Here is a 144,179-nt window from a genome sequence, read left to right as displayed (position 1 = left end):
TGTTTTTGTTTGTTTTGGTTTTGTTTTTGTTTTGTCTGTGAAACAAAGCTGAAGTCTTACCCTTGAATAATATTCTAATAAATAGTAGTTGGCCCAAGTCCCTTTGCCTCAATACTTTTATAGCAGTTGAACTATGCCATTTGAACTATGGGCCTCCCTATCGCTATTCTGGATCAAATGCTAAGGCCATGACCCACCCATTGGGAGTAAGGCACTGCTAACTCAAACTTGTTCTATGCCAGGAATAAATCTGTGACCTATTTTGGGAAGCATAAAACCTGTTTGTTTTGAGCTGGGGAGCAAATCCACAGTCTGCTCTATGTGATTCTATGATCAAGATTGTTATCTTTTCCTTCTGGGACACCACATGCTGCTGGTCTATGATAGGAACTAAATCCAATATCAGCTTTGCATGTCCCATAACTGCTAGTCTAGGCCCAGCACTGAGTCTGAGACCATATCTGCCATCTGTATGCTGCTGGCAGAGATCAGTGTTCTGTGTACTTAGTCTGTGATACTAGTACATGCCTGTCCCACTGTTCCTGCCCTAATTTATGATGTTGAATTGTGAGATGATCAACTCTCATAGACTTAGCTCTTCTCAACAATATAATGATACAAGACAACTCCAAAGGACTCATGATGGAAAATGCTCTCTACATTCAGAAAAAAAGAACTGTGGAATCTGAATGTAGATAGAACCACACTGTTTCTACTTTTTTGTTTTGTTTTTGAGGTTTTTCCCTTTTGTTCTGATTCTTCTTTTACAACATGAATAATTCAGAAATATATTTAATGTAGTTGTACATATATAGCCTATATCAGAGATTGCTTTCTCTCTTGGGTAGGGAAGGAGGAAGAAAAATTTGGAACTCAATATCGTATAAAAACAAATGCTGTAAACTCTCTTTACATGTAACTGGAAAATAATAAAATGGTTTTTTCATAAAAAATTATGATGTTGAGCTGGAAAGATGACCCACTGCCAATTCTTGATAAATTTATTGATAATAATTTGGGCTGACTTTCTTAGATTTTCCCAAACAGCTACTCTTTCTTAAAGTAATTCTGGGGGAGTTGGGCTGTACTACTTCCTTTCACTCTACCATCAGAATGACTGGTCCTCCACTCCTGTCCATATGACTAGCCCATTTGATCATATCATGTTTCATCTGATCAGCATTTCCTCTCTTTTCTGGTACTGCTTTTATTATTCCATGTTTTTATCAGTGGGAATACCAGCATGCCTATCATAAACTTTCTCCTAGGATTAGCAGGAGAAACATGAACACGATTAGAGTCTCTGTCTCTGTCTCTGTCTGTCTCTGTCTCTCTGTCTATGTCTCTGTCTCTGTCTCTGTCTCTCTCTCTCTCTCCACACAAATACATACACACACACACACATACACACAGAAGGAGTCTGAATATAAGGAAAATATTTCTAAGATCCAAAGCCACAGGTACTTAGAGAACTCTGCAAATGGCTGTGCACAGACTACAGAGTCTCCACAGTAGCATTGATAGAAAAACAAAAAGTTTACATCTTTCCTCCCTCCCTCTCTTCTTTTCTTCCTTCCTTCCTTTCTTCCTTCCTCCCCTACTTCCTTCTTTCCTTTTATTCCCATTGCTTTTTGTTTTTTATATGTCCATGTATAAGGTCTATTCAATATTGATTATTTTGGGAATCTTTCCTGTAAAGATCTGGCAAAACGGTTGGAAAAAAAAGTGATAATGCCTCCCTGGATCTTGGGGAACTGCTCTTCACTGAGGATATAGAAAATGTTTTCAAACAGCATCCTGACCAACTTTCCATAAATGCCATATATTTCGAATTGAACATGCTGGGTCCAATATATCATAGTCACTTTTTATTTTGGTGAGGCAATTGGGGTCAAGTGACTTGTCTAGGGTCACACTGCTAGTAAGTGTAAAGTGTCTGAGGCCAGATTTGAACTCATGTCCTCCTGAATCTAGGGCCAGTGTTCTATCTACTGCACCACCTAGCTGCCCACATAGTCACTTTCTAAAACTTGAACATATCCTTCCTTGGACTAAGGTGTTGGAGAAAATATGCAGCCATTTGTCATGGAGAGGAAGAGATGGGGGAAGGAGAGGAGAAATGCCTTTGTACTTTTGTACTTGCTACATGTTCTTGATAAGTATCCTTTTGCGTAATACATGCATAAACACACATGTATGCACACACATAACATATATGTATCTGTTTACATCATGTTAAATTATATATGTATGTGTGGATACACACACACACACATATATATATGTATATATATATATATATATATATATATATACATGCATATGATTGTTCTTCATGCTCAAAGAGGACCAAAATTATATCACTATATCAAGTTCAAGGTACATGTTTTCTGACCCTGGCTGATCAGACTAATAAAACAAGATCAGAATGTTCTATCACAGGTTGGGCACAAATAGTCTATATGAACATTGAGAATGTAGATGTATCTACATTTGCACATCTTCCATTTCTTTTAAGCTACTATAATTCTACTTTGTGCATAGAGAACAGCACCTTCTTTGACATTTGCATACCATGCTAGGTGATCCTATGTCAGTGAATTTCTTGTCCCACAATCAGTTCCTGAAGTTTGTCAATGAGACATTGAGCATGTCCTTTTATTGCTTTTTCTGACCTCTGTGTGAGGACTTGTCTTGTATGAGTTCATTGTAAAATAGACTTTCAGGCAAATGTACCGTCTAACAGTGTTTAAGTCCATCAGAATTGTACTATCTTCAGGAGAGTTTGAATGCTTGGCAGTTCGGCTTGAGAAAAGACCTGTGTCCAGTATTTTATCTAACCAAGTAATCTTCAAAATCTTTCTAAGACACTTAAAATGGAAGAAATTCAGTTTTCTGCCATGGGGCTGGTAGACTGTAAAGGTTTTACAAGAATTCAGCAATTAGATCAGAACAATGGCCCTTTACACCTTCAGTTTGGTAGGTCACCCAATACTTCTTCTCTTCCACACTTTCCTTCAAATCCTCCTAAACACTGAGATAGCTCTGGAAATTTGTGCATCCACCATATCATCTATGTGTACATCCCTGGAAAGCATGCTGTTAAGATAATTAAATATAGCATTAAAATTTGTATACATACATACATACATACATACATACATATATATTATATATATATATATATATAAGCAAACATATATGTCCATATTCATCTCTGTATGTATATTCTCATTTAGTCAATAAACATTTTACTGATTACCTAGAGTCACTGTACTAAGCACTGGAGATACAAAGAAGGTCAAAAGATAGTCTTTCCCTAGAAGTTGTGATCCAATAGAAGATCTCACAATCTAATTTATACAAACTATTTTTAATAGTTTTGATAGAAAGTGGAAAAAGACAAGTAAATTCTGATGAGGGAAGATGTTGTAAAAGTTAAGAACATGTTAGAGAAGCTATCCCAAAATTTCAGAATTAAGAAGCTAAACTTGGCAGGAAAAGAGTATATGAAGTACAAAGGACATTATTTTAAGAAAGAGGAAGATCATGCTTAATGGACATGATTATGAAAAGGGAAAATGGATATATGAAAGGGTAATTGCCTATTTAACACTTCTGATTAGGATTGACCCAGACCAATTTGTCCCTACATAGATCCACAGATCTATTTTTATAGACTTCTTAAATTAGGGATGATTGGAGATTATCATCCTGAGCACATGAGTGAAGGGATGCCTGAGTCAAACATCAAAGTTAAATTGTGAAATTTGCAACTATCTATTTGTGGTTTCAAACATGTGCAGATTTTGCTACTTTTATTAATGTCACTTTGATGTTAAATGTACTGATATGCCAAGAAAATAGAAGAGACAATACCATTATATTCTTGGCTTTGGTTATTTTAGAATAGTTTGCTTAATTATCCAAGTGGACTGCTTTTTATAGATACTTCAAACATATCACATTGCTCTGAGCCTAGTCCAGTCTTATCTTAAAGAAGTTCCCATTAAAATGTGAATCATGTCAGAGGATAATTTAATTAACTCATGGAAATATGGACTCTTTGACTTTGATTTTTAGCATCATTTTTGTGGATCTCATAATATGAGTTCAGGGTTTTGCAGGAAGATCTCAAAGGGAACCCTCCATAAGTGTTGTGAGAGAACAGAACATGATCATTATTATCTTTCTTTATTAAACGATATTAAGCAGTCTATTCTATTGTAGAAAAACAAGCTAGTAAACTGACTTGCATCACTGGAACTGTCATCCATTATGATATATCATAGCTCTTATGGCTTGAAGATATTAAGATCCCATATTGTTTCTCTATTTAAATTAGTTAGTGAGTCCTAGGGAAATTCTAACTTCTGACCCTCTGGCATCTTGTAGGCAAGAAAAAAAAGACTAACTTACTGAATCATCACCAAAGAGACCATGCTTAAGTAAGAGGTGGAATTCTTTTAAAAAATTACCTGTATTGATTTTTATTTTCAAAATAGAATTGGGCATGCTATTTTAAGGTATAAAGCTAACTTTCACTTACTTACACAACGCTAGTCAAGCTTAGATCAGTTGTTTAAAATATGAATTATCCTATAAGAATGACTGTGATAGCTTTAAATAAGGGTAGGGAGGGTGATTTTGAAGTTTGCTTTCTTGACTACCATAGTGTGAAATTATGTTGGGGAGGCAAGCCACTTTAATATTCACTTATTTTAATATGGTAAAAAATCATAAAAGTTGAAAATACCTTAGAAGCCATTTAATCTAGGCCAAAACCATAATATATTTGAAATCAAGATATTTGGTTCAAATTCCAGCTCTGGCTCACCTCCCTGACCTTTATTTTGCTACTGTGGGGTTTGGGGCAAGTCTTTTAACTTCTCTGGGTCTCACTTTCCTTTTATGTAAAATTAGAGGGTTTAACTAGATGGCCTCTGATGAATTTTTAAAATCTAAATTTATGATTATATGACCCTATTATAATGCTATGATCCTGCATCATGAATTGCTGCATCTTCATCCAAGTAAATACATTAAACATAGGTGTCCTACCGGACTCTGTCCTAGGTCCTTTTATCTTCTGCCTCTATACTATTTCACTTAAGTAGTCTTACTAGTTCCCTTGTATTAAATTTTCATCTCTATGCTGAAGATTCTCAAATTTATTTACCTAGTCCTAACCTCTTTGCTGTCCTCCAGTCTTGCTTCTGCAACAGCCTATTGGACTTGCAAATTTGGAAGCTTCATAGAAGTCCTATAGATGTCAATTTGTCCAAAGCTGAACACATTATTCCTCCCCCCCCAACCAAAGCTCTCTCATCTTTCTATCTCCCTTATTAGTGTTAAGGGTATCATCATATTAGTAGTCATCCAGGCTCAAAACATAGTTGTCTTGAGTGCCTTGCTCTTTCTCATCCCCCTAGCAAATCTTCTGCCAAGGCCCTCCAATTTTGCCTTGATTATATCTATTATATGGTCCCCCTTTTCCTCTTACAGTGTCACCATTCAGGTGCAGGGCCTCATCACCTTGTTCCTGGTAGATTAATATAATCTCAATTGACACTGCTCTGTTCTAATGATCTTCTTCCTTATATTCAGCATTAACCTGATGGTTGGTCTATATGTCACAAAATTTTCTCTGACTCTACCCTGCCAATGAAATTCCTTAAATGCATGTCTGACAAAATCATCTCCTATTCCACTCAAGTGACTTCCTATAACCTTCAAAATCTAATAGAAAATCCTATTTTTAGCATTCAAAGCACTTTTTAACTGTATTCCCACTATCTCACACTTATATTCTTATATCCTATCCCTCACCCCCTGTACCAACATGTATTCTTCAATATAATGACACTAACCTACTTGCTGTTCCTAAAAGATCTTTATATCCAGCATCCTGTCAATTTCAGTGACTAACCCTCCTGCATGAAATTCTCTCAGTTTCTGTCTGTCTCTCTCTGTATCTCTCTCTGTATTTCTCTCTGTCTCTCTTTCTCTGTCTGTGTGTTTCTCTCTGCCTCTGTTTCTTCTTGTCTCTCTCCTCTGTCTCTCTGTGTCTCTGTCTTTCTGTCTATATCTCTGTCTGCCTTTCTGTCTGTCTGTGTATGTGTGTTTCTTTCTCTCAACATCTCCTCTTCTTGTGTTCCCTATCTTCAATCAAGTCCCAGCTAAAAACTCATCTTCTATGGGAAATCTTTCCAAATCCCTCCTAATTCTAATGTTTTCTCACTGTTGATTGTTTCCTATTAATCAATTACATAGATTATTTGTATTTTTTTGCATGTTGTAACTTTGAATTAGTTCTTTGATATGGGGACTATCTTTTGGCTTTCTTTGCCTCCTCATATCTTAGAAGAAGCCTGGCCCATATTGTGGACTTAATAAATGTTAATTGACTGTCACATATGCATATCCTTAACAAATGGTCATATGAAAAATTTCCAAGGATGGGGAAGACATTAATTCCCAAGCTAGCTCATTATAATGTAAATTGGCATAACGCTAATGACTAGATAATTGTTATTTATATTTAGATGAACCAACAATGATACTACCTAGCATTTATACAATGCTTTAAAGTTTATAGAACAGCTTACATGCATTTATGGTTCAGTGGTTGAATTCTCATCTGTCATGCAAGAGGCCCAGGTTTGGTTCCTCACGCAGCCAGGTGCCTAGAGAAAGGCAGTATTTCATAGTGCAGTATTTCTCCAAATCTAGTCTGCAGATTCTTGGGTATTCCCAAAACCTTGTAAGGTTTCTACAAGATCAAAAGTATTTTGAAAATAATTCTAAAATTAAATTTGCCTATTGAAATATGTCCCATTCTTCCAACAATATATCTATATGGGGGTAGATTTTCTTCATATGTACCAACCAAAACCTCAAATGCAGAAGCAGATATAATAAACTTGCTTCCATCTATTAATCCAGACAATAAAAAGATTTTCAAAACATTGTAAAATAATGTCACTGTTCTCACTAAATTTTTGTTTTGGATAATAGTTGTTTTTTATTTAGTTATGCATATTAAAATAATATTGATATATTATTGTTATTTTAAATGAATTCTTATATTTTCAGTTTTAACTTTAATGTGCTAAATATTGATAGATATAATCTACATAAACAAAAGTTCTTCAAGGTCCTCAATAATTTATCATGGAACCATTTATACAACAATAGCAATTTAAAAAAGATAATCAACTTTGAAACACTTAGTAACTGCTCAACATAAGGACCAACCATGATTCCAAAGACTCCTAGACTAATAATGATAGATTATTTAACTCCAAATAGAAAGACAGTGAACAGAGTGAATGATGAAAATGATTTTCTTCCCTTCTTTTTCTCTTTACTTCTTTTCTTTTTCTTTCTTTCTTTCTTTCTTTTCTTTCTTTCTTTCTTTCTTTCTTTCTTTCTTTCTTTCTTTCTTTTATTTTGGACAGGACTAATATAGGAATGCATTTTTCATGACTACACTTACTAGTAATAGGCTTTGTTTTTCTTGCCTTATCAATGTTTGGGGGAATGAAGGGAAGAGGGAAAGAATTAAAAACTGTAAACAAAATATTATTGAATTAAAAAATAAAGGGATACTAAAATCTAAAATCCAAGAACTGCAAACATATTATGTAGGCTGCTACGTTTTGAATCAGCTAAATCCCAGTTCAAAGCCAACCTCAGATTTTTGCTGGCTGTGTTACACTAAGCAAGTCACTTAACCCTACGCGTCTCAATTTCCTTATCTGTGAAAAGAAAGGCTTTGGCTTGATATATCTCAAAAGTTACTTTCAGCTCTAAATCTATTATCCTATGATGGTATAATTTGAGGTACACCAGGGGTTAACTGACAGTGTTGCACAGCCAACAAGTGTCTGAGGTTGGATTTGAAACTAGTTCTTATTCTAAATAAATGTTATTCTTACTGTAGCCCTTTAAGGTAGGTTTTACAGGTATTGTTATCACCATTTTAAAATCAGGGAACCAACTATCTACTAAGTGCCTTATACTTGCTAGGTGTTGAAGCTACAGATTGAAAAAGGAAACAGTTCCCATAATCAAGGCGATTAGATATGGGGAAACAGGAGGTCATAGAGGACAAAGTTGCTTGCTTAGGTTCAAATAGCTTGCAAATATCTGAGGTCATATTTTAATTCTGGTCTTCATAACTTCAATTCCAGTATTATATAAACAAAATCATCTAGTTGGTTCCTTGTAACTCATCTGCTAGCCCTAGTTCTGCTGTCTTAAGTAATAATTCAATACCTTATTCAACATAAAATGTAATTTGACTTGTTTTCCTTTATAAGAGATTATGCTGCAAGAATCTAATTTTATTAATTTTGTTCTGTTTCATACCCACAGAATAGACCTCTGAATTTATGTCTAAAATTTTAGATTAATATATTATTAGTCATAAGCAGAATTTGGAGTGGCTTGTAACTTACTATCAACACTAGAATAACAACTCAAATGTATTACTAAGCAGATCTAAAGCTTTCTATTTGTACATGAAACTTAGGATATCAGGAAAGCACAGCAAATTTAAGGTTAATTCATGGATTCTGAATTAGAACAAAATTCTGCTACATCCTTCATGTTTAAAATATTTTGTGAAAATAGATAAACCTAAAAGTGATTTCTCAGTGATTTGAAAACCATTCATAAAGCAATTGCAAACAATTAACAACCAGATGGTTCTAAAACACTAATAATATGAGAAATGCAAATTAAAGCAAGCTGATATTTATTTTCACATCCAGCAAATTCACAAGATTGACAAAAGATGGTAAAAGCCAGTGTTGGGAAGAACGTGGAACAATAGACATACTGAAACATTATTGGTGGCACTGTGAATTGGTCTTATTATTCTGGAAAGCAATTTGTAATCATACTAAGAAAGTGACTAAGATTCCCTTTGCAAAGATCCCATAGCAAAGCATGAACAGCATGGGAATTAAAAGTAGAAAGAAAAGTCCAATATAAGCCAAAATATTTGGAGGAGTACATTTTGTGGAAGCAAAGAAGTAAGGAAAAATAGATAATCATTGATTGGAGAATTGGTTAATAAATTTTACCATATTCATTCATTGTTATCCTTCATCATTGAATAGGACCAAAATGACATCATGAAGTTGGGGCCAATGTACAGTATATCTTATGGAGGCTGATCAATCCTATATGAATTCTGAAGGCAAGTTCCACAAATAATGTGCTGTCTGTGTGAACACATAGGAGGTATATGTCCCTAAATTAGTGCATTAGCACAAGAGGCAGGTAAATTATCCATACTTTGCTGCATCTTGGCCTCTGAGGCTACACTGAACTTACAACCATCTGAAAACAAAAAATCTTTCACAAAATCTTCTACTTTTGTTTTTGATTTTAGCCTTTTCAAGTTAAATAATTTACTCAACATGATAGCTGAAACCTTGTTACTATTCTCATGATCATCGAAAACATCTTACATCATTTCTGAAAAAAAAATGCTAAAAGGCATGGGAGTAAGCATTCATCCTTATTTTGCTCCATTAGTGACTTGGAAAGTACAAGAGCCTCATCCATAATACAGGACCTGGGCAAGTATGTCATCATGAAACTGATTTACAATATTGGTGAAATTCTCTGAGAAACCAAATTTGTCATTATCTTCCCCTCACAAATCCTCATAACTTACAATATCAAAAGTCTTGGTCAAATCAATGAACACTTTATACATGCCTCTCTTATATCCTGGGCATTTCTCCTGAAGTTGGCAAGTAGCTAACACCATATCAATGACTTCTCAAATTTTCCTGAAGCCACACTGGCTCTCAGGTAGATGACCATCTTCCAGGTGAAGGATTAGTGCAGTAAGGAGGACTATGTCAAAGATCTTGCCAGCAATGACCAAAAGAGTGACAGTTCTGTGAATATCACAAGGCAGACTATGTCCTTTACTTTTGTAGAAATGGATAATAGAGGTATACTTCAACTCCTGGGGGCTAACCTCCTCTTTCCATACAAATGGAAAATTTTAGTCAGCTTTTCTATGAGCAATGGACCCCCTGCATTTTAAATCTCAGATGGAATAGAATTGGCATCAAGTAGTTTGACACATGAGAGAAATATAATGGCATTCAACAACTTTTTGTTCAGTTGAAAGTTCAGCTAGAGAGGAATTAACTACAACCTGAGGTAAATGGTCAATGTCTTGAGCACCGATTGATGACAGTCTCTTAAGAACATTGTGGAAGTGTTCAGCCCATCTCTCCAGAATCATGTCCTTATCATTAATGAATGTAACTCCTTCTGCACTGAGTAGTTGAGATGTACTAAAGTTCTTTGGCCCATAAATAGCCTTCTGGGCATCATAGAAGCACTTTGGGTTCTTACTATCAGTGTAAAATCATATTTCACCTTCTTTCTTACAGAGCCAAGAATCCTGTATCTCTCCAAGTTTGCTTGTACTTTATTTTTGATGAAGTAAAAGCTGCCTTCCTGGACAAAGTATCCTGCTGGTAGACCCTGTACAATTCTCATTTTTCATTAAGTAGTTTCTTAATTTACCCTCATTTTCATCAAACCAATTCTGATGTTTGAGAGTGTTCTGGCCCAGATGAGTAAATGCAAACACAAAAGCTGCCTACTCATTTTCTCCTCCATGACTATTAATGAAGTGTTGTCTCAGCTTTCCCTTCAAGTTAGCAACAAACTGTTGATGCATGGAAAAATGCTATACTATTTTCAGTTCGAGTCTTCTAATAGTCATATTGCCTTGGTACTGCCACTTTTTTAGATATGGGTGTTTAATCTGAAAAAGATGTCTATGATTGATTCAGTACTCTGCAACACACATCACTGTCTTCACTCTCATATTCTGTCTGCCTTTGGTCCTTACAATGACAAGGTCTATTAAATGTCCACATTTGCTGCAAGGGTACTTCCAAGAATTTTTATTGCATTTAGGTAAACAGAAGTCAGTGTTTATAATGAGAGGTCATGTGGCACATGAAAATAATATAATAAATATGAAGAATACAAGGAGACCTAGGAAGACTTTGAACTGATGTAAAGTGAGGGAAGCAGACCCAAGGAGAAAATATACATCTGCATGAAAATAATTGGATACAGGGGGCAGATAGGTGGCACTGCCCCTGGATTCGGGAGGAGCTGAGTTCAAATCCAGCCTCAGACATTTGACATTTACTAGCTGTGTGACCCTGGGCAAGTCACTTAACTCTCATTGCCCTGCAAAAAACACAAAAACATCCCCAAAACAAAAACAACCGAAAAAAACCAAACTAAAGCAAATCAAAACAAACAAAGAAATCCGAGATCATGAATGTATGTGACTGGGGCTACGATAAAAAAAAAAGAAAGAAAAAGAAAGAAATAAAGAAAATAATTGGAAAGAAACTGGACTTGTAGTATTACTGGTTTCCTCCCAGGCAAGGAAAATCCTTCTTCAAAATAAGATGAACACTTTTTCTGCAACTTATAGCCTAAAAGTCCTAGAACACTGAAATGTTAAGTAATTTGCTTAGGGTTACACAGCTAGCATATGCCAGGGGCATGACTTGATCCAATGTCTTCCTGGCTTTGAAACTAGTTCTCTCTTCATTATGGCATGCTGCCTGTTATAAATAAGCCAAAAAGAGAGAGAGAGAAATTAACAATGTAATTTTAATGAGAAGTTCATACCAAAAGAAGAAAATGTATGTACACTTCTATCCTTTCTTTACAGAGGTGTGGGATTATGGATTATGAAAACTAAATGTACTGTCAGATTTGATTGATTTATCAATTTATTTTTGTTGAATTGCTTCTTCTCTTTCTTTTTTATTCTCGGTTATAAGAGTTGGCTCTATGAGTGAGAAAGGGAAATGTTTTGCGGAAAAAAAGTTATATCAAAAACCAAAATATATCAATAAAAATCAAAGCAAAATAAAATTGAATTAGACTGTAGCATACATTCCTTGAAAAGGAGTATTCTCCCTTTCCATACTCTCCCATTCTATTAATAGCTGACATAAATGCAACATTAATGGTTTTCTGTATGATAGAGTTTACAAAAATACTAGCAAGCACCATCATGTTATAGCTGTCAGTTTTCTTATATTATTCTCCTCTTCAACTATAAAATCCATGATGGTAAGTTTATGAAAGTACTTTATTTCTTATTTATGATTTAATTTTTCTCCTACTCTTCACATAAAAGACATCTAATAAATATTCCTTGAATATTGATTATGAATAAATGAATTAACAACAATTTTTACTTGAATTCATAAAGATAGTCAATATATTCCCACAATACTAGATATCACATAAAGCTCCCAAATATAGGAATGCCTATGTATGTGTGAATTTTTGTATACACACACACATACAGAGTGTATATATATACACATATATACACATATATATACATATATATACACATATATATACATATATATATATACATATATGTATGTATATATATATACTATAAACACACACAAACACACACTCTGACTCCTCCTCTCACTGTCACCTACAAAAAGTGATAGAAAATTGTAGATTTAACTCAAATCAATTTCTAATCCTGTGTCGAGCAATTAAATTTCTCAAATTAAATTCTGTATCTTTCTGTACAGTTAAATAGTGGCAGATAGAAGTGGTCAGATTTACAGAATTTGGAATATTTGGTATATTCAGACTAGGTTTGAAAACTCCATAGCAAATTAGATTCAGAGTATTCATGCTCACATGAAGGAAAACACAACAAGACAACAGAAATCCCAAGTGAATTAAACTCCTCATTTTGCACAGTTGTAATCATCAGCATACCTGAGCTATATCAATCTTTGCTAAGACAATAAACAGAGCAACAGTACAGCAGTAATAGAAAAATACAGTTAGATAATGGAAAATTCTGTACAAGTGCTCACAAAGTTTAGCAGATATATTTGATGGAGTTTTTCAAGTTTAAAGTTTAAAACATAATTTTCTGTGATATAAAACTTAAAAGAATAAAAAGTTGTGAAAATGAAAATGGCTTTAAAAGAATAGACTGTGAAAACAAAGGAGTACCCACTTTAAGATGTAATTAAAAAACAACTATTTAATGGAACAATGTGAACTTGTGATGGTTCCTAAGTAAATTGGATATTTAGATATTTTCTTTCCCCAAATCATATTTGTCATGAAGAATACCCTTTAGAATAGAATACTATATTTTGCCATTAATTTTTCTTCTCATAAGGAACAACTATCTAAACAATACATTTCTATTACTAATAAAAAGGCAAAATCTGCATTGGAATATCACATTGCTTAGTCAAAATAAAACAAAATATTTTGTTGGTATTATGATATCCTTAATATAGGTACTAAAAATAATGATATAGAATACAACCAACATAAGTATTCTCAACCATTTCCTCATAAATCTCTAATGGTCCATCAAACATGCCCAATGCTTTGCTCTACTTGGTGACCCAACTATTATCATCAATTTTCTTTTAATAATGTCATGTGGATATAAGATAAGAAATATCAGAGTCACAAAACAATTAAAATTATCAGTAACCAAATAAGTAAGAGGTACACAAACGGTATGTTAACATGATAATATTACTTATGAAGAACTACTCACGCAAAGTATCATAGAGATTATCATGTTAGAGATGTTTTACTGGAAATAGAAGTTAGTCATGTATCAAGAGTGAAATATAAATATTGGAAACAACATGAGCTCATCCATATAATTATGCATATTATAATTATTATATTATAAACATAATATAAAGAGATATAGTAAAAAAAATAAGAAAAATAATTGTTTCAGAATTCCACAATGGGGTGAGATCTCAGGTTGGAATGGAATAAGGACAATGAGAGATGGAATTGTTATAGATGGATTTGAGTGATTGGGAAATTGTGGTCACAGAAAGGATATGCTACAGTAGCCTTTAGCTCAAAATCCATTCTGAGTGGAAGCATTGAACAGAGTTGTCATGTTTTTTTCTAGGAACAGTAATGTTGATTTCATTATTTATCCCTGAGCAAGAAGTAAAATATGATTAGAAAGGGGAATTTCTTGTTTCTCAGAAGGTAAATCTCTGATAAGATCCAAGGTCAGTGGAGTCCTGGGGTATAGATGGTAATAGTGGGTTTAGATATGTTTGAAATACTCACTCTGCAATCTTTATGCAGAACAGTTCTACCCCAGGATTCAGGCAATTGTTAAATTTTAGGTCATCTCTACTCTCATTTCTGACCTATGTCACTGTTACCTTTGCCCCAGTATTGAAATGTAGGCATGAGGGCTCCAAATGTGGGCCTAACATTGAGGAAAAAGAAAGAAGCTATCACTACTAATGTGAAAAACAAAAACAAAAAACTAAGTTCTCTATGCTCAATCCAGTGTGTGGAAGACATAAGGAAATGAATTCTAAATACAGCCTTTTGTTGCTTTTTAAGAATTTTTTTAAATGAATGGAAGTGTTACCAGCTTTACCTCTTGCTGTTATTTTAATTATTACATATTTGATTAATTACTTGTTGATCCAAGTAGCGGGAATGTGGGAGTTATACTCATGAGTGGTTTATTCCCCCTTCTTACTGGTTTTGGAAACTAGCCTAAAACTCTTATTAATAAACTATAGTATTGCTATTCATCAACATTATAATATGACTTGGAATGGAAATAGAATTTATAAATATAAAAAACCCTGCTAGAATAATTTTCCTTTTAAGTTTCTACTCAGCAAATCAGTATCAAAAAAAAAAACAAAACCTTTGTATATTTCCCTCTTTACATAGGAGGCTTCTTGAGAAAATGAGTTACACCACTGATGGGCATGCTTTCATGACAGTCCTATAGATGGAAACAAGGTTTGGTTATCAGGATGAATATTAAATTAGCATGACCCTGCCAAAGTACTGTCAGGTATGCTAAAGGGAAGAATGAGTTAATGAGTTGCAGTAAGCCAGGAAAGCTAAGAATATGAAAAAGAAAGCCAAAAAGCAAAACCCCACACATTTTTGGAAAAAGAGGAAGTTTAAAGAATGAATAAAATCAATGCTTGAAGAAGAAAATCTAAAGTAGGTAGTACAGAAAGACTACTTGCTCTGACATCAAAGGACTTGACTATACATCCTATCATTTCTCACTGAATATTTTTGTGGCATTAGGGAGCACTTTTTATCCTCCTGGACTTCATTTTTCTCATATGTAAAATGGGGCTGGATGAGATTGATCTTAAGGTCCCTTCCAGCTCTCAGTGATTCATTTTTTCTGTCTAAGAGAATGATCTTTGGACAACAAAGGACAGAAAAATGACTACTTACTTTGATACACAATATAAAAAAGGAGATAACAAGAAGGCAATGCATTGCTCTTGAACCAGTTGGAACTGCATTGTCCAGAAAGAACTAAATATTTCAAATTCAATATTATCTATAAGAGGTTTGAATTGGAGGTTGCACTCCCAGGAATATGTATGGGGATGGACATATATAGGCAGGGGTGTTCTTGTAAAGTCTTAATCAACTCTCCAAAAATGTATTTATGATACATTTTTATTTTAATCTGTGTTGTAGGGGTTGTTAAGGAAGGACTAACATGACCAGCATGAGACCTTACTCAACCTTTGTCAGAGTTGTTTATTGACCTTTGGTGTACAACTGGCACTGAACTCTCACCTGTGTCTTCAAGAAACATCACAGTGGCCATATCCTAGTAAAAGTTTCTCAGCAGATGGGCTAAACCAGATTTATGGTAACCAACAGGCCTTAAATCATCATTGAACTAGGGGGATGTCTACTCCAAGCATGTGAAGATTTCCTCCAGTGTAGGGCACATGTGAACAATTTGTACCAAGGGCCATGAAGGCCACTGAAGCAGGCATTGTGAAGTTCTTAGAGCTTAATCAGACATCAAAGACCGGTCATCCATTGCATCCCAGAACAATGTCAGTCATGTTGACTTTTGCCTTTCTATTGGACTTTGATGACTCTGCAAGATAGAATGAGGCTGATGACTTTGTGCAGCTCTGTGCCAGTCAACACATCACCTCATGATTTCATTAGTGCTCTTCAAAAGCAAAGGACAACATTGACAACAAGTTTAATTTGCATTATTAAAATTTTTCCCATCACTTTCTTAAGTCTAGACAATCAACTAAACAATAAGTTAAGCCCTTATTTTTATCCTTTGTTTAACTTATGATGTGTAAATACTCTCAGTGGAACATTAACAGTTGGCTTTCACTATAAGATCTGTCTCCATTACAAATCATCTAAGGGACCATTCATCAAAGCTCCCTAGGAAAGACTTAGAGACTTCAGGAACATGAGTCGAACAGTGCTAAAATATTTGTGCTTTGAGATAATGAAGTACTGTCCTTATTAACCACTGAGTAGGAAGAACCACTTATTCTGTGGACATTTAAAAAGGAGTTTGCCCATCCTTGGTCTTCCCATCATAGCTGTAGAGTAACTCAAGTCTCTTTAATCCTTTCCCTAGAAGTATAGCAAATCTTATATGATGGCTATTATTTTTAGCAATAAAATATAAATTATGGATATTCTGTTAATGATAATTTTTCCTGATATAGTTCTATTGATACTGCCAACCATAAAAGGGCATCAAGATCTTTAAACTGTCAGGAAAATTTTTAAGTCCGACAGAAGAACAAAAACAACAAAGTTTCCAGGCTGAAGCAAATAGGTTTATTGAGAGAGGGTTAGTACCCCAACAAAGCCAATAGGTTTATTGAGAGGGTTTTTAGCCTCCCAATAAATCAGGTCATCCAGGCATTGCACCTGAAAGACACAGAGTTACAAAATTCATGGGTTTATATACCCTTCCAAAGTTGCACTTGTACAGTATTATATCATTAGTTACACTTCTAAAATTAAAACATATTCTTAGGAAATATAAGGAAGTACCTAAATGACTATAAATGACAGCATTATGATAACAATAGGGTGGATCGTTGTTAGGCCACTGGTCAACAGCGTGAACTCTTATAGGCACTCATGATTATTAAAATATAGTATTGCTGACTACTAGATCTTGTGATATTACCTAATGCTTGTCATTGGAAAATTAGAAAATATGGGAAAAGACTTAACCTTTTAACCTTATGCAATCTATATTAAATAGAATTAATCACAATTTTTAGTTAGTATATTGATTATTATCTTAATCAAATCACTTATAACTATAGTAAATCTCTTATAACTAAGGGATGGTGAAAATCTCACTCACAAAACAATTTGCAGAGAATAACAAGGTTGCATTGAGTTTAGAGTCAGAAAACTAGGGTTCAAAATCACACTCTAGTATTATCTTCAGCAGCATATATACTAAAATTAGAACAATAAAGATTATTATAATCCCCATGTAAAGATTAAATGCCAATTCATGAAGAGATATATGTGTGCATATGTATATACATGCATATATATGTGTTACGCACATACACACAGAAATATCAATATCAATATCTATTTACCCATACTAAAAAGGAGAATGGTAAATGCTGCACATGCCACAGGAAAACAAGTTCATTAATGCACTATTGTTTGAGTGAAGAATTAGTCCAGTTATACTTGAAAGTATTTTGTAAATATGGTCCCAAAGTTTCTTTAAATTGTGAAAAGTCTTTGATCTAGCCGTACCACTATAAACCCTATACTCAGAAACAATCAAATAAAGTGGAAAATACCAATATTTACAGAAATATTTATAGCAACTCTATTTTCTTCTTTTGACAAAGAACTAAAAACTAGGGATAATCAATTACAAAGTGGCTGAAAATTATGGTATATGATTGAAATGGATTAAAATTTCACTTCTAGAAATTGTGAAGATGGTTTCAGATGCTCTTTATGAACTGATGAAGAATGAGTTAAGCAGTATAAGGAAAACAATTAATAACTCTAATCAATGTAATGACCAACAATGATTTCTGAGGAATCATGCTGAAGCATAAAGCCTGATACTGCCCTCCTGAAAATGGGATAATGAATTCCATGTTCAGTTTACATGTCTGTAGATATAACTTAAGAATCTTTTTGAATGACTATTTGTTATAAGTGTTTGGTTTTTCTTTCTTTTCCAGTGGAGAGCAGAAATGGGAAGGAGAGAAATTAGATTTTTATTAAATAATAAAAGAAATTCAATCCCCCCAACACAGTACTACTTATTACCTGTGTGATTTTTGACAAGTTATTAAAACTTTCTTGGTTTGAGTTTCCTCACCTTTAAAATGAGACTTTGGATAATATGGCTTCTAAGGTCCCTTTAAACTCTGGATTCATGATTTTTAATCAGTTGGACCCTAGATACTGATTAAGGTAACTCACAGAGAAGTGTCGATATTGATTCTACCTATATATAATTTTATTCAGCAGCTAATTACAAGAGTAAAAATAGTCTTCAGAGAGAGTGAATTGGCTTCAACTCTAGCTGATTACCTATAAGTAAATATCTCTATCAAGTGGATCTGGGAATTTAACAGTTTTGCTGTAGTGTGCTGCTTTTCACACATCCAAGTAGGGTATATGCTCTTTGTTGATGCCATGTGAAGCCACATGGTGTTGAGAAGTACTGGCAGTGTTTACTAACTGTGAGGTCTTAGAAGATGATGGAGCTAAATGACCCCCCCACACACACTATTCATTAGGAAGAGGATAATTCCTCCATACTGAGTTCTTAAGACCTTAAGTTTCTTGCCCCAAAGTTCTTAGAGACACTTGAATAGAAACAGTGGCCTAACCTCTTAGCCCAAAAAGATTGAAATTGAGGAAGGTGCAACCCAATGGTGAGAATTCTTGAATTCCAGACTTCTGGCAAATTGTCATATCTGAAATGAGGATTTAATGTATCGACTAGTGCTGGATCAACAGTAAGAAACTTTATCAGAGTATAAAAAATAAAGGACCTGGAGGTGGAGCCAAGATGGCAGAGGAAAGACATTAAGCTGACAGGGCTCCTGATACCATAACACCCAAAATAGCAATAAAAGAACCCTTGGGTCAGAAAAACACACAAAAATACGGGCTGAGAGTTTTCTCCAGCTATAGATAGATTTCAGGGGGCCGTGCTGGGCCATGAATAAAGCCTAACCCCACAATTGGGCCCACACACCGGACATCTGCCAGAGGAATTTGCCCCAGTGCCTCTGAATCAGCTGCAGCACCTGCGTCTTCTGGAACCCAGCCCTTGGTCGGACTGAATGTCTGGCCTGGGCGGGGTAAGTGCAGGGGTACCAGTGGATTGGGGGGAAGGATTCAACTGTTCCACCCTAGGGGGCAACCAGGAAGAAATCCTGAGCGGCAGGAGACCCAGGTGGGGGAGGGGAGCAGGGGAGCAGTCTCATTGGAAGCTGAGAACCACACCACAAAAAGCTTTGCTGGTTGGTTTCTTAGTAAATATGCCTGAGGTTATCTCCAGACCTGAGAATAGGCCAGGTGAGATTAAAGCCTGCCCCCCCAACCCAAAACACCTGAGACCCTCTGAAGCTGAGAACAGGAGTAGAGCCGAGAAGCAGCCCCCCCCCCCAGTTTAAAATCAAATGAAAGCGAAGTCAGGCAGACTGAGAAGAAGCCCAATCATCCCCCAGGCTGTGCTGTAGCTTGAACAGTGTGTCCTGGAAGCAGCACCACACTTAAAGAAGGAGTTAAAAGCCAAGAAATAGTAAGCCAGGATGAGCAGGCAGAGAAAGAAGAAGACCATAGAAAACTTCTTTGGGGGTAAGGTAGACAACAATACAAATTCAGAAGAAGAAGATAAGAACAGAGTCAAAGCTCCAACATCCAAAGCTTCCAAGAAAAAATATGAACTGGTCTCAGGCCATGGAAGCTCTCAAAAGGGACTTTGAAGAGAAAGTAGGAGAAATAGAAAGAAGATGTAGAGAAAAGGAGGAAAGAATGGAAAGGGAAATGAGAGCGATGCAGGAGAGTGATGAGAAAAAAGTCAACAGTTTGAAAAGCCAAATGGAAAAGGAGATTAAAAAACTGTCTGATGAAAATAACTGCCTAAGAATTAGGATTGAACAAATGGAAGCTAGAGACTTTATGAGAAACCAAGACACAGTAAAGCAAATCCAATTGAATGAAAAAATAGAGGGCAATATGAAATATCTCCTTGGAAAATACATCCAGGAGAGATAATTTGAAAATCATTGGACTACCTGAAAACCATGACCAACACAAGGGCTTAGACATCATCCTCCAAGAGATTGTCAGGGAAAATTGCCCTGACATTCTAGAAGTAGAAGCTAAAATGGAAATTGAAAGAATCTATCGACCACATCCTGAAAGAGATCCCAAAAGGAAAACCTCCAGGAATATTATAGCCAAATTCCAGAACTCCCAGGTCAAGGAGAAAATACTGCAAGCAGTTAGAAAAAAGGAATTCAAATACTGTGGAGCTCCAATAAGGATAAAGCAAGATCTAGCAGCTTCTACATTAAAGGACTGAAGGGCATGGAATATGATATTCCAGAGGGCAAAGGAACTGGGACTTCAGTCAAAAATCATGTTTCCAGCAAAACTGAGTATTATTTTTCAGAGGCAAAAATGGGATTTCAATGAGAAAGAGGTCTTTCAAGCATTTGTGATGAAAAGACCTGAACTGAATAGAAAATTTGACTTTCAAATACAAGATCCTGGAGAAGCATAAAAAAGGTAAACAGGAAAAAGACTTCATGAGGGATATTAAAAGATCAAACTGTTTACATTCCTACATGGGAAGATAATACTTTGAAATCATAAGAACTATCTCAATAAGAAATTTAGGGGCAGCTGGGTGGTGCAGTGGATGGAGTGCCGGCCCTGGACTCAGGAGAACCTGAGTTCAAGTGTGACCTCAGACACTTGACAATTAATAAGCTGTGTGACCCTGGGCAAGTCGCTTGGCCCTGGTTGCCTCACCAAAAATCAAAACAAAACAAAACTTCTTCACAAGAAATTCACAGAAGACAGGGCTGAACTGAATATGAAGGGATGATATCTGTAAAGCATTTATGTTTTGTTCTTCATAGGGCAGACGGGGAGGAGTGTCTTATGTCTGGGGCTAGATTTGAGCTTGGGGTGCCTCCTGGGTCCAGGGCTGGTGCTTTGTCCACTGTACCACCTAGCTAATCCATGATGATATCATTAAAATAGGGTTGAGGTGTAGGAGGAATAAACTGGGGGAGGGAGAAGGGGAGAGATGGTCTGGGGAGAGGTATTCCACATGAAGGAAACAAGAAGAAAGCTTATGGAGGAGAATAGAAGAGGGGGAAGGAGTTGGGGAGTGAGTGAACCTTAATATCATCAGAATTGGCTCAAAGAAGGACTAACATACATACTCAAGTAGGTATAGTAATATACTTTTTTTTTTTTTTTTAGTGAGGCAATTGGGGTTAAGTTGTTTGCCCAGGGTCACACAGCTAGTAAGTGTTAAGTGTCTGAGGCCGGATTTGAACTCAGGTACTCCTGACTCCAGGGTCGATGCTCTATCCACTGTGCCACCTAGCTGCCCCCTTAGTAATATACTTTTGCCCTGGGAGGGGGGAGGGAGAAAAAGGGGGGGAGAAGGGAAGGAGGAAAGGGCATATTGGGGAAGAGAGCAATAAAAAGCAAAATACTTTCAAGGAAGATGAAGATGGTCTGCATTACTGCACCAGTATGACATATTGAATTGCTTGATCTCATAGGGAGGGTGGAGGAGGGAGGGAGGAAAAAAAATTTAGAACACAGAATTAGCTCAGGGACCCTGATCTCATTGGAGTGGGCTCATGGAGGGAATAGCTTTCATACCCAATTGTGAGGAGCAATCTATTTAACCCTGCAGGAAAATAGGAGGGGAAGAGGACAAGGAAGGAAGGGTGAAAAAAGGGAGTGCAGACCGAGGGAGAGGATAGTCAGAAGTAAGGCACCTCTGAGGAGGAAGAGGTAAAAAGAAGATAGAGTAAATGTCATGGAAAGGGAGTGGGATGGAGGGAAATAGTTATGACTGATTATAATGACTAAATGTATGGTACCTACTTTGCTGGTCTTTTGTGAAGAAGATTTTCTGTCAAGCTTAAAGTACTATATAGAGGTTGTGATGAATAGGATGCTATCGGGAAAACCTGGAGAGACCGACATGAGCTGAAGCAGAGTGAAATGTACTGTATACAAAATAACAGCAATAGTGAGGGATGATCTGCTGGGAAGCATGTGGTTGTTTTCAGCAAGGCAATGATCCAATGTAACCCTGAGGGACCTATGAAGATTGCAGCCTATCTGCAGAGAAAGAACTGATAGTATCTGAAAACAGATGGAAACACATTTAAAATTTTTTTTTCATTTCCTCTTTGACAATTCCTTAATCTGAAGTTTTGGTTTTTTGACTGTTTTCTCTCACAACTAGCTAATATGGGAATTTTTCCATGACTACTCATGTATAACTTATTTTTAATTGATTGAGTTCTTGTGGGTGGGAATGGAGGGGGGAGAAGAAGTTGGAACACAAAGTTTTTTTTTTTAATTGATGTTAAAATTTTGTTTTTACATATATTTTGGAAAATAAAATTCTATTCAGAATTTTTAACAAAGCAAAAAAAAAAATAAAGGACTTGTACTTTGCCTTTTGCTACTACTTAGCAATATTTTAAAATTCTAAGTATAAAAGAAAGAAAGTAACCTCTCTATTAACCAAGAGTTTGTTTCTTTCCTTTGAGGTATAAGTCCTTATGGTAGTAAGATAAGTTTGAAAGACTGGCTGTGGATTTGAGTTGGAAAAGACAGAGTAACCAAAATGTTGGAGGAATGTATCATAGCAACCCTGTTTATTTTCCAAACCCCAAAATCACTCTAGGAGTATGTAGGGGTTTCAATGTATAAAAATGGTTTATGAGAACCTAGGCTTTGAAGACATGTCTACCACAGTATTCTCAGTAAGCTATAAAGTACCCCAAAAGATCAAGTAAACTTTTTAAGTTCAAAAAGTTTCCCTTATCAATTATCTATAGAACCTTAGATATATTGTTTTAATACAAGGGAAGTGGGATTCACAATTTGCTTTTCTATGCTCTTGACCAGATTATCAAAATTTGGTATCTCACAATAAATAAACCAAAATGATACATGTAAAAAGTATATCATTCAGGAAAGTTGGTCAGGATTTGCTTCCTTTGATTTCCTTTCCCAACTTTATAAGATTAATTCAATAAATTATTTCTCTCATGTTTATGAATAAAAGTGATATTGAACCTGCTTATTAAAAGATATCATTTGTTTGATATTTGGATTGCCCTCAGCTTTGAATGAAATCTAGCACATACATTTGTGTTTTATTCAGTAGGCCAGGGATACTCACCAATGAATTATAAGGTTCCAGCTATACAACACCACTCTTTAAATACTATACATAGATTCCTCATTCTTAATTTGGGGAGAGGGCAGAGGAGAACAGGAATTTGATTGTGTCTGACAACTTAGAATAAAATTTTGTTTCAGAAGAATGTTGAAAAAGGAAATCTACAATAAGGTAACTGCATCTCTGTTCAAATAATGCTGCAGATAATCATTTGGTTTTCAACAAAAAGGCCCTACTGAACTCCTCCAGACACACTCATAAACTCAGTAGCAAGATTGTCATTCCATCCCCAGGGTATTTATTATGAGTGTCAGGCTGTTTCCAGCCAACATCTGCAGACTGGTCAAGAGTTCTTTACCAAGATATGTTGAAAGCTAATGTCTCTTTGGAACCTTTCTGAAGCAAATGGAAGCTATCCTGGGAGAACGGGTTGCCTGTAAACAATAAAGAATTGGCAGGGGGAACAGATGGAGTTAGAAAGTGGATAATTTAAATAGCTGTCATGGGAAAGGAGACAGGGACTTTATAGAACATAACACACAGTCAATGCTCAATAAATATTTAATAGACAAAATAATCAATGAATCTTCATAAAAATCAACAAGAAGCAAGGATGATGAATTAAAAAATGTTTTCATAGCAAGGATAAATGTTTGAAAGGCAAAGAAACAATGAGAATACAGTAGTGAGGGAAAAAAAAGAGCAAAACAAATAGAATGCCAAGAAAGGTAAAAATCAAACAATAAACATTTATTAAACTTCTACCATTTTAGAAAGCATTATCCTAAACACTAGTGATGTATAAGGAGACAAAAGACTATCCTTGATGTCAAAGAGCTTGCAATCTAATGAGGGAAACAACATGCAAAAATATATATCTATCTAGCGAGCTAACCAGCTATCTCTCTCATCTATCTCACTATCCATATGGATGTATAAAGCAAACTAAGTACAGGACAAATAAGAAATAATTAACAGAAGGACAGCACTAGAGTTAAGCATATTTGGGAAGGGCTTCTTATAAAAGATGGAATTTTTGTTCTTGTTTATTCATTTCAGTTTTGTCTGACTCTTCATTACCACATTTGGGTTTTTCTTGGAAAAGATACTGGAGTGGTTTGCCCAGCTCATTTTACAGATGAAGAACTGAGGCAAATAGGATTAAATGACTTGCCTGGGGTCCCATAGCTAGTAAGTGTCTGAAGCCAGATTTGAAATCAGGAAGATGAGGCATCCTGACTCTCTGCCCTGAACTCATGTTGTGTCACTTATCTCCCACAATCAAATTTTAGTTGGGACTTAAAGAAAACCAGTGAAATCAGTATATAGATTTGAGGTAGGCGAGAATTTAAGGCATAGTAGACAGCCAGAGAAAATGTCAAGCAGAGCATTTTGTATTTGGTACAGGAGCTGATAGGAAGCCTCTGGAGTTTAGTGAGTAAGGTATTGACATGGTCAGACCTTCAATTTAGGAAACTCACTTTGGTGGCTGAATGGAGGATGGATTAAAGTAGAATGAAACTTGGAGGTAAATCTGCCTCCAAGCAGAATTTTGGAATAGTCCACATGTGAGATGATGAGGACTTAGATATACTTTTGTACAAAAACAAGAAAAATAAGAATTGTTAAATTTACTGTATAATATATAAAATCATAACTCACTTTGTGAATACAAAGATCAATCAATACACTTTTATTATATATGTATATGTTCAAAGAATCCCACATTTTGATGGTTGGAAGGTACCTGAGTGACCATCTGGTAAAACTAGTCAACACTCCAGTGTCTATGACAAGAGGTCATTCAGACTCTCTTTGAAGACCTTCCATTAACTCCTGACACAGCCCAATTCACTATTTTTTTTTTGGTGAGGCAATTGGGGTTAAGTGACTTGCCCAGGGTCACACAGCTAGTAAGTGTCAAATGTCTGAGGCCGGATTTGAACTCAGGTACTCCTGACTCCAGGGCTGGTGCTCTATTCACTATGCCATGTAGTGGCACTCCCAATTTACTTTTAGACAATTGTTAGAAAGATTTTACTGATATTAATCCTAAATGTAGGTCTTTGAAACTTCAATTCATTTCTCTGTGGACAGATTGAATTATACAAACCCTCTCCTTCAGCATGACCTTAAAATACCTGAGAACGGCTACAATGACTTCTATGAATTTTCTCCAGACTACATACATTTAATTATTTTGGCCTCATATGTCTTTCAATCAAGGCTGTTCATTATCTGTTGCTTTCTTTATATAAGAGTAATTGATGCTTTTGTTAAACTGAGTTTTCTAGAACCCAATAAATTATTTCATATAAAGTTTGACCAAGACCAATACCAACATTGAACTCAAAGGAACAAGATGATATACCTGTTGTATGATTCAAAGGAAATGAATATATTGAATGAACCAGTTAGTTTGACTATGAAGGCTTTAAATAGGGATTTTTAGTCTTTTCTCAATGTTTGTCTCTAAACATCATTTTTGGCTTATGTTTCAAAGCTTTAATAGATCTATAATAGTCTTTGTTTGGTGTTTTGTTTTGTTTTGTTTTGTCTTGTTTTGATATGGGCAATGAGGGTTAAGTGACTTGCCCAGGGTCACACAGCTGGTTAAGTGTCAAGTGTCTGAGTCCAAATTTGAACACAGGTCCTCCTGAATCTAGGGCTGGTGCTTTATTCACTGCACCACCTAGCTGCCCTCTATGATATTCTTAATAAGGGTGATACCTCCATCAATTCAGATCAATATCAATTCACACCCTTGCACATTTAAGATCTTATTCATGTTCTCATATAAATTCCCAATAGATTATTCACTTGACTCTTTGGGAGCATTTCAATATACATTGTGAGAAAATATGCAATTTAGAGTTGGGAAGCATGGATTCTAATCCTGGCTCTACTACTTATTGCCTCTATGACCATTGTTAAGGTTTTTAACTGCTCAGAACTTCAGTTTTCTCATTAGTAAAATCTGTAATATGTTCTGGAACATGGTGTGGTATCATCTCTGATGTGATTGTCATGAACAGAGAAGGAAAGAGTTAACATATTTAGAGGAAAGCTATATTATTAGCACCAACCTTGACAATGATGGGTTTAATTGGCTGTTGTATGATGCTGATTGTCATGATTCTTATTGACAGCTTAGTTAAGTATTAGGGCCGAAGAATAGATGAAGAATCTTGATTCATCTTTTTCAAAATTGCAACCTAAAAATCAGAGCTGTTGGCAAAAGTCTGAAGATTTATAATGCATGTTGTGAGTGCTAAAATTCCCTAACTACAATGTATGTGATTATATTCCCAGACAATTAATTGTGACTCCTTACCTCCTGCTAAATGATCTTGGAAAGGAGTAGTCCATTTTTAACTTGGAGCTGGGCATCTCCAACTGAAACAATACTTTCACATACTGACCTCTCCTGTCATAATCGACACCAACACTGAGGACATTATTAGGATTACTTTTGAAAATCTGGCATTAAAGTCATCTTTTTAATGCTTAGGAATTATGTAAATCTTAAAGTAACATTGATATACAGATGTTCAGTAGAGAATCTGATGAATGAATGAATGAATGAATGAAAATTTTTTATTTTATTAAGCCCTATGCTCAAAGCAATGAACCTTAATACATATTTGAGGGATACAAATAGAAAAATGAGAAATTTCCCAATTTCTTTGAGGCCAAATTCTAACTGAGGAATAACAAGCCTATAGGAAATTAAAGCTTCAAGGCAGATGGAGAGTCACAGTAAGATGCAATGAAAGCAGAACAGTTTAACAAGGCCTATCACCAGAGGGCTAGCAATCAGCTTACCAATTTATCTTTGGCTATAGAACCTATTGAAATATATTCTAGGTCATAGGCTTTCAGATTTAGACTAGAGGGAACTTAATTGTCATTTAATACTGCATCTTTGTTACAAATGAGGAAACACGCCAGAGCGGTAAAGCAACATGTGGTAAGGAACTCTTACTACTAAAATATTAAGAAATTGTAAATTACATTGAAATAATAATGGCCACACCAATTATGTAATTCATCCTAAAAATCCCAAAGTACCAAATAAGCTAATGCATACCTTGGCAATTTTTTAATTGATCAAATGTATAGATTTCTCCATAGTTCATGAAATTTTCATGATAGATTTTTCTCTAATTCAAGAAAATCAGCGTTACACTTCCACCCCTATCTCTGATAGGGAAGGAGTTGCTTTCTGACTCACAGACTTTCTAGCCTGACATGAAAAAAACTGAGGGCTCAAAATGCACCACTCAAGCAACAGATGGAAAATACTTCCATAGAAATAGCTTCAATCTGGTCAGTATTTGCAACTTTGCAGAAAATGAATCTTTGGCTTGACAAATAGATGGAGTTTATTTTTGCCACTCAGAAGCACAGTGATTCATTAAATGTTTTCCCTAGGAAAGTAGTGTTATGAATGCTAGGAGTCCCAGAAGACTCCTCAAACTTCTAAGTAGAGTGGTACCAGTTCCACTCTCATAGAACAACTCCAATCTCATCCCCAAAATCACATCAAATAGCCCACTTCTGGTGTAGTTTATCTAAGAACAGAGACACTTTTGATACCCTATTTGGACCCCAAGTTACCAATTACCTGACTCAATTGCTAGTTCAATCATGGACTAGGGACTAAAATAAAATAAGGCTCCTTTCAGGACTCTTTTGAAGACATGAGTATATTTGCTCTGGTTGATCTTTTTTTATATATTTTATCTAAGATTTCTGTATTTCAAACATTTATGATTTTGTCAATATTCATGTTCCATCCTCTAATACATAATGAAACTTCCTTACAACTTAGTAGATGGTCTTTTGAGACTTATGGTGTCCAGAATGATTCATCAACCTCTAAACTCAACCAAGTGATTATTCACACATAAACATGTAATCTTTCAACAGGTTTAGACTTGATGAATAACATTTCACCAGTCTAGAGCTACTCACACAAATCAATGAGGCACTGAAAGAGCACTATAATTAAGGCAAAACAATTGTCCCCCTGTCCCCCAAGTGCTGGAAATATGCTTTTATGTGTGTGCATTTTTGTGTTAGGGAAAAAGGTGTGGGAAGAGTATTATGCTTCTTCATCACTTTGCTCTTCTAGCACATTGTTATACTCTATAGAATTGTGAAGGGGCTGAAATTCTAGCTAGTCTGTCTAAAATCTAATGAGTGGTCACCAATAAATTATAAGTGTGAGATTTAAAATTGGATATTAGATCATAAATCTCCCCTACTTAACCCTTCCCTTAATTTATCTCCCAGACTAGTAAATGGAAGATGCTTCTGGTTTTCTAGATAGAGCCTTTATTGTATATAAGGTGTTGATTAGAAGGATAGGAAAATAGAAATACAGTACAAATCGTCTTAAATCTAGGCTTAGTCTATATTCCTTATAAAAACTCACCAAACCGAAAAAGGCCACCTTTGGAGTGAGGGAGACCGTCTGTGCCGCGCCGCCAGGAGTCCCGCCAAGCAGGCAAAAAGGCTCCTCTCGTTCTCTCCACCCCGGAAGTCAAAAAACCCGGCAGGCAGTCTGACATGCGCAGCAGGCGGACTGTTCATCTCCTCCCCAAAAGGGTGGTCCTTGAAAAACTGGCGTCTTTCAGTTATCCTAACCGACTGTTAAAAACTTTCATATTTTACCACATTTCCCCCCTTTGCTTCCTCAAGAAATGGAATGTTTCCTTGATGGAACAGTAAAAAGAATATAATAACTTTTGCTGACTAATAATATGCGAACAACAATACAGAAAAGGAAGAGAGGAAAGTTTTGTCCAGAGGGGCGATTTTTTTTCTTTCCTCATGAACTGACGCTTTGACATTAGTCTTGCAAAGGGAGAGCCTCTGCAGAGAGTACATGTTACAGATAGTATATAACAGAAAGGAGATAGTAAAAGCTAATAAAGCAAAACAGTTCATATAAAGTCTCTGAGTTCTCTTGTCTTCTTGAAGTGGTAAGATGTCATCAGGAGGAAACTGGATTCTGGTCTGGAAAACTGGATTCTGGACTCTGGTCTGGATTCTGGACTCTGGACTCTGGTCTGGAAAGCTGGATTTCTTTAACTGTTTGAATTGCTGTATTTTTTTTTTTACTAAACCTTAGCATAGCATTTTGCAATCAGTAACACTTTTTACCACCATGTGTCTGGATCAAAGTCAAATTTAGTATGTGTTCATGACACCTGAAAATGTTATGGAAAGGTTATCATACCATATCTCATGGTTCCGAGACAGCCAGTGATTGTGCTAGGCCACAGGTGAGTTCAACTGAGTGAGATAAAAAGATAAATAAGTTCAGTTAAATTAGGTTAAATTAGGAGGGAGAGAGGATGAATACTGGACTGTGCCTAGTAATTGTGCTCTACATAGTCACCATCATAAGCAAACCATGGACTTATGTATACCTGTCTCTCCTTTTGTTGCACATATATTCTCTCCAGGGCCTGCATCGGAGTTCACAGCAAGTTAGTCTCTGAAATGATAAGTTTCCATATTTCTGAAATCTCATTAATTTCACCAAAGACAATATGATGGTAAAAATGTGTGCTATGCTGCATAACTGAGAATATATTAGTGATATATACAATAATTCCAAACCATACCCAGAGTATAATGACATATAAATAATAAACGAATGTAAATAGCTGATTATATTAGACATTGTTACATAATCTTCTTTTAGACATTATTACATAATCTTCTTTTAGCAAGTAGACCACATCATCTTATACATGAATTCTCTAGTATAACAGTAGCAGATACTTAAAGTGGTGATTAATTCATCAAAAAGAAATAAGACTTCAATTAGCAAGATTCAATATTCAATAGCATATACTTAAAATGCCTTTGAAAAGTCACTTAGTTTACAAAATCTGGTTTTTAAAGAAAAGCAAAAAAAACAAAAGTAAAAAAAAACAAAGCAAAACCAAAAACCAAAAATAAAAGGCAAAAGATTCGCTAAGCACCCTTTTGTGCTCTTAAAGAATTTAAAGATGTGGTGAATTCCAGGTCTTTTCAGTGCCTTTCAAAAGTCAAAACAAAACAAAAAGCAAAAAGGATTAAAAATAAAATAGGTATAGGGTAGGGAAAAGGGTGGGAGAAATTGAGGTGGGCCAGAAAACTAGGCCATGTGCTTCAGTGCTTTTGCCTGTGGAAGGAAATGCTTGTTAAATTTTAAGGTATTTAAGCTGCTAGAGTTTGGGGTATGCCACATTGTTTTAACTGGTTCCCCAATTCTCTGCATGCCAAAGTGGCAGGGGTTTCTGAATTGTCATTGATCTTCCTAATGCTGTCATAATGTTCTTTATGGTAGAAAATGTGGAGTTCTGTAGCATTAGTTTTGTCTGTGCCACTGATTTTCAATAAAGGCTGATTTAATTGATGAACCACAACATTCAGCTGATGCTGCTTAGCAAATGCTACAATTGTATCATTTCCTCCCCACTTTCCAAATTTCTTTAATTCATCAACATATTCTTCAAAAGGGGAGTCATTTACTATAAAAGACTCAAACTCTTGTCTATGGTTAATCATATAAGAAGCAGCTTCTTGTCTGTGTCTGAGATGATTTCTACAGTGACCTTCTAGCTGGTCTGCTAAAGCCCTAAAAAGGCAATTTCCGTCTCCTGATACTTTACGAAGACTGAGTCCCAAAGCATTTAACTGATCAGTGGGATTCTTAAATGGGAACTGCCTTTTTCCTCTGAACTCTCTTTGCTCTTTAACAGTTGCTATCTTTAGGGTTTTTAGCTCTTTAGCGTCTACCTCAGGTCTATCTGAAATCTCTTCACCTATGAATGGTGCAGGCTTTATATGAGAGCAATGAATCCATGAGTCTTTTTCACCAATTTTAATGGCAGTAGGAGTTGTCAATAATACCTGAAAAGGTCCTTCCCAGGCAGGTTGAGTTCCACTGGTTCTCTGAAAATTCTTTACATATATTTTATCTCCTGGGTTGAAGTTATGCAATGAAAAGTCTAATGGTCCTGCCTGGACCACAGCTCCTGCCTCATGGAGTTCACGTAGCCTGGTCTGTAATTCCTGTATATAGGAAGCAACAGAAGTATCACCTCCCACCAGTGATGTATAAACTGGGGAAAAAGTTTTAGCTTGGATAGGAGGGTGACCAAAAAGCATTTCATAAGGAGATATATGAAGTTCTCCTCTTGGTCTACTTCGTAGATAGAATAATGCCAATGGTAGAACATCAGGCCATTTCAAATGGGTTTCAGTACATAATTTGCCAATCATACTCTTAAGCTCTTTATTCATACGTTCGACTTGGCCTGAACTTTGTGGATGGTAGGGTGTGTGGAATTTTGGAGTCACTCCCAAGAAAGAGTAGATTTGGGATAAAATCGAATCAGTGAAATGTGTGCCTTTGTCAGAATCGATGCGGGCTGGTGGGCCAAAACGAGGTACTATCTCTTTAAGAAGAATTTTGGCAACAAAGGCAGCTGTGGCTCGGGGGCTGGGAAAGGCCTCCACCCACCGAGTGAGCTGATCAACTATAACAAGGCAAAATTTATAATGTCCTGCTTTTGGCATAGTAATATAATCAATTTGTAAGTGCTCAAAAGGTGTATATGCTAGAGGACGCCCTCCATAAGCTTTGGCCTTAAAAGCATACTGATTATAAGACTGACATGTGGAGCAGCCCGAGCAGATTCGAGATGCTGTATTAGTCACACCTGGTGCTATCCAGGTTCTCTTAATAGAGTCTACAATGCCTTGTGTACCAAAATGGCCTTTTCTGTGAACAGAGAGGCATACCTGGTGGTAGAATTTCCGGGGAAGAAATGGCTTACCTTCCGGAGACACCCAGATGCCATTGATCTGTTTCGCCTTAAATTTCTTTTTCCACTTTTCTACTTCAGAATCGTCATAGGTTAGGTTGGAAGGAATATCCTCAGAAGGTGAAAGGTTAAATACATGTTCAGGAGCTTCTAATGCAGCTAGCTTGGCTGCAGAATCGGCTCGTGCATTTCCCTTTGAAACAGGATCACTATTCCCTGTGTGGGCAGGGCAATGTACAACGGCTAGGGAAGAAGGCAGTTTTAGGGCATCTAAGAGGTCCTTGATAAGGTCCCCATTGGCAATAGCCTTGCCTGAGGATGTTAGAAAGCCTCGTTGATGCCAAATCATACCAATAAAGTGGCATATGCCAAAGCCATATTTCGAGTCAGTAAAAATGGTGGCACTCTTATCTTTAGCTATATTACAGGCCTGTGTAAGAGCCACAAGTTCAGCAGCCTGTGCACTAAAATGGGAAGGCAGAGAAGCTGCCCAGAGGGTGTCATAATCAGAAACTACAGCAGCTCCAGTAAAACGGGTTCCCTCTCTCATAAATGAGGAACCATCTGTATAGAGGACAAGATCAGGATTTTCTAAAGGTGTATCAAAAAGATCGTCATGGGGTTTTTCAGCCATATCAACTAAAGAAGCACAGTCATGCAACGGTTCCCCCGAGAATGGTAAGTTAGGGAGTAGTGTTGCTGGATTAAGAACTGTGCAGCGTTTTAAAGTGATATTCTCATTACCTAACAGGGTTATTTCATACTTAGCCAGCCTTTGATCTGAAAAGGCTTGTGTCCTGTGACGTAGTAAGAGAGCCTCCACTTCGTGAGGGCATTGCACAGTTAGAGGGTTACCTAGGACCAAATCAGAGGCTTTTTCTACCAAAAGCGCTGTGGCCGCCACTACTCTAAGGCAAGGTGGCGCTCCAGCCGCTACAGGGTCCAGCTGAATTGAATAGTAGGCTATAGGACGTTGGTTAGGCCCCAGTGACTGAGTCAGGACTCCAGAAGCCACCCCCCTTTGTTCATGCACAAAGAGAGTGAAAGGCTTACTATAATCTGGCAGTCCTAGGGCAGGTGCTGATAACAAGGCCCGTTTTAATTCTTTTATGGCTGAGAGATGCTGGGGATCCAACTGTAAAATGTCTGGAACAGAACTTTTTGTAAGAGCTATGAGGGGTTTAGTAATTTCACCAAAAGAGGGTATCCATTGTCTACAGTACCCAGCTGCTCCCAGAATGGCTCTCAACTGCCTCTTAGTAGTGGGGGCAGAGAGTTGTTGAATGGCCTGGACTCGCTTAGAAGAGACAGAGCGAGTTCCAGCAGCCAAAATAAATCCTAAATATTCTACCTGGGGCAAACACCATTGTACCTTTGTCTTGGAAACCTTGTGTCCTCTCTTGTGCAGCTCCAGCAGTAAGTGACGGCTATCTTCCTGACAAATTTCAGCATTAGGAGAGGCCAAAAGTAAGTCATCAACATATTGTACTAGTATGGAGCCCTTAAAGGTAATAGAGGCCAGATCCTGCTGTAAAATTTGGGAAAATAATGTGGGACTGTCTACAAATCCCTGTGGGAGTCTAGTCCAGGTCCACTGTCTATTTTTCCAGGTAAAAGCAAATAAATATTGGAAGTCCTCATGTACTGGTATGGAGAAAAAGGCAGAGCAAAGGTCTACCACTGTGAAACATGTAGATTCATAGGGAATCGATGAAATTATCGTAGCCGGGTTTGGAACTATGGAATGTCTAGGAATAACATAATTATTAATCGCTCTAAGATCTTGCACAAAACGATAAACAGGTTTACCATCTGGCCCAGGCTTGGGTTTTTTAACTGGCAAAATGGGAGTATTGCATGGAGAGTGATGACATGGAATAATAATACCCTGGCTTTTCAAAGCCTCAATTATAGGGGTGATCCCTTCTATTGCTTCCCTAGACAATGGATACTGTGGAATGGAGGGGGGTGGTCCCCCCTTAACTTTAAAGGTAACAGGCATGGCAGACTTAAGGAGCCCCACCTCATTAGGGGATGAGGCCCATAAAGACTCAGGAATGTCAGAGGGGATTTTGGATACCTCCCCTGCTGTTCCTTGAGCTTCTGTAAGTAAAATTGGTAATAAATGAACAGTATCCTCTGGCAATTGTAGGGAGACAGCCCCATCTGGAGCACAAGATATGGTTGCTCTAAGCTTGCAAAGGAGATCACGACCTAATAAATTTACAGGGGCATCAGGCATGAGTAAAAATGAATGTTCTACTGTTAAGGGCCCCATAGATACCATGCGAGGATTCAATTTTGCCACTCTCTGGCTCTTTCCTGAGACTCCCACTACATTCAAAAATCCTACAGGTCTACACCCAGCATCTGGTTTGCTTACTAATACTGATTTAGAGGCTCCTGTGTCTAGCAGACAATCATAATAAGTCTCCCCCACTTTTAAGGTGACATGTGGTTCATTACTCTGGGGAGGTGAATGGACTGGCACAAGTGCATTCAAAAAATCCGGATCTGGGAATATATGGCTTTCATTATCTATGTTCCATTCCTCCCCAAGACACCGTCATTCCTGTGTCCTCTTCTGAGGGGGACCTTGGTTACCATTATTCTGGTACTGCCTTTCTGTATTCCTCCGAAAAGATCTATTTCTATTTTGATTTCGCCTGTAATTAGAATTAGAATTTCTTCTCCAAGTCCTACATTCTCTCAATTCATGCCCCTCCTTACGATAGTAACAACACACCTTAGTGTCCTTGCTCCGGTGTTCACATGGCTGATTAGGAATTGCTGGTGCCAGAATGCTCTGTTTAGGGTGATCTGGATCTTCCTCACGTGAGTCAAAGACATAATTTGCAAGTTCCTTAATTCTATCTACCATGAGATTTCTCCAGTCTGGACATTGTTTCAGAAAGTATCTGCGTATTTCTGGCAGTGAATTATAAACAAATGTGTTGAGAACGATATAGGAATCTCTTAAATCTACTGGATCCAATCTGGTGTACTGTCTAGCGGCCTCACAAAGTCTATCATAAAATCTGTTTGGTCTTTCATTAGCCTCCTGAGGTAGGCTTAAAAATTTCTGCCAGTTTTCCGGTTTCTAGAGCAAGATTCCATTCCCTTCAGAAGTGTTTCTCTAGCATCTTTTAATCTTTGGAAATCCCTATCATCATTATAATTCCACTTTGGATCCTTTAGAAGCCATTCCACATTGGCCTTACCTTTCGCAACAAGGGCATTTCCTGCTGAGATAATATCTGTAATCTCAGTTGGGGACAGTAAAGTTTCCAAAAGGCAAGTAACATCAGCCCAACTGGGTTGATATGCATTAAATATAGTCCTTAACTGTGAAATTACAGTGTTTGGATTTTTCTCAAAACTAGGGATGAAAGATTTCCATGCGCTCAAGTCACTTGGTCTAAAGGGGCTATATTTTCTGACTTGAATTGGCACTCCCTTTTAGCTTTAGCAAGAGTTAGACTTTTAAGCATTTATTAAGGAGAATAATAATTTGGTGAAGAGAAAGAGAAAGGCCTAGATTCATCTATCTAATAAAGGGAGAGAGCATTCCTAGCTTCACTCTCCGTCAGAATCCACAGGAAAGAGAGCGAGTCAGAGAGCCAGGCTCCCCTTTTGGGAGGAAAACTCGAGAACACAAGTAACTTCTGGAACACAAACTTAAAAGTGATAGCAGGAACGGAAGTTGGCATTCTCTGGCTGTTAAACTTAGCTGTGGTGGCGCGCACGGGCGAGAGGAGTTTGGAAACACGTGGTTGGTGTTCGGCTTCGGGTGTGCTGGTTCCTGGCCTGGCAGGCAGTTTGGGATTCAGTGAGGTTATTTTTTGTTTTGTTTTGTTTTGTTTTTTGCTGAGGCAATGATATTTTCTGAAAAATGAAATTTTAAAAGCATCAAGAGAACCAGCTTTGATAAGGGAGAAAAGAGGAAAACTGTCTAAGGAAACTTATGTGTATCCACAGGGATCTCATTAATCAACCCAGATTTCTACAAGAATCCTGTATAGAAAAAGGAAGTAAATGTTGGTAAAAGAGGATGAATACAAAAGTTTATCAGGGTATTGTAAGAAGTGTCAGCAGGACTAAAGCTTATAATAAGTATTGCTTAGTGAGCAATGATAAGGGTAACAACAAGGTATTCTTTAGCTGAAGATAAGAGGAGTTATTAAGTTTAAGCTTGACTTACTTCTATGATGTTTTGGTTCAGGTTCAATGTTGGAATGAAATGAAGCATTCAATAGGTCATTCAGTTACAAAAGGAAATAAAATTAATCATAGCATAAAGACAACAATCAACAAAGATATTTGGATAAATGTGGCCCTCTAACGTCAGAATAGAAATAAGTGCAATAAGCAGGGCTATGTGTACGGTCTTGGGAATTTACCATGTCAAAGACCCCAAATACATAGGGAATATATATGTGTATATGCGTGTATATATATATATATATATGTATATGTGTGTGTGTGTGTATATATATATATATATATATATATATATATATATATATATATATAATGATCAGGAAGCTCCATTAATACCAGGAAGTTGCATCAAGATGAGTAAGATTTTAGTTTAAGGCCCCTAAGGTAATCATTTCCTAATTGACTTTTGTCACTTTTCAGTGGAAAACAAATAGCCTAACCCATTACCCTATGTTTGGAGGAGGTGGTCCTATAGAAGCCACTCCTCCCTGCATGATTTGGTGAATGATAAAAGAAAAGAGAAAGTAACACTACTGTTTTATTTTGATTTTGTTTTCTATGCCAAGATCTTTAATCTTTGGACCAGAAAGCATGGGGAAAATGGTTTCTAACAAATTAAATTCAAAGATAATTAAGGAAAGACACAGATGAAATAAATCACTGGCACTCAAAGAACTCATGAGTATAATGATGAAGCTAATGTTAGGAGCTTTTGAATGATGATGGGAAAATGTAGATAAGGTTCAGTACTAGAGAAGGGTAAATGCTGTCCTATTAAAGAAAAAATGAAAAATAATAGAATCTTAGAAATGCTGGCTGGTCAATCAGTTTGAATTTGATTCCTGGGGAAATGCCCCAGTGCATTTTTCTTGAATTTCTAGCAAACAAAAGGAAAAGGAAAAGAAAAAAAGAGGTTGTGAACACAGAGCAATAAGGATTTTATCCAGAAAACAACCTTCAAGAATGACTATGATTTATTTTTGCTAGGATTAGAAAATTAGGAGAATCTTTAAATAAAGTTCACAGAGTTCAGCCAAACTGTGGAGAGTATTTCATTGCTATCCTCTAGACAGCATGATAGAGTTCATTAGGTTCAGCACTTGTAGATTGATTGCACTCAAACTATGTCTAAGGGGTTGGTATCCACTTGGAAATATCTAGTAAAATGACACTATTAGCTGTCTTTTCCATTATTATTTTATATTCCTATCATTTTGTTGAAAGCAAATATGGCATAATTATAAAATTGACAGATGAAAGAAAAGCAGGAAGGGATTGTTAACACATTTGTTAATAGAGAAAGGATGTAAATAAAGATCTCAGCCTAGTATGATGGACCAAATCTAATATGATGATATTTAATAGGAATAAGTGAAAAGCCTTTAATTGTAATCAAGGATTATGCTATATAAATAATCATAAGGAAAACGTGTATTTTGATAGCAACTCATATGGAAAGACTGGTGACTGCTCATAGAATTTAACCTTTATATGAGTCAGCATAACGTTCCAAACAAGGGAAGAGATAATTCTACTCTGCCATGGTAAGATGATATTTGCAATACTGTACTTTAGTTTTTGATGCCATATTTTTGAAAGGGAGTTGAAAAGCTAGAACATATCCAGAGGAGAAGAACTAGGTTGGTCAAGAGAAAAGATATGGTACTATATGAAGATCAGTAAAGAAAATGAGTAGTTTTAGCTAGGAAAAGAGAACCACAATTTAGATGGATGTAATTACATCATATACTTGAGGAAATGCCTTGTAGAAATGGAATTAACTTACATTTGTTAACTCCACAGGACAGATCTGTAGCAACAGGAATAAGTTTAAAACAAATCATATTTATGTAAATATAACATTTATAATAATTAAACTTATCCTAAACTAGAGAGGACTTCCCTGGGACCTTCTTACTGTAAATCTTAAGTAACATATTAGGTGATTACTTAATGGAGATATCAAAGAGCAGAGATGTTAAATTTGCAGCTAACAGAACACTCCAGCATGGTTCTAGCCAACTTAAAATGAAATCTAGAAATTTTTAACAAGATAAATTAAAAAAACAATTCAACATAGAAAATGCTATTTTTTTCTAAGTCAATATTTGGCCTGCAGAGAACTACTTCTATTTGATTTTGACTCCACTGTCATAGAAGGAAAATTATTCAGGCATTAGTGACAATAGCTGACTTCTGAGATCTCACCTAAGCTTTAGAATCTATGGGTACATGAATATTATGAGATTATAAATTAATAATAATTTCTCCCAGTTTTTCAGAAGCCTATTAATTAATTTGCCCAAGCCTCTGATTTAAATTCATTAAGGAAAACCAGGTGATCCCTAACTACTTTTTTTTTTCCCACTTGGTTGGTGTTTCTTCTTTGGAACTATTTTTTTAAACAATACTTGCCTGATTTGACAATCATTCTCCTTGGTGGAGAAAGTAGAAATAATATAAGAATTAAATATTTTACTTTGTTCTGTCAACCATTACTACCATGCACCTGTACTGAAATATTATCTGAACTATTATTCTTATTAAATATAATATTTTTGATTGGGGATGGGGAATATCTAAGAGGAAATTGTGAAATCTGTTTTTTGTTTTATTTGGAATATATTGCTACTTTCAGCTCTTTCTCTTAGGTAGTATGTGCACCACTCTTCTTCTAGCATTGTCTCATACTTATATTTTGATCTTCAGTTATTTTTCTTGCTTTTAATTCCTATAATATCTTTTTTTGTGAGGCAATTAGGGTTAAGTGCCTTGCCTAGGGTCACACAGCTAGTAAGTGTTAAGTGTCTGAGGCTGGATTTGAACTCAGGTCCTCCTGACTCCAGGGCCAGTGCTCCATCCACTGTGCCACCTAGCTGCCCCTATAATGTCTTTTATTTATTTATTTAGTTAGTTAGTTAGTTGTGAGGCAATTGGGGTTAAGTGACTTGCTCTGGGTCACATAACTAGTAAGTGTCAAGTGTCTGAGGTTGTATTTGAACTCAGGTCCTCCTGAATCCAGGGCCAGTGCTCTATCCACTGCACCACCTATCTGCCCCCCATAATGTTTTTTTAAACATGTAAGTCAATACACAATGATTTTTCTAGTTTTTGAAAATTCCTTATTTTCTTTATCATCAAAAATGTGTTGGTGTTATAATTTCTTTTTAAGCACATGCAATCCCACATGAGGTACATTACTCTTTATAATTTTTAAGAATATAATCTTTCTTTGTTCTAACCTCTGAAATTTGCTCACAAAAAATATTTCTTAGATGTCTCATTTTCCTCTCTTTTTAAATACATAAAAGGAAGGTAAGATTGTCATTTCTTCCCAAGTTATTAATCATTAATAATGTAACTATCAGACTTTTTTAAAACTGGTCTTAATTATACACAGAACAGCAGTTTTGCTCATCATATCAATAATATTTTTTTAAGAATAAAATTATTATTGAATCAAGTCAGCACTTATTAGAGACTGAGCTGAAATGTAACAATGAAAACATCAAATTTGTCTGGATCCTTTGTAGAAGTTGAAATGGGCGCAGGAGGAAATACCTAAGAGAAAGAAAATGTCTAAAATTCAGACCAACAAATGAAACTTAAAGCTACCCAAATTTTTAGATAACCCTAGCATAGCAAAGCACTTATGTGGTTAAAAATACTACAGAGCAATGTGATCAGCTAAAGTATCTAAACAATGGAAATTTTTTAAAAATGATAAAGAACGCCCCAAATATCCTTAGCTATATCTCCAAGTGTATAAATTATGCATTCAAAGAAATTAAGCAACAATTAATTTACAAGATCAAATGTCAACTTGAAGATTAAAAAATAATACTCAAATCCTAAAAGACAATCAGAAATAGCATATCATCATCACCAACATTATCCATATGGAACGTGCTATAGAAAATTAAAAACAATTCTTATAAAAAATTTATTATAGAAAAAAGAACTGAACACAATTTAGAAAAACAAGGAATTTTGCCTCAAATTTATCGAGAATTTAGCAAAACTACTGGAATATATCAAGACAAAAATGCTAAACTTGAAGGTTAGATGACATTACAGCATGTACTGTTACTGATATTGAAATGCAATAAGAAAAAAATTTAAAATAATGAACTGCATATTAAGGAAATGTTTTAGAAATGACCAAAAAAAGTTAATGTCTAGAAAAAAATTCAGAGAACATCAATAAGGAAGAAGTCTAAATTAAAATATTGCTAGATATGCAATACTTAAGCTACAACAATGTTAAGGAAACATAGTACAAGTTTACAAAAATAAATGCGGAATTCACTTATTTGGTAATATTTTTTAGAATCACTATGAACTTGCTAAGGCAGATGAGGGATAATTATAGAAATGGGAATACAATTTTTTAAGGGAATAAAAATGTTTAACTTTGCTTTGTTTTAAATAAATTCTTTTTATTCCATTTGAAGAATAGCATGATGTGGTGTTTCTGAAAAGCTGTTAGGCAATCTGCAACCAGGTAAACATGCCTGAGGATGCCTTTATTTAAGTCTCTGTAATGTCTAAATACCAAACTCCATAAGTCAAACATTTAAAACAATTTGATTCTTTAGACAGATGTAAATCCAATCCTCAGGTAAGTATTCCCTTTTTATTGCTTCTTCTTTGCTAGTCAGAAATTATATCATTCAGATTAGATATCTGGGCAATTCATATGTGTTGAGATTGCCAGTAAACATGCAAATTACAGACATGGGTGATCATTTATACAATTAATAAGCTTATCATATAAACCCAGTATTATCCACTCAACAGCATCCAGCATGCAATTTGAAGACAAGACAGATATTTGAGAAGCCAACATACTTCAAAAAATTACAGAAAGACATTCACTTCAAACAATTTTTTGAAAGCAAGGCTGTAAGGGAAAAAACAAAATCTTCATAACTGAGTATTTAAAATAAATCAACATGAAATATTTACTACCAAAATTTTGAGATTTTTCAGAATATTAGAGTGTTGGAGTATATGGCTGCTAAAGTCTCTTCCAGGTCTGAAATTCCATCATTTTCAAAAGGTCATATTTCATCAAAAAAAAAAAGGAAGAAAGAAACAAGAAAAAGAAAAGAAAGAAAAAAGTTTGGGAAAAGAAGAAGGGACAGGGTAATTTAGATAAAGCTCTTATATTTGAGTTAAAGAAAAAACAATTTAAACTGTCCTATCTAACTATTAATATAAGATAGGAGCTCAGTATAGGCTAAAACCAAAAACAGTAAGATTAAGGTAGCCTTTATACTCTTCCAAAGGAATGATAGAAAGGACTAACTTAATTGTAATTCTAAAGGAAAATAGTATTAATTCCTCAATAAATTGAACAAAAGTGACAGAATAGATTAACAAGAAAATGCCAACAATATCCTGCTTAGTAGAGAAATGCTTAATCCAGTAAGATCTTAGTAGATTCAAAATGAAAAGGTTTAAATTTTATTATGTTATTTATTTCCAAGTGATAAAAATCTAGAGTTGTGCTGATATTGAACAAGGTCAAATTCTAACGAGAAAGTATTAAAAGACATAAAGAATGATATTATGATAAAAAATGTTCTGTATAAGTTTATAAATTCTAAATATATATGAAGCCAATAATTATGTGGCAGAATTCTTAAAATAATATTTAGACTTGGGTAAAGAAATGAAAAATAAATATTAATGAAGGATTTTAACATCCTAATATATGAAAAATGTAGCAAAAATAAAATGAGAAATAAATTTAATAAACTGAATATTTGACTGTTTAGATTGTATTTATTTCTATCCTTGTGGATAGAGGTTCTGGGGGAAAGAAAAAGTATATATACATCTCCTACTATAAACCATACATAAACACTGGCCATGTCCTGTATTACAACATAGGCAAATAAAGAAAAACACAGATTTTTCTCTACTATATTTATTCAATAAAATTAGAATTAAAAATGTTGCAGTCTGAAAAAAATTCAATTGTCTTAGAAACTAAAGTTAATTATATTAACTAATGAACATAATTTCAGAAATAAAGGACATTATTATTACTATTATTATTATTTTGGTGAGGCAATTGGGGTTAAGTGACTTTTCCTAGGTCACAGAGCTAGTAAGTGTCAAGGGTCTGAAGCTGGATTTGAACTCAGGTCCTCCTGAATCCAGGGCCGGTGCTTTATCCACTACGCCACCTACCTGCCCCCTGACATTACTTTAAAAACAGAATTATAGATTACAAAAACAATAAATATTCATATCAAAATCCCTTAAATTCACCAAGGAATTAGAGGCAAATTCAGTCTTGTGTTTTGCTATTGTAATGGTCTAAAATTGCAAAAATAAAACAAAAAACGTCTTAGAAACAGGAACATTTATAAAATAGAAAACAAAGAAACAAGAAAGATTAGAGCTAAGAGAAAACTATTGAAAAATAAACAAATAGAATGATTTAAAAAGTTGTATTTTTAAAAGACAACATTGATAAACACGACTACTAAATTAACAAACATTTAGTTAATTATAAAAAAGAGTAAGAAAATAAATCTGAAGCATTAGAAATTAGAAAGGAAAAATTTCAAAGGCTAAAGATATTAATTGAATTAAGATACACTATTATATTATAATATATTTGAAAGTAAAAGTAATAGTTACCTATACTACTATGAAATGTTCAAATATATAATAAATGAACATCCTAAGTGGAATATGCTCAGATTGAGAAATCAAGCAAGCCATTAAAGATTGTTTAGCTAAAAGGCAATGAAATCATATATAATAATATAATTCTACCAAAATTTTAAAGAAAGTAACTTCTATACTATAGAAACTGTTTAAAGAGTTCCTCCAAAATGTCAAATATTGAGTAGAACACTAAAATGAACAAAGTTGTCAAATAAAAATATAGTTCAATAATATGAATGAATGACAAGGCAAAACTAGAAAATAAAATAGTTAGAATATAGCACCAAATCAAATAAGACAACAATACATGTATATAATGATCTAAACCCATATATGAGATACTTCTAAATAGCTAAAACAGAGGCATCTAGGTGACACAGTAGATAGAGCACTAGCCCTAGCATTAGGAGGACCTGAATTTAAATCTGGTCTCACACACTTGACACTTATTAATTGTGTGTCCCTTGGCAAGTCACTTAAACCCAATTGCATAGAGGAGGAGAGAAAGAAAGATTGGATTTACTACCAGGGTAGTTATCAATAAATTTATTTTTAAATAAAAACATAAAAAAATTAAATATTAGATGTAGAAAACTCTTTCAGTAACATAGCATTTATTTAAATTTGTTTTTAAAATTTCAAAACTATAGGATAAAAATATATTTCTATAACATGTACAGAGTTCATATTGGAACCTGAGTTAATATTATATTCAATAGTGGTATACCAGAAACATTTTGAGTAAAAACAGGAATATCATTTGCAATGAGTGATAGTTTTGTTCCCTCATTACCTATTCTAATTCCTTTAATTCCTTTTTTCTTCTCTTATTACTACAGCTAATATTTCTAGTACAATATTAAATAATAGAAGTGATAATGGGCATCCTTGCTTCACCCCTAATTCTACTGGGAAGGATTCTAGCTTATCCCCATTACAGTTAATGCTTATTGATGGTTTTTGATAAATATTGTCATTTTAAGGTAAGCTCCTTTTATTCATATGATTTCCAATGTTTTTAATAGAAATGGGTGCTGTATTTTGGCAAAAGCCGTTTCTGCATCTATGGTGATAATCATGATTTCTGTTGGTTTTGTTATTGCTTTGATCAAGTATGCTATTAGTTTTCCTAATATTGAATACCAACCGATTATAGTGTGTAATAGTTGTGATGTATTGTTGTAATCTTTTTGCTAGTATTTTATTTAAAATTTTTCATCAATATTCATCTGGGAGATTGGTCTATAATTTTCTTTCTCTGTCTTGGCTCTTCCTGGTTTGGGTTTCAGCACCATATTTGTCTCATAGAAGGAATTTGGTAGGACTCCTTCTCCACTTTTTTTCTTAAATGATGTATATAGTACTGGGATTATTTTTTCTTTAAATATTTGGTAGAATTCATTTGCGAATCCATGTGGTCCTGGAGATTGTTTTTAAATTATTTTTCTAAAACTGGATTATTTAAGTATTTTATTTATTCTGATAATCTGGGTAATTTATATTTTTTGGATATTCGTCCATTTCCTTTGGATTGTCAAATTTATTGGTACATAATTGTGCAAAACAGTTCCTAATAATTGTCTTAATTTCCTCTTCATTGGTGGTGAGTTCACAACTTTCCTTTTTGATACTAGCAATTTGGTTTTCTTCTTTTCTTTTTTGATCCAATTAACCAATGTTTTATCTATTTTCTTGATTTTTTCATAAATCCAGATTCTAGTTTTTACTAATTTAATGGTTTTCTTACTTTTAATTTTATTAATCCCTCCTTTTATTTTCAGGATTTCCAATTTGGTGTTTATTTAGGGATTTTTAATTTCTTCATTTTCTAGTTATTTGTTTTGTTTTTTAAGTTTCATTCCCAGTTCATTAATTTGCTTTTTTGCTATTTTTTTGATATAAGCATTTAGTGATATGGATTTTACTGTAAGTACCACTTTTCCTGAATCCCATGAATTTTAATATGTTGTCACATCATTATAATTTAATGAAATCATCAATTGCTTCTATGATTTGTTCTTTGACCCATCAGATTATTTTAGGATCAGATTATTTAATTTCCAATTGATTTTTGTTTTTGTTTTTTTTAGTGAGGCAATTGGGGTTAAGTGACTTGCCCAGGGTCACACAGCTAGTAAGTGTTAAGTGTCTGAGGCCGGATTTGAACTCAGGTACTCCTGAATCCAGGGCTGGTGATCTGTCCACTGTGCCACCTAGCTGCCCCTCCAATTGATTTTTAATCTCTCTTTCAAATGTTCATTATTGAATATAAATTTCATTGGATTATGATCTGAAAAGGATGTGTCTACTATTTCTTCTTTTCTGCATCTGGCGGTAAGGCTTTAAGCCCTAATATAGGGTCAGTTTTTGTGTAGGTCCCATGAACTGCTGAGAAGAAGGTATATACCTTTCTATTTCCATTCAATTTGTTCCAGAGATCTATCACATTTAACTTTTCAAGTATTTTATTCATTTCCTTAACTTCCTTTTTATTTATTTTTTGGTTAGATTTATCCAGTCCTGAGACAGAAGGTTAAAGTACCCCACTAGGATAGTTTTATTATCTATTTCCACCTGAAACTCATTCAACATCTTCAAAAAAGTAGATACTATACCATTTGTTGTATGCTTGTCTATGGTACCTTTCAGCAAGATATAGTTTTCTTATTTATCTCTTTTAACTATAACTATTTTTGCTTTTTTCTTTGTCTGAAATCATGATTGCTACTCCTGCTTTCTTTGCTTCAGCTGAAGCATAATAAATTCTGTTCTAGCCCCTTATGTTTACCCTGTGTATATCTCTCTGCTTCAAATATGTCTCTTGTAAACAACATAATTGTAAGATTTTTGTTTTTAATCCATTCTGTTATCCACTTCCATGTAATGGGTGATCTCATATCATTCACATTTATAGTTATGATGACTAACGGTTTATTTCCCTCCATGCTATTTTTCACCTGTTTCCCCCCCTCCAATATTACTCCCTCTCATCCTTTCCCTCCTCAGATGTGTTTTTTCTTGTGATCACCACTTTCCTCAATATCCCTTCCTTTGTATCAGTACCCTTTGCCCCTTCTATTATCCCCATCCCTTTTAAAAATTTCCATATAGGGTAAGATAGATTTCTGTCTCCAGCTGAGTATTTATACTATTTCTTCTTTGAAGTAAGTTTGGTTAGAGTAAGGTTTAATCTTTGATTTCCACTCCACCCCCCATGCTTTTCCCCCTTCATTATGATAGTTATTTCATGCCTTTTATTTTTGTGGAACAATTTACCCCAATTCCATTTCCTTCCTCCTATCATGTAAATTCTTTCTTACCCCTTTATTTTGTTTTTGGGGGTGTTGTCCCATCAATGTCACTAAGTACACCCTCTTTCTACATATATACTCCTTCTAATTATTCTTATAATAAAGTTAAAACATAAATATTACTATCCCTTCAATGTCACCTTATAACCAAATCCTCTGTCTACATATGTTCCTTCTAATTGGCATTTTTTGTTTGTTTTTGATGGGACAATGAGGATTAAGTGACTTGCCCAGGGTCACACAGCTAGCAAGTGTCCAGTGTCTGAGGCCAGGTTTGAACTCAGGTCCTTCTGAATTGAATAACTGTCAATAGTCAAGTTATTTTGTTGTTGTTGTATTTTTGCTCATTTCTGTGCCCTTTTTGTGACTTGATGTTTTTATGAAAGCTTTGGGCTCTATTCCTGCACTGTCCCAAGTTTTTGTGCTGAGATTCTGGGTCTTACTGGTGCCTTTCACTGGGTTACAGGGCTTAGTTGCTTCCTTTCTCAGTAGAGTAAACTTCCCTTTTGACTGGGGGTTAGTACTCCCTTTCAGCACCCCTGGCTGAGGGCTGTCCTTCCCTAGTGGTGGTGCCCTGCTGCTTGGTTGCTCTTTTAGCAGGGCCTCTCTGTTACCCATCCCTAGAAGAATAATTTTATTTCCAATCTACCCAAGTGTGGGGACCCTGGGACTGGGTTGATACAGTAACAGAGTCACTCTGCTAGTGGGTCCTAGAGGAGTAATTTTGCTTCACATATCCTGTAGGGTTGGAGCCCCCTGTTGCTGATTCGCTTTGGAAAATGAATCTCTCTGCTAGTAGGCGGAGCTGTTGCTTAGCCTTTGGAAGGGCTTCACTACTAGTCAGCAGGGGGCTCAAGGCCTTCCTGGGGGTCTATATTAGCTGTGCCATGCCTCGTAAGGGTCCCTACTAAGCTACCCAGACTGCTCACTTACCTATGGGGCTGCTGGTTTGCAGGAGGAGGGAGCCTCACTGGTGATTTGCCCCAGGCTCAGATTCAGGCTTCAGGTAATAGAAACAGTTGCTACTGCTGCTCTTGGACTTCACATCCCTCTCACATTGTTACGACAGAGCTTTTCTTCCAAGCTGGCAGGTTGTTACCTTGCTCCTAGAATGATTCAGATGCAGTTTTATATTAGTTTAGAAGGGAAATTTGGGAGAGTTCCAGAGGGTTCCTTTCTCACCCTGCCATTTTGGCGCTGAAAATCTGATTTGCTGGATATTAACTTATTAGTGTAGTTTCCTTGTCCCCTGGGATGTCAAGGTCCCATTCTGTGAGGAGATGGGATTATGGGTATTTAGCACATTTTATTAGGAACATCTTTTTGATTCAGTGTTGTGGGCATAGTGAATGTAGAGCAGGACTTCTTAAATGTTTTTCCAATTGTGACACCTTTTTACCCAAGAAATTCTTACACAACCCTGGGTATATAGGTATATAAAATAGATATACATAACCTTCTACAATTTCCAAATTTTTCACAATTCCCAAATTCAGTTTCATGATACCATGTGAGGTCACAACCCATAGTTTAAGAAGGTTTGATCTAGAAAAAAATAGCCAAATTTATGTTTGTAATATTTATTTTTTAAAATTATAAAAAAATTAAATTGTATTGTAGCTTATGGTCTACTAATATTTTGTTGCATTCTAAACCTGAGCCTTAATCACCTGACTCAAATAAGCTAGGATACATGAGTTCTTTTTTTATATTTAATTTTATTATTTTCCACTTTCATATTACATATAAGGATAGTTTTCAACATTTGTTTTCACTGTATTTTTAGTTCCAAATTTTTCTTTTCTACCCCCTTCCTTGACATCCCTCCTCTCCAAGATGGAAAACAGTCTGATATAGGTTGTATATGTACAATCACATCAAACATATTTCTACATTGGTCATCTTGTGAAAGAAGAATCAGAGCACAAAGGAAAAAAACTCAAACGAGAAGGAAAAAAAAAACAGCCCCAAAGTAGAAACAGTATGATTCAATCTGCATTCATAATTCACAGTTTTTTTTCTGGATGTTGAGAACATTTTTTATCACGAGTTCTTTTAAAGTGTTTTGGACTGTTGCACTGCTGACAAGAGCTAAGGCTATCTCCATTGTTCATCACACAATGTTTCTGTAAATGTATACAATGTTCTCCTGGTTCTACTCCTTTTAGTCAGCTTCATTTCATTTAAGTCCTTCCAGGTTTCTCTGAACTCCTGCTCACCATTTCTTATACCACAATAGTATTCCATTACATTCATACACCATGACTTGTTTAGCCATTCCCCTATTGATGGGCATTCCCTCAATTTCCAATTCTTTGCCACCACAGAGAAAGATGGTATAAGTATTTTTGTACATGTGGGTCCTTTTCCCTTTTCCTTGCTCTCTTTGGGATTCAGACGTAGCAGTGATACCACTGGGTCAAAGGGTATGAAAAGTCCCATAGCCCTTTGAGTATAGCTCCAAATTGCTCTCCAGAATGGTTGGATCAGTTCACAGCTCCACCAACAATGCATTAGTGTTCCAATTTTTCCAAAATTTTTCCAACATCTATTGTTTTCCTTTTTTGTCATATTAGCCAATCTGATAGGTGTGAGGCAGTTCCTCAGAGTTATTTTAATTTGCATTTCTCTAATCAATAGCAATTTAGAGCATTTTTTTATATGGCAATAGACGGCTTTTATTACTTCATCATTTTTTATTACTTTCATTTCTCAATTGAAGAATGACTTGGATACTTATAAATTTGATGTGTTTCCCAATATATTTTAGAAAAGGGGGCTTTATCAGAAATGTTGACTATAAAATTGTTTCCCAGTTTTCTGCCTCCCTTCTAATTTTGGCTGCATTGCTTCTGTTTGTACAAAAGCTTTTAAATTTAATGTAATCAAAGTCTTCCATTTTGTATTTCATAATATTCTCTCTTTTGTTTGGACATAAATTGTTTTCCTCTCGATAGATCTGAGAAGTAAACTATTCCTTCTTCTCCTAATTTATCTATGGTATCACCTTTTATGTCTAAATCTTGAACCCATTTTGACCTTATTTGGTATAAGGTGTAAGATGTTGGTCTATTCTTAGTTTCTGCCATACTATCTTCCACTTTTCCCTGCAGTTTTTGTCAAATACTGAGTTCCTATAACAGAAGCTCGAGTCTTTTGGTTTATCAAACAGTAGATTACTATAGTAATTTACTACTGTGTCCCCTGTGCCTAACCTATTCCATTGATCTACCACTCTATTTCTTAACCAGTTTTGATGACTGCCACTTTATAGTAGAGCTTCAAATTTGGTACAGCTAGCCCACCCTCCTGTGCATTTTTTTTCATTAATTCCTTTCATATTCTTGACATTTTGTTTTTCCAGATGAATTTTGTTATTATTTTTTCTAGGTCTATAAAATAATTTTTGGTAATCTAATTGGTATGGCACTAAATAGATAAATTAATTTAGGCAGAATTGTAATTTTATTATATTAGCTTGACCTATTCATGAGCAATTTATATTTTTCCAATTACATAGATCTGATTTTATTTGTGTGAAAAGTGTTTTGTAATTGTGTTCATGGAGTTCCTCTGTTTGTCTTGGCAGGTAGACTCCCAAGAATGTTATATTTTCTACCATTACTTTAAATGGAATTTCTCTTTCTATCTTGATACATGAGTTCTTAAAGTCTTTTACTCTTACAACCATACTATATTTTCAATTTTGTAAAAATGAAAATATCTAGATGATAATTTTATAAGATACAACTTGAGATTCTGGAAAGTCTCATATTCAACAGAGATATATTCCTTCATCCATATTCATGACACCACCCTTTTGATCAGAATTCCCTCAAAAATATACTTGGGATTTACAGGCAATCTCTTGTCCATTAGACCTATACAATACAGATAACTCATTGTAATAAATTTAGGTCACATTTTCCAACAAAACTGGACTTCAGTCTTTTTCATTACTTCTCTTAGTTCCAGAATATGCAGTCTTTCCTGTTAAGGAATGAGTTATGCAGGAAATGCACTTGTTCTTGATGAAGGATATATATAAATCATGATGTCTCAGGATCATGATGTCCAGGAAATCCTCATTTGCTGTCTTGATGTTAATGAAACCAAATTCCAAGATAATTAAAATTGGAACTCATAAATTAGCTGCTAATAGGGATTCCTGCCACTTGGCCACATGGATTGTTATGTCAGAAATTTTCCAGGCTGGGTCTAAATACCCAGTGTTGTCCAAAAACTTTCTTTTCAGTTTATTATGGTAAACATAAATATAGATCCCTTCTTCTTTATAAATTTTTCATTTAGCAGATCTTGATTGGGGGGGGGGGTGACCAATATCCCTGCTACTTTTTAACTCTTCAGAACTCTCTGAAAGAAATTTAAAAGGGGAAGAGAGGGCCAAATGAGCCCATAGCCATTTTATAAGCCAGTGCTAATAGAGTGGCTTTTCCCTAGAAAGCTCATTCTGTAGAAGCTGACATAAACTAATACACCTTAGAAGCAGTATCTCTCAGTAAAAATACGTCTTCAGAAGGTGCCAAAGAGAGTACTTGTTCCATCCACATCTTCAGAATTATGAACAAATCTTCAAAACTCCATGATTTGACAAACTGATCTAGTCACTATTTTTTTTTGATCCAAAAAACATTCAATTGAGAGCTCTGCAAATGAGGTAATCAATAAAAGTACAGATTGATTCTTTCTTTAATGGCTCTTTGCTCCCTTCAATGTGCGTATTTCTTTCAATCATATAAATTGCAGCCTAGCCATACCTTCTTATTTGGTATGACTCCTGTCTAAATCCTTCCATAAATCCTCCATACAGGATTAACCTATGATTATGGGAAATTTAAATGGGTGGTAAGGAAATAGAATTAGATAATTTATGAAGTCCTTTCTTTAATTCCTAGAATTATTGCTTCCATGGTTCAGTAGTGTTACTAGAATGCTAAGTGGCAAGAAAAAGACTTTTTCTTTTTTGAGGTGATATTCACTCAGAAGGAGAGGAAGAAAGAATAATAGAACACTTTTCTCATGAATCCAATTTCCTTCCATCAAGAGACCTTTTTTATATGGCACCATCCATTTCCAGTGCCAATTAAAATTATGTAACAAAAGAGTTTATATAAACAGGGGAAGGACATACTGAATCTATTATTGAGTATTTCTGCTTCTCTTAATGGGTGTCTTCTAAGGCTTCCTGTGCTTTTAAAAAAATCTTTTTTCTAAAGAAAGAAACAGTGAAACCAAGAAATTTTCAATGCCGTCCCAGAGGATTCATGGTAGAAAATAATAGTGCTCTGATTATGAAAAAAAAATAGTTGATTTCTCTTCTACTACAGGTGAAATACAGATATAGAACACTGAAGATAATGACAAAAAATCCCACAAAAAAAACCTCAGAATTTTGATGATTTGAAGCATCACATAATATTTACCAGGGTAAAGGTGTTGGAAAATCTGGTCATTAAGAAAAACCCAAAACAGCATATTTATAGCCTGGTTGGAATTAAGACATTTATGACAAACACATGTAAAAAAATACAGAAAATGTCTGAATCTTTGTCTATGCTTTCCTGTGAACGTAATTATGGTATTAAATCCTGACTTCATAAGAAAGTCAGGAAACTTACTCAAATTTTTAGTCTTTTTTTTTCTGTGAATGTCAGTTAGTGAATGAGGTATTGCGAATAGATCTGGCTAGATTATAGGCCATTGTCTATCATGGAGTATGGCAGATGGTGAATTCACAGGAATACCTTATGGGGAGTCTCTTTGGAAATGAAGTACAACATGATAAAAATCATGACCAAATTAAAACAAGATATGCCTGAGATAACCAGTATAGAGGCTAACTTTGAATTTATTCTTCCAAGAAAATTATATCAGAAAATAATAAATGAGTTAATAATTCAATCAATTAATCAACAGGAATTTACTAAGTATTCATTATGTGACAAGTACTGAGAATACAAACACAAAAAAGACAACAGTCCTTCCCTCAGAAAATTTAAATGACAGTAGAAGGGACAAATATACATATAATTTCATTAAAATCTATGCAAAATAAATAAAAACTCATATGGAGGAGGATCCTAAATTTTGTATTTTACCAAAACATAAGGCAATCAAGCTTTATTGGGCAGGCACGCATGTGGTTATTTCTTTTCCATGAAAGTGTTTCTATTGGGTTATAGTTGACAAACAAGACCTTGAACCAGAAATGTGGGTCTGAATTCATCAGTTGCTATTATCTATGTATGTGGCCTTGAATAAACTGCTTTATACTTCTTTACTGATCTTTGAAATGAAGAGGTTAGACTATATGGGATCTAAATTGCCTTCTAGGTCTAAAGGTTATCTTTTCAACTGCTTACACTGCATGTGAAGTACAAGTAGGGAAATTATTTTATGCTCAGCTGCAGGCCCCATTGGTATATAAAAAAATGAAGACAGACTAATAAAGAAAGGATATTTTTTTCCTAGAGTAATCTTTTCCCTAGAGTCTTCCTGGCATAAAACATAGGAGAATCATGGTTTCCTTCTCTGTGATGCATTTCTTATAGCTGAAAAGAAAATCTTTTATATCTTTCCTTTTCCCAGGTAAGATAGAAATAGCCACAGAGGTATCTATCTCATATGTGATCCTCAGATCCAGGAATAAATTCTTTTATATGTTTGAAATTTTTAAGAAACATGGTTGTTGAGGGCAGCTAAGTGATTCAGTGGATAAATTATTGGCCCTGGATTCAGGAGGACCTGAGTTCAAATCTGGCCTCAGATACTTGATACTTACTAGCTGTGTGACTCTGGGCAAGTCATTTAATCCTCGTTTCCCCACCGAAAAAGAGGGGAGAGAGAGAGAGAGAAAGAGAAAGAGAAAGAGAGAGAGAGAGAGAGAGAGAGAGAGAGAGAAGAAATATGGTTGTTGTTTTCTTTAAGACTTCAAATATCACCATTTTTGTTTTATTGCTTTATTTAATAATAAATATTTTAATTATAGTTTTGACTTCCAAAATTTCATCCCTCCTCCCCTCCCTCTTCTCCTGCCTCCCTGAGATGGCAAATAAGGAGACATAAGTTATACATGCGTAATTATGTAAAACATTACTATATTAGTCATTTTGTATAAGAAAATTTTAATAAAAGAAAAAAAGAAAGCGAAAAATAGCATGTTTCAGTCTGTTCTTTTAATATCAGTTCTTTCTTTGGAGGTAGATAACATGCTTCATCCTTAGTCCTTTGAGATTGTCTTGGATCATTGTATTACTGGGGATAGTTAAATCATTCACAGTTCTTCATCAAATAATATTGTTATCTCTGTGTACATTTTTCTCTAGGTTCTGCTTTCTTCATTATACATCAGTTCACAAAGGATTTTTACAGGTCTTTCTGAAATTGTACTGTTTGTAATTTCTTATAGCACAGTAATACTCCATCACCATCATATACCAGTTTCCTTAGCCATTCACCAATTGATGAGCATTCCTTTGATTTTTACAATTTTGAGCCACCACACAAAGAGCTGCTATGAATATTTTTTGTTCCAATTGTTCTTTTTCCAATTTTGGGGATGTCTTTGGGATGTAAATCTAGCAGTGGTATTACTGGATCATTGTTCCTAATTATTCTCTTGAAGGGTTGGATATTTCCACAACTGAGCCAACAGTGGATTAGAATCCCAGTTTTACCACATATCCTCCCACATTCAATATTTTCCTTTTTTATCATATTTACCATCTGAGGGGTGTGAGGTAATGTCTCAAAGTTGGTTTAATTTGCATATCTCTGATCAATAGAGATCTAAAGCATTTCTGCATGTGGAAATAACATTGGTTTCTTTTTCTGAAAACTACCTTTTCATATCTTTTGACCAATTAAAAATTGGAGAATGATTTGTATTTTTATAAATTGGACTCAGTTCTCTATATATTTGAGAAATGAGCCCTTTTATCAAAGATATTTGTTTCAAAAATTCTTTCCCAGTTTTCTGCTTCCCTTATAATATTCATTATATTAGTTTTGTTTGTGATTTGTTTCTGATAAAAGTATTTTTTTCAGTTACATGTAAAGATAGTTCTCCACATTTGTTTATACTAGCTATTCAATTTTAGATTCTTCTCCTTCCCTCCCCTCCCTCTCCCCTCCCCAAGACAGCAGGTAATCTGATATAGGTGATATATATATATATATATACACACATATATATATATATATATACATTAAACATATTTCTGCATTAGTCATGTTATAAGAGAAGAATCAGAGCAATTAGGAAAAACCTCAAAATAGAAAAATAACAGCACCAAAAACAAAAGAAATAGTATGGTTCGATCAGCATCTATACTCCACAGTTCTTTTTTTTTTCCCCTGGATTTGGAGATCCCCCTCCATCATGGGTCCCCTGAAACTCTTTTGTACCATTGTATTGGTGAGAAGAACCTAGTCCATCACAGTAGATCAACACACAATGTTGATGATACTGTATACAATGTTCTTCTGGTTCTGCTCATCTCACTCATCATCAGTTCATGCAAGTCCTTCCAGGTTTCTCTGAACTCTTCCTGCTCATTGTTTCTTATAGCACAATACAATTCCATTACATTCATATACCACAACTTGTTCAGCCATTCCCCAATTGATGGGCAACCCCTCAATTTCCAATTCCTTGCCACCACAAAAAGAGCAGCTATAAATATTTTTGTACATGTGGGTCCTTTTCCCTTTTTTATGATTTCTTTGGAGAAAAGACCCAAAAGTGGTATTGCTGGGTCAAAGGGCATGCATAGCTTTATAGCCCTTTGTGCATAATTCCAGATTGCTCTCCAGAATGGTTGGATCAGTTCACAGCTCCACCAACAATGCATTTGTGTTCCAATTTTCCCACAGCTTCTCCAACATTTATTATTTTCCTTTTTTGTCATATTAGTCAATCTAATAGGTGTGAGGTGGTACCTTAGAGTGGTTTTAATTTGCATCTCTCTAATTATTAGAGATTTAGAGCATTTTTTTTCATATGAGAATAGATAGCTCTGATTTCTTCATCAGAAAACTGCCTGTTCATATCCTTTGACCATTTCTCAATTGGGGAATGACTTGGATTCATATAAATTTGATTTAGTTCCATATATATTTTAGAAATGAGACCTTATCAGAAGTATTGGCCATAAAAAATTGTTTCCCAGCTTTCTGCATCCCTACTAATTTTGTATGCATTGCTTCTGTTTGTACAAACCCTTTTTAATTTAATGTAATCAAAATCATCCATTTTGCATTTCATAATATTCTCTATATCTTGTTTGGTCATAAACTGTTCTCTTTTCCAAAGATCTGAAAGGTAGACTATTCCTTTCTCTCCTAATTTACCTATGGTATCACCTCTTATGTCTAAATCATGTATTCATTTTGATCTTATTTTAGTATAAGGTGTAAGATGTTGGTCTATGCCTAATATCTGCCATACTATCTTCCAGTTTTTCCAGCAGTTTTTGTCAAATACTGAATTCCTATCCCAGAATCTGGAGTCTTTGGGTTTATCAAACACTGCATTACTAATATCATTTGCTATTTTGTCTCCTGTGCCTCACCTATTCCATTGATCCTCCAATCTATTTCTTAGCCAGTACCAGATAGTTTTGATGAAGGCCACTTTATAGTAAAGCACCGGATTTGGTACAGCTAACTCACTTTCTTCTGCGTTTTTTTTTCCATTATTTCCCTTGATATTCTTGACTTTATGTTTTTCCAGATGAATTTTGTTATTATTTTTTCTAGCTCTATAAAATAATTTTTAGGTAGTCTGATTGGTATGGCACTGAATAAGTCCATGAATTTAGGTAGAATTGTCATTTTTATTATATTAGCTCATCCTATCCATGAGCAATTGATATCTTTTGAATTTTTTAGATCTGATTTCATTTCTGTGAAAAGTGTTTGGTAATTATGTTCATAGAGTTCCTGGGTTTGTCTTGGCAAGTAGACTCCCATGTACTTTATATTATCTACCATTAGTTTAAATGGAATTTCTCTTTCTATCCCTTGCTGCTGGACTTTGTCGGTCATGTATAGAAATGCTGATGATTTATGTGGATTTATTTTATATCCTGCTACTTTGCTAAAGTTGTTAATTGTTTCAAGTAATTTTTGAGTTGATTCTCTAGGATTCTCTAAGTGTACCATCATATCATCTGCAAAGAGTGAGTGATAATTTTGTTTCCTCCTTGCCTATTCTAATTCCTTTATTTCCTTTTTCTTCTCTGATTGCTAATGCTAACATTTCTAATACAGTGTTGAATGATGGAGGTGATAATGGACATCCGTGTTTCACCCCTGATATTATTGGGAAGGTGGCCTCTAACTTATCTCTATTACATATACTACTTGCGGATGGTTTTAGGTAGATACTGCTTACTATTTTAAGGAAAGCTCCACCTATTCCTAAACTCTTTACTGTTTTCATTAGGAATGGGTGCTGTATTTTGTCAAAAGCTTTCTCTGCATCTTTTGAGATATTCATATGATATTGGTTAATTTTCTTATTGAGGTGATTGATTATGTTGATAGTTTTCCTAATGTTGAAACAGCCCTGCATTCCTGGTATAAATCCCACCTGGTCATAGTGTATTATCCTGGTGATCTCCTTGCTGTAATCTCCTTGCTAATATCTTATTTAAGATTTTAGCATCAATATTCATTAGGGAAATTGGTCTATAATTTTCTTTCTCTGTTTTTGCTTTGCCTGGTTTTGGTATCACCACGATATTTGTGTCATGAACAAATTTGATAGAACTCCTACTTCTCCTATTTTTCCAAATAATTTGTATAATATTGGAATTAATTGTTCTTTAAATGTTTAATAGAATTCACTTGTAAACCCATCTGGCCCTGGAGATTTTTCTTGGGGACTTCATTAATGGCTTATTCAATTTCTTTTTCTAATATGGGTTTATTTAAGGATTTTATTTCCTCTTCAGTTAACCTAGGCAGTTTGTATTTTTGTTAATATTTATCCATTTCATTTAGATTGTCAAATGTATTGGCATACATTTGGGAAAAATGATTTCTAATTATTGATTTAATTTCCACTTCATTGGTGGTAATATCGCCCCTTTCATTTTTGATACTGGTAATTTGGTTTTCTTCTTTCTTTTTAAATAAATTAACCAATATTTTATCTATTTTATTGGTTTTATCTTAAAACCAGCTCTTAGTTTTATTGATTAATTCTATAGTTTTCTTGCTTTCAATTTTATTAATTTCTCCTTTAATTTTCAGGATTTCTCATTTAGTATCTAGTTGGGGATTTCTAATTTGTTCTCTTTCTAGCTTTTAAAGTTGCTTGACCAATTCATTGATCTCATCTTTATTCATGTAAGTAGTTAGAACTATAAATTTTCCCCTAAGCATTGCTTTGGCTACATCCCAAAGATTTTGGTATGTTGGCTTATTATTGTCATTCTCTTGGATAAAGTTATTGATTGTTTTTATGATTTGTTGTTTGACCCGTTCATTCTTTAGAATGAAATTTAGTGTCCAATTGATTTTCAGCCTACTTTTCCCTGGCTCTTTCTTACATGTAATTTTTATTGCATCATGATCTGAGAAGGATGCATTTACTATTTCTGCCTTTCTACATTTGACTATGATGTTTTTGTGCCCTATTACATGGTCAGTTTTTGAAAATGTGCCATGTACTGCTGAGCAAAAGGTATATTCCTTTCTATCCCCATTCAATTTTCTCCAGACATCTATCATGTCTAACTTTTCTAGTATTCTATTCACCTCTTTCACTTCTTTCTTATTTATTTTTTTGGCTAGATTTATCTAACTCTGAGAGGGGAAGATTCAGATCCCCCACTAGAATAGCATTACTGTCTAATTCCTCTTATAACTCATTTAACTTCTCCTCTAAGAATTTGGATGTTATACCACTTGGCGCATACATATTTGATATTGATATTGCTTCATTATCTATAGTGCCCTGTAGCAAGAAGGAGTTTCCTTCCTTATCTCTTTTAATGAAATCTATTTTTGCCTTTGCTTTGTCTGAGATAAGGATTGCTGCTCCTGCTTCTTTATACTTTAGCTAAAGCATAATATATTCTGCTCCAGCCTTTTACCTTTACTCTGTGTGCATCTCTCTGCTTCAAATGTGTTTCTTTTAAACAGCATATTGTAGGATTCTGGTTTTTAATCCACTCTGCAATTCACTTCCATTTTATAGAAGAGTTTATTCCTTTCACATTCACAGTTATTATTACTAATGCTATATTCTCCTCCATTCACTTTACCCCCATTGTACTTCCCCCCTTCTTTCACCCTATTTCTCCTCATTAATGTTTTGCTTCTTACCTCTGCCTCCCCCAATCTGCCTTCCCTTTTTATCACTCCCCTCCCTTTCTTGACCCTTTTCTTCCATGGTTTTTTCCCTCCCTTCTATCAGTTCCCATTCCCCTTCCCCTTTTATTTCCCTAAAGAATAAGCTAAGTTTCTTTATCCAAATGAACGTATGTTATTCCCTCTTTGAATCAAATCTAATGAGAGTAGGGTTAAAACAATGTTCACCCCTCCCTTGTTTCCCTCTATTGGAATAGGGTTTTTTTTCACCTCTTCTTATGATGTATTTCACCCCATTCCACCTCTCCTATCCTCTTCTCCCTATAAATTCCCTTTAACCCCTTAATTTCCTTTATGTTATCACATCAAAGAAAATTTATATTTATACCCTCTGTGTATAATCCCTCAGTCTACCCAAATACATTTATAATTCTTAAGAGTTATAAGTATTATCTTTCCATGTAGGGATGTACACAGTTTAACCTAATTGAGAAACTTTTTTTTCCCTGTTTACATTTTTTTTAAGACTTTTTTTTTGGGGGGGGGGCAGGGCAATGGGGGTTAAGTGACTTGCCCAGGGTCACACAGCTAGTAAGTGTCATGTGTCTGAGGCCGGATTTGAACTCAGGTACTCCTGAATCCAGGGCCGGTGCTTTATCCACTGCGCCACCTAGCTGCCCCCGGCCCCTGTTTACCTTTTTAAACTACTCTTGAGTCTTTTATGTTAAGATTGAATTTTCTATTCAGCTCTGGTCTTTTCCTCAGGAAACCTTGAAAGTCCCCAGTGTCATTGAATGTCCATCTTTTCCCCTGAAAGAGAATGAACATTTTTGCTGGGTAATAGATTCTTGGCTGCAGTCCAAGCTCCTTTGCCTTCTGGAACATCATATTCCAAGCCTTGCAATCCTTTAATCTTGAAGCTGCTGGGTCCTGAGTAATCCTGACCATGGCTCCATGATATTTAAGTTGCTTCTTTCTGGCTGCTTGGAGAATTTTCTCCTTCACCTGATAATTCTGCAATTTGGCTATAATATTCCTTGGAGATTTCCTTTTGGGGTCTCTTTCCGGAGGTGATTGGTGGATTCCTTCAATGATAGTTTTATCCTCTGATTCTATAATATCAGGGCAGTTCTCCTTAATAATTTCCTGGAATATGGTGTCTAGACTCTTTTTCTGATCTTGGCTTTTGGGTAGTCCGATGATTCTCACATTGTTTCTCCTGGATCTGTTTTCCAGATCAGTTGTCTTTACAATGAGTTATTTCACATTTTCTTCTATTTTTTCATTCTTTGGATTCTGCTTGACTGTTTCCTGGTGTCTCATGGATTCCTTATCTTCCAACTGTCCAATTTTAATTTTTATGGCATTGTTTTCTTCAATGAGATTATGCACCTTTTTTTTTTCCATTTGGCCAAATGAATTTTTTAAGTTTATGTACCTTTTTTCCATTTGGCCAGATGAATTTTTTAAGGAATTGTTTTCTTCAGTCCAGCTTTGTGCTTCCTTTTCCAAGCTGCTGATTCTTTTTTCATAATTTTCTTGTGTTGCTTTCATTTCTCTCAATTGATTTTTAGAATCTTTTTTGAGCTCCTCCCAGAAGGCATTTTTTCTTGAGACCAATTCATCTTCCCTCTTGAGGATTCACATGTGAGCAATTTGAGAGTATTGTCCTCATCTGAATTTGTGTTTGCTTCTTCCCTCTCAAGACAGAAGCTCTCAATATTCAACCTTCTTGTGCTGGGATCTAGGGCCTGTGTCACTGGCTCTATACATTGAGGCCTCTATGGTTTGTAGATTTTTCACCACCCTGGACTTCCTGTCAGAGCATGCTGGGATCAGTGGACCTGGCTCTGGACTTCCTGTCTGAGCCTGCTGGAATCAGTAAGTCTTCTGGTGCCTGTCCTATGAGTGTCCCTCCAGCTGGCAACCTTCCCTTTTGGCTGTTGCAGGTGGGTTTCGCCACTGTTCTGCTGCATCACCAGCTTGTTGTGCCAGGATCCAAGGGCCTCAGTTGCTCAGCTGTGGCCCACAGCTTCCTGCTGATTTGCCCCGACCCTCTCCTGCATGCTGCACTGCAGTGAGCTGAGCCTCCCTTTTGCTGGAGTGAGATCGATCTTTCCTGAAGTGTTCTAAATTATCTCTGGTTGGGAGATGGTGTTTCTCTGTATCTTTGCAGGTTTGATAGTTTCAGAATCCATTTAGAGGATTGATTTAATGTTCTTTTTGAGGGAACAGAAGGATAGCTCACGCAATTTGCTGGCTACTCTCTGCCATGTTGGCTCCACCCCCCCCCGCCCATGAAATTGTTTTTAAATTTTATGTAATCAAAAAGATCTGTTTTATATTTTGTATTGCTCTCTATATATTCTTTGGTCCTAAATTCTTCTTCTTCCCATAAATCTGATAGACAAACTATTCCATGCTCTCTTAATTTGATTATGGTATCATCCTTTATGTGTAAATTATATACACATTTTGACTTTATTATAGTATAATAATACAAAATAACATTTCTAATACAGTATTAAACAATAGAGGAGATAATGGACTGCCTTGCTTCACCCAATTGTATTTTTTTTGGCACAGCAATGAGGGTTAAGGACAGATTTGAATTCAAGTCCTTCTGAATCTAGGGCTGGTGTTCTATTCACTGTGCCACTTAGCTACCCCTACCCCTGATTGTACTGGAAAGGTTTTTAGGTTATCTCCATTACAGATAATGCTCACTGATGGTTTTGGATAAATACTACTTATCATTTTAAGCTAAGCTCCTATGATCCCTACTGTTTTTAATAGGAATGGGTGCTGCATTTTGCCAAAAGCCCTTCCTGCATCTATGGTGATAATCATATGATTTCTGTTGATTTTGTTATTGATATGGTCAAGTATGCTGATATTTTTCCTAATATTGAACCAGCCCAGCATTCCTGGTATGACTCCACCTGATCATAGTGTATGATCCTTGTGATGTATTGCTGTAATCTTTTTGCTAGTATTCTATTTAAATTTTTTCATCCGTATTCATTAGGGACATTGGTTAATTTTTTTTTTCTTTTGGCTCTTCCTGATTGAGATATCAGCACTATATTTGCCTCATAAAAGAGATTTATTAGGACCCCTTCACTTATTTTCTCAAATAATATATATTGTATTGATATTAATTGTTCTTTAAAGGTTTGATAGAATTGACTTGTGAATCCATCTGGTCCTGGGGATTTTTTTGTGAAAGTTCATTGATGAGGGGGCACTTAGGTGGCACAGTGGATAAAGCACTGATCCTGGATTCAGAAGGACCTGAGTTTAAGTCCGACCTCAGACACTTGACACTTGCAAGAAATGTTGTCCTGGGCAAGTCATTTGACCCTCATTACCCTACCAAAAAAAAAACAAACAGTTCATTTATGGCTTATTCAATTTATTTTTCTAATACTGGGTTATTTTAATATTTTTTCTTCTGTTGCTAATCTAGGCAATTTAATATTTTTGTAGATATTCAGGCATTTCATTTATATTATCAAATTTATTACCTTGTAATTGCCAAAATAATTCCTAATAATTCTCTTAATTTCCTCTTTATTGGTGGTGAGTTCACCCCTTTCATTTTTGACACTAGTAATTTGGTTTCCATCTTTTCTGTTTTTGATCAAATTAGCTGATGGTTTATCCATTTTATTCATTTATTTTTTTAGACAATCACCTTCTAGTTTTCTTTGTTAATGTAATTGCTTTCTTACTTTCAATTTTATCTCTCCTTTGATTTTCATGATTTTTAATTTGGTGTTTAGTCGGGGATTAGAGAGTAAAGTCCTGTGTTAGTGGAACCTGAAACCTTGGGTACCTGGCCAGGGTATATGGGAACCCTAAGTGACCTACACACACACATACACAATACATAAACAGATACACATGCTCATACATATGTATGTATACATAGGTATGCATGTGTATACATACATATGTGTATGTATTTATATGCACATGTGTATATTGACTTATAGTAATGGTTGCATGAGTATGAAGACTATAATTAGGGATCAGGGGAAGCAATGAGATATTCATGCTAGGAGAGAGTCTTTAAAAATAGGGAGATCAAATTTTGTCTAAGATGAAATATCTAAAATTTGGGACTTTGAGACTTCTCCTGCCTTCTGTTTCATGCACAACTTCCCTAATTAGAATGTTTGTGTTTATCTTGGTAAAGGATAGTTTGTATGTGTGTATGTGTGTGGTTGTGTGTGAGTTTATAATATTCAAAGGAGCTCATGACAATATGAAATTTTTGGGGCATTGATGAAACATAATTAGAAAAGCATCTTATTTAATTATTTTAGAAATTAAAAAATACTGTTTCTAAAAACATATTATCATTCCCCATTAGATTGTAAACCCTTTGAAGCCAAGGACTGTCTTTCTTTTTCTTGTTTATACCCCAAGTACTTAGGCATTTCGACTTCATATGTTCATGTGGATTATTGGTGCTTGACTTTTGGAAGAGCCATCCCAGCTCATTTTGGCCTGATCAGTTACAGTTGGACACACTATACATTGACCCCAACATAGTGACGTCACCTTGGTCCTCTTTGATCATAAAGGATAACTAAATAATCACCAGTGCTTAGGGGTTTTTTTTTGTTTTGTTTTGTTTTGTTTTTTAGTGAGGCAATTGGGATTAAGTGACTTGTCCAGGGTCACACAGCCAGTAAATGTTAAGTGTCTGAGGCCAGATTTGAACTCAGGTCCTCCTGAATCCAGGGCCGGTGCTCTATCCACTACGCCACCTAGCTGCCCCCAGTGCTTAGGTTTTTTTAATAAACTTTTTATAGTTTTTAATTCCAATTTTTATCCTTCTTTCCCTTGCTCCTTTCCTTCCCCCTCCCTGAGGCAGCAATCAGATATGAGTTACACATGTGGGATTATGTAAAACATTACCATATTTGTCATTTTGTACAAGAAAACTTGATTAAAAGAAATAAATGTAAGAAAGTGAAAAATAGCATGCTTCAGTCTGTTCCATCAATATCAGTTCTTTCTTTGGAGGTGGATAATATGTTTCCATCAATATTCCTGCATGATTATCTTGGATCATTGTATTTTTGAGAGGAGTCAAGTCATTCACAGTTCTTCCTCAAATAATAATTCTGTCTCTGTGCACAATGTTCTCTTGGTTCTGCTCAATTCACTATATATCATTTCATACATGTCTTTTCATACCTTTCTTAAGTCATCCTGCTTGTCATTTCTTATGGCACAATAATATTCCATTACCATCATAAACCATAGCTTGTTTAGCCATTCTTCAGTTGATGGGCATTCCTTTGATTTCCAATTCTGGGCTACCACAAAAAGAACTGCTATAAATATTTTTGTACAGATAGGATATTTTTCAATTTTTTAGCATATTTTTGGGATATAAAACTCTATCTGTTATTACTGGATCAAAGAGTCTGCACAGTTCTATAGCCCTTTGGGTATAGTTCCGAATTGCTCTCGATAATGGTTGGATCTTTTCACAACTCCACCAACAATGGATTAATGTCCCAGCTTTCACACATGCCCACCAACATTCAATATTTTCTGTTTTTGTTATATTTGCCACTCTGGTAGGTGTGAAGTTATATCTCATAATAGTTTTAATTTACATTTCTCTGATCAATAGTGATCTAGAGTATTTTTTCATAAGATTATACATAGCTTTGATTTCTTTGTCTGAGAACTCCCTGTTCATATCCTTTGACCATTTCTCAATTGGGGAATGACTTGTATTTTTTTAAAATTTGACTCAGTTCTCTATATATTTGAGGAATGAGGCCTTTATCAGAGATATTTGTTTCAAAAATTCTTTCCTAGTTTTTTGCTCTCCTTGTAATCTTGGTTATATTAGATTTGTTTGTTTAAAACAACTTTTAGTTTTAAAAAATCAAAATGGCCTATTTTACATTTTATTTTACTCTCTTTTTCTTTTTTGGTCCTCAATTATTCCTCTGACCATAAATCTGACAGATAAATGATTCCATACTCTCTTTTTTTTTTTTGATTCCATACTCTCTTAATTTGATTATAGTATCACCTTTTATGTGTAAATCATTTGCCCATTTTGACCTTATTTTAGTATAAGGTGTGAGATGTTGGTTTATACCTAGTTTCTACCATACTGTTTTCCAGTTTTCCCAACAGTTTTTGTCAAATAATGAGTTTTTGTTCCAAAGTCTTGGATATTTGGGTTTATCTTATACTAGATTACTATAGTCATTTACTGTAGTATAATTTTTATCTATTCTATTCCACTGATCTACCTCTCTATTTCCTAGCTAGTACCAGATTGTTTTGATAATTACTGGTTTATTATTTTTTTTTTACAGGATCAATGGGGATTAAGTGACTTGCCCGGGGTCACACAGTTAGTAAGTGTCAAGTGTCTGAGGCTGGATTTTGAACTCAGGTACTCCTGAATCTAGGGCCGGTGCTTTATCCACTGCGCCACCTAGCTGCCCCCTGATAATTACTGTTTTATAATCCAGTTTGAGATCTGGTACTGCTAGACAATCCTCTTTCATATTTTTTTTCATTGATTCCCATGTTAATCTTGACCTTTTTTTTTTCCAGGTGTGAATTCTAATTTTTTTTCTAGACCTATACAATATTTTTGAGAGTCTGATTGCTATAGCACTAAATAAACAAATTAACTTAGGTAGGATTATCATTTTTATTATACTGGCTCTACCTAAGCATTAGCAATTATTATTTTTCCAATTGTTTAGATCTGACTTTATTTCTGTCAAAAGTGTTTTGTAGTTCTGGTCATACTGATGCTGTGTTTGTCTTAGGAAGTAGATTCCCAAGTGTGTTGAATGGAATTTCTCTGTTGTTGCTTGACATTATTGGTAATATAGAGAAATGCTGATGATTTATGTGGGTTTATTTTATATCCTGCCATTTTGCTAAAGTTGTTCATAATTTCAAGTAGCTTTTTTAAAAAAAAAAAGATTATTATTATTATTATTATTTTGCAGGGCAATGGGGGTTAAGTGATTTGCCCAGTGTCACACAGATAGTAATTATCAAATGTCTAAATCCAGATTTGAACTGAGGTCCTCCTGAATCCAGACACAGTGTTTTATCAACTGTGCCACCTCTAGGATATTCTAAGTATAACATCATATTATCTGAATAGAGCGATAGTTTTGTTTTCTCATTGCCTACTCTAATTTCTTTAATTTCTTTTTCTTCTCTTATTGATATAGCTAAACTTTCTAGTACAATATTAAATAAAAGAGGTGGTAATGGACATCCTTGCTTCATCCTTGATTGTATCGGGAAGGATTTTTTGGTTATCCCCATTACAGATAATGCTTTTCTGATGGTTTTAGATAAATGGTACTTATCATGTTAAGGTAAACTCTTTTTATTCCTATGCTCTCTAGTGTTTTTAATAGTCATGGGTTGTATTTTGTCAAAGGCCTTTTCTGCATCTATTGAGATAATCATGTGATGTCTTTTGCTTTTGTTATTGATATAGTCAATTATGCTTACAGTTTTCCTAATATTGAACCAGCCCTGTATTCCTGGTATAAATCCCACCTGGACATAGTCTATGAGCCTTTTGATATATCAATGTAATCTTTTAGCTAACATTATTTAATATTGGTGCATCAATATTCATTAGTGAGATTGGTCAATAATTTTCCTTCTCTGTTTTGGCTCTTCCTGGTTTGGGTATCAGCACCATATTTGTCTCATAAAACAAATTTGGTAGGACTACTTCACTTATTTTTTTCAAATAATTTATGTAATATTGGAATTACTTTTTCTTTAAGTGTTTTGTGGAATTCACTTTTGAATCCATCTGCTCCTGGAGATTTTTTCTTAGGAAGTTCATTGATGTCTTGTTCAATTTCTTTTTTTTTCCTAAAATTTAGTTATTTAAGTATTTTATTTCTTCTGCTAATCTGGGTAATTTATATTTTTGTAGATATTCACCCATTTCAATTAGATTTCCAAATTTTTTGGCATATAATTGGGCAAAATTGTTCCTAATATTTGTCTTAATTTCTTCCTCATTGGTGATGAGTTCACCTATCCCCAGTGCTTAGAACAGTACTTGGTACACAGTAGGCACTTAATATTTTAAAAATTAAATTAGAAAGGTAAAAGTTAAAATTTCAACTGGCACTGACATTCAAAAGTTATGTATTTCAAAATTTAATTTGAAATCATTATATCTAGCCCTAATCTCTCTTGAATATTATTCCTAAATTGCTAGCCAATTCCCTGAATATTGCTAATTATAAATGTCCTAAACATCTCTGACTCAACATGCCATATACAAAATTGAAAATATTTTCCAAAAAAAATCTTTCCCCACACTTCCTTATTTTTGTCCAGAACATAGCCATACTTTCTGTCATACCTCTACCTCCCTCATATCCAATTAATTTCCAGGTAATGTTTATTCTACCTCAACAGTGAAGACATTGAGTCCAACTTCCTCTTTTTTATTCATTAAGAAACTGAGATTTAGGGAGAATGTGATATCCCCATGGAAAGAAGGCTAGCAAGTTTTTGAAGTGGGATTTGAATTCAAGTTATCCTAACTACAAGTTTATAACCCTATACCATTATACCACTATGCCTCTCATTGTTCCTTGAGCTGGAAAACTGTCTCTTATTCCATGACTTTAGAAAGACTGTATATTATGAAATGTGCTTCTATGTCACTCTTATATTTCAGAATCCCAAACTTTATTCAAGACTCAAATGAATCCTACTTTTTTATAACTTATAATTTTATCTTTCTCAAATTACATGTAAAAACAAATTTTAACATTGATTTTTAAAACTTTGTCTTCCAAATTCTCTTCCTCCCTCCCTTCCCACCCTCCTTAAGAACTCAAGCAATTCAAAATAAGATATACATGTATAGTCATGCAAAACATTTCTACATTATTCAGATTGTGAAAAAAACAGACAAAAAAACTTTAGAAAAAGGAACTAAAAAAATATGCTTAAATCTGTATTCACACACCATCAGTTCTTTCTCTGGAGATCAACTGCATGTTTCATAAGTCCTTCAGAGTTTTCTTGGATCACTGCATTCCTGAAAATAGCAAGTCATTCACGGCAGATCATCTTACAATATTGCTGTTACTTTGTATACACGACATTTCACTTTGCATCAGCTCATGTAAGTCTTTCCAGGTTTTTCTGATAAGCATCCTGCTCATCATTTCCTACAGTATAACAGTGTTCCATCATAATCTCATCCCACAATTTGTTCAGCCATTCCCCAATTGATGGCATCTCCTCAATTTCAAATTCAACATTTGGTTTTTTATCTCTCTTTGGATACCAACCCAGCTGTGGTATTACTAGATCAAAGAACATGCATGGTTTTAGAGACCTTTGGCCATAGAAATGAACCCTTCTTTGATTTTGTATTATTAATGATGTTTTCCTTTCCTAAAATCACTTCATATTTACACATCTTTAAACACGCTACATTCCTCAAATTGAGCATAAGCTCCTTGAGGGCAAATATTATTTGTATGTTTTTCATTGCCTTCATATTCCCAAAATTTAGCAGAGTGGATGACATGTAGTTGGAACCTAATGCATGTTCATTGAAATTAATCTTTTAAATTTTTTTAAGCGTGAAAATGTTTTTATTTTCCTTTTTTGTTGTTTGATTTTAGGGTGACTATTGATTTAATCAGTGTAGGGAATTTAGAGGAAATATCCTCTAAAATTACATACTGATCAATCATTCAGTGATACTATGGATAAAAAGACAAAGAATGAAACAATCTCTATTCACAAGAAGCTAATAGCCCGATGATTCTAATAGTCAGGGGAACACATACACACACACACACACACACACGGTAGATTTTTTACAACTGATATGAAGTATTTCCTGATCTCCCTAACCATTATATACGTCTATCCATATATACACATGTGTGTATCTATAGGTTTATGCCTGTGTATATATACATATGTACATATATACATGTACATATGTGTACACACATATATACATAGGCATAAACCTATAGATACACACATGTGTATATTTGGATAGATGTATATAATGGCTAGGGAGATCAGGATATACTTCATATCAGTTGTAAAAAATCTACCATTTTCAGTGGTTAAGTTACTTGTCACACAAAGCATTTTGTGTCAGAAGGTAAGACTTGAACTAAAGTCATTCTAACTGCAGCTAACTGTGAGATTAAAAATTGGATATTAGATCATAAATCTCCCCTACTTAACCTTTCCCTTAATTTATCTCCCAGACTAGTAAATGGAAGAAGCTTTTGGTTTTCTAGATAGACCTTTTATTGTTATGGTAGTCACAAGGTGATGTTGATTAGAAGGATAGGAAAGTAGAAACACAATACAAATCGTCTTAAGTCTAAGCTTAGTCTATATTCCTTATAAAAACTCACCCAAACCTAAAAGGCCACCTTTGGAGAGCGAGAGCCCGTCTGTGCCGCGCAGTCAGGAACCCCCCCCCCCCCCCAGCCAGCAAAAGCCCCACTTCCATTCTCTCCACCCCGGAAGTCGAGTGCACCGCAGGCAGTCTGACGTGCGCAGCAGGCGGACTGTTCGTCTCCTCCCCAAAAGGGTGGTCCTTCAAAAACTGGCGTCTTTCAGTTATCCTAACCGACTGTTAAAAAACTTTCATATTTTTTACCACATAACTCTCTATTAAACCAAAAAGCCTCCTAAGAGAATATACATTGTCTAGAACTGGATATTCTTTTTCATTCTCAGTCTTATAGAGAAGGAAGCTCAAGGAGTCTATTCTATTAAAGTGAAAATGTTTTAGCAAGAAAATATTACTGCTGATACTTACCAATGATCAACTTTATAAAAAATAGGCTGAAAAATAAAATGAAATAAATATAAAATCCTGTGCCTTCCATAAATAAATTATTTTATAATTCACAATCCTTTCAATTGTTATTTTAAAAAAATTCTAACATATATCCCAGTTTTGTACTTTCCTGGTAATTAAACAGATAATTACCAAGATCACTTCTTTTATCTTCTAAATCTGGTCTTTCCTTTTCAACATTTTCCAAATGTTTATGTGCTCTCGAAAGAGATTTACTTCTACAAATGTACCTTATCTGTCCATCCTCAAATCCTAGTAATTCTCATTCCAGCAACTATGCTGTTCAATGACTGTGACTGATTATGAGACTTAATTAACTTGTCAAGGGAAAGATAGTAACTCTCAGTCAATTTGTGCTTTTCCATATGGTAGAAAATGAAAAGCCACCACCTCTTCCAGGTCAGCTCTCTCTCTCTCTCTCTCTCTCTCTCTCTCTCTCTCTCTCTCTCTCTCTCTCTCTCTCACACACACACACACACACACACACACACACACCCCATACCACACACATACATGCTCCATGTGTATGCACATCAGTTTTGTTTGTGAAATGAATGAAACTGCCTATTTTGCTCCTAGGAAATAGAAAGAATGATTAGAAATAAACATTAATTAGATATAGGTTAAACATTGTTTTGTCTAAGTTTTCAAGATGGAAGAGAACTGGAATAAAGATTTCATGGAGGAGGACGTTTGAGTTAAACTAAGAATATAACAATTAGAATAGGAGAAAAATTATCCTGATATAGTATGTAGTATGAATAATGGTAGGAAGAGAAGGTGGGAAAGTGCAGTGTTTTAAGGGGAGAAAGAATAATGCCGTTTGGTTGAAGCATGGAGGATAGGAAAGGGAGTTCTATAACATAAGTTCAGAAACCCATAGCAAGCTAGGTTGTAGAATATTTTGAGTGCTCGGGAAAGAAGCTTGATTAAAAAAAAAAACAATAGGGAATCACTGAAGATGTTATTGATTTTTTTTTTTAGTGAGACAATTGGGGTTAAGTGACTTGCCCAGGGTCACACAGGTGGTAAGTGTTTAGTGTCTGAGGCTAGATTTGAACTCAGGTACTCCTGACTCCAGGGTCAGTGCTCTATGCACTGTGCCACCTAGCTGCCCCAATTTTATTGATTCTTAAAATATTTCTGTAAATTACTGACACAATTATTAATCTCCCTCATTTTATGAATTAGGACACTGATACTCAGAGAAGAATCTTGTGATAGCCATCCATCAATGAATTGTCAGACCTAACATTTGAACCTAGGTCATCTGACTCCAAATCTATGCTATCTCGACTGTACCCTCTATCTCCTTTTAAGTATTGATGTCTATACCTCAATAACTTCTTTAACTATCTGTACCTCCCCAAAAGATTTTATTTTTTTTATTAACTAGCTATTTCCCCATCTCCTACCCAGCCCATTAAGCTTTTAACATATAAGGCAGAGAGAATTTAAATTATACTCTATGAAGAAGAGGACATTCTTTCTTCTATATTCCATGTCTCCTCTTTGTCCTTCCCTTCCTTATCATTGATTAAATCTCTGCTTATAAAAAATTACTTTTTTCTATCTCTGATCCTGCTTTCCTTCTTTCAGAAGCATCACATGCCTTCCAAAGAATTCCAAGTACTCATCAAAGGTGTACAGTTATTTTTTGTATTTTACTAATTTGTTTAGTTATCTTAGTCATGCATACAGTATAGAAATCTCTATGAAGAGAGGATTCCTACTGTCCAATTGATCAATAAATCAACAACCACTTATTAAACACCTACTATGTAGGTAGTACTGTGCTAGGCAGGGAACACAATGTTATAGTCCTTGTCCTCCTTTATATATCCATCAATGCCTTGAACATTTTCCTGCACAGAAGAAGCAATTCAATCCAATTCAACATGAATTTATAAAAGCTGTGACTAGGAAGTGAAGTCAATGTATTCTATTCTGTGAGACTAATTATTCTGACAGGCCTTTCTCCCCTTTACCTTTGGGGGTAACCAAAGATGAGGAGGGAGGTTGCCAAGCAAAAGGAGCACAGTAGATAATTTTAATGTCAATCATGTGACCATCTTTCCCATTGTTTGGTTATGGGACTGAATGGCCAAATAGCAGTCCAATGCCAGGAAAAAAATCTACTTTTTTCTGACAGAAGCCAAAAATGAAAGCTATTTTCGTGATTGTTCAGAGATATTTTGCATATTTATGATCATGCTGGTGATAGAAATATATACTCTTTTTTTTTTCATTATGCCATGTTCTCCCTAAAGTTTTGATCCATGCCACAATGTGTTTGGTTTTTTTTGTCCTACTTCTTTTACTGACTTGAATTTTTCACTGAAAGTAATAACTGCACCCAAAACCTATTTAGCCGATATAACAAGAGTTATGGCTCCCAGTTTTTTTGTGGGAAATTATCTACATCACAAAAATCTATCCATTGTTTGTGACTGATGTAATTTTACATGGAGCAACCTTGGAGTTTTTCATAGCTATCCCAGCTGGGATATGCTAGTCTTAGGAGGAACAGCAACCACTCAATAACCAGTTTCACCACTAAAGGAAAGAAGGAAGGAAGGAAGGAAGGAAGGAAGGAAGGAAGGAAGGAAGGAAGGAAGGAAGGAAGGAAGGAAAGAAAGAAAGAAAGAAAGAAAGAAAGAAAGAAAGAAAGAAAGAAAGAAAGAAAGAAAGAAAGAAAGAAAGAAAGAAAGAAAGAAAGAAAGAAAGAAAGAAAGAAAGAAAGAATTCATCAAGACTAATCTGTGTGTTCGAAGTAGAGGGACACAGAGAGGAATGAGCAAGTTTTCTTGGCCATTTGAATTGAGCATCCTTTTAAAGTATGCCTCTATAATGTTTTCATACTTTTAGTCTATTTGCTTGAGGGTGGTAAAGGCTAGTAGTCGTAGCTCAGATAGAATTCCTGTCAATAAACTCTTCAAACACAATGTGTTTACAAAAAGACCAATAGTCAAAAACAAGAGAATCTGGCATTGTGATATGGAACTGTGATGACTAGACTAAACAAACACTCACTGATATGCTTTATTGGTTTGTTTGGGTTTTTTTGCTTTGCTTTTGTTTTGTTTTGTTCTTTGAGTGGAGAAAATGGCTAAATAATATGCAAGACTGTTTTAACTTAATATTTTAAGTGGCAACTAAGAATAAATTACACATCAGCTTAACACACACAAGTAAATAGATAAATGCTCAACTGAACAGGGAAATAACTCAATGAATGAATGAATGAATGAATGAAGATAAATAGCTAAATAAGTATATAAAAAGATAAATAAGTGCATTGATGGGTGAATTGATAAAGACATAAATGAGTGAAAGAGCACAGTGAATTGACTCAATTTAGTTACTTTGGACAATAAGCCTTGGGGAAGCTAGGTGGTGCAGTGGATAGAGCACAGACCCTGGATTCAGAAGGACCTGAGTTCAAATCTGACCTCACACACTTGATACTTACTAGCTGTGTGACCCTGGGCAAGTCACTTAACCCCAATTGCCTCACCAAAAAAAAAAAAAACAACAACAAAAAAACAAAAAACAATAAGCTCTTATAGGAAATGATTCTGAACTAGAATGTAAAATGTCAGGTGCAATTCTGAGTTTGAAATTTTGGCACTTGGAACAAATGTATTTGAACTGCCAGAATTATAGGTGTGGGAGGAATAGGACCAGGGATCATAGGACATTGCAACACTATTATGGTAGCGGTAGGTAGACTATGGAAGAAAGGTCTAAGAATGATCTGACATGGGTATGCACATGAGTGTGGTGATGTGGTGGAGGGGAATAAGGAGAATTAGTTACAGGATCTATTGAGAGGACACCAATGAATACAAGAGCATTATTTCAGAAACATTAGCAACACGGAACAAAGACCCAATGTTCCCACATTGATTATATTTCTGGTCTCTGGACACACTATTTGGAATAAGCTATTGAGTCTTTGGAGTTGTCTTTTGTCTTTAGTTAGTTCCAATATACTTTCAAAGACAAAAATTGATTTTTTTGTATTGCAGACTCAATTTACATATAAATAATTTCAATTATAAACATCCCCTTTCAAATGGTATATATGTACTGCTTTCCTTTATTTTCTCCATAGAAACATAAATAAAGTATATTAGATACTTTATAAAAAAAAAAACTTGACCAGGAAAAAACAAATTACTTTTCATTAATTTTTAGAGTTCTATTATAAAATTCCACAAAGACATTTTAATTAAAATCACACAGTAATTTGAATCAAAGAATTTTATCCTTTTGAAAAAACATTTCTCACATTAGGTTGATGTCAAGAACTCCAGAAGTCAGTGGGATAAAATTCATAACTGATCAGAAATTCACTGGGCATAATTAAATTCACAACTACATTGATATTACAGCTGTATGTCATAGATAAAATATATTCCTTAGTTTTCCTTTATACTATCATCTCTAAATACTTTTCTTTGAAACAAATCTATCTCCAAAACAATGGCTGAAGGACTTTTTACCAGCACAGTATTAACACTATAGACATTTTCAAAGTTTTTTTAAAAAAACAATGTTTTGGTTTTTTGTGAATATCATTTTCTGATCATATTTGGGACTATAAAATACTGAATCACAGAATTTAAAGTTCAAAGAGACATTAGAGATTTTGCTATTAAACCAAACAACTCATTTTTTCAGAACTTACTTGCCTAATGAGAAATGAATTGCCTATATTGGAGTTAAACTAGAACTTCTATATCATTGTATGTATCTATCAGTCGTCAACTTCATTAGACTCATTTTTTTTGCAAGGGATTACTTATTCTAATGGAATCATGACTTCATTAAATTGCCCTCCCTCCAAAGGCCATTCACCCTTTCTCATTGTGAAATACTTCTGGGATAGTAATAGTAACAACAACAAGAAGAAAATCTAGCATTTATCTCAAATGCAGTCTCAAAGAATCACACATGACAGAAAAAAATGACTCAACAAAAAAAAATCATTTATGTCATGTTTTAAGGTTTTCAAAGGTTTTTACATACATTAACTTATTTTATCCTTTGATCTGCACAACAACACTGTGAGGTAGGTACTGTTATAATTCCCATTTTAGAGATGAGGAATCTGAAGTCTTGAGAAGTTCAGGAATTTTTCCAGGTCTCCCAACTAGTGAGTAACTGGAAAAACAATTCAAACTCAGGTCTTCTTAACTCCCAGACCTATCTTTTATGAATGATGCCACCTAGTTATTAGTATTATAGATCCAGAGGGGCAATGGAACTCAGAGAACATCTAGACCAACTCCCTCCTTTTATAAATTAATAAACTCATTGCCAGAGATGTTTAGTAAATTGTCCAAGGTCACATCGGTAATATTTATCATATGACAAAATTTCAATTCAGAGACTCTGCCTCCTCCTTCCATTGTACCACACTGGCTCTTCCAGCCAGTGCTCTGAAGCTCTTCCTCTAGAACTTCTAAAATATTGATTCATATATCTCCCAGTCCTGTCAAAGACCAGGCAGATATTGATAACCTTGATCTTTTTCCCCTCTCTACTTTTTCAGTGTTTATAATCTACTGGGTAAAACTTCATTATCGCGGCAGCTAGGTGATGCAGTAGATAAAGCACTGGCTCTGGATTCAGGAGGACCTGATTTCAAACCCGACCTCAGACACTTGACACTTACTAGCTGCGTGACTCAGGGCAAGTCACTTTTACCCTCATTGCCCTGCAAAAAACAAAACAACAAAACAAACAAAACCACCAAAACTTCATTATCTACTCTCTTGTACTTAGAACTATTATTTTTGATATATTAATGTTATCTTCCCAACCATTATGCACGATTTATGAAGATAGGTTTCATGGCCTACGCTTGAATTATAGCTAGAATTTACATAGAGCTTTAGGGATTGAAAAAAAAAACTTTTTTATAAATATCTTCTCATTTTTCCTTATGTATTATTAGTATCCCCATTTTACATATGTACAAACTGAGGGACAGAGTGACATACCCAGGGTCACAAAGCTAGTAAGTGTTTAAGGTCAGATTTGAACTCTCATGATATATTATGTGCAACTAGGCATACAGTAAAAGTTTAATATTGTTCGATAATATAGGTTAAAAAAAGATATATCTTAGGCATATTATGTTTTAGTCAAAAACTACAAATTTAAGTAACTCAAACTGTAGCCTTACTCTCTGTGAAATATTGCTGTGAAGGAAGCTGTGCATGTGAAAATAGGTTGTTGTGTCAAATTAAATTCTGATCCAGATGTGGGATCTTATTGACATAAGGAGTTCTCAATGAGAAAACTTCCCTGCCCCAAGGGTCTATACCATTTTTTCTTTGTCATAGGCCTTTTTAGCAGTCTAGTGAAGTCTATGGACCACTTCTCAGAGTAAAGTTTTAAAATGAATGAAATAAATACATAGGAAAAGAAAGGAAGCAAATTGTACTAAAATGAAAATGCATTTTCCCCAAATCCATTCACCCTTAAATTTACATGGACTTCAGCTTAAGAATCCTTGCTCTATTAATTCATATCAGCTGCCTCCCTCCACCACCACCCTTTTTTTTTTTTTGCAGCTTATTGATTAAAAACTTGTAGCATCCTGAAACTTTAATCTATGAAATCACAGTCATTATGTTATCAGATTCAGGCTTTGAATATAATTCCACACACAGCAATTAGTTACCTAACCATTATGCAATGTGGCCTCTCATCAGAGACCTTCTTTAAGGAGTTAGATTGTTGTGTTACATATCTGACGCCAGCCTAAGAGGTACAAAGTAGATGTACCTGGAAAAAAGACATGAAGCTTCTGGTATAAAATGAAGTTTAAATCTTCAGAAAAGGTGATTTATAATGAGCAGAGTACCAGAGAGGAACTATGGTTTTCAAAAGGGGACTGCTACATTCTATCTAAGAGGCTTATTTTAAGTTGTTGAAAACAAAACAACAACAATGAAGAATTACTTTGGGCTAATATAAATGTGTTGGATTTTTTTTTGGGGGGGTCAATTGGGGTTAAGTGACTTGCCCAGGTTCACACAGCTAGTACGTTTTAAGTGTCTGAGGTCATATTTGAACTCAGGTCCTCCTGAATCCAGGGCTGGTGCTCTATCCACTGCACCACCTAGTTGCCCCAAATATAAATGTTTTGTTTTGTTTTGCTTTTCCCCCAGAAAAACCATAAAAGAGACTTTCTATTCTGAGAAGCAAGGAAGATGCCAGCTAAGTGTATTGAAAATTACCTGATTCTTATAAAATAAATAAATGAGCTAAGCACAGAATAATATGAAAATGAGTTTCAAATACAGGTTCTATGACTACTTACCCTGGTTAAGAAGAGAAACAGAGAAAAGTTGAAAACAGAATAGGCACAGGAAAGAAAAAAATTGTACCCATTTTGATTTAGGAATTTTTTATGAGCAATAATTTTGTCCCATTAAGCAACATTGATTTACTTATTTAAGTTTGACAAATAAATTTAAACTTATTTAACAATTTAATTTATTGACAAATATATTTAAACATACCCACACACACATAGACATGCTCACATACTTACACATGTTTGCAACATTAAACCAAAATTGTTTTTAATTTATATTTTTGTTTTTTTTTTTCTTTTTTGTAAACCAACATTTTTATAGGCACATTACACAATTATGAGGAATTTCCCTTGAGTTTCTTACTTCTCTAATCTCCTCAATTTAGACTTGAACCTCTGTACTAAATTCCAAAGCACCAGTCCTGATGACATGAGGGACAGTGTGGAGCAAGATACAAGAAATTCCTTTTGAGGAATAATCCCATATTGAGAGGTAATTAATCATACTGACTAACATCTAGACTTGGAGTCAGAAAAGAGACCTCTGTTCAAATCTTTTTTTCTGATATTAAAAATTTACTCAGCTTTCTCTTTTGTATGTAGTATGAGACAATCATATAATTGCGAATGTCATTTTCCTTGTCTTTCTAATGGTGATTAGTAATAGGAGTTTGGAGATTCAGATGACATTATGAAAACAACTGTTTCAAAACATCCTGAATACAGACTTGGTGAACATTAAAGAGTTATATGATCATTAGTAATTATTATCTCAAATGAGAATGTCAGTTCAAGATTCATTCTTAAATCTTTATGACATAGTGCGCATATATTTTATCAAAAGGAAGGATGTGTTGGGAAAAAGAATAGAAAACCCTCTAAGGAGTAAATTATAATTTGCTTGCAGTTAAACTCTTTTTATGGACTTTAAAAGGTTAGAGAGTGATTTTCTGACCTATTATAGATTCGAGGCTTCCTGTATCATGGAGGGGAAAAAAATTAGTAAATAGTAGCTTAAAAGATTCTTTAACTTTTTTAGAAGATGCCTGTTTGAAAATTCTCAAATTTCCCCATCTTTGTGGATTTCTTATTCTGAAATCTTTTTTGAGTCTTTAATGAGCTTCAGTATAAAGAAATATATTTTGAGGGGGCAGCTAGGTTGCACAGTAGATAAAGCACCGGCCCTGAATTCAGGAGGACCTGAGCTCAAATCCGGCCTCAGACACTTCACACTTACTAGTTGTGTGAATCCGGGCAAGTCACTTAACCTTCACTACCCTGAAAAAAAAAAGAAATATATTTTGAGATGAAAGAAGTCAAATATGTTCAGGAAGAGCCAAGAATTTTTTTCTTTTTTATTCTCATTATTTATTATTATTATTTATTTGTGTGTGTGAGGCAATAGGGGTTAAGTGACTTGCCCAGGGTCACACAGTTAGTAAGTGTCAAGTATCTGAGGCTGGTTTTGAACTCAGGTGCTCCTGATTCCAGGGCCAGTGCTCTATCCACTGTGCCACCTAGCTGCCCCATATTCTGATTATTTTTGATAGTGTAAACATTGCAAGTGGAGTGCATAAAAGATGTGAATAATCTCAATCCTTGTCTTATGTTCCACTTTTAGCAAAGTCTTACTATTATGAAATGCAGATGGATAGGAGCCAAGTTAATATAGCAATTAGCAAATCCTCAAACTTCTTTTTCTTGAATAGGCACCCACCCACTCCCCACTATACATAAGTGCCTTCTGTCCTCCATTGCCCTTCACAGGCCAGTTCCACCAAAATGCTTTTCTATTTCTTGTGTTATTGTCAAGCCTCTGTATCTATGAATAAGTTGAAATAATCATGTAGAGATTGTAGAATTAATTTGCCCATGTTAACTATGAATTTGGAGGTATCTAGCCCAAAGGAAAATTTACAGAATACAAGTGTAATGTGATTTAGCTTTCTCCTCTGATCAAATTGACCAAATATTTCTAGATTTCTACTTCACATCTGGCAGTGCAAAGGCACAGTAATTTTGTAACTTGTGACAACACAATGCAACTGATTTGCTTGACAGCTTCAAAAGCAGTTCACCTGACTCAAATTACCTTTATCTGGGTGTTTATGGGATGCCCAATAACCAGACTGATTGAAACTTTCACTTGTAACCAGTTGTGCTTTCAGGTGTTTTCATGGAAAACAATTTGAAATGAACTAATGTCAGATTGATAAGATTTTTCTGTAATTATATCTATCTCATTTATTGAGTATAAATTATGGAAGCAGAATTATTCTTGAAATGAATAGAAAGAGAAGCTCTAAAGCTGCTTTTGACAATTCACAAAAATATACTTTTTGATTGCCTAAAATGTAAATGGAAACAAGTGATTTATAGTCAAGAAGTCAGAAATTGTCAGTAATTTAAACTTCAAGCAAACTGGGAAAGTTCGGTAACAGTAATTGCATAATTTTGAATCTATCTCATCCTTTCTTTGGACAAGACAAACAATTTCCAAATCTGACCTATTGTGCCATTAGGATTTCCTATTTTTTAAAAAAGCAAAATCTGGAGTTATTAACAAATGCTTCATAGGTCAGGGCTTACTCTTCCTTCTCGTAGCATGTATGTAACTAGTTAGCCAGTCAGGCAGTTAGAGAAGGATAGCCATCCATTCTGGAGAGCAATCTATAAGCTATAAAGCTGTGCATACCCTTTGACCCAGCAATACCACTTTTGGCTCTTTTCCCCAAAGAGATCATAAAAAAGGGAAAAGGACCTACATGTACAAAAATATTTATAGCTGCTCTTTTAGTGGTGGCAAGGAATTGGAAATTGAGGAGTTGCCCATCAATTGGGGAATGGCTGAACAAATTGTGGTAGATGAATGTAATGGAATTCTATTGTGCTGTAAGAAACGACGAGCAGGAGGAGTTCAGAGAAACCTGGAAGGACTTGCATGAACTAATGATGAGTGAGATGAGCAGAACCAGAAGAACATTGTACACAGTATCATCAACTTTGTGTGTTGATCTACTGTGATGGACTATATTCTTCTCAGCAATGCAATGGTACAGAAGAGTTCCAGGGAACTCATGATGGAAAGGGATCTCCAAATCCAGACCAAAAAAAAAACCCAAAAAACTGTGGAGTAGAGATGCTGATTGAGCCATACTATTTCTTTTGCTTTTGGTGCTGTTGTTTTTCTATTTTGAGGTTTTTCCTAATTGCTCTGATTCTTCTCTTATAACATGACTGATGCAGAAATATATTTAATGTTATTATGTATACATATATATACATACATACATATATATCTATATATCTATATCTATATCTACATCTATCTATCTATCTATCTATCTATCTATCTATCTATCTATATATATATATATATATTAAAGAATTAATTGTTATTTGAGGTTTTTATGCCTCAGCACAGATTGGCCTGGGGCTCTGCAAACCACACAGTGCTCCACCCACTGGTTGTAGCCATTGCCAGGGCTCTGGCATGTCATGTCATCACCACTCGCCGATGCCTACATGGGCCTGGCAAAATTATAATGATTGGAAGCCTAGTGAGGGCAGTCATGTGACTGTCAGAACAGCCATCCCATTGACTGGGACTGTGTGGGGTGTTTTCTAGGTTTGGGGGAGGAGAATTGGGCATTCTAGGTGGAAGCTGGTAAGCGACAGGCATTCTGCTGCATATTTTCAGCTGATTCCTGGGCGGTGGTATTTTTTCAGGTATTGTAATTTCCCTTTCCCCATTTTATTTCCGTTCCCTTGATCCTACTGATCCTGCCTGTGTTTTTTTTAAGTTCGTTCTTGTTAAAATAAATCTTGTTCTGTTTTGAGGGAAGCTGTTGGTCTCCTTCCTTGCCCCAATATTACGGCAAGCTGCTTAACTAGCACTCCCCAATTAAAAATTGGTCCCCACTGGAAAAAAATTAAATACTTTTATCAGAAAGAAAAAAAAAAGAAAAGGATAGCCATAAGGAATTATGGAGATATAGATATATAGGCATATGCATGTGCATATATATATATATATATTTGTGTGTGTTTTCATATATATACACACACCCATATATGAATATGGATATGTATGTATATATGGATGTGCGTATATACACATATGTGTATATGCATATGTGTCTAGCATACAATGTATATGTATATATATATGTATACACTTACATATACATACATAGATGTGTATATATGGTTATGTATACATGCATACATCCATAATTCTTTATAGATACTTATTTCAATTCATATTGTGTGGATGTGTGTTATGGATACACACATATACACCTATGTGTATGTATGTACATACATGCGTATGTTCATATGTATCCATCATTCATTCAGGTGCCCCTGGACTAAGTTTTCTTAATATTTTAAAAGAAGGTTATATTTTAGTGTAATTGTATGAGCAAAAAGTTTTCAATGAGATTAGTTCATTGGTCAGATTATCCTTGAACTCATTTTTCTTTTCTGATCATTTGATAAAGAGCAAAGAGGACTGTTGCATGAATATCAGGAGGAGAAAGATCTATTCTAGTGTATGGCCAAGTAGAATACACCTTTGAAGGTCAGAGCAAAAAGTTTAAATTTGATCTGTGAGATGTTAGGATGAGAATGGAAAGATATTAACTCTGGGGGAAGTTTGAAATACCATCCATACCCATCTGAGTGATATGACTGTTATCTTTGTCAAATCCTGGCCTACCTGTCTGCCTCATATTAGGGCATTCTTGGAAAGGGATTTCAAAACTTCTGAGTTATCAGAATGTCTCAAGTCCAGAAACACAAATGCTCTGACAAGCTACAGAGGACATTGTTATCTTTGAAATGCTCTCCTTTACTACTGAAAATAGAAAAGAGCTAAAGGAAGCAAAAATAGAAAATATCATAGCCTGAAAAAAATAATAATCTCAAAGTATCCTTATCCTCTCTCTCTCTTTCTCTCTCTCTCTCTCTCTCTCTCTCTCTCTCTCTCTCTCTCTCTCTCTCTCTCCATTTCCACCTTTTATTTTCTTAATTGTTTAAAATTAAATAATTGCCTTTTCAAGACAGAGAGCTGAGCTTCAGCTTGCTCAAAATGTTCTGTAATTGGCAATGTCGCCATCATCATAGATCATTCATTCTTAAATAACATGAAAAGGAACTATTACCAGAAAATATAACAGCCGTGTTGTCAGTGAGCCAACTTTGAAGAGATTCCCAAGTTGTGATTCATTAGGATTGATGAAGTGTGTTGTGAATGATAAGTAATACATTTATCACATCCAAAGAAATTATGTTCCCTTCAAGTATGCTTTAGGTGATATCATGTGAATCCTGCAATATAGCTATTGCTTTATCCTCTTTCAGGTCACTTCCGAGCTTATTTATAACCTATGTCAGTCCATATGTTATAAAGGACTTCTGTTTCCCTGAAATAGTATTAAACATTAACTTTCAAAAGGCCAAGCATTCTTTATGCATTTCAAAGAAGCTAGAATTCTGAGACATTTGAGATTTAATCTAATCATAGAAATTTAAATGAAATTTTTTTTTAGTATTTAATTAGTGGTCTGTCTATATGCAAGTTGAAAAATCATTTATGTTGGAAATTAATATTTGGCTTTACAGAATGCATGTCTGTTTCATATACATATATACATACATATATACACACACAACATAATACATATATGTCCATATGAATACACATACATAAATTCTCTAAGGTAATTTTTAAATAAAATTGCATACACACCCATATGTACATAATGACCAAATATATATATATATATATAAATGCACACATACATATATATAAAATCTATATGATTGATATAGTCATCACATCTTTCAATCACATACAAGTCTCATGACTTTATATCATCATCAATACCTTCTTTAAATTAAAAAAATAAACTAATAGGGACACTGAATGTTTTGAGTAAAACAACAACTAAAGAAAAGAAAATGTCTATGTTATAATAGACTGGAAAGACATTGTAGACTGGGTGATAACCTTTTATAATTTGTTTGTGTATATATTCAGACAATTTACTTGTCAGAGCTAGTATCATGGTGGGTAAAATTCAACAAGAAGCATAATTAAGAAAAAATGTTATGACATCTAATTAAAATAATTTAATCATGATCATTTATTCAAGTCTCTTACATTAGATTTTCAGCTAGAGACCTAGAGGTGGTTAGAAAATATGAGAGAGAGAGAGAGAGAGAGAGAGAGAGAGAGAGAGAGAGAGAGAGAGAGAGAGAGAGAGAGAGAGAGAGAGAGAGAACAGGAGAGGAGAGGAGATGAGGGGAGGGAAGAGGAGAGACAGAGATACATACACAGATAGCCAAAGACATTCAGAAACTGGCAGAGAACGCCTTTCAAGGCCACCCTTGCAGGGATCAGCTAAGAGACTCAAGAAATTCCATTTCAAAGAGAATATAAGACACAATGAAATGGAACTTTTAGTATAATAAATATGCCAAACAACTATGTACCCTGTATTTATGTGTGTACACATGTGTGTATATATACATATATATCTTCATGTATCTATTTACCCATAAACACATGTTTACATTTAAGTGGACCTGTGATTTCACTGATATAGGAAGCCAGCAGGGAAGAATTTCCTGTACAAAGGTTACTCTGTCCCTTTTTAATTCCCACCATTACCAAGTGAGGATGTGGCAAGCCAATATTCCACAAGCATTTATAAACACAGTGTTCTAGCCAGCTTTCAGGGCTAGAAACAAAAAGAGCTGAGGTTCTTTAGAATCAGACATTCTAATGGTAGATAATACATATATTTCAAATGGTACATACAAATTAAATTGATATAAGGTAAAAAATATCCTTATAGGGAAAGTTTTAGCTGTTGACTGTACTAGGAAAGGCCTCCTACATGAAATTGTTTCAGCTGAGTCTTAAAAGAAGCCCAGAATTCTAAGGGTTAGAGCTGATGAGGGAGCACATCAAAGGTTTGGGGAATAGCCAACACAAAGGGATGTAGATGTGAGGTGCCGTGTTGTGTGTGAGGTACATCAATTTGGTCAGCATGGATGGATTATAACAGATGTCAAATGTCAAATGTCAAAAAACAAAGTTTATTTCTGATTCTAAGACTAATAGGGAATCAGTGGAGTTTATTGATGGCACAGGGTGAGATAGACATGTTTTAGGAAAATCACTTTGGCAGCTATTTGGAATACGTTTTGGAGTGGGGGTGGTTGGAAGGTCATGGGAAGTACTTGAAGCATGACGTACAAAGACAAGGTAATTGTAATAGTCTAGGTAAGTGGTAATCAGGGTCTGAACTAGAGTTTTGGCTGTTTGAGGGACAGAAGGGAGTGTAATTGATGTTAATAGAGAATGTCGTATATAACATATGCTATCAAGGAAGAAATGAGAAGATTTGACAACTGATTAGATATCTATAGTGAATGAGAGAGTCAAAAATGCCACCGAAGTTTCAAACCTATATGGGCAAAAGAATAAATGGGACTGGGCCAATAAGAGGAAAGTTTAGAACATTTCTGGGCTAGAGAGAAGGGGGAAAATGAGCTTTGCTCTTTTAGATGTGTTGAGCTTGGGATGTCTATAGAATAATCCAATTCCAAATGTCCATGAGGTAGTTGTTGATATAGAACAAGACCTCAGGAGGGACTGTAGTGGAGTGTGTGTAGGTATATATGCATATCCATATCCATATCTACATACAAATACATGCACATATACATATATATATATATATATGTGTGTGTGTGTGTGTATGCATACACAGGAAGACAAATATAAACATATAAATGTATAATTTGTATATACATGATGATTAAACTGCTGGAAGCAGGCCTTGGATTTAGGAATACCTGGTTTCAAGGGACAGTTAACCTCTTAGTACTCTATGCAAATCTCTAAATAACTATGCTTTCAAACAGTTGTTGATCTACTTTGGTAAAGTAAGTTTCCTCACCAGTATGATTCTACACCAATGAAATCACAGTTTCAGATAAAATAAATACACACATACATATTTGATTGATTGAGTTTTGTGAGTATATAAAGCAGAAATGTTCTCAGGAAGTCGTGGTATCAGCCATATCATTAGTTTGAGCTAGGAATAAAGAAAAAAGCCATTCCTTAATGTTTACTTGTTTTTATTTTAGCAGTAAGTATCTGATTCCAAAGAAACTTGATAACTCATTCCAGTTTGAACAGAAGCAAACCAAATCCCTCAAGCTTTCCCTCACTTCCTCATTCCTTTCTTCTCTCTTCCCTCTCTTCCATTCCTTCCTAAAAAAAGTTAGGTTCACTACTGAAATAACTAGAGATCCTACTTGCATGTTACTTTCCATGCAATGTCATATTGATGTGGGCTGAGCTGAAAAGAAAGAATAACAAGAAAGTGTGAAGGTGACTCATAATGCTACGTTCACATTATTTTCTATAAATAAAGAAGATAACATGCATCAGCATCATCAGTGTAGCTGTAGAATAAGTTTGTCTCTAGTGCCAAGCTGTATTATTCCATATTTTGTGCCATTGTTATGAATATTAACTTTGAAAGCTTTAGTAAAGAGCCAAAGTGATTTTTGAAGATATGCATCTTCTCTTATAAAAGACATGCAATTTCTCTTCCTCTAATGGTTGTTGATACTGAAATACAAAATGCAGCCTGATGAATATCTACCTTGGTAAAATATGATTCTGCTTATGAGGGATGATTTGGATGTTTCTGCTTCCTTCAGGAAAGAGAAAGAAAATTCCTATATTGCTTAATATTTCATTTTCTGCTTTGTATATTTGATGGGAGTATTTTCAATCTTGTCTTTAAAGATAGTATTTAAGCAATAAAAGTTGGAGTAACTTGAATTGGAATAACTCAACATCTTTTACCAGAGTAATGTTGGTATTAAATGGTGAGGTTTTTTATGGCCAGATGGCTAGCTTTATGCACTTAGAGGAAGACCTTTTACTTTTGTATTTAATTACCATCTCTATGCTTATGATTCTTATTTATCCTGTATATATCTTGCTTTGTACACATTTTTTTCTGTCTCCTCCATTAGAAAGTAAGCTTCTTGAGATTGAGGAGTATCCTTTGCCTCCTTTTATATTCACAGTACTTAGCACAGTGCATGGCATATATTAGGTGCTTAATAAAATTTTATTGATTGATTGTTATTAGAAAAACTCTAGTGTAATAAATGTCTGACACATGCACAGGTTGTCTCAGATGGTATCTCTTCATTTGTAGATGCTTGAAGCCTACTTCCTGGGAGAATGTAGAGTAAAGGGATCTTAGAGACACTGGAGCATATGGTGAACAGGAGGCTCTTTGATAGATTTTGGAGGCATTTAAAAATGCCTGTTAACATCAGATACTTCGTCTTTGCCTGATTTGTCTTTGGTGGATCTTGGTTATTTCTTTGATCTCAGTATCCAGTGAGATTATGTGCTTTAATGGGAGAGGCCTTGAGACCTTCATTTGTCTGAGGCCACATGAACTGCTGAAATGTAGCTTGGTTCTTGGCTACTTTTTTATATTTTTGGATTTTTTTTAGGTGAAGGGAGTGGAATTTGTGATTTTGTGTTGAAATTTAAAAGGTGCTGAAAATACCTTGGCATCCTAGCACTCTAGATTTTTATTCCATCCAATGGAGTCACAATGCCCCTGAAGAATAAAGAGTAACCTTTGCAATGACCTTCTCGACCCATGCCTGGAGAAGATGAGATGAGAACTCAGGAAGTGTTTCAGAAACCTCTGGACATGTGGGACCAATGCTCTGTAGGAACTGAACTAAGTTTTGAGCATATTCATCCCAAAGTCCAAGTTCATATAAGGAATGACCATGCCATGAGAAGTTGCCAGGAAATTCTATACTTTGTTCTTGTTTTAATGTAAATATATCTTTTTAAAACCTAATTTATTTTAAGTGCTTAAATGGTACTAGGGTACTAGTTGGTACAGGACCCCAAAACAGAAAAGGAACACAGCTGTCTTGATCTACTAAAAGTATATATATAAAAAAGATGCTCACAAAGTCCTTAAGATACCCTGAAACCCAGTGAAGTGTGATACAACTGCCTGGCTCTGGGAAAGGATACCAATGTATGCATGATACTTTAGGATCAGTTTTCAGTCTAATTAGAGTCAGTCCAAAGAGCAACATCCAAATCCTGGTACTAAAATAGATGTGACATAGAACAGATTTTCCCTTACTCTTAGCAATTCATATGAGAAAAAGGATAATAAAAACATTACTTACTCATCAGGATTGTTGTGAGAATCAAAAGAGATTATCTATATAAAGCATTTGACAATAAAAATTACTACACACATACTTTTGGGAGCATTATTATTAGGGAGAAAGTGGAGTAGGGAATGTGACAACTTGAGATTGAGATTTATTTTAGTTCTAGGATTATGTATAATATCCTTAATGTTCCTTACCATGCCTTGGATAAGTATTTCACCTTTCTTTCCCCCATCTTTTCAAGAAGTAGAAATGATGAGATACACAACTCAGCTGGAGTTGTGAAGGCAAATGCAACATCTTCCTATGCCTGCAGCATGAGCTCATTTTCTGTGGTGTCATGATGATATGTACTTAGGATAGTACTGCAACCAATCACCTTATTTTCCAATTTATATGATAGATGAACACCTGCAAAGGTGTGTGTAGATTGGATTTTTGTAAATCTAAATAGATTTTAAATATCTTGTAGGAAATTACTATTTGAAGGTATCACACTGTCAACTAATTTTATATAAAGAATCCTCATAAAGTAATCATCACTCTCTAATTTATTTTCTGCATGAATAAAGTAGAGATTTTAAATGTTATGTCAGGTTTGCTTAATGAGGTACTGTCTTATGTTCTTAAAGTAAGTGATATGACTAAATTCTTAGCCAATTAGAAAGGAGCATGTTGTTTATGTAGTTCATGATGTGCCACCTTGACTCTCAAACACCTTCTCACAGAGGTCAGAGCCAAAGAGACTTCTATTCTTGTTAGTTTTAATGATGAAAAGAGCTGTGACCTGAATCCCTTCACCATCTATAAGTAATTCTCTTGGCATCACAAAAATTACCAGTGACAAAACAGAAACTTCATGGCTACTAACTGCCTCTTCTGAGCTTTTTCCTTTTGTTCTTTTTACTTCCATTGACAAAATTTTCATTGAGGTGTGTTTTTTCTTCTGAATGATTATCTAAATACTTCAGATTTGTTTTTCATTGCTTAATGGATATTAACTATTCATAAACTATGAAACACCAGGATAGATTCACAAAATCCAACATCAGTTGGGAAAAAGTATGTTTTCTCTTTGCTATTATTGTTATTGTTGTTGTTGTTGTTGTTGTTGTTATCCTCCCACTAGATTACATTGGTTTGTTTTCCCATTTCAACAAATTCCTCTTATGTATAATTACTTGGTTATTCTTCTTGATTTGCACCCAATTATGTATTTACCTTTTATTTCTCACCCATAAAATGTATTCTTACCCTATACTGAATGTGACTCATTTAATATACTTTTTAATGTTTTAGTTACCTACTAGTTAATATTGAAATTTGTTAAGAAATCCCCTACTACATTCAAAACCTGCAAACAAAAGATTCTTGTATGTATCTCTCCCCCTTCCCCAAGAAGCAGTGTGAATTTGTAATCAGAATACCTATCAGATCCCAGCTCAGTTACTATTAGCATGGCTCTGAGCAAGTAGATTTACTTCTTGGCCACAGTTGTATGTGTTAAATGATACAGGGGGTGAGAGAAGGAAGTCTTAATCTTTAAGATTCCTTCTATCTCTAAGTTATCCAATATTATGTTCCTTTTCAGTATGTCAGAATAATTGTCTTATTCACCAAATCAGGCAACAAGGCACCACACATCCATAATGTGTTTAGAAAAATTATAATATATGTTGAATTGAGATTATTGATGCATATATATGTGTGTATACATATATATGTATATAATTCTGTATATATATACATGTATGCATTTACAGACACATATACCTATATACATGCATACACACACACACACACACAGAGCCAAGTAATGTTCAATAGGATTAAGTGAATTGATAAAAGAAGAGCAATTTAGAAGAACAGTGGCTTGGGAATCCAGAGGCATGTGTTATCATTCCTGTCCTGTGACTAAGTTGGACAAATCATTTTAATTCAGGATTTCATTTCTTTATTCACAAAATCAAAGAGCTGGACTAAATGATCACTAAGGCTTCCTCTAGTGCAAGTTTTTTCTGGGATTCTGTGGAATTTGGGATATGAGGGTTATTGTTTTGTGGTGAAATGCATGGAGGAATGATTTCATAAAGATAAAGAGAATGGAAGTATTCATTGTCTTTTCACTTGCTTTCTGTTTCTATCATGCTTCCTTCCTAAAAGAACTTAGAAAAGGCTTTTTTGGTCTTATTGATGAAACTATCTATTAGATACAATAGTCCTTCTTATCCAAGGCAGAGGAATATATAAATGTGAAAAGAGAAGACTAAATAAGTGAATACACTATTACATCTCAGAAAAGTAGATGGGAAAGCAGCAAAAAAGAATAGTAGATAGGAGGAAATTAAATAAAACTGAGTAGTGCCATAACTGCTTTAATAGTCTGGCATTGTAGCACCAGCCCTGGGGTCAGGAGTAACTGAGTTTAGATGCAGCCTCAGATACTTACTAGCTGTATGACCCTGGGCAGGTCACTTAAATCTGACTGCCTCAAAAAACAAATTGGGGGGGGGGGGACTGTGCAGAGAATGTCTATGAAAATGACTTGATTATCAAAGAAGTGGAAAAATATAAGAAATTTTAGTATTTCCTTTGTGGGGCAGTACTGAGAGCTGAGAATTAAGATTTGAGGTTTGTGACCCTTACATTCATTTTCCCTCTCATCCTAAAAGATACCAGATCAAATGAGATCAGAATCAGATAAAAAGTAATTATACTCACAATGATTTTCAGAAACTCATGGCCTCACTACATCTCAGTTTCCTTATCTCAAATATGTGGTGGTTTAAATGTGATCTTTGAAAAAGTAATTATTAATAATATCTTTTTTTTTTTTTTTTTAGTGAGGCAATTGGGGTTAAGCGACTTGCCCAGGGTCACACAGCTAGTAAGTGTTAAGTGTCTGAGGCCGGATTTGAACTCAGGTACTCCTGAATCCAGGGCTGGTGCTCTATCCACTGCACCATCTAGCTGCCCCTTTAATAATATCTTTTGGGGGGGGGGAATCTTTATCTCCCCCCACTTTAGAGAGGTCAATTTTTAGGAAGGAGTTCTAATCCTGTGCAGGGCAATGTACAATATAAATGGAGATACACTCTTTGTGACTAGCTAAGTGAACTGATAAGATTTAGCCACATCTATCTGGACTTTGACTTTGTCCCTCAAGGGGTCTCTCCCATTAGACCCTGATGTTACCAACATATAGCTCATTTTAATGTGGACCACCCTCAAGTCATTCCAACCAGTAGAATGAAATGATGATAGCCAATTAATTTTGATCAGTGTGTAAGCAGCCGCCTCTATGGAAAAGAGGAAAGAGCCTGACCAGGAGGTCAGGGCCATTCTTGGCTTGCACTCCAGGCTCTGAATGCTGTCCAATTGGTGAGCGCCTTACTTGTAGGCCAGTATAGGTAATGTAGAGACAAAATATCTCTGGGTGTTTTTTTTTTTGCTTGTGTTAATTGCCATGGGGTCAATTCTTTACTAATATTTAATATATTTTAATGAAAATACTTACTGCCAAAACAGTTGCAATAGCAATTAATATATAATTTAGTAATATTTTAGAAAACTCAGTCTAGTCCCCTAATAATTTAAATAACGCGGGTCTTAGCTTTAAATATATACATTCTAGAATGAAAAGGATAATACATTTTGTGGAACAGGACAACTTTAAAATTTCTGGTGAACTTAGAACTAAATGCTAGGGCTATAATGGATCTCTAGTGATAGTTACTGCACCTGTTATTTCATTGGAAAAATAACTCTACCAATGCAAGCTGGGTCCAGAGAGGGTGACTTGGTTAGGGTCACACAGTCAGTATTTTTATCACACATAAAACTTGAACTTATCTTTTTTATTCCAAAGCTAGCCTTCTAGCCACTGGATAATACAACCTCTTTAGTTATAACTCGGGAGCAGCTAGATGGCATAATGAAAAGAGCACTAGCCCTGGAGTAAGGAGGACCTGAGTTCATATTCAATCATGCTTACTTGCTATGTGTCCCTAGGCAAGTCTCTTAGCCCTGATTACCTCAAAGAAGAAATAAAATAAGTAAGAAAAATAATTTACTATAATCTCTATATATTTCATGTAAAGAAACAGAGGCTCAGAAAGAGAGGCACTTAACTAATACCAAATGACTTGGAAATGGAAGAGTTAGGTTTCATTCTAAGCTCATTTTTTTTCCATCGTAGTATGTAAAATAAACATTGGGATTTCACTCTATAGAAAAATAAAATCCAATAAGCAGGACCAAGGAATATGGAAGGTGTTTAAATACTAATACAAAAGAAGCAAAGTCTAGAATCTTGTTAAGGCCTTATCTTAGTTAACCTGTATCTTGAAATGCAAAAGCTGGCTTTGAGAGTTTCTTTGAGGGATTTGCAAAGAACAATATCTAAGTGAACTTTCCTGCTTATAGCACAAATCAAAGGATTGAGGGAGAAAAAGAAGTAAATATTTTAACTTTATTCCCTTCTTTGAGAAAAAGGAGAATAAAAATTTGCAACTAAAAATCATATGAAAACAAATGTTCAAAACCATCCTTATATGTAATTGTAAAATAATAAAATACTGAACAAAAATAAATAAATAAATAAAATTAAATTAATAAAAACCTGATTCAGTAACATAATGACTTTATGGGAACATCATTTCCCCCTTCAAATGGAGGTGATAATATTCATATAACTTACTTTATTGTCTGCAGTGAAGAATATAATTTGTGTGCTATAAAATTCAATTTAAATTGGAGATATTGAAAGGAGTCATTAAACATAGAAAGGGCTAGAACTGAAAAAAGAACAGCCTTTAAAAATTCCAAATATAAGTGTATAGAACCAAGATGGTAGATAAAAGGCAATGATTTTTGCAAGCCCTTACAAGTTCCACTGCAAAAACTTTAAATGATGCCTCAAAATGAATTTGATAGGGGTAGAACACAAAAAAGGAAAAGGTAAAACAATTTTCCAGTCCAAGAGAACTCAGAAGGTTGGCAGGAAATGTCTGTCTCAACAAGGTGAGAGTAGAGAACAGGCCAGGCCTGAGGAACACAGCAGTATACCTGAGGGCAACTGAATCAGCAGTGGCAGTTGTAGCTTCCAGACCACTCAATCTACATATGGTAAAGTGCTCAGAAAAATGGTCAAAAGGAGATTATGGTGCCAAGTTATGTTGCATTGTCCATACATGAATTATCTGGTTCATGTTCCCAGGATAAGGAGGAGTACTAGCTCACCACAACTTGTGGTTGCAGGGCTGCAGGGACTTGGTCACAGTTCTAGGGTGAAAAAGAATGACCAGAGCAATGGTCAGGACAAGAGCACACCTCTCTTTAGGTGTTACCAGTTGAAATAACTAAATTTTTCAGAAACCCTAACCCCCAGAACTGGATCTGAAAGCAACAGCAATGAAGGCCTGAAACTTGGAACAGTACTCATTATACCTCAGGGACAGAGTCCCACTTTAACATAGAGTTAAAATTCAATAAATAGGCTAGAAAAATGAGCAAAAACAACAACAACAAAAGAGCTTGGCCATTGAAAGTTACTATGGTGATAGAGAAGATCAAAACACAAACTCAGGGGACAACAAAGTCAAAACTGATACCTCTAAGGCTTCAAGGAAAAATGTTTATTGGATTTAGATACAAAAATCATTCCTAGAAGAACTTTTTTTTTTAAATCAAATAAGAGAATTGGAGGAAAATCGGGGAAAGAAATGAGAGTGATGGAAGAAAATCATGAAAAAAGTAAATAACTTGATAAAAAGGAAGAACAAAAAAATGAAGAAAATAACACCTTAAAATAAACAAAATAGGTCAAATGGCAGGATGAGCAGGCAGAAGAAGCAGTGAAGAATCAAAAGTTTCTTTGGTGACAAGGTAGATCAAGATAACCCCTCAGAAGAAATAAAAGTCAAAGCTCCTACATCCAAAACTTCCAAGAAAAATATGACTTGGTCTCAGGCCATGGAACTGCTCAAAAAGGACTTTGAAGATAAAGTGAGAGAAGTAGAGGAGAAATTAAGAGACGTAGAGGAAAAATGGAAAGAGAAAAGAGAGTGATGCAGGAAGGCCATATAAAAACAGTCAACAGCTTGAAAAGCCAAATTAGCCAAATGGAAAAAGAGGTACAGAAGCTCTCTGAAGAAAATCATTGCTTAAGAATTGGGTTAGAGCAAGTAAAAGCTAATGAGTTTATGAGAAATCAAGATATGATAAAGCAAATCCAAATGTATAATAAAATAGAGGGCAATATGAAATATCTCCTTGGAAAAACAGCTGACATGGAAAATAGATCCAGGAGAGAGAATTTGAAAATCATTGGAGGGGCAGCCAGGTGGCATAGTGGATAGAGTGCTGGCCCTGGATTCAGGAGGACCTGAGTTCAAATCTGGCCTCAGACACTTAACACTTACTAGCTGTGTGACCCTGGGCAAGTCACTTAACCCCAATTGCCTCACCAACCCCCCCCAAAAAAAAACAAAGAAAATCATTGGAGTACCTGAAATCCATGATAAAAAATAAAAATAAAAAACAACTTAGACATCATTTTCCAAGGAATTGTCAGAGAAAATTGCCCTGATATTCTAGAAGCAGAAGGTAAAAAAAAAAATGCTATATGAATACAGATTGAAGTATGATTTTTTCTTGTTATTTCCTCTTCCTAAAGTTATTTTATATGTTTTATTTCACAACCTAATGTGGAGATGTTTTGCATGACTGCACGTGTATAACTTATATTTTGTTTCTGGCAATATATAAAGGACAAATAGTTTCGCAACAGGGACAAAATAAAAGAGTATTAAGATATGCAGTTTTCCTCACTCAAATATTTTTGCTTTTTAGAACTTGTTAACATGGTTTCCTTAGTAAATCATTATAATATGAACTACATAAAAATAATGGGATGGGGAATCTAACATATTATTGGAACTCAATTAAATTAATCATAGGATAATGATAGAATATATGATGCAAATGATGTTAATATTAGTGAAAGATATCTGCCCCTTTCATTTTTCAAAATTTCATTCATAAAAAGTCACTATCTGAGGTAAAACCAGCCCTGAGTCACATTATGAACTAAGCAAAGGTTGTTTGGGGGGTGTTCCAACTCTACTTTAACATCAATCTTTTCTCTTAGATGCTCTTTGTTCTCCTCACCCACCTGAACCCAAAGCACCCCAAACTGTCATTGCCAAGATGTTCACATGTGCTAATGGTGGTAGGACACTGGGAAGGATACCCTCTTAGTTTGCAAGTTTGCATTTCAACAGGAGCCATTTTCAGACATAGTGATTGGGCCCAAAAGAATTGACCAAATATCCAGAACTGTGTCAGGTTGGAAAAGAGGATATTTTAGATCAAGGTGGCTCAATTTGGGGCGTGTCATACATAGTTGATTATTCTTCTAACTTTACTAGGGTCTAAGATCCTGGAAGAAAATTATTATAAGCATAAAATTCAGTGTTGTGCTTTAGGTCTCCTGAAAGAGAGAAATAGCATATTAAGTATGTTTTGTAACATGCCCCCACCCCCATGGAATGCACCATACCTATCTCTCTTTACTCAAGTTTAAAGAAACCACTTTGTCCTCAGAAAGGGGCACTGGAGCATGGAGAGCATGGAGATTTGACTGCTATGGAAAAAAATGCATGACACTTGAATTCTACCTTCCTACATATCTGTGAAGCACAGCTGTTCTTATGGTTAAGGGCAAAGAGCATTCATTCAGAGTTCCAGTGTTTGAAAATGGAACACTGTAGCCTTCCATTGTTTTAATAAGATACATCAAGCCTGGAGTGTAAGGTAAACAATTTGAATCACTTCTAGGCTGTAGTTTTCATCACAGTCTTTGATTCCACTACCACCTAGTGGTAAAATTTTAAATAGCAGAGTTGAAACAGGGAGTCTACCAATTCGACAATCATTTATTTAGTTTTTTCTGTGTGCCAGGTACTGAATTAGACAACAGGGAAGTAAAACAATCGAACCAAACCAAATCAGTAAAAACAAAAGAAAATAAACCCATAGACATTACTATCAAGATATATTCTATTTGGAAGAAACAATATATCCACTAATCTCTCAGTCTTTGCCTCTGTCTCTCCACTTCTATTTCTCTCTATGTCTCTATCTTTCTGCTGGCATGTGCATGCAAGCGTGTGTATGTGTGTGTGTGTGTGTGTGTGTATGTGTACTTAACAAGAGGTTTAATGGAAAACTCCCATGTCACCTAACATTCAAATGTACTGTGTCTTCTTGTTCACAACCATGAGTGAAATAGCCTCTTTCAGTTGGTTGTGTTACCAGAAGAAGCAGCATATTTAAAAAGTGCCAAACTTGGGATAGTCTTACTCTCTTTCCTATTGCATCCAGATAGTGAAAATCACCCACAGCACAGGCACTATTAACTGACCACAGAAGGAGAAATACCTTCTCTCACGTTTCTGTTTAAAACCCAAGAAATGGACCTGAGATATATTCATATTTCCTGAATGTTGTTGAAACACAAATGCAAACTGGTTTAACCCTTGTCCCAAAGCCCATTGATATGGGACTCTCTCCTTATTGGTAGAGATGATTGCCAGCCCCAACAGGAGTGGGAGGGCAGAGATGGCAAGAGCAAAGAAGGCTTTTGTTTTCATTAATTCCCCTTTGGGAATACAATACATTTTCAGATTTTTAGAGTGCCAATCTTCTTCAAAATTAATTAAATTCCATGTACTTCTGATTTCCATCTTGAAGAAAAAAGATGGGCAAGCAAGCCCACTTCAGGTTTCTGAAGAAAAAGAATCTGGGGGGCATCTAGGTGGTGCAGTGGATAGAGCACCGGCCCTGGAGTCAGGAGTACCTGAGTTCAAATCCAGCCTCAGACACTTAACACTAGCTGTGTGACCCTCGGCAAGTCACTTAACCCCAAGTGCCTCACTAAAAAAAAAAAAAAAAAAGAAAGAAAAAGAATCTGGGAAGACATGACATGAGCTGGCAGTTACCATAGAAAACTAATTTGGTGAAAAGAAATAAGTAGGATTATAAACAACATTAATTATATTGAAATATAATTATTTAAAAAATACTAAGTCCACAGACCCCCAAGTTAAGAATGATTGCCTAAATTAATATCTTCCTTATGATTGTGTTTGATGATAAAATATAGGTGAGACTAATGGGAAAAATGTTCTAGACTATCTAGAAAGTGTCCAACAGTAGATACACACACATTTGCCAACCAGTAAAGTTGAAAACATAGTCAAAACTCCCAAAGGGCAGCTTATTTGTTTTTTTGTCAGTTTGTTAATGACCTGACTTTTTCAGCATTTATTTTATTGGGCCTCTATATGTGTACTAGAGAGAATTCTTTTAGTAGATGCTCATTAGGTATTTTAATAGTATTTTATTATTTTCCAATTACTTATAAAGAAAGTTTTCAACTTTAATTTTTTGTAAGATTTTTAGTTCCAATTTTTTCCCCCTTTGTCTCTCCCTTCCCACCTCCCTGAGACAGCAAGCATTCTGATACAGGTTATATATGTGCCTTCATGTAAATAGATTTCCACATTAGTCATGTTCTGAAAGAAAAACAAAACAGAAAAAAGGGAAAAGACACACACACAGTGAAGTATGCTTCAATCTGCAATCAGACTCCATAGTTCTTACTTTGGATATGGATAGGATTTTCCATCATGAGGTTTTTTTGTTTGTTTGTTCATTTGTTTGTGTTTTTTAGAATTGTCTTGAATTGTTTTGAATTGTCTTAGCTGAGAAAACTAAGCCAGTCATAGGTGATCATCACACAATATTACTGCTACTGTATACAGTGTTCTCCTGGTTCTGCTCACTTCACTCAGCATCAGTTCATCTAAGTCTTTCTAGAAATATTTTTGAAAGCTGTATGTTCATCATTTCTTATAGCACAATATCATTCCATTACTTTAATATACCATAATCTGCTTAGCCATTCCTCAATTGATGGGCATTCTCTCATTTTCCAATTCTTTGCCACCACAAAAAGAGTTGCTATAAATATTTTTGTGCATGTGGATACTTTTTCCTTTTTTAAATGATCTTTTTGTGATACAGACCTAGTAGTGGTATTGCTGGAACAAAAGGTATGGACAGTTTGATTGCTCTTTGGACATATCTCCAAATTGTTCTCCAGAATGGTTGGATCAGTTCACAATCTATCAATAGTGCATTAGTATACCAATTTTCCCACATCTTCTCCAAAATTTATACTTTTCTTTTTCTGTCATATTAGCCAATCTAATAGCTGTGAGGTAGTGCCTCAGTGTTATTTTAATTTGAAGAACATTAAGTATTAAGCTAATTAATCAGATATTTATGAAAAGATTAGATAAACATTTTATGTCCCATTTGAACACATTGAAGAGATTTTGTCTAAGTATAGAAGTTTTCCTTTTTTTCTAACATTACAGAGTAGGCCATTTTAGACCAAAATGTAGTCAAAAATAAACAATGATCCGTCCAGAGGAGGTAGGAAATGGAAAAAAGTCATTGAAATGAGAAAAGAAGGTTAAGTGAGTGACAGAATCAATAAGTTTCCATGAAACACATTTTGAATTTTTAAAGATGTTAAATATACAGTTATAGTTCTACTAATGAAAAGAATATGTTAGAATTATATAGGTCTATATCAAAAATTTTATTTCCAAAGGCAGAAATGATATGGCAGGCCTAGTGATGAATTCTGGAACATGAGAAAGCAGGCAGTTATGGTCCAAAGATATAACTAAATGCTGATGCTTTAGACTGAAAAAAAATGTGGGAATCAAAGGGGACACAGAGAAAATCTGTGCTGAAATAGGAAAGCAAGGCTGGTGGCAGGGGTGGGGCTGGGGGGTAAAGGGTAGCAATTTTAAGGAGAGAGGGGCCTAGAAAGCAAAGATATGCTAGACCTGGCTTGTATCTAGGTCCTGAAGCCCCAAGGATGGGATTTGTGCCCCTTTGCACTGAGTATCTGCCTAAAATAGGCTTCCAGTATCTGTAGTAAGTCACAAGCCCTTGCCTTGTCACTTACTAGAGCAGACTGTCTTTGGCATTAGAAGTATTAATGACAAATATAAATGATTAATATGAAAGTATTTCTTCATTTCATTGGATAGAGGATTTCAAGAATAAAATTTCTGCATGGAAGTAGGGAAAGATAGAAAGATTCCAGCATTCTCTACCCATTTAACTCTTCTTTTAAATTCTATGATAAATACGTGTCAAGCCTGAGATCTTTTCTATGCAAGTGTCACTCTATAGAATTTTTTCTAATATTTTTTCTATATATATGAGGATAACAATTTTAAAATAATTCATAATAACATTAGACAAGTTGTCACCGGAAGTAATACTTATTCAATATAAACTCCACCTTTTATTTGTAGCATTTTGGCTAACCCCTTCTGAAAAGCAGGACCCTCATTATGGATTCCATGTACTCCATGTATCTACTACACCCAACCCCAAAAGAAAATCAGTCCAGTTAGCCTTCATTAATCTGATTTTTTTAGAACCTCTAATCAATCAGAAGAGAAAATTAGTTTTAAAAAAATCATTATAAAAACTAAAAAAAATAATAAAAGAAGTAACAATACAATATCTTCCCCATAAATCTGGGAAAGACTTTTCCACTTACATATGCACTATAAGTGGGAAGAATAGAAATATTTCGGGATTCTTAATATCAATGTATGGATCACCTGGTTTTAATGGAGCTGCCTTATTATCCAAATGGATTTTATGAGATCCTGGAAAATGCCCCTTTTCACTAAACTTAAACTAATAAATAGTCATTCACTATCTTCTTCCACCAAGAGAGTAAATAGGAATTATTGCTCTCTTTACCAAATATCTAGGCATCCTTCTCTTTGGTAAACCCTTCCTGTGTCTTTTTTTTCTTTTTTCTTTTTTTTTTTCTTTTTTTTTTGGTGAGGCAATCGGGGTTAAGTGATTTGCCCAGGGTCATGCAGCTTGTAAGTGTTAAGTGTCTGAGGCCGGATTTAAACTCAGGTACTCCTGACTCCAGGGCCGGTGCTCTATCCACTGTGCCACCTAGCTGCCCCTCTTCCTGTGTCTTTAAGCTGCCTGTTATAGTATTTGCTTTAGTTTAATTGGTATCATGCTAATGAAGTTATTCTGTAACCAGTTAACAAAGAAACCTTAAAAACTATTAGAAAGAGAGAGTTTTTGAGCTCCCTTCATTGGAAAAGTGTCCAGCATGATCATATTATATTTCATCTTGGGACAAAATAAATTGGTATTATGTTTTCCTGTCTGTCTCTGATCTGGTTTTTCCTGTAGGAGACATTATATGCTCTGATCTGATTTTGTCATGTTCTCTGTTCTGTATTTTTTTAGGAGATATTATCAAATTAACTTCTCTGGTCTGTTTATTATTTTTTGTAGGAGACAGGCAATAGAAATATATTTAATTTTCAACAGGATCATGTAAGAGGAGCACACATATAGGAAATACACATGTCTAGGAAATATGTGGGGAATGACAACTGAGTTTTCTGATACTGTAGGACCATCATTATCTTTTCAGCTCTTTAACTGTGCCTGCTTTCTTCTGAGTGTGATGAATTATTCCACTGGTCTCTTGATGAGTACAATGGACTGCTATACTGCTGGTCCCATAGAACTGAAAATGTAATCTTTGCTGGATGTTACTCATCTATTCTTAAACAATGGCTATTAAGAAGAGTAGCTATCTAAGTACCAGCTTCTGGGCTTCATTTCTTCAAGCTATTTGTTATTCACTTTATCTCAGTTTTAATCATGTGGGGCAATGTAAGGAGAAAACATTTCCTTGATAAAGGAAGGCTGATTGCTTTTCATTTAGACTTAGAGGCTACAACACTCATCCAACAAAAGCTAAGAATAATGCCCTCAGATTGATCTTGGGTAATTCTTTATAATTCCTTCTTGTAAGGCTGAGGTCTTATTTTTCTGCCCCAGCCTTATAGATAGAAATATTTAAGATACTCTCTGATTTTGCATGCAAATAAATTTGAGCTAAGACAGAAGATGAGAAAAGGAAATGAGGTCACTGTGACAAAGCTTATCTGCATCATTGCCTTTTTTATGTATGTTTATCAGCAGCAAAATATTATAGTTTTGATTTTTATCACCTAAGCAGAAAAATGTCTCTATAGCCTTACCCCATTACATATATGGTAATTTTAGTGACACAACAAGAAACAATGTGGTCATGCAGGGAGACTGCTAGTAGAAAGAATGCAGGGAATAAAGGAACACTCAAATGGTCTCAATTATGATTAATTAGCTGTGTGACCTTAGGAATGTAATCTCCCATGTTTTTAATGAATTTATATGTAAAATATATGTGGGGGTGGGGCAGAGCCAAGATGGTGAATTAGATGCAGCAACCTATGTGAACTCTCTCAATATTCCTTCCCGAACAACTTTAAAATAACAGATTAAATGAAATTTTGAAGTTGTAGAACCAGTGAAAGTTCAGGGTAAAACATTTGTCCCCTCCTAGACTAACACTTTTATGATGATAAATGGGGCCATCTTTTCTCACTTATGGCCTACCCCTTATTCATTGAATGGGTGTTGTCTTAGACAAACATTAGAGACCTAGAAAAGACCCTAATTTAGAAAGGCCAAGGTCACCACTGCATGCTGAGCCATTGCCAGTCATCTTGACCTTTGTCTTGCTACTGGACTCTAATGACTCAGGAGGCAAGAATGAGACTCATGACTTTGAGCAGTTTTCCCTGAATCAAATCCAATTCATATGTAAGTGAAGAGAAGATGCTGATGATATGATAGGTCCTCTTAAAGACCAAAGGATCAACAAAAACAACAACAACATTCGATTGGGGAATGGCTGGACAAGTTGTGGCATATGATTGTTATGGAGTATTATTCTGCTCTAAGAAATGAAGAGGAAGATGGCAGCTAGGTGGTGCCCTGGATTCAGGAGGACCTGAGTTCAAGGCCGGCTTCAGAAATTTGACACTTACTAGCTATGTGTCTTTGAGCAAGTCACCTAACCCTCATTGCCCCACCAAAAATAAATAAACAAACAAACAAACAAATAAATCAATAGATAACTAACTAAATAAATAAAAATGAAGAGGAGGGTGGTTTCAGAAAAATAAAGTTGACCACTATGAACTGATGTAAAGTGAAGTGAAAAAAACCAGGTGATTATTCATCACAGTGACTTTAATGTTGTAATGATGATGAATTCTGAAAGACTTGACTAGTCTGACCAATACTATGATCCAAGACAATTCCAAAAGAATCATGTTAAATTAAATAAAATGCTCTCCAACTTCAGATAGAGAACTGATTAAATCTGACAAAAAATGGAACTTAAATTTTCACACTTTTTAATATTTCTTATTTTTTAACAATATAATGAATATGGAAATATGTTTTGCAGGATTTCACATGTATAATTAATTTATTGCCTGCCTTCTCAATAGGTAGGGGAGTGGGTTAGAGGGAGGGGAAGAATTTGGAACTAACAATGTTAAAATAAAAGTATGTTAAAAATAAATAGGGGGCAGGGCCAAGATGGCGGAGAGGAAGCAGCAAGCTGCCTGAGCTCTCCTTCTGTTCCCTCAAAACGAACATTAAATCAAGCCTCTGGACGGATTCTGAAACTACAGAACCTGCAAAGAGACAGAGAGACACAGTACTCCAACCAGAGATAATTTAGAAGACTTCAGGAAAAGGTCGGTCTGACTCGGGCAAAAGGGAGGCCCAACGCAGGGCAGCAACCCAGCGCCGAGGGGGTCAGGGGCAAGTCAGCAGGAGCTGAGGGCCACAGCCGGACAACTGAGACTCCCGGAACCTGGTTCAAAAATCTGGTGGCCAAGAAGGACAGTGGAAAAACCTACCTGCACCAGCCGGGAGGGAGACAAACGGGTCAGGCGGGATCAGACACCGGGGTCTGGCACCTGGCTGGCCGAGCACAATCAGACAGGAAGTGCAGGGTGGGGGATCTCCACACACCATAAAGGCCACAGAGTAAAAACCCGGTCACACAGCACCTATACCCCTGCAGAAGAAGCCCAAAACAAGGACCCTGGTGCCCCCAGAGCAGACCTCAACTTAAAGAATAAATAAATAAGCTGCAATAATGAGTAAGAAGCAAAAAAGAGCCCTCTCCATTGAGAGCTTCTGTATCAATAGGGAAGAAGCCAACACAAACTCAGATGAGGACAATAACCTCAAATTGTCTACATCTGAAGCCTCACAAGGGAAGGTGAATTGGTCACAAGAACAAAAAGTCTTCCTGGAAGAGCTCAAAAAGGATTTTAAAAATCAATTGCAAGAGGTAGAAGAAAAAATGGGGACAGAAATGAAAGCAAAACAAGAAAACTATGAAAAAAGAATCAGCAGCTTGGAAAAGGAAGCTGAAGAAAACAAAGCCTTAAAAAATTCATTTGGCCAAATGGAAAAAAAGCTGCATAATCTCACTGAAGAAAACAATACCTTAAAAAATTCACTTGGCCAAATGGAAAAAAAGGTGCATAATCTCACTGAAGAAAACAATGCCTTAAAAACTAAAGTGGGACAGTTGGAAGATAAGGAATCCATGAGACACCAGGAATCAGTCAAGCACAATCAAAAAAATGAAAAAATAGAAGAAAATGTGAAATACCTCATTGAAAAGACAACTGATCTGGAAAACAGATCGAGGAGAGACAATTTGAGAATCATTGGACTGCCTGAAAGCCATGACCAGAAAAAGAATCTAGACACCATATTCCAGGAAATTATTAAGGAGAACTGCCCTGATATCATAGAATCAGAGGATAAAATCATCATTGAAAGAATCCACCGACCACCTCCTGAAAGAGACCCCAAAAGGAAAACTCCAAGGAATACTGTAGCCAAATTCCAGAATTATCAGGTGAAGGAGAAAATACTCCAAGCAGCCAGAAAGAAGCAATTTAAATATCATGGAGCCACAGTCAGGATTGCTCAGGACCTGGCAGCTTCAACATTAAAGGACCGCAAGGCTTGGAATATGATATTCCCGGAAGGCAAAGGAACTTGCGAGAATCTATTACCCAGCAAAAATGTGCATTTTCTTTCAGGGGAAAAGATGGACATTTAATGACATTGGGGACTTTCAGTCTTTCCTGGTGAAAAGACCACAACTGAATAGAAAATTTGATCTCAACATATAAGACTCAAGAGAAGTTTAAAAAGGTAAACAGGGGGGAAAAAAAGTTACCCTATTAGGTTAAACTGTTTATATCCCTACACAGGAAGATAATACTCATAACTCTTAAGAACTGTAAATATATTTGGGCAGAGAGAAGGACTTTATATAGAGGGTATAAATATAAATTGTCTTTGATGTGATGATACAAAAGAATTAAGGGGTTAAAAAGGGAGTCTATGGGGAGGAGAGGAAAGGGGAGGTGGAATGGGATGAATTATATCATATGAAGAGGTGGAAAAAAACCTATTACAATAGAGGGAAAGAAAGGAGGGGGAACATTGTTTCAACCCTATTCTCATTAGATTTGACTCAAAGAGGGAATAACATATATGTTCATTGGGATAAAGAAACTTAACTCATTCTTTAGGGAAACAAAAGGGGAAGGGAAAGGGGGGGACTGATAGAAGGGAGGACAAAAGCAAGGGAGAAAAGGGTAAAGAAAAGAGAGGGGGGTGATAAAAAGGGAGGGCAGATCGGGGGAGGCACGGGTAAGAAGTAAAATGTCGGTGAGGAGAAATAGGGTGAAAGAAGGGGGGAAAAGTACAAAGGGGGTAAATAGAATGGAGGGGAATAGACAGTCAGTAATAATAACTGTGAATGTGAATGGGATGAACTCTGCTAAAAAACGGAAGTGAATTGCAGAGTGGATTAAAAACCAGAACCCTACAATATGCTGTTTACAAGAAACACATTTGAAGCAGAGAGATACACACAGAGTAAAGGTAAAAGGCTGGAGCAGAATATATTATGCCTCAGCTAAAGTAAAAAAGGCAGGGGTAGCAATCCTTATCTCAGACAAAGTGCAGGCAAAAATAGATCTCATATAAAGAGATAAGGAAGGAAATTACATCTTGCTTAAAGGTACTATAGATAATGAAGTAATATCAATATTGAATATGTATGCGCCAAGTGGTATAGCATCCAAGTTCTTAAAGGAGAAGTTAAATGAGTTAAAGAGGAATTAGACAGTAATACTATACTAGTGAGGGATCTGAATCTCCCCCTCTCAGAATTAGATAAATCTAGCCAAAAAATAAATAAGAAAGAAGTGAAAGAGGTGAATAGATTACTAGAAAAGTTAGACATGATAGATGTCTGGAAAAAATTGAATGGGGATAGAAAGGAATATACCTTTTTCTCAGCAGTACATGGCACATTTTCAAAAACTGACCATGTAATAGGACACAAAAACATCATAGTCAAATGTAGAAAGGCAGATATAGTAAATGCATCCTTCTCAGATCATGATGCAATAAAAATTACATGTAAGAAAGAGCCAGGGAAAAGTAGAATGAAAATCAATTCGAAACTAAATAATTTCATTCCAAAGAATGAATGGGCCAAACAAGAAATCATAGAAACAATCAATAACTTTATCCAAGAGAATGACAATAATGAGACAACATACCAAAATCTATGGGATGCAGCCAAAGAAGTGCTTAGGGGAAAATTTATAGCTCTAAATGCTTACATGAATAAGAAAGAGAAAGAGGAGATTTTAATGAATTGGGCATGCAACTTAAAAAGCTAGAAAAAGAACAAATTAGAAATCCCCAATTAGATACTAAATTAGAGATCCTGAAAATTAAAGGAGAAATTAATAAGATTGAAAGCAAAAAAACTATAGAATTAATCAATAAAACTAAGAGCTGGTTTTATGAAAAAACCAATAAAATAGATAAAATATTGGTTAATTTGATTAAAAAAAAGAAAGAAGAAAACCAAATTACCATTATCAAAAATGAAAAGGGTGATGTTACCACCAATGAAGTGGAAATTAAAGCAATAATTAGGAAATATTTTGCCCAACTGTATGCCAATAAATTTGACAATCTAAATGAAATGGATGAAATTTACAAAAATACAAACTGCCCAGGTTAGCTGAAGAGGAAATAAAATCCTTAAATAAACCCATATTAGAAAAAGAAATTGAACAAGCTATTAATGAACTCCCTAAGAAAAAATCCCCAGGGCCAGATGGGTTTACGGGTGAATTTTACCAAACATTTAAAGAACAATTAATTCCAATGTTATACAAATTATTTGGAAAAATAGGTGAAGAAGGAGTTCTACCAAATTCGTTTTATGACACAAATATGGTGGTGATACCAAAACCAGGCAAAGCAAAAACAGAGAAAGAAAATTATAGACCAATATCCCTAATGAATATTGATGCTAAATAAGATATTAGCAAGGAGATTACAGCAAGTGATCACCAGGATAATACACTATGACCAGGTGGGTTTTATACCAGGAATGCAGGGCTGGGTCAACATTAGGAAAACTATTAACATAATCAACCACATCAATAAGAAAACCAACCAAAATCATATGATTATCTCAATAGATGCAGAGAAAGCTTTTGACAAAATACAGCACCCATTCCTAATAAAAACACTAGAGAGTTTAGGAATAGGGGGAGCTTTCCTTAGAATAATAAACAGTATCTACCTAAAGCCATCAGTAAGTATAATATGCAATGGAGATAAATTAGAGGCCTTCCCAAAAAGATCAGGGGTGAAACAGGGATGTCCATTATCACCCCTATTATTTAATATTGTCCTAGAAATGTTAGCTTTAGCAATCAGAGAAGAGAAAGAAATTAAAGGAATTAGAATAGGCAAGGAGGAAACAAAACTATCACTCTTTGCAGATGATATGATGGTATACTTAAGGAATCCTCGAGAATCAAGTCAAAAATTACTAGAAACAATTAACAACTTTAGCAAAGTAGCAGGATATAAAATAAATCCACATAAATCATCAGCATTTCTATACATCACCAACAAAGTCCAGCAGCAAGAGATAGAAAGAGAAATTCCATTTAAAGTAACGGTAGATAATATAAAATACTTGGGAGTCTACTTGCCAAGACAAACCCAGGAACTCTATGAACACAACTACCAAACACTCTTCACACAAATCAAATCAGATCTAAATAATTGGAAAGATATCAATTGCTCATGGACAGGCAGAGCTAATATAGTAAAAATGACAATACTGCCTAAATTAATTTACTTATTCTGTGCCATACCAATCAGACTACCTAAAAATTATTTTATACAGCTAGAAAAAAATAATAACAAAATTCATCTGGAAAAACAAAAAATCAAGAATATCCAGGGAAATAATGAAAAAAAATTCACAGGAAGGTGGGTAAGCGGTACCAAACCTGGAGCTTTACTATAAAGTGGCAGTCATCAAAACTATCTGGTACTGGCTAAAAAATAGAGTGGTAGATCAATGGAATAGGCTAGGCTCAGGAAATGCAGTAGTAAATGACACTAGTAATGTAGTGTTTGATAAACCCAAAGACTCCAGCTTCTGGGATAGGAACTCAGTATTTGACAAAAACTGCTGGGAAAACTGGAAGATAGTATGGCAGAAATTAGGCTTAGACCAACATCTTACACCTTATACTAAAATAAGGTCAAAATGGATACATGATTTAGACATAAGAGGTGATACCATAGGTAAATTAGGAGAGAAAGGAATAGTGTACCTATCAGATCTTTGGAAAGGAGAACAGTTTTTGACCAAACAAGAGATAGAGTATATTATAAAATGCAAAATGGATGATTTTGATTATATTAAATTAAAAAATTTTTGTACAAACAGAAGCAATGCATCCAAAATTGGAAGGGAGGCAGAAAGCTGGGAAACCATTTTTGAGGCCAGTGCTTCTGATAAAGGCCTCATCTCTAAAATATATAGGGAATTAAATCAAATTTATAAGAATCCAAGTCATTCCCCAATTGAGAAATGGTCAAAGGATATGAACAGGCAGTTTTCTGATGAAGAAACCAAAGCTATCTATTCCCATATGAAAAAATGCTCTAAATCTCTAATAATTAGAGAGATGCAAATTAAAACAACTCTGAGGTACCACCTGACACCTATCAGATTGGCTAAAATGACAAAAAAGAAAGATAATAAATGTTGGAGAGGCTGTGGGAAAATTGGAACACTAATGCATTGTTGGTGGAGCTGTGAGCTGATCCATCCATTCTGGAGAGCAATTTGGAATTATGCCCAAAGGGCGATAAAGCTGTGCATACCCTTTGACCCAGCAATTCCACTTTTAGGTCTTTTGCCCAAAGAAATCATAGAAGGGGGAAAGGGACCCACATGTACAAAAATATTTATAGCTGCTCTTTACGTGGTAGCAAGGAATTGGAAGTTGAGGGGGTGCCCATCAATTGGGGAATGGCTGGACAAGTTGTGGTATATGAATACAATGGAATACTATTGTGCTGTAAGAAATGATGAGCAGGAAGAGTTCAGAGAAACCTGGAGGGTCTTGCGTGAGCTGATGATGAGTGAGATGAGCAGAACTAGAAGAACATTGTACACAGTAACATCAACATTGAGTGTTGATCTACTGTGATGGACTATATTCTTTTCACCAATGCAATGGTACAGAAGAGTTCCAGGGAACTCATGATAGAAGAGGATCTCCAAATCCAAGAAAAAAAAAAGAAAGAAAGAACTGTGGAGTATATATGCTGATTGAACCATATTATTTCTTTTGTTTTGGGTGCTGTTGTTTTTTTTTTTTCTATTTTGAGGTTTTGCATCATTGCTCTGATTTTTTCTCTTGTAACAGGATTAATGCAGAAATAGGATTAATGTTAGTATGTGTATATATATGTGTGTGTATATATCTATATCTATATGTATATGTATAGAGATATATAGATATAACCTATATCAGATTACCTGCTGTCTAGAGGAGGGGGGAGGGAGGGGAGGGAGGGAGAAAAATCTGAAATTGTAAAGCTTGTATAAACAAAAGTTGAGAACTATCTTTACATGTAACAGAAAAAATAAAATACCTTATACATTTAAAAAAAAGTTGAAAATAAATAAATAAATAAACAATAAATTTCAAGAAAAGAAAATAGAGATTTTGCTCCCCATAACCCTTTGGGTTTCTTCCAGCTTCATAATTCCATGATTATAAACCACTGAAATGGGAAGGGAGGTAGACATAAAATTTTAAAAAATGTCAGGGGAGAAAGAAAGCTAGAGTCAATCCTGTTTATCACCAAATGTTTCTTGATAAATAAAAACTGAGGATATATTATTCTCATGCCTGGGTTTGTGCCTGGGTTAACATCAGACCATTGGTGTTGAAATACATGAGGCATGACAACACTGCTTCAGATGATTTATGATGGTTTTTTTGCTTGTTTATTTTTTAACATGGCCAACTTGGTTATAGAGGAGGTTGATTTCCCAAAGATTCATTAATCATAGTATCAGTGTGAAGACAATTACAATGAGTGACAATGGCTGTAGGCTATTGAGAGGGAAGGATGCATAAAGATGATATTATAAAATGGTAGAGTGGGAGAAAGTAAAGTAGATTCCAAAACAAGTATAGTCATTCAATTGGAACAAGTTATTGGATGAAATATTTTATAAAAAACTATAATTCTGGGAAGGGTTATCCTTGTATTCAAAGATCACTACAGGCAAAAATAGATAACATTACTTTCTTGTGTAAGAGAGAAAACATTATAATCCCTTTCATCTTCTAAACTATTGAAAATATTGTGAAAATGGAATAATAATTACCTCTCCTTCGAGAAGCTTGAGTAAATCTCATCAAAGAGCTTAGCCTTTATTTCCTGATGATTGTTGTATGTATGAAAGGACCTGTCTAGATTTCCAGTAGTACATCAAATCTATCATCATGTCACTTGCAAGAATGGCTATCAGTGAATCAGTCAGTCAGCCAGTAAGCATTTATTAAGTACTTACTCTCTGCCAGTGTTAAGTGCTAGATATACTGTGAAATAAAAAAAGAAAAGAAAAGAAAAACAATCCCTGGCCTCAGGGAGCTTACAATCTAAAAGTGGAATGAATATCTAAATTAATAGGTGAATACAAGAAATAAAGAAAGTATATGAAAAGTTATCACTGAGGGAAAGAAATTATTGAATTCATCTATCCTCTGGTATTTAGAGTTTTATTCCTTTTGTGTACTTTTTAAATCAGTATAAAAGCATTTATATTTTGATAATTTAAAATAGCCCTGAATGACTAGGCAGTTCAAAGAGTATGTAATATCATCAAAACAAATTACATGATAAATTACAACTGTGTTGCCAGAGGTTCCCACTATCTGTAATTTGCATAATAATGTATGCTTTATCTGAATAGTAAGAATTCCATAGTATATTGTTATCTCTCTCCAAAGAGTAGAATTATTTGACATGTTTCTAATTGAAGTTTCTTTCATTCATAAATCTTGCCATTTCCCTAAGAATCTCTCAAGAAAGGCAAGTGCTGTGATTACACTATTAAACAATGAACTTTTATCTCAAACCCACTAAGTCTAAAACCAATAAAATTATAATTATTCAAATTCTCCCTCAACCCCACTCAAATCTGATTCTCCTTCCATCTTCCCATCTCTAAAAAAGATACCATTCTCCAGCGTATTCAACTGTGAAAAATTGAGATCATCTTTGATTCATCCATTATACTTGCTCAGGCAAATCAATATTATTGTTGGAAAGTATTTTCTTTTTCATTCTACTTCCAAATACAACACTCTACATAGTCCAGTTTCTCAATCCCTAGCCAATAATAATCATCTAGCTAGGTTCCCTGTTTCCAAATTTTACTTCTTCTAATCCATTCTATTTTTTGAACTTTGATGTTATAACCACTTCCAAATTAATTTTTTTTAATGAGGCAATTGGGGTTAAGTGACTTTCCCAGGGTCACACAGCTAGTAAGTGTCAAGTGTCTGAGGCTGGATTTGAACTCAGGTACTCCTGAATCCAGGGCTGGTGCTTTATCCACTGCGCCACCTAGCTGCCCCTCCAAATTAATATTTAATCATTGTTATGATCATGCCACTTCCCTTTCCAGAAATTCCAATGATGTCCTATTTTCCATTCTATTCTATAGTTCTAGTCTATTTTCTAGATTCTAGCCAGCTTCTGGAGTCCTACATAATTTAACCATTATGTCAACTATTCAATCCAATAACTTACTACTTCTCCACCAAATAGACAGTCAACTACTGCAGTTTAGATATCATACTAATTTAACTTTGCATGAGAAAATCCCAACATTAAGGTGACTGACAGCATTTTGACTGGAATAGTCCATATATCATTTAGATTTGTAATACAGTGGATTGAGAGCCAGGCCTGGAGTCAGGAACACTAATCTTTATGAATTTAAATTGGGTTTCATCAAACAATTGGAAATTGAGGGGATACCCATCAATTGAGTAATGTCTGAATAAAGCATGGCATGTAATTATGATGGAATACTATTGTACTATAAGAAATGATGAGCGGGATACTCTCAGAAAAACCTGGAAAGACTTACATGAGCTGATGTAAAGTGAAATATACTGTGTACAGAGTAACAGCAGTATTGTAAGATCTCAGCAATACAATGATCCAAGAGAATGCTGAAGGACTTATGATGAAAAATGTTAGCCATACCCAGAGAAGGAACTGATGGTTTCTGAATACACATTGAAGCATACTATTTTAAAACTTTCTTTAATTTTTTGAGTTCTTTTTGTCCATGTTTTCTTTCAAAACATGAATAATATGGAATGTTTTGCATGACTACACAGATCTTCCCTACATTGAACTTTTTGCCTTCTCAATGGGAGAGGTGAAAGGAGGAAGATAGAGAGAATGGAACTCAAAGTTTTAAAAATGAATGTTAATGTGGCAGCTAGGTGGCACAGTGGATAAAGCACTGGCCTTGGATTCAGGAGGACCTGAGTTCAAATCCAGCCTCAGACACTTGACAATTATTAGCTGTGTGACCCTGGGCAAGTCACTTAACCCTCATTGCCCTGGGGGGGGGGGAGGGAGAAACAAACAAACAAACAAAAAACAAAAAAACAAAACAAAACAAAGAAAAAAGAATGTTAAAATTGTTTTAAATGTAATTGGGGAAAATAAAAAAATTTACATAAATAAAAAAAATCTGCTTCAGACATTTACTAGCTGTGTGACCCGAGGGCAAGTCAGTTAAACATTTTTGCTTCAGTTTTCTCCTCTGCAAAATGAGCTGGAGAAGGAAATGACAAATCACTCCAATATCTTTGCTACGAAATCCCCAAATGGGTTCATGAAAAGTTGGACATGACAAAAATGACTGAACAATTATATCTATAAAGTTCAACCTCAATGGAGCCCTAAATATCCTAAAGAGGATATCTGAAGTTTAACCACAATGTAGGAGCATTCCCCCATTGTTCCATTGAAGAAAATTTGAACTTCACCCAGAATTACTTGTCTTCCATTCCCTGTCTTCTCAAGTACTTATTAAGTAAAACAATGACAATTATTAAGCAATGGTATGATGATATAATAGTCTGCACTATTTCTTTAACTTTTTTGTACATCAAATCATATTCAAATTGCTAGCAAGATCTTCCTGAATTAAATAAGTAGAGGGAAGAAGAGATACGAGGTCTGTAGAGTCCTCCCATCACTATGTTCCGAATCACTGGCTGATTGATACATTTGTCTGCATCAGACTAGTCAGCATTATTGTTGTTTGGCCTGATGCTGCCTGGAAGTTTATTCAGAAAGTGAAACTGATTTAAAAAAAAAAAAGACTTTTCTCATGCCTACACAATTATTTATGGAGCCCCAGCAAAAAATCCCTGTGTAGGTAGTTGGCACAGTAAAGAATTAATTGTTATTTGAGATTTTTATGCCTTGGCGCACACTGACCTGGGGCTCCGCAAACCGCACAGTGCTCCACCCACTGGTTGTAGCCATTGCCAGGGCTCTGGCATGTCACGTCATCACCACTCGCCGATGCCTACATGGGCCTGGCAAAATTATAATGATTGGAGGCCTAGTGAGGGCAGTCATGTGACTGTCAGAGCGGCCATCCCATTGGCTGCGGCTGTGTGGGGTGTTTCTAGGTTTGGAGGAGGAGAATTGGGCATTGGAGGTGGAAACTGGCAAGCGACAGGCGTTCTGCTGCATATTTTCAGCTGATTCCTGGGCGGTGGTATTTTTTCAGGTATTGTAATTTCCCTTTCCCCATTTTATTTCCTTTCCCTTGATCCTACTGATCCTGTCTGTGTTTTTTTTTTTTTTAAGTTCATTCTTGTTAAAATCTTGTTCTGTTTTGAGGGAGGCTGCCAGTCTCCTTCCTTGCCCCAATATTGTGGCGAGCCACTTAGCTAGCACTCCCCAATTAAAAATTAGTCCCCACAGCACAGACCACAAAAGCAAGAAAAATTATGATAAAAATCATATATGCATACATATATATATACACATGCACACATGTGTATATATGGTATATATACATATATCTCATGTGTGTACATATATCTAAATGTATGCATGTGTATGCATTTATAAAAATGAAGGGAAATACATATTTATGGTCAATCTTGATCATGGGAAATGAGAACAGTGAAACATTTAATGGCTCTTGGGAAATGCAGAGGTCCTGTGGAAGCAGGAATGTAGCATACTCAAAGAGACACAGTCCTTTTGGCTTCTCAACTAATTTTCATGTTTATAAGAGGATTCAGTCAGGAGGAGATCTATATTAGGGAAGGACTGATATAAAAAGCCTATATAGAAAGTAACAACAATTTTTAGCAGTACTAAATAAGCAATAGACTGCAAAAAAAATGCTAACCTACCATTGAACCTCAAATCAGAGTGACAATGTAGCAGTAGGAAATTCTAACCTATAGAAAATCAAATCTTGGAGACCTTGGATCCTCACGTCATGTCAGAATGTAATTTCAAATCCTAATACTTTCAAGTCACATTGATGTTTATCACTATAAGATATGAACCAGGAAATATATATATATATATATATATTTTAAATTTATCTGCCCCTAGAATTGTATATGATTGGGGTAAAGAAACCAATTAAATTAAAAGAGGGAATGTTACATAAGCAGAGTGCATCAGGATTAGTACTTTAGAGCATTGTTCTGATCTGTCATTCCTAAAATCTAGTGAGTATGATATAGTTGTTAGATATAAAATGCCATCTAACTCTTATTCAAAATGAACACCCCTTTTCAACCTGTCTTTCAACTACTCTTCTCCACTAAAAGAAATCATTAAAATGTCATCATTGACTTCTTTTTTTTGTTGTTGTTGTTTTTTTTTTTTTGGCAGAGCGATGGGGGTTAAGTGACTTGCTCAGCGTCACACAGCTAGTAAGTGTTAAGTGTCAGAGGCCGGATTTGAACTCAAGTCCTCCTGAATCCAGGGCCGGTGCTTTATCCACTGTGCCACCTAGCTGCCCCCTCATCATTGACTTCTTAATTGTTAAAACTAATGTTTTGGGGGCGGCTAGGTGGCGCAGTGGATAAAGCACCGGTCCTGGATTCAGGGGTACCTGAGTTCAGGTCCAGCCTCAGAAATTTGACACTTACTAGCTGTGTAACCCTGGGCAAGTCACTTAACCCCCATTGCCCCGCAAACAAACAAACAAACAAACAAACAAAAAAGCCCTAATGTTTTATCCCTCATTTCTCATCTCCCTTTTATATTTTGTAGTATTTAACATTCCCTTAGATGACTATCATCTGATCTTTTTTTTTTAACCTGTGTGCCCTCTCCTCCTTGGTCTTTTCTGCTGATTCATCAGTCTCTTCTCCCTTCCCAAATTGAAGTATCTAGTTTTAATCTCTCCTTGAACTGTAGTCCTCTACCTCCAGTTGATTGCCAGATATTTACATACTTGTGTCCTTCCAACAGCTCATATTTAATGAAATAAAACCCCAAACCTTACCTTTCCCCTCTAAATCAGTCATTCCTGCCAATTTACATATTTTGTTGTTGTTGATGATGAGGGAAATACATTTCTTTCATCTATTCACGATCAAAACTTAAGAGATATTTTAGGACCCTTTCTTGTCTCACTCTCCATTCATAATTGCATAGCATAGTGGATATGGAATTAGAAATGGAGTCAGGAAAAACTGAATTTATTTCTTGCTTCAGACACTATTTTTGTCACAGTGGCTCTGTCATTTCACCTCTGCTTTAAAGTTAGGTTAATAGATCTTGTGAGAGAGCTGAGCCACTGCTGGCAGTAGATGGAACCCCAGGGCCTTAACCACTGCCACCAAACCTGAGAGGCACGACCTCCCAGGCTTCCTTTTCTCCTTTCTCACAGGTGCCTTGTGAAAATAAGGCTAAGTATTTGGGATGTGGTTAAAAAACAAACAAATACAAAAACCTGGTAAGTGAGACATACAATAAAAACTGAAATCAACAAAAGGGGCTTATACCATATCCTATGATAGTGGTTACTATTTTCACAGATCCCAACAGAAAGCAGAGAACAACCAGATATATTTATCCATTTTTGATGACAAGAAAACTAGAAAATCTCAGGAGCAAGAGTGAAAATACAGTTTTGTTCAAACTTTGACCATGGAATCATTATAATAGGCCATATGTTATTAAATCTTTTTATTCAGAAGATGTTCAGCATGTAAATCCTACAGAAGTATCCATGAACATCAGTGAAGTATCTAGCAATGATTATACTTATGTTTCTGGAAATATTAAAGACATTAGAATGAGAAAAATGCAAGGTAGCTATCCCATTTAGTAGAGAAGTGGAATAGGACACAAGAAAAGCATTCGTAGGACTCATTTAGAAAAACCGAAGAAAATAAATGAGATAAGAAAACATCACACTCAAAAAATCACTGGTGGACTGGATATAGACAAGGAGTTATCTCAGTTTTAAAAAAAGAAATTCAGGATCTTGAGAGGGAAAACAATTTGCACAGCAATTGTTGGGAATGTAAACCCCCTGGGGAACAATTTAGTTTATGTTATAAAAGCTAGTACAGTATTTTAGCAATGGGCCAGTCAGTTGCAATCCTGAATATCCAGTTAATGGACACTTGTAACCTCTATTTTTAAACAAACCAATTCTTTCTTTTAGGCCCAATGGCAATCAGTGGAATCCTCTTTAGTATCTCATGGCCTTTTTCCTTCTGGGTTCAATTATCATTTTGTAAGGGACTAGTTAATATTTCTAAAATATCTTATGAGTGGTCACCAATAAATTATAAGCTTTAGCAAGAGTTTTTAAGTGTTTAAGTATTTATTAAAGAGCATTAGAATCTAATGATCAGAGAGAAAGGTAAAAATCTAACTATTTCTAAGAGACCTCATCATCTGACCTGCCACGGTGAGTTCAGGAACAAAAAGGACCAACCTTTCCTTCTTCCTCCTAGAAGCCTCCTGTGAAACTGGGAACATCTCATCCACATGCACCCACAGCTCAAGCTAATTGGCTGGTAACTTTGATAGACAGTACCCACATGCAAATGTCACTTCCTGTCACCAAGGAAAAGCCACATGGCTTGCCCTCAGGTGCCTTCTCCTCATGCTGGAACTTTCCTATAGTAACTCTCCAGCAGGTGGTGTCACTCCAATTGTTACAATTTGAATATTCAAAGAATTAATCCCTCCCCACCTCTAACACTAAATATTTTCCATTTTTAAGATGTAAAACTATATAAAGTAAACAATATATATATATATATATAATATAAACAGTGGCAACACAAATTGAAACTGTCAGACATTTGATCAGAATAACATATTCCAATTGTGATGGAAGGATTAGAAGCATACAGTCCTTTAGAAATGGCCATAGTGAACAAGATGGATGAGAAAATAATGGTTTCTGTGAAAAAAGAGAAGAATCTTGGGAAGACCCTTCTCTATTACAGATGGAGAAAACAGAAAGGCTTATAAACTGACAGTTCCAAGAGGAAAAGCTAAAGAGGCTATTTATCCCTTTAAGAGATTTGCCCAGTTCAGGGAAAATGACAGTGTCATGTTCTGTTTGGTCAGAACAGTGGTAACATCATCTTCAGCACTGATGATTGTTTTTGGCATCAAAATGAGACACACATAATGTTAGACAAGTTGGTGATGCCCATGACTAGAACTAGAGCAGTGCAAAGAAAGCTATTGATAGGAAGATCTCAGGTTATAATAGATAACACTAATACCCAAGCTTGAGAAATGAACCCTTATGTGTGTAAATGGCTATAGGCAAAGGATACTGAGTGGAGTTACATGAATTAGAAATATGCTAGAAATTTAATCCTGAGGAATTAGAAAAGAAGAATAAACATGGGGTGTCTGTGAAAAGATTGAGCAGATGTTGGATTATTATGAATATAAATGGCCATCTCTATTCTACTGAATTTAGTGGAACCTGCACATAGAAGGTCTGAGAAACTTTGAAAACAGAGGTGGGGAGGCTGTCTAGACTCATAAAATCACTTTGGTGTTGCAAAATAACCAATATTCAGTCTGCTTTCAAATAAAGTGAGCTTGTGGCTTACCCTTAAAAACAAGCATTGAGACTTTCTCAAGACTTTTAAATAGGTTAAAGTCTAAAAACAAGAACCATCACTACCTCACAGAGTTTGTTCCTAGAAAACAGTTTAAATTTTAAAATGTTTCAAGTAAGAAATAAAGTAAGTTCCTTGACAAACACAAAAGTTGGGGAACAAAGGGGGTCAATTTTGACTGTTGTACTTAACATGGAGTCAATTGATTCTAAAGGGATAAATTTCTGAGGAGTTGTGAACTTGAATGGGGGGACATTACACATGTAATTTTTGCTGACCTCTAACAGAAATTTAGTGTTTCCTTCAATTATTCAAAAATATTTCAGGGGGCAGCTAGGTGGCACAGTGAATAAAGCACTGATCTTGGATTCAGGAGGACCTGAGTTCAAATCCAGCCTCAGACACTTGATACTTAACTAGCTGTGTGACCCTGGGCAAGTCACTTAACCCTCATTGCCCTCCAAAAAGAAAATTCTCTAAGAAATGATCTAACATTTTCATTAGATTCACCAATTTTTGATGCTTACAAACAAATATACACGTATGTTAAGAACCTCTGATCTAGATAACCTGTCTTTAGGGAATTTTCTAAGAGTACTAATAGCTAATGTTACCTGTGATCTTCACCTTGCTCTGCTACCACAATAGGTCATTGATCTGGCTTCAACGAAATCAGTTTCCAACTGCCTGCTTTCTAATAAAAAACAGGATGAGGGTTTTCTCAAACTCTGATTCATTATGCTCCCCATATGGCTTTATTATAGGAAGATTTCCTTAAATGAAACTTATCTATAGCTCATAAAGAGGGTATGCTCAAAGGGGATTTATGAGATTCTCTTTCTGATACGTTATTAAAAGGAAAGAAATAGTAATCATCAGGACAGATATTTATTTCCTTCACCACAAAATAAAGGCTTAAAATCCAAAAGCTCACATTGGCAAATATTTAAAACATGGACTATTAAAACATCACTCTGATTATATTCTCCTGAAAAGTAGGCAAACTTACCAGGAAATTCAAGGAACTGCTGAATAGCTATTTCATTTTTACTTTGTACTGTTCTACAATGACTAAGTAAGTCAAGGTCCCTATTTTCTGGTCAGCCATATACGTAAGACTTCTTTTCTTGTCATCCTATCCTTTGAGAAGATGCAAAATTCTGGTAAATGTCCCTGGTGGCAGCACCCAGACATTTCGGAGACTCATGAGGTTTGAAAAATCCAGCTCAACACCACAGTTCAGTAACAAGTTCTCAGGGAAACACAAAGCACACCAGATGTTTAGGTGCCTGTGATTAATTTTCAGTCTATTACATGTACTTATGAGTAGGTGTTTATAGCTGCCTTACCTGTTGCTGGGAAGGGTAAAGGGACTTCCTGGCAGAAGTCTGAGGGAGAGTTGTTAATGATGATAATGATGATGATTATAATTACAATAATAAACACTCACCACATACCAAGGACTCTAATTGATAATTATTACCTCACTTGATCCTTACAACAACCCTGAGAGGTAGGTACAGACATTGTCCCCATTTGGCAGAAAACTAAGACAAATAGAATTTAAGTGATTTGCCCAAGGTCAGTGTCTGAGGCTGGATCTGAATTCAGATTTTCCTGACTCTAGCTAGGCACAACATACTGTCCACTATACCATAGTGTAGTATCTTAAATTGTGGGTAATGACCCAATATGAATGTGGGGCTTGTGAAGAATTTGACAACAGGAAAAGGCTATATATACTTATTTTATATGCCTATATACCTGAGTTTGTGTAAAAATTTCTCAGGAGAAAAGGAGTCACAAGTATTAAAAGTTTAAGAAGCCCTGCTCTACATTACCCAGCAACATCTTGAAAAGGAAGACTAGAGAGATTATGACAGTTGTTTCCCCATTTGAGTTTGCTAAATGGCAATTCTTCCTTGTTCAATCCCCAGTTAGCTTCCTAGTAATAGGGCCCAATAGATCAAGGGTCCTCAGGTTATACATGTCCTTTAGCAAATAGTCACAGACTTAGACAATCTTTATGGATCCAGAGCTGACTCTTGTTACATAGACATTTTTTAATTGCATTCTTATTTACTTAGAATTTTTTTTGCCATCTTACATGTAAAAACAAATTGTAACATTCATTTTTATAGCTTCGTGTTTGAAAATCTCTTCCTCTCTCCCTACCCCGCCCCCCTTAAGAACTCAAGCAATTCGGGGCAGCTAGGTGGCACAGTGGATAGAGCACCAGCCCTGGATTCAGGAAGACCTGAGTTCAAATCTGGCCTCCGACACAACACGTGTGACCCTGGGCAAATCACTTAACCCCAGTTGCCTCCCCCCCCCCCCAAAAAAAAGAACTCAAGCAATTCAACATAAGCTATACATGAACAGTCATGCAAAACATATCAGACAAAAAATTCTTTAGAAATAGGAACTAACAACAAGAACAACAAAATATACTTCCATCTATATTCAGATACCATCACTTCTTTCTCTGTAGATGAATTGCATTTTTTTCAAAAGTCCTTCAGAGTTGTCTTTGATCACTGCACCACTGAAAATAACTAAGTCATTCACAGAAGATCATCCTATAATATTGTTGTTATTTTGTATATAGTACATTTCACTTTGATTCAACTCATGTAAGTCTTTCCAGGTTTTTCTGATAGCACCCTCATCATCTTTTTTTTTTTTAATAGTAAACTACATTTATATAGTACTTTCTTTTTTGGTGGGACAATGAGGGTTAAGTGACTTGCCCAGGGTCACACAGCTAGTAAGGGTCAAGTGTCTGAAGCCAGATTTGAACTCAGGTCCTCCTGAATCCAGGCCTGGTGCTTTATCGACTGTGCCACCTAGCTGTCCCCGCATTTATATAGTATTTTAAAGGGAAATATCCTTACAAAACACTAATGAGTTTGATTATTGCAATAAAAATAACAGCCAACATCTTTATTGTACCTTATACCTGATAAAGAATTTTCTTCACAATAGCCAAGCAAAGTAAATACCATCATCATGATCATCATTATCTTACATTCTTCTTGCTTCTGCTCCAAATTTTTCCCACTTGCTATTGCTAATGTGTTTCCTTCAATCCTATTCACTTCCCATAATATTCACCCTATTTTCTATCTTCTTTTACCCTATCCCTCTTCAAAGATATTTTGCTTCTGGTTGCCCCTACTCCAATCTGCTCTCCCTTCCTCCAGCCCTCCCCAATCCCCTTCCCCTCCCACTTTCCCACATTACTATAACCACTTGAGTGTGTTTGTTATTCCCTCTTTGAGACAATTCTGATGAGTGTAAGTCTCATTCACTCCCCAACTCCTCCCCAAACTTTCCCTCCACTCCATAAGCTTTTTTTTTTGCTTCTTTTATGTGATATATTTTATCACATTTCACCTCTTCCTTTCCCTTTATCCTGTGCAATCCTCTCAGCTCTTAATCTTATTTTAAAGAGGTCATCATGGGGCAACTAGGTGACACAGTGGAGAAAGCACCCACCCTGGACCCAGGAGTTCCTGAGCCCAAATCTGGCCTCAGACACAAGATACTCACCAGCTCCATGACCCTGGGAATACCACCCAACTCTGACTGCCCGATATATATAAAAAAAATTATAAACAAAAAGATTAATTCTTTACTGATATCATCCCTTCATAATCAATTCCCATCTATAGCCTCTGTCTAAATTTCTTCCTATCATCTGCCCTAATACTGAGAGAGTTCTTATGAGTTAGACATATCATCATTCCCTGTGGGAATGTAAACAGTTTAACCCTGTAATATCCCTAATGATTTCTTCTTCCTCTTTACCTTTTTATGCTTCTCTAGGGTCTTGTATTTAAAAGTCAAATTTTCTATTCAGTTTAGGTCTTTTCATCATGAATGCCTGAAAATACTCTTTTTCATCAAAGTCCCATTTTTCCCCCTGAAAGATTATACTCAGTTTTGCTGGGTACTTGATTCTTGGTTGTAATCCTAGTTCCTTTGCTGTCCAGAATATCATATTCCATGCTCTCGGATCTGTGAGTGAGATTTTCCCTGCCCCTTAAATATAAGTGATTTAACTATGGTAATAATCAGTATAATAGGAAACAAATGATGTGATTTAATATGTTTAAGAATTCTCTACTTTTCCCTATTTATGTAACCTTTTTCTCATTGTATTTCAACCTAGTCTTTATATGGGTCACGTATGAGCTTTGTAGTGATGTCCCTTTTTAAAGGGTGAATTGTGGTTAACCATAACACTAAAAATAATATCTACTAAGCTGAAGGAACCAATCAGTATTGAGATTTATGACCTGTTGCTTTGGAAGTATTCTTCAGCATTAAAGACATGAGCATGTTGCTTTAGAAATATGCTGCAGGACTGTTTCCCTCTTTTGATTAGTTGGCTAGAAGGCCTTTGTAACTAAAAATAATGTTCAAATTTCAATGTATTATTTTCCATACGATTTGCAATTCTCTGAGTTTATATTGGGAGGACTTTATGGGGTATACATACGATGTCCTGCTACTGTTCAGGGTCTTTGGGTTCCAGACCTAATACCAGTTTTATTGTGAGACAAGTATCCTTTCTCAATAAACCTATTTTCCATGGCTTGGAGCCTGTGCTGTTTTTGTTTTCTTTTCTTCATAGTACTTAGAAATTTTGTGATATATCCTTTAATGTAGAAGCTGCTAGATGTTGTGCTATCCTGACTGTGGCTTCAAAGTACTCGAATTGTTTCTTTCTGGCTACTTGCAATATTTTCTACTTGACCTGGGAGATCTAGAAATTGGGTATAATATTCCTGGAAGTTTTCATTTTGGGATCTCTTTCAGGAGGTGAATGGTGGATTCTTTCAATTTCAATTTTACCTTCTGCTTCTAGAACATCAGGGCAATTTTTCCTGACAACTTCTTGGAAGATGATGTCTAAGCTCCTTTCTTGATCATGGTTTTCACGTACTCCAACAATTTTCAAAATATCTCTCCTTAATCTTTTTTCCAGGTCAGCTGTTTTTTCTAAGAAGATATTTCATATTGCCCTCTATTTTTTCATTCATTTGGATTTTCTTTATTGTGTCTTGATTTCTCATAAAGTCTGAAGCTTCCATTTGTAAAATCCTAATTCTTAGGCAATTATTTTCTTCAAAGAGCTTTTTTTCCTTTTGGGTTTCCAAGCTGTTGGCTTTTTATTTTTTTTAGGACTTTCCTGCATCACTCTCATTTCTCTTTCAATTTTCCCCTTTATCTCTCTTAATCTTCAAAGACCCTTTTGAACATGTCAATAGCCTGAGACCAATTCATATTTTTCTTGGAAGTTTTGGATATAGGAGCCCTGATGTTTCTATCCTCTTTTGAGTATATACCTTGATCTTCCTTGTCACCAAAGAAACTCTGTATGATCCACACCTTTTTCTCCCTGCTCATCTTGCCAGCCTATTTCTTGACTTTTGACTCTTTCTTAAAGTGGTGCACTATGTCCAGGATGCACTATCCCAAGCTTCAGGGGTCCTAAGTGGTAAGATTTAAGAAGAGGCATATTCTCAGCTCACCTGGCTTGTGTTTCAGTCTATACGTAACCAAAGGCTTCTTGCTCTTTAACCTGGAAGCAAATCTGGTTCACATTGTTTGCAAGCAAGGGCATGCCTATGCCCCTCCCCGACTTGGGACTGCTACCCAAGACTGGGTCCTTTGTATGAGACTGGAAAAAAAGGTCAGAGTTCCACCTCTGTGCCAGTAGAGAACCCTATAATCTCTCCTCAGTCAATTGCTCAGTACTCTCACCAGACTGTGAGTGGAGTTAGCCTGCAGCTGCAGCTGCGGGTGATTAAGAGGCCTTGGGAGTCTCTTTCTCTGGTGAGGCCTGGGGTTGGATATGTGTTAGTGTGGCCATGGGGCTGGGCTGCACTCCCACCACAGTACAACAGACCCTCCCCATCACCCTTGTAAGCCATCCTTTACTGGAAGATGATCTTATTCCATGTTTTGTGGGTTCTGTTGCTATAGGAATTATTTTATGGCATAATTTGGAGGGTTTTGGTGTGATTGTGTTGGGAGCCCCGAGAGCTTACTGCTTTTCCTCTGCCATCTTTGCTCTTCCCTGTTACATAGACATTTGTTTCATATCTTAAAATTGTCAACAAATGTTTTAGTCACAATCTTATTTAAATCTCATGATCATTAATGTTATCCCTATTTGGCAGATTAGGAAAGTTGGATTTCGGGAGGCTAAACAATTTTTCCTGGATTATATAACTGGCTAGTTAATTTCAGATGTTGCACTCAAACCTACTATAGTTATTTCTCACAATAAGGCCAGCAATCTATTCACCACACCACACTGCCTCTCTAATGAGAAACTACTCTTCTCTTCTTTAATGGATATACCATAAAATGAAATTCCAGATACCACATTTTACAGGTGCAATTTAATCTATTATGTTTGCCTCAGAAAAAGGAAGGCGTTTCAAGGTGTTTCTGCACCAAAAGAAGAACACTTTCATAAACTGAAATCCCCAAATGCATTTAAATAAGATAAGATTTTTCAAATAACAAAATTATCCAGCTCTATATAGCTCCAGTTCTGAAAGCAGCCCTGTTAGCAGTTGTTTTAGAAGGCTATGGGTCTTTCTATTGTTTATATCCCTTCCTAAGAGGAAGAAGTAGTCTTGTCCTGTTAGCCATTTAGTCTTCATAAGTCAACAAGATGACTCTAATGGGAATGTTAAAAATCACATTTCTGAGATTCAGATGATATCTGCTTGCCAGAGGCACAATTTTCTACTTCCAATGTGAAAGATATTTGACATCTACAGTGGTACAGAGAAAAAGAATGGTTTTATAACAAGAAAGAGAAAAGAATATGCAGTTGAATTTACTGCTTTTGTCTCGCAAAGTTTTTTGTTGTTCTTATTGTTTTTGGAGATTACTTACTGGTGGTTTATCTGCTTCACTGAAAAATATCCTTTAGGATTACAAGAAATTAGTAATGGTCGAATATGTAATACTGGAGAGGGGAGGGGAAATTAGACTTCTTAGGTTTTTCTTTGGTGTTCAGTTCCCTTGACTAATCTTTGTTTGGTCTATTAGTTCTATTTCTATTTGCATACAATTAACAAATCCAGAAGATTATTTCTACAACTATCACATTATTCTGGTTTTTGTGCAGAAAGGAGTGTACACGTAGGTTGATATTTTGTGTGTGTGTGTGTGTGAGAGATTGAGAGAGAGAGAGAGAGAGAGGAAGCAAGAAAGGAAGGAAGAAGGAATGAAGGGAGGAAGGAAGGTTTTCTTTCTTTTTTTTTTTCAGGGCAATGGGGGTTAAGTGACTTGCCCAGGGTCACACAGCTAGTAAGTGTCAAGTGTCTGAGGCTGAATTTGAACTCATGTTCTCCTGAATCCAGGGCTGGTGCTTTATCTACTGTGCCACCTAGCAGCCCCGGAAGGACGATTTTCTTTTTTTTTTTAATTAATAAAGTATTTTTTTTCCGTTACATGTAAAGATAGTTCTCAACCTTTGTTTATACAAGCTTTACAATTTCAGATATTTCTCCCTCCCTCCCCTCCCTCCCCCCCTCCCCTAGACAGCAGGTAATCTGATATAGGTTTTATATATATATATATATATATATATATATATATATATATATATATATATATATATATATATATATACACACACACACACATACATAATAACATTAATCCTATTTCTGCATTAGTCATGTTATAAGAGAAAAAAAATCAGAGCAATGAAGGAAAACCTCAAAATAGAAAAAAACACAACAGCATCAAAAACAAAATAAATAGTATGGTTCATTTAGCATCTATACTCCGCAGTTCTTTTTTTTTTTTCCTGGATTTGGAGATCCTCTTCCATCACAAGTTCCCTGGAACTCTTCTGTGCCATTGCATTGGTGAGAAGAATATAGTCCATCACAGTAGATCAACACTCAATGTTGATGTTACTGTGTACAATGTTCTTCTAGTTCTGCTCATCTCATTCATAATCAGCCCACGCAAGACCCTCCAGGTTTCTCTGAACTCCTCCTGCTCATCGTTTCTTATAGCACAATAGTATTCGATTGTATTCATATACCACAACTTGTCCAGCCATTCCCCAATTGATGGGCACCCCCTCAACTTCCAATTCTTTGCCACCACATAAAGAGCAGCTATAAATATTTTTGTACATGTGGGTCCCTTTCCCCCTTCCATGATCTCTTTGGGAAAAAGACCCAAAAGTGGTATTGCTGGGTCAAAATGTATGCACAGCTTTATCGCCCTTTGGGCATAATTCCAAATTGCTCTCCAGAATGGTTGGATCAGTTCACAGATCCACCAACAATGGATTAGTGTTCCAATTTTCCCACAGCTTCTCCAACATTTATTATTTTCGGAAGGAAGATTTTTCTAACCAGAACATGCATTAGGTTGCCACTCCTAGAAAAAAAAAATGTTTTCTTGTACCCTGGGTGTTCCTCTGTTTCTCTCTTTTTATATTTTCCCCTCCTGTCTGCCCAACATTGCAGGAGTTTATTTGACATTGGCTACACTTGTGTCTCCTAAGAAGCCTCCTATTTCTAGAGGCTTTCTTTCTTCTTTAAATCTGCCACAAGAAGAATTAGACTTCAGAAAAGTGTGTTTTTTCTCCCTTCTTGCAATGATGGCAAGAAAGCAAACTGTAGTTCTGCATCCTTGTACCATTCTATCTCTGTAGGGAAAGGTATACAGAGGCTATTAGAGTGTAAGTTCATTGAGGACAAGGACCATTTTCCTCTTGCCTAGTTTAATGAAAAAATAGCAATAGTAATAGAAAAAAACAAACAAAATTAATTTTAAAATGGCATTTTTGTCTCAGATTTTTGGGAATTAGCCATGTAAGATTTTGGGTGACAGTAATTTTTCCTCATATTTCTCTGTAAAGACTTTAAAAAATTACATAATATTTTACATTCCTTAGAATAGCCTTTAGCTAGAACAGCACCAGAATGATTGTTAGGTTATACAGACTTAAGCTTTTCAAAGAGGATAACCACTTCACCTCTTCCTTGATCATCTCCCCTTCCCATTAAGTACTATTTGATAAAAAAAAGAATCAATAAGGACATGTGTATGATTATGTAGAATTCCACTTAATTCAACCATCAACAACAAAAACGAATTTCTTGCCAACAAGAGACAGGAAAGCCCAAGAGAATGAGGAATGGCACTTCATAGAAAACTACTAGTATTGCTTCTATTCCACTCCAACCCCACATCCATTATCTCAGGATACATCCCTTATAGAGTTGAGATTTCTCTGAGGGCTATAGCATCCACCTGATTATAATCACAGTTACTGAAGACACAGAGAGGAAAGTTCTTTCAACAAAGTCCTTGGTACTGTCAAGTAGTTCTGTATCAGAAATGGATATGTATTTATGCCTGGGAAAATACATTAATGATGAATTGCCATCTACTTTACTATTGCCCCATAAGGATCATGGGACCTTTTCCAACAGACTTGCAGCTGAAAATTTCTACATACGTTTTCTCCCCCTGAGAAAGTGATCTTATTGAAAATAGGGAATGTCTCTACTTTTCTATCTATATCCCTAGCATTTAACAAAGGGCTTTGCACACAGTAATTTTTTAATATTTTTTTATTTGTTCATCCAAAATTAATTCATCTGGGGTACAGTCTTTTCATATAGACATACCTATTTTATAAGAAAATTGAATGGGATAAATGATAGGTAATTGAATTAATTTTTTAAAAAATAGTCTATTAGGAATCTGAAACAGAGAATTCAGGATCTCGGGGCTTTTATTTTCCATTTTGCTGAATCCATTTAGAGGTCTCAGCTACTTAAGGTAAATAGTCTTCCAATTCAAATTACATTTCTTTATCTTTTCTAAGAATATTAATAGGACCATTGATAATAAAGCAACCAAAACTGCCCATACATGATAGTACATAAAAATGATACACAGTTATTCAAATTGATAGAGAGATAGAAAGATAGATAGATAGATTCTTCACTTTGCACTCCCTCAATGCCTATATGCCTACTGAAGTTTCACTTGCCAAGAGGTTAAATCTTCTGCTGGACTTTTCAGGTATATACCCTCTGCATATGAAGAGTACTCAGGGATAACAAAGAAGTAGTGCAATTCAGGAAAGAATAGAGGCAGGTGAAACCTCTTCAAAGGGCAACCTTGAGTAGTCAAATTGCATCTTTTCTCTTTTATCATGTCTCTACAACTTAGCACCGTGTCATGCCCATAGTAGGCATTTAATAAGTGCATTTTGATGGATTATGTTCATCCTTTTTTTTTTTTTAACTCTCTATGTGTGTTTTTTCCTGCACTAATTGCAAGGTTTCGTGATTGTATATTATGGTGGGAAACTGACACTTATAATCAGATTTCTCTCTTTAAGTACTTGTGAACTCTTTTCCCCCAATAGTCATTACAGGACTTCTGAATTCCCTCATCATAACCAGTCATTCCTATTTCACATCCTGATTTTACAAAGCTCAATGGTTACCAAAATAAGGTCAAAATGGGAACATGATTTAGACATAAAGGGTGATACCATAGGTAAATTAGGAGAGGAAGGAATAATTTACCTCTCAAATCTATGGAGAAAAGGATTTATGATCAAAAAAGGGATAGAGAATATTATGAAATGCAAAATGATTGTTTTGATTACATTAAATTAAAAAGGTTTTGTACAAGCAAAAAATTCATCCAAAATTAGAAGGGAAGCAGAAAACCGGAAAATAATTTTTACAGCTAATGTTTTTGATAAAGGCCTCATTTCTAAAATATATGGGAAACAAAATCAAATTTATAAGAATCCAAGTCATTCCCCAATTGAGAAATGGTCAAAGGATATGAACAGGCAGTTTTCAGATGAATAAATCAAAGCTATTTATTGTTATATGAAAAATGCTCTAAATCATTATTGATTGGAGAAAGGCAAATTAAAACAACTCTGAGGTACCACCTCACACCTATTAGATTGGCTAATATGATCAAAAAAAGGAAAATAATAAATGTTAGGGAAGCTGTGGAAAAATTGGAACACTAATGCATTGTTGGAAGAGTTGTGAACTGATCCAACTATTCTATAGAGCAATTTATAGCCCAAAGGGCTATAAAACTGTACATACCTTTGAGCCAGCAATAACTCTATTAGGTCTATATTCCAAAGAGATCATAAAAAAGCAAAAAGAACAATATGCACAAAATATTTATAGCTGCTCTTTTTGTGGTGGCAAAGAATTGGAAAATGAGGGGATGCCCGTATACTGGGGAATGTCTAAACAAGTTTTGGTATATGAATGTAATGGAATATGACTGTGATATAAGAAACGATGAGCAGGATGATTTTGGAAAAACCTGGAAAGACTTACATGAATTAATGATGAGTGAAGAGAGCAGAACCAGAACAACATTGTACACAGTATCAACAACATTGTGGGATGATCAACTGTGATAGACTTATCTGTGCTCAGCCATAACAATGATCCAAGATAATTCTAAAGGACTTATGATGAAAAATGCTTTCCACATCAAGAAAAAGAACTGTGGAATCTGGATGCAGATTGATCCATACTGTTTCTACTTTTTTGTTGTTTTCTTTTTTGAGATTTTTCCTTTTTGTTCTGATTCTTCTTTCACAACATGACTAATGCAGAAATATGTTTAATTCTATTGTACATATATAACCTGTATCAGATTGCTTGCTGTCTTGAGGAGGGGGGAGAGAAGGGAGGGAGAAAAAATTGAAACTAAAAATCTTATTAAAACAAATGTTGAAAACTATCTCTACATGTAACTGGAAAATAAAATATTTTTATGATTTTTTTCAAAAAAGCTCTGTGGTAAAGCAAGAAACCTCACATGAAACAGGACTTTTTTTCTTGACTAAATACTTTTATTGATAGATGTTATTTATTTATCTTTTGCATCCTCCTTTCATTGTCTTGTTTAACTTAGAACATGGCAATTTTTTATAAGTGAGGACAGTTGATAGGGTACAAAATGCACTACCAAATAGATTACATCTCAGAATTGTATGCAGAATGAGAAAACATCCCATTCTATTTAGATGAGCTAAGTCAGTGCTGATGATTTTTGAGGCATCAAGTTAAGCTGCAAATTACAGATTCAGATGGTCAGCCCCCAAAAAAGAAGATGCTTCATTTAAAATGAAGCAGCAGTACTGATTCTGAAGAAGGAAATTTGCCTCTCAGCAGGGACTCCAACCTTATTTACATTTCTCATCACTGTCATGCACTGTTCCCTTGTGTCAAACTTAACTATCCATTTACTTTCACTTTTTCCTGGGAGGGAAGCTGATGTGACATATTTCTAGTTCTCTAGCTTAGGGATAGGTCTGCATGACATCAGCACACCCAGCTAAAAATAAAATAAAATAAAATAAGGAAAAAGATTCAATCCACTAATTTTGTGGCCTGTGTGATAACAAGCAACTGTTAGAATGATTTTTATAGAAAGGATTAATGTTCAACCTCCACACTCTGCACACCAAATAAATAAATAAACCAACTGGATCAACTCATGTTCTCTAAAAAAGAGAAAGAATGGTAAAGACAGGTAGACAGAGCTATATGATTTTTTGTATCTATCTTTTGGAGATTGGAAAGAGGAGGTCAATTGTCACATGTATTATAGTCTTTTTCCATAGTGGTTTAGAGTTTCTGGATATCATTATAAAAGGTTAGGAAGAGATAAACACAATACAGTACAATTTTTGGACAGTCCATGGGACATTAGAAAGTCACTGAGCCATGAAAGTATACCTGGTCAGTCAGCTATATTTAGCCAACAAATAGCTTTATACAGAAGACTGATATTGCCAAAAAAGAATGAAATATCAGCATTTATCATAGTAACTGAACTATGGAATACAATATTTGCAAAATTTAAGAGAGATTATTAAAACATTTTATTTTTTATCATTGTCTTGCTTTTCACATAGTATAATGCTTATTGTTAAAATGTGGGTACTTTAGAAATATATTTGCATTTAAATACTATATAATGAGTCTGAAATGTATACTTTGAAGTATTTTACACACAGACACACAAATATATGTTGTATGGATACTTAAGATAAATACTATGTTTATAGTATATATAGTTCTTAGGCATATGTAGTTAAGCTGCTGTCAATGAAAATGAGCTTGGCACTGTGATCAATCCTTACACATCCTTATTTAGCTTGCAGAAATAGATGATTTTGGAGCAGTCTATGAATTTTTACATTTGTGCTCTGCTGAGTCCCTCAATTTCTACAGCTTTTAAAACAGAGAAGTATTCAACTGATAGTTAGAAATGTATAAATGTTCTCTACTAAACATCACTTTGGTTTGCTGAGCACAGTTGCTTAACAAACAGAGAGGAGTTGGCACATCTTACTTTGCTCAAGAGAATTCAGTTCACTTCCAGAGTGGGGAGGACAGCTATTGTCAGCAATCATAATCTTTACCTAAGAAACAAGTTTCTGGATTTTGATGGGCCTCATATTATTTCTCAGGTCAGTGGTTCCTGAGGGTATGAATGAAAACAGAGCAGAATGAAGACAGTGTCTATATGTTAGCACATGAATAAAAAGTATCAAAGTCAAAAAACACAGTGATTATTTTTAAATCTTCTTCTTCCTATTGCTCTTTCTACTTACTCCTCCTTCTCTTCTTCCTCTTGCTTCTGCTGTTCCTTCTCCTGCTCCTGTTTCTTTTATTATCACAGGACCAAGGCAGTGAAACACAAATACAAATTAATCCAACAAAGGTGATCCCTTCTCTGTGATCAGTCCATCTTTTAAAAGGTGTCTTTCGGGAACTTGTAACCTATCTTACTTTTGTGTTTCCACCAGATTTTGTGATAAATGCTTCTGTGGTACAATTTAATTTGTTCTATGTTGTGCACTGGGAATAAAAACACAGGATTTTTCCCCATATAAGGAACTTAAATTCCATTTGGGTGTTTGTCATTTTCCTATAAAGCAGAGATTCTTAACCTGGGCTTATTGAAATATTGTTGTTTTTTTAAAATATAACTATATTTCACTATAAATGACTTAAAATCCTATATAAACTATAAACTGTATCCTTGGGCAAATCACTTCACCTTATTAGATCTCAATTTCCTCATCTAAAACCTGAAGGGGTCGTACCATATGATCACCAATGTCTACCTCAAATTCCATGAAATGTGCCTTTAAGCAGAGAAAAATATGAGTATACAATTATACAAATAAGTGGTGATATGCACCACTACACAAGGCGGGAAAGACTAATGCAAGAAGAATTGATAGGATACAGCAAGCTATTTGATATGGAGATAGGAAATGGATGGTGGTTCCCATAAGAGAAATAGAAAAATTGAAGAGAGTAGAGGGAAGGGAAGGAAAGGAGAGGAGTTTGGGGGTACATTCAGAGTTAGAAGTTGTGATATGAATGGCAATCCCTCAAAGTTAACTAAGAAACAATGGTCTGACAGGCATGAGCAGAAATAAGAAAAATAAGCATCACAAAAACACAAAGGAAAACATATCCAGAGAAGATGAGGAGAGAGTGTTTAACAGTGTTGAATGATGCTAAGAGCTATAGAAGGATGAGGATGGAGAAAATACCATTATATTCATAGATGAAAACACTGTTGATTTCACCTAATAAATAATAAATTGGTCAAAAGGAAAAAAGTTGGGAAAATGTAATGTTGTAAAGTCTATGGAAAGACCAAGAAGTGGGAAGATTCCTTCATCATTCATTCGTATTCAGGAGAAATTATTGGTCATTGCATTGATCAGAGATATTGTTTGCAAAGTCTCTTTCATATACATATACACATACACATACACATACACATACACATACACATACACATACACATACATATACATATAAGTATATACACACAGATACAAATACACATGTATATGTAGACACATATTGATACACATGTGTACATTAAAACCTACATGCTTATACATATATGTATAAATGTATTTCTCTTGGTTCATTTCATTCTGTATAAGTTCATATGTCTTCTTGGGCTTTTATGAAGACATCACTTTTGACATTCTTTATAGAACAATAATATGCCATTACATGTACATACCATGATTTTATCAGCCAGTGATTAGGAGTATACTGATAAATGGTTAATAACCAGCTCTTGAGAGGAGAATGAATCATTGAATCATTTCAAAAAGTTTAATCCATGGGGCAGCTAGGTGGCACAATGGATAGAGCACTGGCCCTGGAGTCAGGAGTACCTGAGTTCAAATGGATGGCAAGTCACTTAACCCCAATTTCCTCACCAAAAAAAAAAAGTTTAATCTGCATTATTAATATTTTCTCAACATAATGCATGGAATGCTGGGACTGAAGAAAAATTGAGGCTCAGATATTTTCTGTGTGACCCTGGGCAAATTACTTAACCTCTACCTCAGTAGGCTCAACTGTAAAATGGAGATAATAATATTGCCTACCTACTATCCATGTTTTGTTATAAGGCTTAAATGAGACAAAATTTGTAAAGTTCTTGAGTAATAAATGATTATTCATTTCCCCTTTCTTTTCAATCAAATAATAAATCATGCCCCATTTACTGAGTTCTGAGGTATAAATGCTCATAGTAAAAAATTAATAATCAACTCTCAGAAATCTGTATGAGCTGGCTCAAATACACAATTCTTGAATTGATCAACTTTCATTTGTTTCTAATTACAACAAAAAGTGCTGTATAGATTAATACATTTGCATCTTTTCTTCCTCCCTTTGGTATACAGAGTACTTTTATCAGTAGTATCACTGGATCAAAGGGTATATACATTTTACTTATTGGGGAAAGGGGTGGAGGGCATTGTTTCAAATTGTTTTCTAGATTAGTTAGACCAAGTTACAATGTCACCAACAGTGCATTACTGTGCATCTTTTTCAATATTGTAATCATAGTAGCAGTTCCAGGGCAAGAAAGAATACTTGTGGTGACTCACAGACTAGGAAACAAGCCAACAAAGTAATAAACACAACTGTCCTCATATAATAGCACTTTTGAAGAGCTGAAAGTTTACAGAACCCCAGAACTAGCTCTGAAAACAACTGCATAAAACCAATGAAGATTGTTACAGTGTGCCCTCCACCCTGGAATCAGAGCCCCACTTTAACAAAGAGTGAAAAGTCAGGAAATAGACTAGAAAAATAAGCAAACTGTAAAAAAAAAAGTCTGACCAGAGAAAGTAACTATGATGACAAAATCAAAACACATACTCAGAAGAAGATAACAGAGTCAAAACTCCAACATCCAAAGCCTCCAGGAAAAAATATGCATTCATAGCAGGCCAAGCCTTTTTTGTCTCTCCTAAACCAATTATATAATTTTAAATTAATTTAGTTAAATTTGTACCCTATTTTAAAGATATTTGGACTCTCAGAATTTTTTTTTTACATTTTCTCATTCTTAGTCAGTGTGTTGACAGACAACTGCTATGTCTTTCAACAAGGCTAGGTGTAAAATATCTCATTTAATAATTTCTGTGACATACAGCATATTCCTTAGTCCTAGCTTTAGTGAAAACAGTGTTTTCCAACCTCATTTTTATAACAACTCAATTGGCATGATATTTCGTGTACATTTATATGCATTCACAGACAAATTCTCAAGAATATAATCCAAATTAGTGAAAAAAATATTGGCTAAAGAACACTTTTGAGTGGGAAAGGATTCCGATAAAATTAAATAGGTATGAGAAAATAATGGGGTTTTGTGACTCCCAGAGACCCCCTCTCTCAAAGGCCTAGCTGCCTGACCTTTTAGGACTGGCCCAGAGTCAGCCAAGTGAGACCTTTGAAATGTGAATAGGGATTAAAACCATACCCACATGAAAGCCTTGTTCCTGCCAGAGGATCTGTTCTCCAGGCTCTGACATCAGCATTCACTGCGCCGAACCACCCTCAAATCCAATAGATCTGAATGATGCTAGCCAATTAACTTTAAGCAGTATGTAAGGGCACTTCTCATCCTTCCTTCAGAGAGCTTATGCTTGTTGATTGCTTTCTTGGCATGGGAACTTAGTGAGAGCAGATGCAGCCCACTACAGTTCCCCATTTTCTCTCTCCTCACCTAGATACTACCTAGGATTCCCTATCTTTCAGAGCTATGTGTGCTGTCTTTATTAATATCTAGTATGCTTTAATAAATGCTTAATGCCCCAAAACTGGTTCAGTAGCCTCTAATTTCTAAGTAAGAATTATATGATAAACCCCAGCTAATTTTCCCTAAATTTGGGACAGAAATAGGGCAACCACATATAATTTTATTTGCCTCATAGGTGACAGAATTTTGATTTAAAAAACCACAAGCACTGAGCTTAGAATATTTGAGAGATGGGTAAAGTTATACAATGGTTGAAATTTTTTGGTATTCATCAAAGATTCTTTCTTTACCATTCCCAACCCCAAAATCAAGTCTATGCGACCAGACTGACTTATGTAAATTCACTTGAGAACATTAATGCTACTAAGAAAGATTCACTGGAAGATTTCTAGGACAGAAATGTAAAAGTTCCTTAACCATTAGCAAAGCTATACCCTAATGAAAAAGAAGCAACCTTAGAAATACTGACAGACATGCAGCATGGCATAATCCATGGGACTTAATTCATCACTAATCTGTTCTCTATTGGTATTACATGTAATGTGCTAGAGCACACTGGTAATGCATGAATGTAGCAATATACACACCAGATAGAGGATGCTTATTTCCATTCTAGGGTACAAAATCTCATGCAGAAGCCAAAAGAAACCCCCTCATAAAAAATAATGCCATTTGAAACACCAGATTACCAAAATAACATATTTAAGGAGGAAGCCCAGGGCAGGCATTTGATCATTTCCCTCATGCACTGCACTCCTCCGTACTTGATCATACTTTCTGGAAACTCATCATCCTGCAAAATCACATCAAATTTTAAACACCTATTTTCTCAGAAACCGCTACCCATTGAATTCCTCTTTCCCTCTGAATGGAGAAGGTAGAGAATGGATATAGGAAAATTATTCCCAGATCTTCCATTTAATGAAGGATGGCCAAGGTAGTCATCTCATGGTTTCCCATGAGGCTGCAGGACTTCATCATGCTTCCATTTTAGGTATCTCTCACTCTCCTTTCCAATTTCTTTTTATGTGTTCCCTTCCCCCATTTGGTTGGGAGTTCCTTGAGTACAAGAAATGATTTTTCCCCTTTCTTTTTATTATCAGAAGTTAGCACAGTGGATGACATATACTTGGTTGATTATTTCCCTTCATTCTTAAAGAGGAGCAAAATGAAAACACTATGTTGGGATCAATGTATCCTGTGTCTAAATGTGCCTGTTCAGACCAATATGATCTTGAAAGGTATTAGCACACATAGGGCAGCAATAATCCATATGAACATTTGAAGTGGAAATGTTTCTAAATTTGTAATCTAACATTTTTTTTAGTTATTGCAATTCTACTTTGCTCATAGAGTACAACATCTTCTTTGATTTGGGCATGCTACACAAGGTGGATTTTTGCCAGTGATTCCCAAGTCTTTTCCCAAGTTATTTCTAAAGTTCTTTAGAGAACTTGAGAATGTCCTTGCACTGCTTATTCTGACTTTCATGTAAGCATCCATCTTGTGTGAGTTGTTTTGTCAAATAGTTAGGTTTTTGTTATTTTTTTAGGTAAACATATTGTTATCATTTGAAGACTATGGACAGTCAATCAGGATTGTGCTTCCTGCAATAGTTTGAATGCTTTATAATTCAGCATAAGAAAGGACATCAGTGTACCTTATCTTGTCATCTGATCTTCAGAATCTTCCTAAGACAATTTACATGGAAGTGATTCAGTTTCCTGGCATGGCCCTGGTAGACTGTCCAGTTTTCATAGACATACAACAATGAGGTCAGCACAAATGCTTTGTAGACCTTCAGTATGAAACATAAATCTATTACCTCTTCTCTCTCACAATTTCCTTAGAAGTCTCTAAAACCCTGAGCTATCTTGGGTAACGTGTGCATCAAACTCATCATCTATTTGTACATTCCTGGAAAATATACTGATGAGGTAAGTGAACTTTTATCCACAGAATTCAAAATTTCTTCATTTGCTATAACCAAAGCTTTTTGTATGGATTTTATGGTGCTGGATGGTAGAGATTCTCTTTTTTCTTGGTGTTAATTGTTAGGCCAAAATTAGTATAAATGGGGTGGCTCAGTGGATAAAGCACTGGCCCTTGATTCAGGAGAACCTGAGTTCAAATCCGGCCTCAGAAACTTGACACTTACTAGCTGTGTGACCCTGGGCAAGTCATTTAACCCCAACTGCCTCACCAAAAAAATAAAAAAAGAATGAAGGACAAACAAAAATAATAACCATCAGAGATTGCATCAAGTGCACTGAACAAATGTTTACTGCCTTTTACTTTCTTTGTGTAAAGGTTTTACCTGGCTCCTTTTCTTCCTTTTAATTTATGTACCTCTGTATCATCACTATTAAAAGCACTCTTCTAAAGATCAACAAGAAAACTGCTGCTTCTGTACCATTTAAATACTCTGCATGCATGCAGTTTGGCAAATGTTAAAATATATAATTGAAGTGATGATTTGTGAGTAAGATGAAAGGCAAAACACTAAGAACACTAAGAGTCCAATCTAATCTGACTTACTTTTTCAACAATTTTTCTAACATAGTGGATCAAAAGAATACTATAATTTAATCATGATGATAACACTAATAATAATAACTCATGTATTTTATTTTATAAGTAGATATACAAATTTTATATAGTAATTGTTTTAATAGTATTTTATTTGATTTTATTTTTCCAATTACACGAAAAATAATTTTCAACAATAATTTTTGTAGGATTTTGCATTCTAAATTTCTCTCCCTCCCTTCCCTCCCTCCTCCCAAAACCAGAAAGCAATCTGATATAGGTTATACAATACAATAATCTTGAACATATTTCCACCTTAGCCATGTTCTAAGAGTCAGAATAAAAAGGAAAATAAAACACAAGAAAGAAGAAACAAAAAAAAAAGAAAAGAAAAAAGTATGCTTCAATCTTCATTCAGAAACCATAGTGTTTGTTTCTTTTTGTTTTTTCTGAATATGGAGAGCAATTTTCCAGAATGCATATTTTGGCACTGTCTTGGATCTTTGCATTGCTAAGAAGAGCTAAGTCCATCACAGTGGATTGTCACACAATGTTGTTGGTACTATTTACATTGTTCTCTTCGTTCTGCTCATTTCACTCAGCATGAGTTCATATAAATCTTTCCAGGGTTTTCTAAGATCTCCCTGACCATTATTTCTTACAGCACAATAGTATTCCATTATATTCATATATCACAAGTTGTTTAGCCATTCCCTAATTGAGGGACATCCCCTCAATGATCAAAAGAAATATTTTTTCCTCCTTGCCTATCCTAATTCCTTCAATTTCTTTTTCTTCTGTTATTAAAACTAACATTTCTAGTATAATAGCGCATAATAGTGGTGATAATGGACATCTTTGTTTCACCCTTGATATTATTGGAATGACTCTAGCTTATTTCCATTGCATATAATGCTTAGTGATGGTTTAAGATAGATAATGTTTACCATCTTAAGGAAAGATCCATTTATTCCCATACTCTCTAGTGTTTATTTAATAGGAATGGGTACTGTATTTTGACAAAAGCTCTTTCTTAATTTATTGACATAATCCTATGATTTTGGTTAGTTTTGTAATTGATGTAATCCATTTTGTTAGTAATTTTCCTAATATTGAAGCAGCCCTGCATTCATGGTATAAATCCCAGCTGGTCATATTATCCTGGTTAAAAAAAAAAAAACTATTATAAAATCTTTGCTACCATTTTATTTAGAAATTTTGCATCAATATTCAATAGGGAAATTGTTGTATAATTTACTTTCTCTATTTTTGGCATTTCCTGGTTTAGGTATCAGCACAATATTTGTCTCCTAAAAATGATTTGGTACACTTCATTCTTCACTTATGTTCCCAAATAGTTTGTACAGCATTGGAAATACATTTTCTTTAAATGACTGGTAGAATTTGCTTGTAAATGACACTTATGAACCCATCTGGCCCTGGGGAAATTTTCTTAGGGATTTAATTGATGGTTTGTTCAATATCTTTTTTTCTAAAATGGGCTTATTTAAGGATTTTATTTCCTCTTTTGTTAATCTGGACAGTTTATATTTTTGTCAATATTCATACATTTCATTTTGAATGTCAAATTTATTGGTATATAGTTGGGGAAAATAGCTACTAATTATTGTTTAATTTCCTCTTCATTGGGGGTACATTCACCTTTTTCATTTTTTATATTGGTAATTTGTTTTTCTTCTTTCTTTTAAGAAGTCAAATTAACCAAAGGTGTATCCATTTTATTTTTTTTAATAAAACCAGCTTAGTTTTATTTATTAATTCTATAGTTTTCTTACTTTCAATTTTTTAAATTTCTCCTTTAATTTTCAATGTTTCCTATTTGGTATTTAATTGGGGATTCTTAATTTGAATTTTAAAAAATTAGTTGCATGCCCAATTTATTGATCTCTTTCTTGATTTTATTCACGTAGTTATTTAGAGATATAAAACTTCCCCTCAGAACTGTTTTGTCTGCAATCCATAAGTTTGATATATTTTTCATTACTGTCATTCTCTTTGATAAAATTATTAATTTTTTCTGTGATTTGTTGTTAGACCTACTCATTCTATAGGATGAGATTGTTTATTTTCCAATTAATGTTAAGTGTATCTTTCCCTGTCCCTGTATTACATATAATTCTCATTGTACCATGATCTGAAAAGGATGCATTTACTATTTCTTCCTTTAAGCACTTCACTGTGAGATTATTATGCCACAATACATGTTCAATTTTTGTGTAGGTGCCATATGCCACTGAGAAAAATATATAATACTTTTTAACTCCATTGCATTTTCCAAAGAGGTCTATCATTTATTTTTTTTCTAAAATTCTATTCACCTCCCTAACTTCTTTCTTATTTATTTTGTGGTTAGATTTATTTAGTTCTGAGACAGGGAGGTTCAGGTCCCCCAGTACTATGGTTTTTCTTTCTATTTCTTCCATAACTCACTGAACTTCTTTAATAATTTGAATATAAAACCACTTGGTTAATATATGTTTAGTATTGTTATATCTTCATTGTCCTTTTGTACTACTTCATTGTACCTTTTAGCAAGATGTAGTTTCCTTCCTTATCTCTTTTAATTAAGCATACTTTTACTTTTGCTTTGTCTGAGATAAGGATTGCAACCTCTGTTTTATTTTTTTACATCAGACAAAACATAATATATTCTTTTCCACCCTTTTACCTTTGCTCTCTATCTCTCAGCTTCATATGTGTTTCCTTCTAAACAACATATTGTAGAATTCTGGTTTTTAATCCATTCTGCTTTCCATTTCCATTTTATTGGAGAGTTTATCGCCTTCACATTTACAATTATGATTATTGTGTATTGTCTTCCATCCTATTTTTCCCCTTGTTTATACTTTTCTCTCTCCTTTCACCCTGTCTCTTCTCAGCAGTCTTTTTCTTCTGACCACCACCTCATTTTATCTACCTTCCCTTCTATCAGCTTCACCTCCCTTTAGTTTTCACTTTTACTTATTAGTTTTGCCCTCTGATCAGCCTCCCATCCTTTTCTTTTCCTTTTCCCCTCTTCTTTATAGTGTAAAATAAATTTCTATAACTGATTTTGTATACTTTATCCTCTTTGAGACAAATCATATGAGAGTAAGATTGAAATATTGGTCACCCCTCCTTTCTTTCCCTCTTTTGTAATAAAATTTCTGTGCCTCTTCATTTGATGTGATTTTACCCCATTCCCATTCCTCTTTTCCCAGTATAATCCTTTTTTGTTGCCTCTTCAGCTTTTTTTAACATATCATCATATCAAAATCAATTCATACTTATGATTTCTTTCTATGTGTACTCCTTCTATCTTCCTTAATAGAGATATGGTTCTCAATATTTATAAGTATCTTCTTCCTGTGTAGGGATGTAAACATTTCAAACTTTTTGAATAACACTTTTTGCATTTTTCCCCTCATTTTACCTTGTTATGCTTCCCTTGAGTCTTTTATTTGAAGACTGACTATTCTGTTCAGTTCTGGATTTTTCAATAAGAAAGGTGTAAAAGTCCCCTATTTTTTTGAATGTCCATCTTTTCCCATGAAAGACTATTCTTAATTTTGTTGGGTAGTACAGTTTTGGTTGTAATCCAAGATCCTTTGTACTCTGGAATATCATATCCCAAGCCCATCAGTCCTTTAAAGTTGAAGCTGCCAAATTCTGTGGAATCCTGATTGTTGCTTCTTGTTATTTAGATTATTTCTCTCTGGCTGCTTGCATTATTTTCTCCTTCATCTGATAATTCTGAAATTTGAGAACCATATTCATTGGAATTTTCCTTTTGGAGTTTCTTTCAGTAGGTAATTGGCAGATTCGTTCAATGACTATTTTTTCCCTTCAGGTTCTAAGACATTGGGGCACTTCTCCTTGATTATTTCCTGAATGGGTCAGCTAGGTAGTGCAGTAGATAAAGCACCAGCCCTGGATTCAAGAGTACCTGAGTTTAAATCCGGCCTCAGACACTTGACACTTACTAGCTGTATGACCCTGGGCAAGTCACTTATCCCCAATTGCCTTACCAAAAAAAAACAAAAAAAACAAACGATTATTTCCTGAAATATTCTATCTATGCTCTTTTTTTATCCTGGCCCTCAGGTAGTCCAATAATTATGAAATTGTTCCTCCTAGAGCTATTTAACAGGTCTGTTATTTTTCTGAAGAGGTATTTTATGTTTTCTTCCACTTTTACAGTCTTTTGATTCAGTCTTTACTACTTCCTGATGTCTCATTGAGTCATTAGCCTCCATCTGCCCAATTCTGATCCTTAAGGAATTATTTTCTACAGTCAGCTTTTGTACCTCCTTTTACATTTCTCCAATTGTATTTTAATGAGTTGTTTTCTTTTCCCAAGCTATTGACACTCTTTTACATAACTCTGAGTTGTACCTCCTTTTACCCAGTTGAGACAAACTTTTCCTAAAGTCCTTCAAAGTTATCTTAAGCCAGAAGATTGTTTCACTCTGTATTTTTATTGGTTATGTAGCTCCAAAATCTGTTTAGAGGCTTAATTTATCATTGTTTCTGTGAGAAATCTAGGACTGCTCAGGCAACTTCCTGGCTTCTCTCCAGCATCTTGGCTCCCTTTTAGTGCTCTAAATATACCATCTCACAGCATACTTTGATTTCAGCAAATCATGTGGATTTTTCTTTTGTTCAAAATAGTGATGTGGGTTCAATGATATCACAGTTAGTTTGAAAATTGGCAAACAAACATAACGTTTAATGAGTATTGACCAATCATTACATGTCACCTACAAGAGATGTGTTTTGATTACCCCAAGGGATTTGTCCTTGGCCTTATCAATAATTTGGAAAAATGATGTAGATAATACTTTTTTTTTCAAACTTTAAATGACAAAAACAAGTGAGAGGAATAGCTAACACACCGAATAAAAGAATGAAGATCCTAAAAAATCAAAACAGGTAACATTATGAACTAAATGTAATAAGATTTTACTTAAGAAAGTTTTATATAAAGTCTTTGCATCAAATTTACCAAAGTATAAGACAAAAACAAGTAAACAAACAAAAATGGTTATACAACACCCAGTTTTAGTGTAATGAAATTTCAATGTAAGTCATCATCTTTCTGTGCTATATAAAGAAACCCTTCAAATCAACTCCATGTGTGTTCCCAAGTAAAATAAACTTGGCCATGAAAAGAAATGAATTGGGGCAGCTAGGTGGCACAGTAGATAGAGCACTGGTCCTGGAGTCAGAAGGACCTGAGTTCGAATCCAACCTCAGACACTTGACACTTACTAGCTGTGTGACTCTGGGCAAGTCACTTAACCTCAATTGCCTCATCAAAAAAAGAAAAGAAATGAGTTACTCGTAGCTCTAGAGAGAACATCAAAGAAAAAAATCTGTTATCTATATCTACAACTTGGTGATATTGCATTGGGTATTACTTATATTCAAATATTGATTTGCATGATACTTTAGATTCCTACTGGATGTTGTGTAATTTAAGATTCTAAATGTGGATTCTATTCTGCTCCCCCAGTTTTGGGGGAAACTGACTAAAATCACTGATAAAACAAGTTTAGGTTTTTAAGGTTTATTGAAAAATAGAAAGAGAAAGATTGAGAACAGAACTCCAACAGCCTGGCATTCCTATCTTTCCTCAATTTCCTGTGAAGTCTTCTGCCGCCCCCATCACCATCAAGTCAGGAACCCAAAAAAGACCGAGCTCTCCACGCAGGCCCTCTTTGTCCTTCCTGTCCCCTCCCAGAAAATAGGAGGCTCCTCAAGTTGATTGGCTGGTAGCCTTGATAAACAGCACCCATGAGCAAATGTCACTTCCTGACGCCAAGGAAAAGCCACATGGCCTTGCCCTCTGAGGCATTTTCCTCATGGTGGAGCTTTCCTATAGTAAGTATCAAGTAGGTGGCATCATTCCAATCATTACAGTGTGAATCTATACTTGTGTTCTCAACTGTTATTTTACTCACTTGGGACAATGTCTACATATATGCTCCTATTTTGATGACTCATCAATTAGTGATCAAGGAAACTATCCAGAGTGTTACAGTTGTGCCTAGGAATTCCCTAATGTTGAAAGAAAGAAAAAAAAAGGAAGGAAAGGAGAAAGGAAGGAAGGAAGGAAGGAAGGAAAAAGAAAGTAAATGTGTTGTACATAAGCAGCCATGTCAAGCATGCATGCTCAGCACAGTGTAGCATATGTAATCTTTGCCACAAGTACTCCACTGAAAAAGTAAAATGAGCTGGTGGTTTTATGTTTAATTCAGTAACAAAACATTATTAATATTAATATTTAGTATGAGCAAACAGGGTTTTTGTAGTGTTAATAAAGAATGATAAGTTGACAACTAAAACAAATATACAAAAGCATGTTCCTCCATAAGCAAATAATAAAAAAATGTGAACTGATAATTCTCAAAAGAATTGTACAGTATAAACAACCACATGAAATAATGTTCTGAATCACTAATAATAAGTACAATGCAATCCAAAATTACCTTGTAGTTTTATTTCACATTTAGCAAATTGACAAAAATAACAAAAGATGGAATTAGTCAATGTTGGGGACATAACAGGAAGAGGAGGTATACTGAATTATAAGAATTGTACTAATAGTAATAAAAAATGCATCTCGTCTGCCTAAGTTAAGACCTTATATGAAAATAATTGTGCTACCAGTTCCAATGTGTGCCATAAACTGAATAACCACCAACAAAATTACACCTTATATCTTATGTCAGGTAAGTATAGTGTATATTCATAGTGTTCAAATATACTATCTCATAATCTTGTCTGTGCTATTTTTTTTTAAAGATTACAAAATCTGAGAGCCAAGATATCAGAGAAAAGCCAGTAAACTGCTAGAACTCTCCCTATTTTCCCTCAGAAATCATGTTAAATCAAGCTTCTAAATGGATTCAGGAGAGAATCTACCAAAAAAAATAGTGGAAAATGTTCATATTAAGATAACTGAAAAGGACTTAAGGAAAAGTCTTTCTCACTTGGATAAAAGGGGACTGCAGCCCACTGCAGACAGTGTCTGGGCAAGGCAGCAGGAATCTCTTAGCCATAGCACAGATCCTAAACAAAGGACCCTCTGTCCTGACTCAGCAAACCAGTGGCACATCAGGTCAGTAGTAAGGCTTCCATACCAAACACAGAAGACAAAATGTTAGCCACAGAACCCCCAGCTTTATAGGCATTCCCCAGCTCAATGGGAAAGCCAATAGCATTGGAATCCCTGGTGCAGAAAGTCAGTGACCAGGCCATTGGGCCCCAGCACAAGATTCTTGGGACAGTGCTCCAAGAGAAGAACTCAATATTAAAAGGTATGAAATGGATTCCAAAATAAGCAAGAAACAGAAAAAAAAAACTCTGACCAAAGAAAGTTACTATGACAACACAGAAGATCAAAACACAAACTCAGAAGAGGACAACAATGTAAAATGCCTACCTATGAAGCCTCAAAGAGAAAGATGAATTGGCATCAAGCCCAAAATGCCTTCTTGAAAGAGCACAAAAATGATTTTAAAAATCAAATAAGAGTGATAGAAGAATAAATTGAGAAAAGCCATGAGGGTTATGCAAGTGAGAGTCAACAGCTTGGAATAGGAAAGACAAAAAATGAAGAAAAAATTTCTTAAAAAATACAAATGTTC

The 144,179-nt window shown here is 35.2% G+C and overlaps 1 pseudogene; it reads left to right on the top strand.

The window, feature by feature from the left end:
* The first annotated feature begins 60,559 nt into the window (after positions 1–60,559).
* Positions 60,560–116,722, top strand: LOC122747485 (annotated as a pseudogene).
* The last annotated feature ends 27,457 nt before the right edge of the window (positions 116,723–144,179 follow it).

Source organism: Dromiciops gliroides, chromosome 3 (genome assembly GCF_019393635.1).
Source record: "Dromiciops gliroides isolate mDroGli1 chromosome 3, mDroGli1.pri, whole genome shotgun sequence".
Taxonomy (NCBI): domain Eukaryota; kingdom Metazoa; phylum Chordata; class Mammalia; order Microbiotheria; family Microbiotheriidae; genus Dromiciops; species Dromiciops gliroides.
This window is presented reverse-complemented; position numbering and strand designations above follow the sequence as displayed.